Source organism: Xiphophorus hellerii, chromosome 14 (assembly GCF_003331165.1).
Source record: "Xiphophorus hellerii strain 12219 chromosome 14, Xiphophorus_hellerii-4.1, whole genome shotgun sequence".
Taxonomy (NCBI): domain Eukaryota; kingdom Metazoa; phylum Chordata; class Actinopteri; order Cyprinodontiformes; family Poeciliidae; genus Xiphophorus; species Xiphophorus hellerii.
In genome coordinates, this window is record NC_045685.1 from 16338416 (window position 1) to 16441416 (window position 103001).

Genomic DNA, 103001 nt, shown 5'->3' on the forward strand with positions numbered 1-103001 from the left:
TTGCATTACACTGTCCATTCACCTCATAATGATGCACCATTCTGAGTTGAATATGAACTGCAGTGAACTCGCTAGACTCATTTGTAGCAAAGCTCAGCTTCCTGGTTTGGACCTTGAAATGTTTCTTAAACAATTTCACATTATTTTTGCTGTGCAAAGGGCACTAGACCAATCCTGAAGTTAAAATCCCACAGAGGACATGGTTCCAAAAAATTAAGATCTTCCCCCGTGTGTGCATTTGCAAACTTTAATCTAGCTTTCTATGTTGCTTTCATAGTGATGGCTATCTTCTCTGAATGGCCTTTCTGCCCATGTTACATGACACATTTTACTGTGAATTAAGACACATTACTACTGGCCTCATCCAACATCTCCATCAAGTCTTTTGCTTTTGTTCTGGGTTGGTCAACATATTACAACTAAAACATTTATTTCTGGGAGATAGAAATAAACTTCTGCTGTTTATACTTGAATACAACTGTATGAAGAGATGAATATGGCTCCATTCAGAAATGGAATCCGACGATAAAGCAGACTTGGAGATCCACGACTTTCATCCTGATATTTTGACAAAAATTTTTTATGTCATGTCACAAGAGGAAGCAGTGTCTTTGGGGGAGGTCAACAAAAAGTGCGTTAAAGTTCATAGGTAGGTTGTAGGCTGGCCCAATTATTTAAAGTCTATAAGCTTCTAAATTGAAAGAAAAATTAAAAAGATAAATTAGGACATGTTTGTTCTGATTTAATGATAAATGAGAGAAAAGAATGTCTTCTTATTCACCATCTTCCTTTAACTCATGATGCTTTGTGTGAATTTGGTTTGTCTCTATGAGAGCAAAACTCTTTTAAGGAAACAAAACAGTTTCTCTTTGAGGAAATGGAAACTATTGAGGAAACTATTGACATGAGGACATGTAAATAGTTATTTAAATGTGATATTACCAGCTACTTCCACTGATTGGAAGAATGACCAAAAGAAACTGATTATGTTAACCTGCATTGCTGCCAAAAAAAGAATTTAAATATTTATCTGGTTTCAAATGTTTTTAGAAGGTATTCATTGTAGCAATAAAATGGTACAAGTAAATGTGAGGAAAACCGTCTCTACATCGTCACTGAAACAATTTATTTGCGCTGGCTGCAACTTATTGCGCTGCCAGAACATATTACTGAGAATCCTGAGCAATAAATCACACTTTAAAGTCAAAAGATTTTAATAAGAATGATCTTTTTAATAAGCATGTGGACTAAATTACCTGTCAACCTCCAGATAACAAACCCTAGGTGAGGTTTAGACATTTTCTTCAAAGGTGGTTGCAAATTGGATTTTATTTGAGTCTTATCTTTTGCACCAAAATGGCAAGACCTTTGTGTTTGGGGATTTTGATTGATGAAAATGGGGAACATAAAGGTCTCTGTGTCTTCAGTTGTGGTCAGCGTTGGGGACAGTATCCAGACCAAAATAATATTAGATATCTGGTAAAACTTGAAAACTGATGTCCACAAAAAATGCTCTCTACCAATCTGACCGAGGCATTTTCAAGGAAAAATGTTCAAATATTTCAATCTGTATATATTAAAGGCTGCTAGAAGCATACCCAAAACACCTGCAGCTGGAGCTCTTCAGTTTTCAGATCTATATTTATCATAAAAATGTGAAAACCATGCATAATTTTTTGCTCACTTCAAAATTATGAACGCATGGATAAATTCACAAGGCACAGTTTGTCTTTCTTGCGGCGGTGTTTTTCTACCTGCGTACCTTCAGAGACATTTAGGATTCCTTGTCAGGTCTGAATGTACACATATTTCATGTTTGCCATTTCGACGGCTTTCGTAAACACACAGCACATTTATTGTATTTGAAGCCACGTTATTGTCCTCCCAGCTGCACGGATCGACGCTTGCTGACAAAACGGCAAACAATAGCTGTGCTTTATGTCTTTTTGATACTGATTTTGTACACCGTCTCATCACCCTAACTCTCCTGCAAGTCCCCGCCATATCACTTCCCCCAATACCATGCAAACACGCACTTTAATCATTTAGATTTCCATTATCACCGCTTCCTCTTCTCATTATTCAAACTACTTCTCCCTCACTAGTGAGCCGTGAACCAAAATTAATTCACTGCCTTGTCTTCACCAGAGGATTTCTATCTTACCTGGCTCCCACGCATTTTTCCCTCAAACATAAATATTTGACATTTTACTCTATTTTCAATAAGAATCCAGGAAGATTATTTTGTATAACGTGCTTGAAGAGATGCTAGACATGACACAGAATAAATGCTCGGAGGAATTTTGGAAAGAAACATGAAAACAGGCTGAGATTGCCGGTTTCATTTAGGCTATTTCATTAAGTCAGAAAAGTGTGACTGGAAAGTTCCCAGTGGTGACTGGTTATCAGTCACAGAAACCTGTGCCTACTGGCTTTGAACACTGTGTGCGACCATGCTTAGCTTGTTCTTTACTCTTTTTGTCACTCCACTCTCCCATGGCCAAATTCCCTCCTGCTTCACCGCATTTCACATCTAAGGGGGAAAAACAAACAAGGAATGTCATTCCCGTATTATTTGCCGAGAAGCCCACTGCTCAAGTCTCGACACCTGCTTAATGAGAAGTAGATGTACATGCAGGCCCGCTCAGATGAGAGCTCTATTAAATAATCTGCAGCAGCACTTGAAGGAGCTTGGAGAAAAGGAAAGATACACAGAGAACTTGAAAGCAAACATACTGGGCCTTATTAGCATACTTTAATGCTGATTCCCACTTTTAGAGGCACAAAATATTGCTTTTTCTTTTAGGGAAGAAGGTCAAGCTCAGATTTCCAGATGGATTTCGATCTGGACTTTGAGTGAGCTATTCTAGCACATGCATGTTTGATCTAATCCGTTTCGTTGTAGCTCTGGTCAAATGTCCTGCAGGAAGGTGTAAATCTGCCCCAGCCTCAAGTGCACTGTATTTAGCTATATTCATTTTCCATCCACGCTCACCAGATTCCTGGCCCCCGCTCATAAAAGCACCTTAAGAGCATAATGCTGCCACCGCCGTGTTTCATAATGGGGATCTTGAGTTCATTGTGACGTGTAGTGTTGGTTTTTCACAACAAATACCATTTTGAATGAGGGCCAAAATGTTTCATTTTGTTCTGATCTGGCCAGAGCGGCTTGTTCTACAAGTTCTAAAGTACTTGGATCAGAATTACGGACAAAAGAGAAACTTTGACCGAACATTCCATGCCGACGGCTGTCTAGGGTACAACCCTTCCCTGTAGACGGCTGTTAGAAGCTATTCTTTTGTTTTCGGCACAGCAGAAGAGCCTTGAACAGGTTTAAATGTGCACAAAAAAAGGTGTGAATAAAAGACTTGAGTAGACACAGTCTTGAATAAAACAAACCAGGAAGTAATTTTTCAAACAAGTGCTTTTACTTGAGTTAAAGCTGAGAAACATTAGATTTGCAATGTTTGGCTGCAACAGAACAAGTCTGAATGCGACTTAAAGAAGAGAATCAGAGGCACAGAGTGTGGCATGACCTCAACACTTTTGGATTGTGGCCAAACTAATAGGTTTGAATATATTGAGTTGGACTACTTGTAGTGGTTATGTAGCCTGCAAGGGGTGCCAAAAACAAGAGATTGACACGTTTTAAAATAGAAAATAAAATAATTATAAAACAGCTCTGAAAGGAGAAGACAAATCTTAATAGAAATGTAAATATGTTAAACAAGAATGTACAAGCATCATACCTGGTAAACATGTTTTGATGAAACAGAAGTATTCTACTTCTGCATCTCCAAACATTCCACATAATCATCTGCTGAACCTTGATTGTTTTGGTTTACTCAATTTGCGTCTCTCTATAAGGTCAAAACAGTTAGTATCTTAAATATACAAAAAGTAGTCTATATACTCCACTTGAACAAAACTATAAGAGTAACAAAAAAAAACTGCATCACATTTTCCTTTGGGGGATGTATCCAACTGCTACAGCAAGTTCTCTCAGTATAGATGCTGGAATGAGAAATCTCAGGCTGCTAAGCATAGATGCTCTCCGGCTAACCCACAAAAAAAAAAAAAAAAAAAGAGGGAAATTAATTGGGAAACTCTGGTCTAGGGTGGTTTTGACTTTGATCAATGACTGGGGAAACTCATTACCAGCGTGGGCCAGTGCGTGAGGCGTACCCTAATTGTGTGCCAGTCTGTAATTCTGTGCTGTAATTGACAGCTGGATGAAGCAGGTGTGCCCGGTGACACCGCGGCACAACGAGGGAGACAGAGGAGAAAGGGACAGTGAGAGATCACAAGGCGGGCAAGGAAACTGGAGTGATAATGGATTAAAAACGACAAAGAGATTTTCAATATTCTTTGTGAATGATGTTCAAGGCTCAAGAGTATTTAATTGGATACATCAAAAGATTGCAAATCCGACCAAACTCGGTTACAAACATTAAAGCAGCCTCCACTGTTTTTTTAAATCACCTGTATGGCGGAGTGACACATGACATATGCAATATGAGATTAGTTATTATTACAAATGCTAAGGTTAGCATCTGCCTTTAGGCTTCCTATTGTTGCCAAATTAAAAGACTATTTTGCATTTACACAACCAGTTTATAATAAGTCTAAACTGCATTTCATCAGATTTGGTCGTATTGCCGCCCGCACCACCAGTTTTACCTCATTTTGAGAGCAACATTCTCAGTCAAAATAAAAGACACAGTGACAGACAGAAAACTGTCACTGTGTCTTTGTGAAAACAAAGGATTTGTAAGTATTGTGACAGTGTTACAACTAGCTAACCATTATCTACATAGATGTGCCTTAAAGTGACTCTTAACAGCTATTGTTTAGAGTATGTCTCTCTCTACCTAGTGCATCTACTGACATCATCTCTATACTAAAACACTCAAAGAACTACTAGCTGCTAATAAACTAAAGTTAGTTTAACTGCTTCGAAGTTGCTTTGATGCTAACTTCGAAGCAGGTTCAAATTACTATTTTATAAGAATACAAGCACCAAGTAAGTCAAAATAAATGGTGACAGAAACAGAAGAAAATGTTTTGTCAGATCTGTTACTGGTCAACTGTTAGCTGCTAGCCACACTAAAGTTAGCACTTGTCTTGAAACATGTTTAGGTCTTCAATAGAAACCAAAACAGTGAGATTCGAACAGAAAGAGAGGCCTCAGCAAACCTTTGCCAGCAATGTAAATAATTAATAACCAATCAAAGCAGGAAGACTACAAAAAATGTGTTCGATATTTTCCTAAGAACAACAAATTGACTAAAATCAGAAATTGGAGATAAATTAGATTTTTTTTTTTTTTTAATTCTCATACTCTTTTACCCTTTTCCAAGATTTCTGAAACATACCAATGGCATACGCATACAACACACTCCTGATCTATTTCTGTCCTAATGAAGGAATAAGTTTGAACGTGCACAACCTCGACTGACTGAAGAGCTCCTACTTATGGAGAAGGCGCAGCCGGCTCAGTGGATCATGTTGTCGAGCTCAAAGCTATGAAGTGCTCCATGTCTGCTGAAGAGCTCCCTGCAAACAAAGCTGCTCTCCTCGCTCCAAGTTATACACATGTAGAACGAGGCTTCTGTGGGCTTTTTATTTTATTCCCCTTTTTTCCACCATCGTCTGGTAAGCTTCTACAGACCAGGGGCAAAGAATGTTAAATTCAATCAAGCACACCATAATTCCTTGCAGTGTATGAGTACGGCTGACTCACAGGATTCTAATGGCTGCTCATAATCAAGCACCATGATTAAGCACTTGGGGAAGTGGGCACATACAGAAAATCCGTTGGAGATGTCCTTTCCCTTAAAGCTAAGTACACTCATTACCTCGCAACAGCGGGTACGTGGGTGCTTCATTAGCTTTTATGCCGATTTGCCTCTATTTGCTTGTGTTTTTTTTTCTTCTTTCCATAGAGTAAAAAGGTGCCTGAAGAGCCCTTGATGGTAAAAGTTTGAAGTCTGTATGTGTACCAGGGAAAGTCGCAAATTGTAGGATTATCAAGTTTCATTGTCAAAGTCCAAGCTTGTTTTTTCTTTTTTTTTAATAAAGACCGGAACATTTCATTTCAGCCCTAACTATTTTACATAATGCACTTTAGGATTATTGAGGATGAAATTAAACTTTTACACAAATGGGCACCCTGCAGCTCTAACTGAAACTTGAGTGCACTTGTAAAATCTCCCTTCTGTAACCATTCCTCTGAACATTAAATGCAATATTTCATGAGTTGTGCAACAACCACAATCATTTCTGATGCGTTGGTGCATTTGTTTCTCCCTTTGAGTAAAGTGCTACCTTAATTTCTTGAAAGAAATGGCCGTTTTGAGAAGTCTTGGTCAGCAAAAAGAAAGCAGAACCTCAGGTTGTTTTGATTGTGGCCTAATTATGACGTCAGCACTGCCTGTAGAGACTCAAGGAAAGCTACAAGCCAGACGGCAAATGACATTCCCCACATGGTGTGCTGCATTAGACATCCAGACAGATGCTTCAGCCACACAGACTCATTAGTAAGAGTCATCAAGGCTCTGAACCAACTAGAACTTTGACCACAGCCATCTGCATTGTAGAAAAATACAATGCAGTAATTTAAAGGGCATAATTAAGTTAACAGGATTGTAAATTCTGTTTTTATTATTATTTTTTCCTTCATTTTCATCACTTATCCATATTGCTCTGTCTTTTTGTTCAGTATTCATATCAATGCAATGTTCCAACAGTTTGTCACAAATTTCAAAGAATTTTATTTCTGACTTTATGGGATAAGTGGAGTAGAATAGAAATAACCTTTTTTGGTCCGTCGGTGGGGAAAATTAGGAGTACCTGCAGCAAAGTAACAGGCAAGTCAAAGCATGTGGATTTACACAAAAAGTACAAATAATAATAAGAAGATAAGCAGTAAATAAGTGTGGAGAGAAAGGACAGTAACATTATTTTTACAAATAAAAAAAACTGAAAAGTACCCCCTGAATCAACACAACTATTTCTCCCGTACCTACCGGCTTTGCACATTTAGAGCGTGATTATTTTTTTTTTCCTTTGCAAAAAGCGCAGGCCCTTCAAAGTTTCCCCTGAGATTGCCCTGGATATAGCTCCCAGCTTGCATGTCTCAAAAAAATAAAAAAAAAACATACCCACACCACGATGCTGCCACCACAATACTCTCCTTTAGGCAAACATTGATCAAAGTCAAATGTGGTCTTGTGCAGCTCCACTAGAGGTCTCATGGCCTCTTCTTGATAAAAGTTCTTCATGTCCCGTCTGTCAGTTTGGGTAGAAGGCTGTGTCTTAGTTGGTTTGTTGTTATTCCATACCCTTTCTATTTTCAGATGACGCACTGGTCCTCTGTGAGATGTTCCCCGCTTTAAATTTCTCCACAACCTCGTCCCTGATCTGCCTGTTGTGTTCCTCGATCTTCACGATGCTGTAATGCTCCAGCGATCCTAACGGAACAGCTGGATTTATGCTGAGACTAAATTACACACGCGCTGACTCTTCACTAATTAAGCAACTTGTTGAGGTAATTGATTGCACAGGATCTTATTTAGGGATATCAGGATACAAGGCCCTTTGTACTTTCTTTTAGATTTCTGCTTGTAAAACATTTTTAAAACGATGCATCATTATCTTGCAACTTAAACCTGTGTTTGTCACAAGAAGTACCAATAAAATTTATTGAAGTTTGTGGTTTCAGTAACAAACTGTGAAACTGTTCAAGGGATGTGAATACTTTAGCAAGGCACCACATAAACCTGCTCGCATTGCAAAATTCAGGCATCACAAAGGGCGTTTATTTGGATATACACACGCACACAAACACATGCTATCAAAAAACAGCCTTGGGGTACGGTCAGAGATGGATTGCCACCTACTATTTCCTGCATCGGATCACAGTTCATATATTACAGCCATTATAGGTAATAATTCTAGCAAAGACATTAGTCTAATTAGCTTTTAGCACATGTTTTGTAAGACACAAGCTCACGATGCATTGCCTCGAAGATTTTGAAAATCGAGCAAAGCCCCGCTTTAACCACGTCTTTTCCATCTTGCAATCTGTTTATCGTTGTCACAGCAATGGTGCTTGAAATGTTGTCCGAATGATTTACTGATAAGGATTTACATAATATCTGTTTGTGAAAGCTAGACCTTCAAAAAAAAATGACGGGGAAAAATACACAACCGTTAAGCCGCTGCGACTCTTCGACAAGAAAGACATCTTCCATCAAATTTTGATCCCCTTTCCTCCTCAGAAATATAGATTTGATGATACTCATCTCTCACTGCTAAAATAAGCACAGACAGATATCTGATAGATATCAGGACATTTGTCAAACTACTACTTCCTTGTCTTGTTCCCCCCCCCCCCCCCCTTCCTGTCCAGGCAGCTGCTGACAATAAATCACTGCATCTGATTCCGGCTGTCAAAATGTCTGCACAATGTCACAGGTTTTCAGACGGGTCGGCGTGAGCAGCGTAGGCAAACATTAGGTGATGCGGCCGCAGAGGTGGTGCGTGCAGTGAAAAACCCACGCATGGACACAAGGAGCATATGCACTTTGTATGACGTCTCTGCATGCAAGCATGTCTACACATGTGTGCAGGGGCCTTATCCAAAGAGGAATAAATCCAATCCATTACCTGCCGCGGCTCAGGGCAGCTCAATCGATGGCACTCTCAGTGGCTGCTGATGAACTTCCCTCTCTGACAAGTTGTATCATTCAGACCCGTCGCAGAGCAACGCTCTGGCATTTCAGAGCCCCAAGGAGACTTGTAGGGAAAATTTTGACTTGTGTGTTTGTTTGTTTGTTTCTACTGTGCTGAGTCGAGGTCAGAACTCGAGTGGGTTCACAGTGGGATTCTCAGTTAACCAAAATGTCATCAAAAAAAACTTTTCAGTAATTATTCTCACAGCGAAAGTAGTTTTAGTGTGTATTTCCTCCAGTTTTAATGAATGTGGAAGATGGCTAATGAGAACAAAAGATTTAGTTTGTACTAAAAATCAATTCAAAAAGGATTTTTTATACAGAAATGTTATTCTATGGCCGACAAGACAATGGGGATGACTGCTCACTATAAAGCTGTCCAGCAGAAAGTCGCTGACGATCTCCACAGAGACGGTAAGCAAGTTGCATCCGAGTGTTGTATCCAAGCACATTCGTGGAAGACTCAGTGGGAGGAAAAAGTGTGCATTCAAAAAACTATGCCAGTGAACTGCTGAGTATCATAGTGTCATAACCCTTTATGGACATTAAGCTGCCATGAATGCCAGTTGAGACAAGTTGAGGCATATTTCAAACTTTACTGCAATTCAGCAGTCAGATCTAGAGAAAGCCAAGGCTACTTTTATGTATCCGTTTATAAAATACATAGATTTCTTTCTATTATTTGTGCTACCTACAAATTAACCATCTTTATTCATCATCTGTGTCAACGACAACTGAAATAGTTGTTTTTAAACAGTTGTAAATAAATTCAGGTAATAAGGAGTTAAGAAAGTCCAGGCTGCTTTAATAGTAGCCGTCACCTCATCTTCATTGAGTCTGGTGTCTCATGTTCCTCTTGACAATTATCCATAGATTATGTTTGGGGATTATGTCTGCTGGCTAATCAAGCACATGGTCATTAAAGCAGATATTGGTTTTTTGGGCAGTTTTAGCAGGTACCAAGCCCTGCTAGAGATTTCAATCAACTTCTACATAAAGCTTGTCAACAGTGAGAAGCATGGAGTGCTCTGACATGCAGTTGACAGCACTGACTGTTTTTATTATGTAAAGCAAAAACAAAAAAAACTGTATCAACTCCTTAAGCAACTTAAGATTATTTGCCTCTCTACTGTTCTCCAGACTCTGGGACCTTGATTTCTAAATTAAATCTAAAATTTGCTTTCATTTAAAAAGAGAACTTTGGACTAGTGCAGTCCTTTCTCTTTGTTTTCCAGGAAAGACGCTTCTTCTGTTGTCTCTGATTCAGGAGTGGCAGAGCACAAATGACATGTGTAGCTCATGTCCTGGATAAGCTTCTTGAAGCCTTATGACCCAAAGTCTTCACTTGCGCACCATTTTCTACTACACTTTTTCCTTTTCCTTCCACTTAACTTGGAAACGGCAGCATACAAACAGACAGCTTCATATACTGTTGTGTAAGGCGGTGTTGACTGTGTTCTAGACAATTTTCTCCTCAGTAGTCTTCCTCATGATTGTCATAAGATTGCTTCTGGGTAGTGAAACTTCTTTGCATTATTGACTTTGTGTAATATTAACATTTTCTGGAAGGCAGAATTTTTATTAGCTGTAAGTCAGAAACATCAAATTGAACTGAAATAAACACTTGAACAGAATTACTTTGTGTACGAGTTTCACTTTTTAAATTGTTTTACTGAATTATATCAACTTTTTGATGATATTCTAATTTACTTAGACTCGCACGTAAATATAATTTCTCCTCTTTTTGTGACTAGTTTGGCAGCGAGTGGAGCTACTATACATGGCCATGATGTTTGAGCAGTGCTCGGCGCTACTGAAAGCATGTATTATCAATTCATGCTTGGGTTGAACATAAACTGTAATTATATTCAGTCACACTGAATAGGAAAACACTGAATAATATCCCGTTGGCATGTCGAATCCGCACTCCTCTACAAGCGTGATTTCTTATCATCGAGCTGCCACTTCCCTTCAACCTGAAAAAACACGAGGGGGACGGAGACGACGCGGAGGAGCAGTCAGTGTGAAGGAGGAGATCAAATGGCGGGGCAGTTATGAGCTGTGGCTCTGAAGCCTTTTCAGGCTGCTCTGTTTTGGCTGCCACACCAGTCAATCACAATTACAATGGCAAAGAGAGATGGGAGCAGTGGTGCAGAAAGAGCAGGAGTGATAATTACAATGCAAGGGACAAGATAATGGGAACACGCTGCACTCTCCCAATCATTTCATGTATCAGCCTCTGACTGACCCACCCCCGCATCTCATACCCCCGCTGACAACCAGCAATCACAGGTCATATTTGTGAAATCCAAAATGAATTAATTCGATGACAGCGGTGGGGGTTGTGATCCGTCTTCGCGTTGCGCACGCGTTTGCCTGCGCGCATGGTTTTGTCAAATGCCAAAAAATATTTACCTCTCGCTTCCCGTCTCCCCTGCGAAATAGGCTCCGCGTGGCGTTATCGCTGCGGGATGAAGAGGAGGGGGTGCAAACACAGCTCCCTAAGCTGCTTGTTGAGAATAGGGTGTCACCATGCTAGTCAGTCCTCCATCTGAGAGGGAATAAAGTTAGTCCTCTGCATTGTAGGCATACGGCACTGAATGAATATTGTTATTCGATGCAGGCCTTTTACATGTTTCACAGTTTAACAGACTAAAAATCTAAATTGCACTAATTAGCCATGATCTGACTAATCTGGAATAACAACATTATACCAAGGCTTTAAAATATATAGTTTCAGATTCGCCAACAAAAACAACTTTGATCACGCTACTCTTACAGTTAAAAGCTGAGGCTACCTGTTGCACCAGGCTGCTGGCCCACTGGCTAAAAGAAGAATGCCACACTTCTACCTAGCTTACAAGAAATAACTTTGTTCAATAACATATGGAAAATATTTCCTGTTGAGAAAAATCACAAAATCTCATGGTTCAGAAATTAAATGCTAAAAAATACATCCACTCAAAGTTATGGTGACCAAACATCCTTTTTAAATCTTTTCTATTCTCATAAACCTATCTACAGCTTAAAGTTACAATAGGGTTGTTGTGAGAACACAGAGTTCCTCCCCTTTGCTTTCTGCTCCGCTCCCAAGCTCTTCCCCTACACAGTAGCCTGCTGAGAACTCCACATATGGAGAGTTTTTGTGCAATGTTAGGTTGTATGTCTGCCATTGGAACAGCTTCAGCACATCTGCAATCTTGAGTTTGAATGACTGCATCCGCTGTGCGAAGGAAGTGTGTGAGCAGCACGTACACACGCACTAAGACCTTCTTCCTGGCTCTGATTGGTCGTTTCTGACCGGGAGCTGTGTATTTCCGCAAACTGCATCAAGCCCACAGGGCGCAGACTGAGGAGCTTTTCTTTTTTGATATTCTGCTTCTATTGTCCTGTTAGGACACAGTGAGTTTTAACAAATATGTAAAGAATTTTTATAAAAGTTACCTTCTGCAGCTTTAAATACAGTTGTCAGTTTTGTGTGTTCCCTTCAAAGGCGCTCTATGCATCACTTTTTAGTAACAATGTTTAAAAATTACAATTAGCATTATTAGTAATATGGTGTGTTCAAGTGCAAAACACTGGAAGTTGAAAGAATACATTTTCATCTTAAACCAGACATGCTCCTCAAGATTCGCCAACAAGGATTTCATTTGTACAATCGTCTCCCTACAATAAATTGAGAATTTCAGTAATACTTAGAAACCTCTGTATTTTGCTGATGTTCTGGAGAAAACAAAAATGTTACTATATGGAAGTCCCATTTTTACTTTAACCACAAATTAGCAGAAAAATATAAAAACCGGCCAAAAACCTTAGTCAGCATATAATAGCTTGACGAACAAAGAAGGCTGCTGAAAATAATGCATCGGCCCATAAAATCAGATGTATATGTTGGATAGACGTACCAAACCTCCCTTGCTGGCTCTCAATCTGGATATTATTTTACTATGCAGAGAAGTTAATGTGTCCATTTGCTCCTCTCAAGTAAAGTCAGCTGGGAATTTTAATCATAGGATCATGTAAAATAAAAATACCCCAAAGCATAAAGTAGCTTAATGACAATTAAGTTTTCCTATGGTCATTAGGGTTTGTGTCATAAGTCATGACACAAACCGAGGAAGATGAACATATAGTTTTTCTTTTAATTTTTTTGGTCTAAATGTTTTGTTTTCCTCCTCAAAAACTTTATGTTTCTACATTTGGGCCAAAGATATTGACACATCGGAAAATTCCTTAGCGCATTCCAAAAAATATGTTTTAATGGCACATTTACTCCAGTTGCGGAGTAAAGCGGTAGGAGGGATCCAACCAGGCCACATCAAGACAGTTGTCCACATCATAGCACAATTTAAAAGTAAAAAGTTAACCTAACATGCATGTTTCGATTTGTGGAGAAAAAAGGTTCCTGTATCCAGAAAAGTAGAGTGCCTTGATAATGTATGTTTTTTGATTACTTTTCCCACATTACAGTGACAAATTTTAATTTATTTCATTTGGATTTTATAGAACAGACCAACACATCTTCCACCCAGTCAAGTAAGGTGGAGGCAGCATCCTGGTGTGAGAATGCTTTTCTCTGTGATGGACACAGAAGCTGGTCAGAGTTTATGAAGAGATGTATGGAGACTAATATTGTAGGAAAACTTGTAAAAAAAATTTTTTTTAAAGCAGGAAAATGATCCCACATGTGCAACCAGAGTGACAATGGAATGGCTCAGATCAAAACATGTTGTGTTAGAATGGCCCGGCCAAAGTCCAGATCCAAATTCAAGTGAGAATTTGTGCCACCAGTTGAACATTGATGACCATACATATAACAAAATTTTACTCTAAAGCGGTGGTTTTTGATAACATTCAATGTGTTCGTCAGCAAAATATCAATCGAGTGAATCTCGCATCCACAGCTCTGTGAGTCAATACACCAAGGAGGAGTGGAAACATTGTGCCTGCATTATCTGGTGAAATACTTGACTGTGGCAAGTATTCAAAAAAAGGAACAAAGTGTGTAAAGCCCTTTAAATAACTACAGGATAAACTACCATCTGTTTGAGCTGAAGTAGTCGTCAGCTCAGATTCCCCCCTCCACACACACACTCAAATAGAAACATCAGCGCTTGCGTTTTTGTACACATCCGTGCATCTTTGTATTTGGCACAAACACAGGGAGGGAAAGTTGAAGAGGCAGAGACCACACTGCTGTCAAGCCGCCTGAGGGAGAAGGCAGAGCTAATCCACAGTTATCAACACTTTTAAGCCTGCAGACTTCAGAGCCATTTGCAACCTCCTCCCCTCGCCCCCCCGCTGTGTCGGCTCTGCATTGGCTTTTCACACGAAGGATGCTCCTGTTTCTACCTGAATCCATGACAGGCTGTCTGCCAGTGGTGGCTCACTTTTGGGTTTCCAGGGAGACGGTAAAAGCTTTGCGCCTGAACTACTGGGGGATGCAATGCGTCACGCCCCATTTCGGCTCCCAGGCACAGGCTGCAGAGTTCTCAATCCTGCAAAAGCTTCTCCTTCAACCGGTGTTTACCACATAATCTCAGCCAGTGACAAAGGACAAAACTGCTTTTGGTTTGTGCATCATTCTAAGAACAAGACTTGGATATACACAATTCCTCTCTCTATATATGAGCCTTTTATTGTACCACAGCTTGTGTTGCATCTCTGTTGTCCCTGAATGATAAAAAGACCAGTAACCACTAAAACCTTCAAACCTACCTATAAGGATTTAAGTTGTGATGCGATTCAAAATGAAATCCTAGTGTAAAAAGCATTCAGTGCAACATTATTGAAAATAATCATTATACACACTAAAATGTTGTTATGAATATACATCCCATCATATAATGCTACCTACATATGTGATTTTATAAATTGCTTTTTATCTTTAATGTATTATTTTTTTTAATTAAATTTTTGTGCATTTGCTCGTAATGGTATGAATTTTATTTTGATAATCAAATTCTATAAATAAAGAAAAATAGACAGAGCTTTAATATTTTAACTGATGTATTTACATCTTTTAAAATTAAAACCACTGGCAAGAAAAAGCATTTGTTTTGTTGTAAAATTCACATATCCGGTAAACAATTTTACAACAAATGAAAAAACAAACAAACAAAAAAAACTATAGGTTGAGAAAAGGATGCTTAAGGAAACTATAAAGACGTTTTTTCCTTTTTATGCAGATTGCATAAAAATGTTATATTTGAATAAATTTGTACAGTTCGCGCCAACAACTTGACAGGGCTTATAAAGATCAAAGCAAACAAAAGGATGTGAACATTTTCCCTAAATGAGCATTAAGAAACCATCTGCCGGGGTCAAAGCAATAACATGCCATCAGTGTGGTCTCTGTGAAAGACTGCAAGATTACGGAGAGAGAAAAAAAATCTCAAATAATGAAAGGATTAGAAATTCAAATTGCAATTAAAAACACCCAAAAGTCACAGAGAGGGAAAGTTAACAGAGCAAGTACTTCTTAGAGGCGACAAGTCGAGTCTTTGCTCTGTACATTTTCTATCATTCTAATCCTCGTAAAAGCGTTTGGCATAATAAAGAGTCTGAGCTTAACTCGTGACTGATATTGATTTGTTCGAGGTAAGGATGACTGATGACACTTGATGTAGTTTTAGAGAGACGAGGGCATCTGAAAAAAGCCAACACCCTCCAATCTGAGCAGCAACACGTGACAGATTCCAATATAGTCCAAAGACAGTGGTCTTATGCGTCTAATTTCAGTCCATACATGGAAGGTACCTCCTTCAGTCTAAATCCAAAATGCCTTGTTTATATCCCAAAACAAAACTCTCTCCTCTAACACTCTCTCTGCATTCACAGTTGTGGTTTTATTTCATGCAAAAATACTGAAACAAGGATAATGAGGGAAAATGTTTTGAAACTTGCAAATGGATTGACGCTGGATGTGATAGAAAAACATTATGTTTTACCTCCCCCTAGTGGTAGGTGGTGAGAATGCCAATGCGTGCACACAACCTACTAAAACATCCTGTTTTTTTCACAAAAAGAGAATTGTGGTTTGTTTCCCACTGGCAAAGAATTTAGGAATACAATGTTGACAAGGATCTAAGTATTATTTTGACAGCCACAAGAAATTACAAACACATTACAGCGCATTAGCAAAGCAGGGCCTCTGAATCATTGCTTTCTGACATCTCAAGTTTGAAAACTGTCAAAACGAACCCCAATGCCATGGCTTCCTCAGCCTCTTAAATTTTCCTCCAACCTCACAAGGTCCTGTTTTTCTTGCCGAGCAATCAGATTTCACACTTTCTTCTGCCCCGAGTGAGAGCAAGCCTCTTTCTGATAATCCTGTTCCTACTCCTTGTCAGATTGACAACAAGAACAGAGGCCCCTGTGGGCTGTGTGCACACGTTCACATACACATCTTCCATACTGGGCACAAGAAATACAGACAGGACAAAAAGAGCTGGGAGGGAAAAGAGCAAAAAGAAAATAAAGATTATAGGAAGAAGAAATGAATAGTGAAGAGTTTTATATCAGGACTGAAAATTTGACTGAAGCACATTTTTGAATAAATGGCAGTCAAATCCAACCAAAGATTTATATTGCTGTGTACTTTGCCTTATAAAATCCTTAGTAAACCTTAAAGTATATCCCATTTTGTTACATGACAATCACAGATTTAAATTTATGTGATAGACCAACACAAAGTGGGGCAGACTTGGAAAGCAGAAGGAAAACCATCCATATTCCCTATGACCTAGGGTAACTCTGGAGGAGTTGCATACAGTCACCGCTCTACTGAATGAATGTACTCAATAGTTGTGCCACAAGATGAAGACGCCCTGTTCAGACGAGACCATAATTGAGGTTTTTGGGCAACATCTAAAATGCCAGCAGTGTCAACAAAACAAGAAAGATTCTTAATTTTCTACTTCATTTTCAAGAGCTTGTTCGCATTCGCACTTACAGGAGTTGTACAGGTTACCCATCCCGTTTTATAATCAACATAAAATAGTATTTTTATGTATTTTATTTTTTATGAAAATAAAGTATTTTCACACATAAATTGTGTGAAAATAAAGGGCCCCCTGATGTTTATCTACAAAGTTTAACACTGTCCCCAATGTTAAGCTCAATGGTTATCGTTATGTCTGATGTCTAACATTCCAGTGTTATTATGGCTGTTTAATGCCATCCGGGATGTTTAACTTTATCTCCGATGTTTAGCATTTAATATCCAGGATATTTAATGTTGTCCCCAATTTTTTATTTAATCAAAGATAATGCTCAACATTATCCTTGATGTTTAACATTACTCCCAATGTTTATCAAATGTCGAATTTAATCTCCAGAAAAGTTTCCTTGTGCTTTAAACATTGGAGATAAAGTAACTTTACTTTAATCTGTCTTTACTGTCACTGGTAGAAAACAATACCCATTTAAAATAACAACACATAACCTGGTGGAGGGAAAAATAAAACCTGGTGGCCCGCCAGGCTGATAAAACACTGCGAGAAACTCTGACTTCTGTCTATAGCTCTGGTTGTAAGCGGGAACCCTGTCTACATCACCATCTCTAAATAGGAACATTCTGTGTTTATATTTCTAAGCAATCTTTGGGCTGCTCTTGGTCCCATCCCTCACCTAGGAGCCGTTTGCCCCGGCAGACCCGACCCAGACAGAGGCACGTAGCCTCCGACGGCTCCAAGGATCATTGAGACACTCAAACCCCTCCACCACGATAAGGTGGCAGCCCACGGAGGGGGAAAAAAACAAAGCCAGAAACAGTTCCCTGCTCTGAACTGAACTGATCTGGAGAGAGGCCAGAAGGTGGCACTCTGGTGTTTCTAACTAAACAAGAAGTTTAGTCAGAAACTAAACCTTTTCTAATTAAAAACCCTTTGGTACCCAGTCGTGTTTGTTTTCACACACCTGACCGAACTGTGTGTGAAAAACAAACACCATTGTGAAAGCAAAGCCCGAACACACAACCTTTTATTACCCTTGGTAACAAAAGATTACCAAGGGTAACCCATTTTGGTTTGGGTAACCAAAAGGATCTTGGTTACCCTTTTGTAACCACGATCAGAACTCCTACATTTCAAATAGCCTACCGTGTTCTTCTTGCGTGTAGCATCGTGCATGGAATGGATCGACCCCTTCGTTGTACTCGTTTGTTACTAAACTCCTTGAACTCATCCAATGACTTCATAGCCTTGAGGAGTTGCTACCGGAAGTACCAAACCACATTTCCTGACGTTGTATTCACACTCCTACCTTTTATAGTCCGAGGCCATCTGGTGTCTTCAGAGTTGTCGTTCCATCTTGTCAAGAAAATCCGAGCTCATCCCACTTCCCCATGCTGGAGATTTAAGTTTAACAGTAATAATAAATAAAGTTATCTTTAAAATGAATCACTCAAGTGACATCTAGGCCCAACCGTAGACTTAAGTGTCAATAAAATAAATCTGGTTGTGTGTGTTGTTTTGTCTCATGCAAACTTTGCTTTAATTCTACTTTTTTCTATCTAATCATAAGAAATCATAGTCAGTCAGAGAGAGTCATTAAACAGGAAAAGCAGGTTTCCTGGAAAAAGAGGAAGTTTCCAGCCTGCAGATTTATAAAAATAGCTGAGACTATTCCTTATCTCAAAGGTTAAAGTTTTAAAGAATGAAATCTAAACATTATTAGTAATTGGATAAGATTCAAAGTAAAATACTTATATTAATATTGGTTTACTTGTAATAATACTTACACGTACATTTGTGAGAACACTTACAAGAAAAACAAGTAACTGTAACTTTGGTATCAAATAATTAGAATCATGAATTATTCTTGGTTTCTTTTCAGAAAAACATCTGTAATAACTCACATTAAGATCATAATAAGAGTAATTAATAAGTTATGGTTATAAAATTATAAATGAATGATAAATCAGAGAAGCTAAAGAAAATAAATGTGATATAAATGTGATTTTGACATTGAACTTGAAATGGTGTAAAAGGTGTAAATGCAATTAAACATCACTGATATGTTGGAGGTAGAGAGTAGGTGAAAGGTTGTGCAGGCAATGGACATAGGAGGTTGAGCAACCCTGACATTAGCACAGACATCAGGAAATGTCTGTAAGACAGTGATGGATATGAGATCATCTGTCTGAGCAGTCAGAAACCCTATAAAAGGTGGGTGCAAAAGAGGAACCTTTTGTTGGATCCTCCGGGCAGCTTCGAGCCAAGATCGAGATGGACAAAGAACTCTGCAGCTGAAGAAGAGCCGGGGCCACGGAGCCGGAGACTGTCCTGGTCATGGGGACCAACCCGTCTGGCCCACAACATGTGGCTTCGAATCGCACTTCTCTCATCGGCTGGGTTCAGACCCCAAAGACAAAGATGAAGACAAAGACAAAGAAGAAGAACTGGTGCCTTTTTTCCTGCCAGCACCAAGTCCTGTGTGACCTCACCATCCATGCGGAGAAGAAGCTCATCAGACCTACAGAGATCCCTGCCTTCGCCGATCAACATCTTCCTCCTGCTGCAACATCTTCTTCATCATCAGGCCAGGTCTGGGGTTCGAAACGTCAAACTCCGTCCGTCTCTCTCAAAGGTTCCCTTTTTTAGTTCTCAGTATCAGCAGTAGGGAAAGATAGACTAGATGATTGATTTTACTTATTTGATTATTTCTGCTACTGAATTAAGCTGTACTGACCCTTGCAAAACTGCCTTACTAATAAAATATTTAGCATAAAGAAAATCTAAAAGATGTTGTGGACATTCAGTTAATGAGTCACCTTAAAGTTCTTTGATGGTTGTAAAATAGCTGTGATGTTTGATTCTGGAGAGGAAAAAGTTTAAAATGTTTTTAGGTTGCTGGTAGCCCAAATTTAAAACGTCATCCTTGGGACTCGCCCGAGTCACTAAAACCTACCTGGTTCAATAACAAATGCAAGTTGTAAAATAGAGAACGAGCGACCGTTAACAGGTGTGCTCTGTGAAACTAGTTGGCTGTAGGCTGCTCAGTCTGGCTAATTCACAGGGGGAAGAAGGGTGGGACACCTGGATGTAGGCCGTCAGAAAACCAGGCGAATCGTTTCTCGAAACCAGCTTAAACAGAGTTTACTTCAGTTCTGGACAGGGTAAATCCCGGCAGATTTAGGAAACTCAATTAACCCGTTAGAAGGAGAGCTGGTAGCACATCTCCCCTCTCAGAAGAGGAAGCAGAGAGTGAGAGAGTAGAGACAGAAAGGAGGGGGGGGGTGTTGCGCAACAACAATCTCAACAAAAACTGTTGCTCTGCTTCCGTATCTTCCCAGTCCATATATTATAGCTTCCTGATCCATATACCATGTCCATATACCGTAGTTTCCCGGTCCAGATACCATGTCCACGATATACCATAGCTTCCCGGTCCATAAATCATGTGGTGTTGAGAAGGCCTTAAATTCTCAACCATGAGCTCAAAACTATCATTCACCACCATACAAATTGAAGTTGCATGTGGTGGCAGGGGACAAAAAGAAACTCCCCTTTAACAGGAAGATTTACCAAAAAAAACTGCAGTTATCAAACATTGATTCAAAGTTATGTAAGCTGAAGCATAGACTCATACTGAAGATGTATGCTGTGACAGTGGATAGGAAAAACTTCCCTTTAACAGGAAGACTATCCCAAAAAAGCCAAACAAAAAAAACCAAAAAACAATGCACCAATTAAGTAAGCTTAAGCAATCCCTCCTACTGAGGATCCACGTGATAAGACTTTCCAAAATAAGGGTAATATTGCACCAATTATTTAAATTGGTTAAAAGTTAAGCTAAAGCAATGAGTCGTACTGAGGATCCCATCTGGTGACAGTGGAGAGGAAAAACTTCCCTTTAACAGGAAGACTGTCCAAAAGAAGTCAACATTGCACCAATATAAATTTATACAAGTAAGCTTAGGAAATGCCTCATAATGAACATGCATGTTGTGACAGTAGAACGGAAAAGCTTCCCTTTAACAGGAAGACATTCCAAAAAAAAAAAACTGTTATCAAACATTGACTAAAAGTTATGAAAGCTTAAGCAATGCCTCATGTTGAGAATACATGTGGTGATAGTGGAGAGGAAAAACTTCACTTTAACAGGAAGACTTCCAGAAAAACGCTGCGCCAATTACATAAATTCATTATAAATAAGCTTAAGCAATGCCTCCTACTGGGGATCCAGGTGGTAACAAGAATGGAAAAACTGCCCTTTAACAGGAAGACTTTCCAAAAAAAAAAAATAATAATAATAATTAAACACTGCACCAATTATTTAAATTCATTAAAAGTAAAGTAAGCTTAAGCAAGGCCTCCTACTAAGGATGCAAGTTGTGACTGGAGAGGAAAAGCTTCCCTTTAACAGGAAGACTTTCCAAAAAGAAGAACTTCCCTTTAACAGGAAGACTTTCCAAAATGAGGCCAACACTGCACCAATTATTTTAATTAGTTAACAGTTAAGTAAGCTGAATCAATGCCTCATATTTAAGATGCATGTAGTGACAGTGGAGAGGATAAACTTCCCTTTAACAGGAAGAACTCTCCTGCAGAACCAGAAGTTGGCTCTGTATGAAAGGCCGTCTGTCACTACCCCGGGGGATTTGAAAGGACAGAATAAAGAGAAAGACAGAAGAAGAAAAATAGCTGCTCCAGGAGTGTTTCTATAGGACAAAAGAGCATTAACTGTAGGAGAAGCTCCTTTGGTGGCTTCATCTATGAGAAAAAAAAAGTTATTTGCAACAGAAGGTCCACCAGCTGCTTAGTCTAGGAGAAAAAAAAATGGGTAAAAACAAACTTAAAACACTGAAGGACAGGTCCCAGTCAATCCTCTCCAGAAGGAAAACATGGAGTTTAGCTGAAAACTTGCAAATAAGAGATGGTGGATTACAGTGTGAACATTACCTCTGTGATCTCCGGCCTGCAGGGAGATCTCTTTGTTGTCCTTCATCGTCCAGAAGAAATGAAGTGACGAAATCGCACGAGGCCACGCATTGTTTCGGCGCAAAGATTAATCGGTTTTCACGTTTAAATTGAACGTAAATTAAATTTGTTTGAGTTGTTGAATTAATAAAGTATGGACCCTAAATTTCAAACTAAATATTAAATAGGTACAACAGATATTAAAAAAATTACGTATGTTGAAATATAAAGACCTCATCTTCACCCAAAAACACATTTGATATTCATTGGAAAGATAAATATTATCCTAATGCAGCTTCTAGTTGCACCTAAACCTCCACAGGTCACAAGACCACAGCAACTGCTTCAAACACTGAGAATCCAAAGACAGAAGGATTTACAACAGCAGAATCCTTCTCAGCTCATCGACTCTCAGCAGAGAATCAAACCAAACCAGCACACCAAGAGGCCTAGCCTTGGCCTTCAACAAACATTAGCATCAGCAGCATAGCACAGCAAAACCCGCAACAGCTCCTACCCTGAGATGTCTTCTGGACCTGCCATTGGAACAGTTGCTTGACCTAACCAACCTTTGATGGGTCGGGCGGATCCGCCAGGCACCTTGTAGGGAATCCTCAGCTTGACGGAAGCGATCCTCATCTTCAGTGTAGTATATCCATAATCGATCAACTGCTAGCGGTCCTCAGCTTGATTGTAGTAAATCCATAATCGATCAACTGCTAGCCATCCTCAGCTTGATTGTAGCATATCCATAATCGATCAATTGCTAGCTCCAGAGGCCAGTATATCTCCAAAGATGTTTCAGGGACGCCAGCAACCAAACAAACCGCCGCCGAGAGGCCTTGGTCGGGTCTCTCCTTGTGTGCTGCTCTGTTTAGACACAAAAAATGGCTTCACTAACGTCATCGGTGGAAAAAGACAAACAACTTAGAAAAAGGTTTCCGAAAAATAACTTACCGAATAACCAACACAGCGATTTCAAACATGGTCCTCCCGCGGCCTACTTGCCATCACTGCGGCCTACTTGTAGGTCAAGTACTAGACGCCAAACTAGGCCTCGATGAACGCTGACACGATTTCAATCGGATGATCCACAAAAGTTTCAGTCATAAGGCTGGGCGTCCACTCGGATTCCGCGTCGTGGGAGATCAGAAAATATCATTTTTAATCCAGGTCCCAAAGTTCAGGAAAGCAGACCGACAGTTTTGTGTCTCTGTGAGACCAGGTGCTAGCCGCATCTGTTTTTAAACGCTCACGTAGAAGCTGCATATTTTACCCAGCATGGCGCATGCGCGTCACTTTCATTAATAACAAAAATGGCGCCATTCGCCACTGTTGCCAGATTTGAAATTCTCCAGTCCAAACTCCGGGTAAAATTAAACCTGTGAAACCTACCCAACTACAAAGAAGCAGCACGAATCTAAACCTCTAATAAAACTCATGTTTATAGCACTATGTGTTTTATTCGTAATCTATCCCCAATATATTTTTAGAATAACTTAGAGAAACAGCAAAAAATGATATTTATTTTTTAGAATGTAGGACTGAAGATTTTTTTTAAGTATTCCAAATTAAAATTTTTCTAAGAACTAATACAGTTTTAGCAAAATTTAAAAAAGTTAAAAAAAAAGAAGAAGAAAGAAACATATATATATATACTTAGCTTTTAACCCTCTAACTGTATGAGGGATACATTTGTTTTTATATTTTCAGAGCCAGACTGCTTATGGAGAGTCAGAGACTCTTATGGAGATTGAAGATTGTCAAATGACAATAAATAACTTATGTAATAATTGTTTAAATGTGCCATTAATTTATTAAAACTCTTCTCTATCCATAGATCTGTCTTATGATCTGTCTTTAAATAATATAAGTGTATTCATAAATTGCTTATTTAAAAATGTACCATAACGTTTTGTAAAATAAATTTTTCTTTATCTTTGATTTTTTTTTTTTTGCAAGGATAAGTCAACAAATCTTCATTAAATGTTCAGGTTGGATTTAATTTAAATGTAGCTTCTTCTTGTCAACTTCTTGTCGTTTGGATGTTTCTGAACTAAACAAACTTTATTTACTGGTCAGAGTCCAGAGCTGTGCAGATCATTGCCAACTTCAACTGTGATCTCTACAGAAACAGAGACGCTCGGCCTTCAGCAAAACCACCTGTCAGATCCACATTTCTGTCAAAAAATCATCTAGTTTCAACCATATTTATTATCTTTTAAAGTCCCTTACTTAACTATGAACCATTTACTTTAAAAAAGTTGTAAGATTACAAAATAAAAACAGAATTTTCCTCCACTTTTCAATTTTCTCTAATGTGTTTTGAAAAATAAAAAATACTGCTTAAAATAGCAGTAAAGCTGAACTGATAATGTGCAGTGGTTGCATAAAACAACATAGTGATCAAATTACATATTAACATGCAAGACAACAGCTCATTGTGGCTACACCCCCAAAGAACTTTGTCAGTTGTCAGCTGTTATCCTGAATTATGTCACAGGATCATGGCAGCAAAAGTGCTTCCCATACATGGAGGGGAAAATGTTATGAAGAATATATAAAATATCACCAAACCTAGGTTTCCAAACCTGTCTTCCATCCACACAATTCTACATTTTTCAGTTTTTGGAAAAAAAATTTATTTACCACAAATTTAAGTCATTTCATATGCACATTACAACATTAAATCACTTCCTTTTCCAGATCAGTTAGGATTAACAAAAATATCTCTTATTTAAAAATGAGAATTTATTTTTATGTCATTTACACTCATAAAAATCAGACAATTACATACTCTTAAGATTAAATAATTGGAGAAAGCCCACAGACGTGATCTCCATAAGTATGGTTTATTCTTGGTTGAATTACATACCCCTCAAGGTTAATCTTCTCAAATAGCGGACATCTTCCTTTGTTGTTTTTTCCCCTGATTATAAAAAGTTCTCAAAGAAAATCCAGAACTTTTCCAAACATGTTGAGGTTGCTGAGCTTAGATAACAGGAAAGCAATGAATAAATTCAGTTTTAATATTTTATCCAAAACTTAGTCTGAAATGATAAAAAAACAAACAACTTAATTTAAGAAATTGACATGAAATTGATCAGAAATATCCTTTTTTTTTTTAAATAAATGGCATCCGGTTGCTCAACTTTTAAAGCAGAGGCAGTAAACACTAAATACAGATACCTTTTTGTTGGTAAGCAAAAGAACATACCTGCTCCCTTCTGCACATACGTGTACTAGAGGGACTTGCAAGTTGGTGGTCTGCCAGGGGAAGATGACGGTGTAACCAGCAGGTGGCGGCAAATCATCACTTTTTACAGCATCATGTTAGACAAATCAGTATTTCTGCTCCAACGTGAAATATGACCACAGGTGATGCATACAGATATGGTTAAATAAAACCGTTTATTTATACATCAGTTAATAAAAAATAAAATTGTATGTTACAAAAATTCTTTAAAATCAAAGAGCTGTACAAATCAAATCTTTATCATTTAACCTCAACATAGAAAAATACTAAAGGCACTGTGCATTAGTCTGAAATATATATATATATATATATCCAAACAGAAAGGAAAGATTGTTGCAACACTTTATCCTTAACCTCCCGTAAAAAGAATTAAGCCTTGACTGTTAAACTGCCCATGCACATAAACAGTGTTAAAGAACAATACAAAACAAATACAAAAACAGAATAAAAGTTAATACACAATTAAAAATAAGCAAGATAGCAGGATGTGCTGTACACGTGTCAATCAAATATTCTATTTATCATAATCACAAGTCGCCTCCTAATTTGTTTTCACCTTCACTGGCATTAGTGAAAGATCTTTTCAAACAAAAAGCCTCTCCTCCAAGATGGTTGAGTTACTTAAGGACACAGTAAAATAGTGGCTTTTTTAATGTTCCCCTAAAACAACCATGCAAATATCTCTCAAACAGAAACGAGAACCTCTCTGAACATCAGAAAAAGGGAGATCTGAGGCAACCGCCTCATGAACGCTACAATGGGAGTAGTTAAATAAAAGCTTCCATAAAATCTAGACAAAACACGGAGAAACATGATACATCTTTGACTGATTTTTTTTTTCTAATCTCTTGTTTGTTAAAGTGACTTAATCTGACACATTCTTCACCGGTCTCAGGACGTTTTGTACCCTTCTAGCACTCTATTGTGCAAATTCACAAAATAAAGACAATCGTCTTCCTTTCTGCAATCTCTTTGGCCTTCTGTTTTGCTATATCAAGCGCACTGAGAGGAACCACACGTTCCACAGAAAGAGTTGGTGTAACAGTCAGTCCATTCAGCGTCCGGCTGCAGGAACATTCAAGTTCATTGTTCGATCATAGGAAACCGTGCTCATCCAGGAATTTGGGAGTAACTGGGTTCCACTTTGCAGTAGTCTTAGTTGTAGAGAAGCCTGCAAAAAAAAAAATGAAAAGAAATTGTTCAAATAGATTAATGTGTCATGTCTCTACTAGGACTACCCTCAAGTAGTGCATTTTATTCATGTAACCAATTTCACAGATAAAAATCTAAAAATTAAACATTAGAACAGTTTCCGTATTCCCTGTAAAGAATTAAAGCCACAGAAACAATTCAAAAAACATTTCAATGGAGGTCATAGGAATTCTCCGGCCATCTTTATGATTTCTAAATGGATTGTGGGAGGAAGAGTGTTTGAATTTAACTTCTAAGCAACCAAACAATGTAATGACCAGTCTGCAAAGGTCAGCCTATGTCAGGCTAAGCCAACTTCGACTAGTCGGCCAAAGCCTACAGGGACTGCGAAGGTGCAAACAAAGCACATCTATTGTGGTTCAAAATGGCGGCTTCATTTATGAACTCGTTTGGTGATTTTTAAACAGCAAAATAAAGTTTTAAAGAGTAATTTCATTTTTCAAGTGCAACTCTGCTGCAAATTCAGGTTGAATCTTTGCTGCAACACACCTGAATCAAAAGGCTGAATTACTTCCTTGGCATTTAAAGCCTGGTCATTAACCATTTATTCTGTTCAGTTGTGTAGAAGCAGGGATGCATCCAGAAGTTGTACTCGAGGACTGGAGTTGCAGTCTCCTATGCTCTGTACCTGATTCTATTGTGTTGTGACCCCTTCCTTCTGCGTCGCTCTCCCCCGATGAGGTGTGGTCCTCTGCTCTTCTGTACAAGCCCGGTTTCCTGTGGTATTTGGCCCGGTAAGTATCTGTCATGCAGCTGTCCACAGAAAAGAAAGTGGTTGGGAGGACCATCTCTGGGAGGGAGGAGGATAGGGAGTCTGCACCGTCATCCAGTCTGGGTTTTGGACTGGGTAATCTGTCCTCGCTCTCACTGGCTGACAGGTCGTTCCTCTCCTGGTCTGAAGACCCCGACTTAGAACTGGCGTCGGAGGAAAGTCTGTGCTCGACGGGCGTCTCGATCCATCGCCGGAGAACAGACAGACTGTTTTTGGGCTGGTTGCGGGGGCAGATGCCATCAGATAGAATGGGTTTGGGAGCTAGAGGTGGATAATAGCTGTGCAGAAAGTTTGTGTGGCCAGATTCGTCTTGCTCAGAGAGGGGTCCGGTGAGGTCATCCGAGCTGTTCCACTCAGAACTGCTGGTCTTCAGAGAGTAAGGAGGTACGGGGCTCGCAGGGCTGCCGTCCGGATTTTCCTCTTGCTTTCTATCCAGGACATTGTTCTTTTCTAGGATTCCAGGCGTATATCGGAAGGCTCTTTTTCTGTTAAAGTACAAAAAATAAAAACCCTGGTATTAGTCTTGAATTTGTCAAAAAAATGTTTTCAACACCATAGAACTTCAAGAAATGTTTGCTACCTTTCGATAAGTCGACCAGTGAGGACGTTGACATTTTGTAGATCAGGGGATTTTCTTCCTTGTTCTGAATAGAAAAAAAAACAAGTAATGTGTGACTGTTTTCTGTACATGAATTTCTTTCGGTCTGTCAGCTAAGACATGTTATCCAACAGGGGTCATGGTGAGGCCCACTCTGCCTGGTGCCGGGAGAGGAAGTATCAAACCAGCTAGTCTGGCAGAGCGCCCTCGGGCCCCCTGTGTACCACTCTGACTGTCTGACGCAGCCAAAGTACATGGCCCTTCAAAGGAGGGAATGTGAGTTAATGTTCAGGCCCAGTCAGCCCAGGCCAACAGATCCTAAAAGCAGAACTGACCCAGAATGAACTCAAACAGAAACTAAGAGACACAAAGAAAGGAGAAAAAGTATATTTTCAGGGTCAAGCATGTGCTATAATGAGTTGTATGGTGCTTTGCAAGTATTTTTACCTGTGGAATCTTTACCGTTTTGTTGAATTACAAAAACTTTAAAATTGTATTAGTATTCAGCCCCAATGAGAAAACACATTGTAGCAACCACCCGTAACTACAATTACAGCTTTAAGTCTTTTTGAGCTATGTGTCTTCGTTCATGTAGAAACTGACATTTTTGCCAAATTTTTCCCCCCCAAATAGCTTAAAAGTTTTTTGGACAAAAAAAAAAATTCTGATTTATTCAAGTCCCGAATGGGCAATTAACAGTACAGCAAATGTATATCTATAAATATACCAAAAAACATAAAGTTAAAAAAAAAAAAAAACAAGATATACCCCCCCCAAAAAAATCTGTTAACATCAGTTTTAAAGTCTTGCCAGTGATTCTAAACTGGATTTCGGTCTGGACTTTGAGTTGGCCACTCTACCTCATAAATATGCTTGGATCATTATTGCTCTCTCGGGATATTTGGAATTGTTTCCCTAAATAAGTATGTAACTCCATTCATCTTCCCCATTAACCCTCAGCAGCCTCCCTGTCCCTGCTGTTAGACAGTATCCCCCCGCCCCACTGCCTGCCCAGAAACAAAGCCACCACCATGATGTTACATCAGATGCTTCAACTGACAACACATGGTTTCCTGTTATGCATGTAGGCCCCCTTTACATGGGTGTTGATAGAATGAAGAAGATTTTGTGAAACATCAAGTTCTGTCAGGTTTTTGAGTGTCGGTCAATTTTTTATGCAAATTTATGGCAAAGTATATAAAAAAAAAGTTTCTTTCACTTTAAGACCATTTGCTACTTTGAATGCGTCTATCACATAAAATACATTAAATTGCATGGTTGCTACAGGTTAAAGTGGAGAGGCTGAAAGGGTGAACTTCCTTCAACTTTCCGGAAAAAAAAAAAACAAATTTAGAAACAAGTCTATGGATTGGTGGGGAGGGGGTGCTGGTGGTGCTCGAGTTGAGCCAGGTTAGCATGGTGGGTGTGATTTTAGGTACTGGAGACAGACAACAGCTGACTAACAGGACAAGCAGGATTGAGTGAGGACCATCTGTGATGTGTCAGCATAACCCCCTCTTTCCCTCCTGTCCCTCCTCCTCCACTCTCGCTCTCTCTCCAAAGCATTAGTGGCTAAATCCTTTGTGCTGGCATGCAATTACGCCGGGGTCAGACTCCCAGACTTTAGATCCCCTCCACAACACTATTGCATTTTTAAGCCACTAAGTCCATGTGGGCAGTTTACAATTTGATGCCCCTGATCTGGAGAGTTGGCAATCCACCGTTACAATACGATTCTCAAAAATAACAAAGAGGGATGAGAGTGTAAGTGTGTTCCCTTTGGGAAATCCCTGTGTCTTCATGATCACATCCACCTTTTCTAGTGAAATGCTTTCAGGAGAAAACAACTCTGGAAAAACTGCATAGGGCTGTTAAAACCAAACAAACATCTTTAACTCTAACATTAGCCAGTTTTATTAGTTTTTTTTTGTTTTTTGTTTTTGTTGAAAAAAAAAACCAAAAACTTTTTCCACTTTGGTATTACAACTAGAGCAGCAGATGCCAGCGAAACAGATGTACTCTGAATGTCCTGCTGGGAAACCCTCTATGCGCGCCGATTGCATGGATTAAGCTGTGCTTCTGGAGCAATTAGGATCTAAAACTGCAGTAAGTGGTGTGCCATAAATTCCTCCCTTCCCAACATTCCTATTATAGCTGGAAAGGATCATGCCAAGTTGCTAAATAAGATTTGAAAAGGAACAAAGTAATGCTACTTCTGTTTGATAAAGATGGACCTTTTGAAGATAAAGAGGGAGAAATCCAATCACGAAGTCCTAAAGTACAGTTTTTAAGTTTATTTAAATGTTACTTTTCATATCAAAAAATCCCCAAAAAGTAAAAAAAAAAAAATTGTAAGTCTACAAAGTATCTATGCAGGCCTATAGTTATATCCATCACAAGAATTGATATGTGTGGTAAAAATGTAAACTGACAGCTGCCTCCCATATGAATGTGCTACCAGAGGGGATTTCAGATTTTAATGGACTTCTAGAATGTCCTGGTGCGACTCTGAAAAATGCTGCCCCCGTTGCTGAACTCCAGCCAAATTGACTCTGGACGCATTTACTGCAGCTTGTCATTTCAATTTGCAGGCAGTAGGGTGTAAATATCCCAGCTGGATCTTAAAATAGCTTAGAGGACCCTCATCAATTGGATTTTAGGTCAGGTTTAGCCTGAGCGGTTAATATTTTAGGACTTTGTGAAAAATCTAAACGAATCTTCTTAAATGCAGTAAGCCTTTCTTTGAAAAACAAATAAAAAGAATGATGATACTGCAGTAATTCTCTAGAGACTGTAGGGGGCCTGTGTGAGTATATTTGAGTTAGACGAGCTTCAGAAGCATCTTATCTTTAGTTTTACCAAACATAGGTCTGAACAACGCTGGGCACCACCAACTAAAAAGTAAGTTGTGCTAACCATAAAGCACTAATCATAAACATTGGTTTATGAAGAACTACACCAACACATTATTTAGAGGACGCTAATGCTAAATCACAACTTCAATTCTAATCCCTTCAAATATTGTTTTCTGTCCTAGTTTTATTTCATTCTTGTATGTTTCTTCTTTGAAATAAAGTCATTCAGAAATAAACGAGAGAGGCCTCTTGGAATTGCTGCATAAACAGTTCTCACCCACTCCAAAATATGAGCATGCGTATAAACGTCTAACTACTTGATTGTCGGTTTCCAAAACTTCGACAGGATGTCAAACTTTATTAAACTGAGAGTTAAACAGCCAAGTAAATTAGTGATTTAGAATTTATTCTGAAAAATGACATTAGGGGAAGTAAATATGCCAAATATTTTCAAAAAAATTAGCACCACTAGTTTTTGCAGCTATCATTTTTTGTATAAATTTATGAGTCATCATGGAACGCTCTTCTTTCTAATGCTGCTTTAATTAAACATGGTTTTTAGACATTGATGTCTGCACAGCTCTCTCAAAGTCCCATCAAAACATCTCAATTTGAAGTCTGAACTTTCAATGTTCACAACTTTTTGATGCTTCTCTTTTTCAGCCATTCTGTTGCAGATTTGCTGCTGTATTTGGGATTTTTGCCCAATTGATAACCAAACTTTGTCTTATAACTCCTCACAAACAATTCACTTTTATCTATTAATCAAGTGCCTTAATTAACCTCACCTGACTGGTATCTGCCACTTTGCTCCCCACAAATCCTACTGTATCTGTTTTTCTAGGACTATACAACTTACTATAGAAATTGTAAAACCATATTTAACTAATATAAATTACATATATATGAAATAAAACAAGTGTGGATTCAACAGCATCATGAAGTAACTGCTGTATTATTGAAAATGTACTTTGTTGAAGTCATGTTCTAACTCTTGGCAGGTAAACTCCTGATATTTTCTGCTTGGTAGGGCACAGCTGGGAAGCCTTTTATAAGTTCACTGATTGCCAGGTTTAAGTCAAAGCAGTCCTGTTGTGAAATTTAATGAGTGAGGTTTTTTTTTTTTTAAGGATTTAGCTAATCTGATATTTCTTTCTTTCTTTTGTGCATATGCTGTATACAGCTGTATGTAGAAAATACGTCCCAGAGATAAACCAGTCTAATCCTTCTGCACCCAAACTGAAAGATAAAATAAAACATCCCCACAGCATGATTCATACTAAGCTCACAGTTTATTAGGTTTCTTTATTTACCAGCTATGATTGTTTTCAAACTCATTTTCACAGCAGCTTTACCTAATAAATCTACATAATGATGGTGCTACCTGCCAGAGGAAGACATTTTTCACTGCAAGCAGCAAATTAAAATAAAACTACAAGTACACATTAAGCTGCACGTTGCACATGGTAAAGCCGACTCTGGTTGTAAAGGGGTTAAATCCAGCCCATGAGGAGCCAAATCTCAGGCTGTGACCTTAACATTACTGATGGAACAATAAATCAAGAAAACTGCTCTCTGCTATCTTAACGCTGCAGATTCCTACAACATAGACGAGAGCTTTTCTTCAATGTCAAGCCAAAGCCAGGCTGAAAGGGAGATACTTCAGCCTTCAACATCATCATTCCTTCATTTACATCATGATGTAAATCAACAGCCATTCCTTCTGGCTGTTTATATAACAGCCAGAGTAATGTTTGTCTTCTGTAAAAAATTGTACAGGGCTCGACCTTTTTTGCATTTTGTTGTCGAGAAAAACCAACAATCACTGTCACTTCACTGTAGGTGAAGGGATCATCTTTTTGCCAGTCCAGAAGAAAACACGTCTTTGCAAACTGTCTCCAACATCTTATGGTCTATCTATATCAAGTAACTTTCAACTTGTTTTTTTAAGTTGTTTTTTTTTGCTTTTCTTTCAAAGACTGATCGATTCTTATAATTTACAAAGATTGTAATAGTATGGTTTCATTTTAATATTCAAAGTTCAGAATGATGCGTCTCAGGGCTGTCTGAAAAACAAACTTAGATAATGTTCATTATGTGCACTGTCAAAGTACTACTACACAGAAATTAACATAAAAAATAAGATGTTTAATTATATTAAAGGGAACCAATATAACAATACACCAGTTATAGTTTTGAGCCGTTATTTACAAAAGGAAAGTCACTTACCGGTGATAAAATCAGAGTACAACACATCAGGCTTCAAATCATCGTCTCCTCTTGGAGGAAAGTGATCCCTAAAATACAGAGGACATACATTATTCATGTATGTCTGGAAGCTGCAAAATGTTCTAAAACACTGGATTTTTACCAATCATTAAAATGAGATGCAAGGAGAGGACAAAAAAGCAAATTAACTCCAAAATAACCATGAGGCTTCTTCACAGAATGATCTGCTGAAAAAGCAACATCTGTCAAGCTAGCAGGGTGAACAACTCTGACATGTTTACGTTAAATCTCTATGGTCCAAAGTTATATACTTAAAGGTGTGTTGGAGCAGGAATGGACCAGGACCTGTCAGTTAACAGGGATCATTATCTTTAAACAGGACCAGTGTCATAATCAATCGGACGACAGCCCACCATAACAAGGTGTGTGAATGGGCCCTCACTATTCTTAGAGATGTTCTTTGTGTTGTGCCAGGGATGAAGTATGTCATACATGAAGTCAGTTTTGGGAAAGAAAAACTAAACTTGACGGTTGACCTTACCTCATTAGATGCAGCTCTGGTATGGGCCGGAGGTCCTTGGAGGAAAGACCATCAACAACGGGGGAGTCCAAGTTTGCTGAACCGTTGCTCAGCCTGTCACTGCTCTCATATCCAGATTCAGTTCTCTGGATCTTCCAGTTGTCGTTGCGCAATTTAAGGTTAGCCGAGCTCTTTGACCTGTCCGTGTCATTGTGTCCATCCCGGCTGTCTGAGTCCAGTGAGCTCCGGCTGCCCCCGGTTTCGTTCTTCTGTTCGTCTTCGTAGATGGTCATCAGGCTCTTCGGTTTGCGTTCTTCCAATGCCCCCCACGTGAGGTCTCTGTCCCGCTCATGGTCACGCGACGGCGAGTGACTGACTGTTCCTCTCCGTGGGCTGGGGAGCCGACGCTCCTCTATTCCTGCATTCCCTGCGTTCCCATCATCAACGCTGCTCAAAACGCTGTCCACGTTTAGTGCCTCCCGCATGGGCCTCCACGCTCTGCTGGAAGGGTTGTTGCTCCTCCCGTTTCGGTCCCGGGAATCTTGGCTGCTGTCCGTGTCGTATCCGTTGATGAGGTGCACCGGTCTCCGGCTCTGATGCCCGCTCCTCAAAGCGGCAGTGCTGGGCGGCACTTGAAGCCTGGTGTGGGTGCGCGGCGAGTCGTGAGAGGAGCGCGGTGACCGTGGCGGGTCATGAGAAGGCTGAGGTGAGCGTGGTGGGTCAGAAGAGCGCGGAGGGTCGTGAGAGGAGCGAGGTGGATCATGTGAGGAGCGGCCGCCAAGGTGCGGCATTCGCTCTGTCCTGATGGGTCCCTTCCCTTGGCTTTTGTACAGCCGAGTCTCCAGGTACTGCTTGAAGCCGTTCTCTGGAGGGGAGGCGGAGCGGGAGTAGGTCCTGTCATGAGCCGGATCTGAGGCAAATAAGATTTCAAGAGAGCACTTTAATTATTACATGGTATGATAATATAAAACATTAATAAACCTGAGCGATGCAACCAGGTCTCTGGATGTCAAAATGCGAGTAGAGACCCTAAAAACTTGCAGCTGTTATTGCAGAGAAACTAGTTCTCCAAAGGAAACAGCAAGACTAAATTCACATATCTGACACACTTCTTTTGTTCGCAAAAATAAAACTTCAATCACAAAAGATTCCAATAAAATCCATGAAAGTTTGTGCATGTTACACGGCAAAATGTTAAAATCAAGAAACTGTAAATAACCTCGTCCCAGTTGAAAGTGGACCTACACAGAGTTTTAAACACCAAGATGAAAAATCTGCAACAAGGACATCTCCTGTACACATTTCCTGTGTGCTCTGACCACAGGAGGCAGAGCACAAAGATAAAGGCAGAGGAGGAGGACAAAACAATTGGTGTTAGTTATGTTTGCAGATGACAAGAAAGTGTGAATTTGAGTCAACATGAAGTCAATTTTCTTCTGCAGAGTGTGCACAGAGGGGGGCAGTCAGTTCATTTAGAAATGTCAATGCAGTGATACTTTACTGCATAAATGTATGCTTGTTTTAGTGTGTTGTGGTGCCTGAAATACAATAACAGCTACTTTTAAACACAAGTTTTAACGGTAGCTCTATGCATTTTGTGACTATGCAAGTTCAAATGACAAGTCCCACATATTTTTAAGCATTTTTCTTTCTAATGCTGACACCAGTGTCGTATTGGCATAACCGTCTAAGTGGCTGAGAAAAATCAATCTACTCCAACTTTGTGTTTTAGTGCTCAAAAATTGAATTTAGTACTTAATATAACTGGCAGTCCTTGGAAATAAGCCTGCAGGAGACTGAATCACTTCATTTTGCTGACAGTGTGCCAGAGCTAAATCACTTCAAACTTGGCCCTGTATACATATAAAATGTTGAAGAGTTTCTGCCGCCGGCTCAAAGTTATTAGCAGTATGCAGAGATAAGGATGGTTTTAAACACGTGGACTCAAAATCTGATTTTGTCCAGATCAGTGAATGCACTACAGCTACGAATTAACAAGTCACTCTGGAAACGTAGCTCTTTGATTTGGAAGTTGTTGAATCAGAAAAGAAAACTCAGTTATTTATTTAGTTATTTATGAGAAAAGTGGAGTCAGTAATAATAAATGAAATTCAGACTCCCTCTTAAACAGCCAGAGACACTTCTGCAGATAACAGGAAGGCTGTTCTGTTTTACCATGTTGAAGGGACCAACATTTAGGAAATGAAGGTAATCTTTTTGGAGTCCAAACCATATCTTTACCCTCACAACATTAAGCTTTATGTATTTTAAATGGATCTTGCTGAAAAACAATAAATGTGATATGGAGAACTTCTGCCTTTGCGGGTGTTAAAACAAAAGAAAAGAAAAAGTCTCTTATAGCAGTAAATGTCACATGGTACGACTGACTGTTTTTAACCGCACAAACAGCTCGGTTGCAAAAAATGGAACATTTTACAGTTTTAGTAAATAATCCAATAATCCAAGGGCTGTTTTTCTGAAGTTCATTTTAAAATAAACATTTTGTAATCAAGAAAGTTGGGGAAAAAAATAAATTAAAGTTTTGTTACTTATTTACACTCAAAAAGACAAAGCAATCATCTAAAATCTATATCAGCAGGCCAAAACCTTGGCCAAATGGTGATCAGAAATAGGCTTTTTTAAATCTGCGTATCTTTACTTGCAGAAACTACAGTGTCACTCTCAGCAGAAGCATTTATCACATGAGTGACACTAACGTGTCGCTAACTGACGACATAGCAAATGATATGTAGCATTAGATGTATGCTGCGAACTGTGCATAATCCCCCCCTTCCACACACACATAAAAACACATCATTAAGAGATTAATCAAATCAGTCAGTCACTGATAAAAACACACAAACCCAAGTTCTGAATAGCAACAGAAAACTTAGGGCTAAAATATAAGTTAATAATAGATCAAATCTAAGGGTATTTTTCCGTCTGTAGATTTCAGCCGTTTTCTGTTTTTAGTAAAAGTTGTCAGTATTGGTGTAAACATGAGAAGAAAAAAAAAAGGGAGTATGAGAGCAAGGAGGATCAACTCTGGCTCAAACAGACGTCAGCAGCTTTAATCCCCTTTCTGACACATTGCTCCAAAACGGAAAGTTACGTAAGGGCTCGACGAGGGAAAAGGGACAGCTTTCTGTTCCACTATGCCTCATGTTTCTCATGCCGAGTCTCCTATAAACCCACATACGGGTGAAAACCCACCTCTGTGGCGATGCTCCTGCCTACGCTGACCACCTCTGTCAGCATCTCTCCTGACTGGATGCATTCCTCTAGGATCTATCGCTTTCTGGGCAGCTTCTCTGGACAAATCCCTGAGGCGTCCTTTAGGATCACTGGTCTCACGTTTCACTAAAAAAAAAGTAAAAAAAATAAATGAAAATCAGAAACAAAAGAAACAGCACAAAAATTCAGTATCCAACATATTTTACTTTCTTGACCATGATTTATTGTTTGCACTCTGGAAATGATGATAGGAAAAACACCAGGAAATCCCTGAGCAGGATTTGGTGGAAAATTCCAACAGTGCTGAAATCCTTCAGTATCACATTACTTGGTAGGATCTGCGATCACTTCTTCCTCCTGCTTGTCACTTTTATGCTTTCAAGTCTCCAGCAGCCTGAAGGCATAAAGTGGCCCAGAGACCACTGTGCACAGGACACAACTGCTGGTGTATTTTTTTTCCGTCTGTACCTTAATTTTATTGTTTATTTATATTTATATTAATTTATTAAATGTTTTTATTTCCATATTATTTAATAAATATTATGTATTTATTACTTAATAACTAAGCTTTGCAGTCTTATTTGTTTTGTTCTTGACATTATTTTAGGTTTCATCACAAATACTACATTTTGCATTTATTTTTTTATTTCTATTGTAACCATTTATGGCTGTTTTACACTTTCAGTGTCTTTCTACATACTACGTTTTATTTCCTTAATTCTTCATTACATGGTTGTTTTTTTCTCAAGTACTCATCCTGAGAAATAGTGTGATGCATGTTCAATAATTTAAAAAAAAATTAAAACTCAATTTCATAATTTCTGTTGTAATGTCTGTCTTGTCTGGTTTTAACATCTTTACACATTTACATAATAATAATAATGAAAAATTAGTAAAAAATATGAGTACAGTAATCAGCAATCAAGAACTATAACAAAATAACATTTAATTTTACAGCGATAAATGATATGATTTACAAAGATATTTAATCCTCCCTTCCAGTGACTGAAATGCCAAATTTCTACTTGTTGCCAGAAACCGAAGAGAAAAAGTGGTAAGAGAAATGTTAAAAGGTTAAAAAGGGACAGAAATCGAACAATATAATTCGTACTTCCAGTTTTTTCTTTGTTAGTCAGTAAATTCCAACAATTAGCTTTTTCTTGACCTCAACAATTTGCTCGTTCTTGCTCCTCTGCCTGCATTTTCTTTTCTTCTTTTACACTTTGTGATAATAATATTACGCTACACGTGTGCAGAAATGACGGGTCTTCGTGACCTTTCTCCCCTACGCGAGTCCCCAATCTCCTCTGCGTTCCAAACATGGTCAGATTTAGTTTTACAGCAAAGACGTTTAATTATCACTACCCCTGGTTGCCATGCCAGGTCTCTGCTTGCTGCCAGATTCTGAGGACAAAAATATTTATCAGCGAGGCAGGCTTTTAATGAGCTGAAAAAGGACGGAAACTAAACAGTGTGACTCATCTAGTTCACACTTCTAGTTTTTCCCTTAAAAGATCTCAAAATGTTAGTGAATTTATTTTCTTGTCCTCTGCTATTTAATTATTTGTTCTCATTATTCAACCTGCACTTGGAGTATTGTAAATTACTTCATTCCTTTACCTTGTCCCCGTCCACCGCTGGTCTGTCCGCTGCCCCTGCTGAGAGTCGAAGTGGTTTTCTTTTTGTGAGGCTCGTGGTCCAGCACAGCTTTCAGATTCTCTTTGGTCAATTCAATCTTCTTGGGTGCTGGAATTGGAGACTCAACACCTGCAGGAAAGAAAACACATTGTCAAGCTCAACTTTCTCACAGCGCTACTTTGTTCAGGAGTAAAAATAGAGACTTCAACCTTGAGCATTGAATGGGAATTGAAATGACAGTATCTTCAGTCATCATCATGTAGTTTTTCCGGCTGTTCTGACAGCTCTGATGGACACTGAGCAGCTGCCACAGATTGGAGCTGGGGCACAGCCAGCACAGAGAGTTGGAGGAGGATCTTTAAAGGGGATAAAAAAAAAAAAAACCTCCCTAACTGCACAAATCCAGGGACAAATAATCCCAGCAGATAATATGTTTCCATCACTACCGCCTGGCTACAAATGGAACCAATATGGTTTTAAAAAGTGAAACACTTTCAGGTCTGATTTCAAGACTTTTCAAGATTCCACTTCCCAGAGATCTAAGTGGGTCTGTAAAGATTTAACACCAAAGTTTACTATGCATTTACTATGTTTGTACAGGTGTTGGTTTTACACATGGAACCAGAACAACTAGACTGTAGCAGAAAGAATGGATAGATGGATAAACAGACGGCTGGACAGATGGACAATGACCAGAGGGACAAACGGATTGAAGAAGGAAAAATTGATAGAGGACAGATGACCAATGGATGGAAAAATGGACTGACCAACAATGAAAAGGATGGACAAATTAACAGATTAATGGACAGCTGAAGAAAGTGATGAACAAAAGGACAGGTAGATGGCGGATGGATTGACAATGGGCCAAAACTGGGATGAATAGACAGAATGACCGCAGGACATTAGACGAATAGATGGGTGAATAGAAAGACAGTGAAAATCAATGGACAGAGAATGGACATATGGACAGACAGAAAATAGATGGATCAATAGGTAATGGAAAAATGTATGCCTAAACCATGGACAAAAATGGGATGGCTGGACAATGAAGAATGGAACAGATGGACAAATTGACTGAGTGACTACTGACAAGTGGATATGCAGACAATCAGAAACTAGATGGATGGACAGAGAATGAATGGGTGGACAACAGAAAATGAATAGAAGTAGAAAGATAATGGACAGATGGATGGAAAGACTGATGGACAATGAACAAAAGGCCAGACAGAGCTACAGACAATTAATTATGGAAAGATTGATGGAGAATGTACAAATGGATACATGGATGGAAAATAGGCATAAAAATGGGTTTGATGGAAAGACAGATTGAAGAGTAGACTGAGAATGGAAAGTTGAATGGCCAGAGAGAAAAGTAATGGAAAAAGTGATAGACAATAGATAAAATGGTTGGATAGATGTAACTATTTAGGGAAGAAAAGTCTTGAAGTTTTCATATTTTCCCTGCTCTATTTATTTGTTCAACTAAATCTAAAGAAAATAAAATCAAACTCTGGTTAAAAAAAACAGCCAAATGGATTTACAAGATGTAATCAGTACCGAGAAACTGGTAAAGCGATCCTAGAACAGAAACCAAATCCAGACAATGGTAATTACTACAAAAAGTACAAACATTATATCAACATAATGGTTCCTGCTGACATCTTTACAAGGGATCCTCCCACTCCCCCCCCCAATAAAGGCTGGTGTTTTTATGGAAGAATATATAGATAAAGTCGTGACAGAGAAGAAAAAAAAACAACACTGGGGAGCAAGTTATACCTGCCGCATCTCCGTTGACGTTGGTCTTGTGGGTGAGCGAGTGGCTGCTGTTGAGTCTCGAGGCATCTTCTGTGTGGATGGCACTCCCATCAGGGTTGGAGTAAAAGAGAAGTAGAGGCTGGAAGTGACCTTTAATACATTTGGTGACCACATCTTTCCACCGAGAACCAATCTGCAATAGAAAAAAAGAAAACAAAAAATATTGCCAAAGGATTTAATATCTAAATAAATATGATCCACTGAGACAAAACTAGGCAAATACACCAAACTGAGTATGGCAAAAGGGTACAAAGGTAAGGTTGCTTGATTATAGAATAAAATATTATAATTATTTAGGTTAAATTATTATTTAAAGGATTTTTCACAGAGTTTGCAAAGAAATATGCATTTACTCCACTTGGAGAACACGAAATTGGCTTGAAATTGAAACTCTCCCGATATCTTCCTGTTGAATCTTCACACTTAAAAAGGCATTTCATCAAATGAAGGAAAAATAGATTTAGTGCCATTTTACAATCTTTGAGAAGAAAATTCTAAAAATGTAAAACTAAATTATTAGTGTTTCATAAGAGAGAAAAAAATACATTAGATAAAAGAATGTGTAGCAACTAATCAGAGTACAATTATTCTTTATTTGTTCCTTAATTTGGAAATGCAAATGTGTGTCAAGTGAAATAATAAAAAAAACACAAGTTACTTTGATCAAACCAATTTGCTCACATTTTAGGTCCCAATCAAGTTCATATCGAGATCCAGTCAACTTCCCTGTTAGTTGTCAAATTTTAAGTTTCAGATGAAAAATTTGAGGTTCTGGGGGTAAATCCTGATAAATCATTTCGGTGAATTTTTAAATTCCAGCAGTTTTTTGTAAACTAGTTTAGTAATTAGCTGTCAAAGTGAAACTTAAAATCACCACAATTTCTACAGCTGAATGATTTCTGAATAACCCTTTGCAAATATTCCACCAGTTATACTGGCCAATATAAGGAAACAATAAACCCCCCCCCCCTGCTAATTGAAGCTCCAAAATGCTTACTGTGGTTCCTAATTTTCAGAAAAGGCTATTTTATGAAGCTGGAAAAAAAAACAAAAAAAACATGGCGAGGCGACAGTGTCGCAGTCGTTCTGTGACAACTGTTTGAGGACTCCTAGGAATGCTGGCGAGCTGCGATTCAGGTACTTGGCAGGAGCTGAAGCGCAGTAGCTCCTCCATCTCGCTCAGGAGGGTTTGCACACGCAGCACAAGCTACTGATGGATTGACGCAGAGCCAGGCGGCCGCTGCGCCACCGTCCCCGAGAAAATAGTGAGCAGGATGTGAGACAATGGGCTTGCTCACACATTCGTATCATAAAATGGTTTAAAAGAGAAAAAAATCTGGGGAAAAAACAGAATTTCCGTACAATATACTGTATATAAATAATTCAGTATTCTGTGCGACTTCTTCTCTAACACAATTGGAGGCATCCATTAAAAGCCTCAACACAGACTTTAATACTCTAAATACAGTCATAAAAGAATTGAGGAGCTTCTCTGTCTGCTTTTAAACTAGGCCAACGCTCACCAACTCATTAGGCACTAATGATTTAAATCGTGACTAATGGTGCCATCTTAACCTTGCAATAATCACAAAAAATATCATATCTTTTTATAATTCTCCCTTTTTAATGCCAAGGATCCTTGTCCTTACTAAGAACCAGCAATACATTCATGTACAAACAGTGGAAATTTAAGCAAGCCGCAATATGTAATTTAATAGTGCTTAAATTGCATATTGTGGCTTGCTTGAATGTTTTTGTTATGGTTTCTTAAGAGCTTTAAGATAAATCTTCTGATAATTTGTTAGATTGCCCCGTAGGGATGACACAAGGCTTCTTTCTTGGAATGATCTTGCTGAATCTTTATATTAATGATTTATCAGTTACCTGCATAGATGTTCATGTTAAATGTAAGCAAGCAACACAGTTATTTTATACAAGCAGAAAATGTCCATGAAGCATATTCGAATCTAGAATCATCTTTGAATCAAGTTCAGAAATGGCTTTATAAATCTGCAAGTTTCCTTTCATCTCAGTGTCTTTATAAGGGCTGAAAATCTTGATATTATGAGTAATTTTGAGTATCTGTGTGATATTCTTGACTCCGTTTTACCTTTTAAAAATCACAGTAAGTCACCAAAACTGCTCAGTTTAATTTCAAAACCTTAAACGTATAAGACCATAATTGAAGCTGGGTAACTGTAATCAATCGCACCATTTTGAAGAACTCAATTTAATGAGATTGGAGGATTGTATTAATTTTAAATATGCTTGTTTTGTACATAAAGTTTTGCATAGACTTATGCCACTCTTTTAAGTGAGTTTTCTTTAAATGAATGACTCTAGGGGACATAGGCACTAGACTCACATGTAGCGATGATTTAAGAAACCACATACAGGAACATTTGGACAAGAACTTATTAATAAGATGTTGTAAATATTGGAAAAGTTTACTATCATACAACGGGCAACCCCTCTACCTTGTTCTGTCTTTATATTGTCTTCATTGAATGGGCTTTACTGAAATATATCTATATATCTAGGGTCCAACAATCCTAGATATATAATCTTCCGTAAGTAACCTCTGTGTCTAATAGACCAGCGAATGTCCTCCTCACCTCTTTCACTGTTGCATCATCAAAGAAAACCCATTTGGAGGATTTGGTGTGGAAGGCGAAGGCACAGTAGTGGTGGCTGGAGTAGCAGATCATCCCCACAAGCAGCAGCTCTCCCTTTTTGGCATGCTCGTCAGTCACCCTGTAGAAGAGCTGTGGTCGCAAACACACAAATAAAATATTTATACCCAGGTGATTGATGCAGAAGTAAGCAGGAAATAAAGCTAAAACTGTTGTTCCTTCCTAGCTTTAATAGGCCAATAGCAGGCCTTCACATCTATGCTCCAATCTTCCTTACATTTCTTGCTAAAACAAGGGCTATTGTCTGCATTTGTTGCACAAACATTATAAGGACAGTGTTGGTGAATAGTTTCTCTCGAACATGTTTCCTGAACAGTACGCTTTCTGTTTCCCGTCTTAAACTTAAAAAAAGGAGAGCTTTCAAAGCAAATCAAGAAGGCGTAGGACTCGCTTTAACACCCAATAAAGTCACATGGACTGTTCCAAATGAATAAAAACTTTTGTGGTGGATTAATGTGAGGGCGGGTCTAACAAATTCTTCTGATGGTTTGGCTTTGAAACAACTCAAGAGGGAGCTGTTAAGAAATCAGTCTGAAAAATGATTTGTAATGTGGGGACTGTGTCCTGATCTGAACTGTGCTGATTGATTTTTGCTTGTAAAGTTCAACCACACAGACAGTTGATGTTAATAGAGCCACTGAGGACTAGTTTGTAAATTATGTCATATTGTAGCTTGTAGTTCAATATTAATGTCCGACAGGAGACATCAGGAAAAACATGGCCACATTTGGGCCTATTCCTGATTGAATGTTTATCTATAAACAAGCTTCAGAGCATTTCCTTTCTTTCAGTAAAACATGTCGAACCTTCATGTTCACTTCACAGGCATTCTCTCACACAAAGATGAGAGGAGGGCCTTTCTGACAAACTGTTTGATCCGGGCATTGGGAGTCAACTGCTTATGCAGCTGCACAGAATTCCACAGAAGTAATTCCCCACTTTATTTCCAACAAATGTCCGACTGCGCTACAATAAACTGACCCTAGAGCAGTCAGAAGGCATAGTAGTTGCGTAAATAGAAATCAGTACACTCTCCATACTTTTAATCAAGTCTGATGTTTTGGTGGACCCCATAGAGCTATTTTAATTTCGCTGGAAACTAAATTACATGTAAACGACGGCTTAAAGGCGACTCACCGCAGAGAGGCTGAGATGAGGCCCCAGCGAACGGATGACTTCCTCTGTGAGATCCGATTGTTCAGAGTCCCACACAAAGCCGATGGTAACTATTTCTGGGCAGTTCATCAGGACCTGTCTGATCCGGATCTTCTGACCACAGTTGCTCTGAAAGAAAGAAAAAAGCAAAACAACAATTTCAGTCTCATTAAAACCACAGGTATAAAATATTTCAGAAACTGTTAGCAGTATCAAGTAGTTAAATACGTAGGTGCACCTCAATTTAGAATACAATAAAAATATATATATCACAGTTATACATATCACGTTTTAACTGATTACAAAAAGCCTCCAACAAAATGACGAAGCTGTAAAAACAAATGAATAAAAAAAATACTTACTGGACAATTTCTAAGGTCCCCAATTGTACTTGCTGCTTGTAACAGTTCCCCAAAAGACTCATCACGACGCTGATGCGTCTGTTGACTAAGAAAGCAGAAAACGTCAGCACAAGATTTTTTTCTATCAAATCATATCAAATCATGATAGAAAAAAAATAGACGTAATATGACCTATAGTGAATAGGATGTAGCAGCGGTACATCCTATTCACTGTAGGTTTCTTATTACCTCCTTTTAATAGGAAAAAGGAGCTTTAAATATTCTGTCCCTTACCAGAGTGCTGTGGTGGAAATATAATGTACCAGCTCTGTAAACGGCAGAGGGTCAGACGACGCCCCACAGCTACGGCACACGGACTGAAGAGGAGAAGGTCAGTGAGCAAAAAGGCAATAAAAGAAAGCTTATATAACTTCTGCCAAGGACCATTTTATTATAGGCAGGAAATAAAAAAAACAAACCATTAAAGATGTATACAGATGACCAAATGTGTGATTATGTTTCAGTATTATTTGCTGCTTTGGGGTCAAAAAGTTAAGGGAGTCAGATCAAACGTGTTATCAGCTAGATGTAGAGAGAGTATTTGTTTAGGACAGAAACAGACTCAGTGATGGGCATCAGTGCCACAGAACAGGCTGGTGTGCATGGTGTGCGTAGCTGGGATTTATGTATACAGCATCTGTGACACATCCGGTACTGCTGTTGCAGAAGCAGTAGCATTGTGCAGCCTGACAATAAAACACCCTCTGTAATCCACAAGGGGCGACCCAGTGTGAAAACATGATGGATTGGATTCCCATTGTCTCAAGCACTGACTCATGTAGCACTGTGCAAGTGTATGTGTGCAGGACTCTAAATCATGACGCTGTCTTAAAGAAGGTTCAGACCGTCCACAGATCAACCCTGAAGGCCAAACAGATACAATCATATATGGTAGAATTGATTGACAATGACCTAAATAATACAATATTGAATATTTGTGAGTGTTTACAGTTGACAATACAATGTTGGACTCCATAGTTTTCTCTGGTACCCTCCATGATTTGATGAGCTGTTAAGCAGGATGTTTTCACTCAGCATTTCTGGGAAAACCTCATCTAATCCAGAGAGACACCAACCACTTAATCTCAGAAGGAGCAATTCTCCTTCCTCTAAATATGGTCTAACTTATTAGTCCAGTGACAATCCACGGTTCAGGCCACAATGGCAGATTTGTAGTTTAAACACACGTTGCGACACCATCTGCATCGTTATCCACCTCAGTGAGACACTCTGCAAAAGTCAAACCATGCAAATCATAGAAATCTCTACCTAAAAAAAATGCAATTAAATGTTGTAAATTGAACATAAAATCTATATTTCTCAAGTATTTTTTTCTTTAAAGACTTGATATGTAATAATCAGATTGGTTTATTTTGTCTTTGGCTGAAGCAGGAGGATTACATTGGTATAAATGAGTCAACTCTGTCCACTATTGAAATTTTCACACTACTCCAAACACTAATCCAAAGTGTAAAGCACAAAGCTGTCCTCTGTTTATGGTTTTAGAGTCCATTTGCTCTTTAAAACATTTCATCAACTCTAAGACATATCTAATTTAATGCTAAATAATGGTGTCATCATAGTGGAGAATTAAACATTTATGTATGCAATGGCCGTTAAAGTTATCTTGGACTCCATTGGCTTTACCAAAGGTCTTCACAGTCCTACTCACTACTGACATCATTCTTGTGCTGACCATGACAAACCGGTGCCTCTCCCTTTTATGTCTGTGTCCGTTTTCCTTCCTCTCAACCTTTTGAGGTTGAGGTCTGGTTCTGCTGAAAGTGTCATCTCTTTAAAAGATTCAGTTTCTTCTTGCTTAGAATCAGGGATTGCTATGAAGTCAACAACCTAATGAAACATTTTGCTATTTGACATTGTAAAATAAAATAGTATTACACTGTAAAGTTCTGTATATAATTCAATCTGAATCTGTAAGATTGCATTGTATGGATTTGAAAATATATTACTGTATATAAATTTGATCTTTTTGCTGTGCATTAGGATGGCATTTGTTGTAAATTGATACTAGGTAAGAAAATGTAGTTAAACTCAAAACACTGCTAAATGCCTTAAAGAAACCTACTGACCTGCTCATAAAGTGACATAGCAAACTTCTGATGCGTGATACAAGAGTTGGAGGTGCAGGCATCTGTCTCCTCAGGCACAATATGCAGGTGGATCCTCTCCAGTATGTTTTCCTAAGAAAGACAAGGAAATGCCTCAGATATAAAACAACTAATTCAATTGGAGTTATTTCAATAACATCTGTAACGTCATGGTGTAAACAAGCAGCTGCACTTGAGATTCTTTGTATTTTTACCAAGCCCTATAAAGTGCAAGAAATATTAAAGGCTTGCAAAATATTACGCTACACAGTATAGGCTCAACTTCAGTTTTTAAACACGACACTGGTTCACAATGTGCCTCTTGATGTGATAACACAGCAATAGAAAAACAAACATATAAGAAACAAGTTAAACCAAAACAACATGTGCACACGTCCTACTATCCTTGGAAACAACTTTAAAATGCCTGAAAGTAACCTGTTCATCTGGAGTACAATGGAATGCAAGTAAAAAAACAAGGAAACAATGCAGCAGTCACACCGCCCAGGGCTAATATGGTGAGAAAATTGCAATTCAATCCAGGAACAAAAGCTAGGGAGCTTTTGAGAATACAGAAGGAGACAGGTACAAATGAACCCCGCTCACAAGTAGAACCAGTCGGGTACTGAGATATTCTCAAAGGCCCAGAAAAGGTCTGTAGTAGAAAAGATAGATTTTCTTGCAGCTTGCAAATATGTATCAGGAGAGTAACATTACATCCTGACACATTTTGGTTTGGAACATTTTTTACCCCTACGGTGGCTGCCACTTAAACAGTGGCGTCTACGTTTTACCATTTTGTGCTGCACATTGGGGGACAAGATGTCCAGAAAACACGGATATGACATCCTTATGTCTGCTTAGGGCTCTCAGAATAAAAACAAGAATAAAAACAAGCCAAAAGCAGAAAACTGAAAGGGAAGTAAGTAGATATCTGCATCACTAAAACCTAAGTACATAAATAAGTAAGTAAGTAAATAATAAAGTGAATTAATTAACTAGATAGAAGGTAAATATATAGACCTTTATATAAGTACATGTGCAAACATGATGGAAGTTAATAAGTCAATAAGTAATAAACAAGTAAATAAATATTTCAGTTACTAAACCTAAAAATAAGTTAGCACGGGAAAAAAAATCAAAAAGCAAAAAGGAATGGAACAATATCCATTAAATTGATTGTCATGTAATGAGTACTTTTACTTTTTGGTCAATTACGGTGTCAAATACTGCAATTTTCTATTGTTTCCGATTTCTTAAAATTCCTACATATTGTCACATTTAATGACTATTTTGCATATTCAAACTAATGTGTGGTTCAGTGCCCCATCCAGGCACTTATAGTCCACAAGAAATTCATGTTGTTCTGTTTGAAACTCTCCTTTTAAATCCATTGTGATGAGGTTTATACAAAACTCTGATGAGTTTCTAGCGATTAACACTGTAAATAACATAAACTAATCCAAACAGACTAAAGAAAACCTTTAGATCAAAAATAATAAGCAGTGGTCCGAACACAGCCAACATGCTTATATAACCTGTCATGATAATATTTAGTCCTATTGTGGAAGAAGTTGAGAGGAGAGGTATTAGGGGGGACAGAAGCTCTTTCAGTGACCTCCCCCAACAGTTTGTTGCAGAGAGTTGCCCTCACTGCATGGCAGCATAACACACAAACACTTACAAAGCACTCTGCGGCATCATCCATAAAGCCCAGCTGGAAGCGCTGCTCGTCCTTAAAGGTCTCTGCCAAGGCGTGACGCAGGTTGTCAGAAGGCAAGGCGCGCTCCCGACTCTGCTGGAACTGGGAGAAAAGGCCCTGACGAAGGAATAGAGGAGAGGTTCACACATGGACAGTGCCACATTGTGTTTGCAGGCATTCATATATCTGAATTCATACCGCTAGATTTTTGTTAATAGTCATTTTAAAGTAAAAAAAAAGAAATTCAATGTGAAAAACACAAAGCAGCAAATAACACTTTTCAGACGTTCCCACGCCATCCCTATGTTGAAACATGGTGCTGGCAGCATCGTGCTGTTGGAAAGCTATTATTCTGTAAACACACACAAACTGGTCAGAATTGATTGAATTAAAAGATGGTTTTATGTAAGAGGGCTAATATTTAACTGAAAATCATGTTTTCTACTTTGTGTCGGTCGACTTCATAAAATCCCAATAAAACATGTTGATGTTTGTATTGCATGTTAATGAAGGGGTATGAATACTTTTGCAAGGTAATGTGCAATAATAATTTCTGTGACCAGGTGTACAATGCATCCATAACGGCAAAAAAAAAAAAAAAAAAGCTTCATGGACATTTTTGCGCTTACGCTTATTTAGGAAGTTGCTAAAAATGCCGTACCTTTAGTGCACAAAAAATGCATGAGTCTCCCAGACAGAAATGCCCCGGCAGCTGTCTCAAGCTGCGTCTGAAGATGTCCAGATGCCACAGGACCTACAAAAAGGAAACAGAGAAGCAAGTTAATCTCCAATCTCATAGTCAGAGGATTTCCTACAATCAAATCATGTAAACACTCTCAGAAATACAAACAAAATTCTAACGACCAGGAGCAGAAGTTTTGTTTTTGTTGAGTGTGAATAATCTTATTATGTAAGAGAGCCAAACACCCTTGGGTATATTTTGTTATATGCATGACATTCAAAATGATGTCTCCAAGGTCTCAGAATCGTCTCTCATGTAGAGAAATACAGCCAAAAGCGATGATCACCTCCAACCAGCTCATGGGTTGTCTTAGCCTCTGAGTCATGGTCTTCTTTGAGACTGACTTAACTCATGATTGCTGCAATGACTCATTGCACCAGCCAGGGCTCCAGTGGTCAAAATCAACTGTGGAGAACATTCATAAACTGCTGGGAAGCTCGGACAGATTTAGACGGTGACTAAGCCCCTGAAATCACTACAATAAAGACAGAGGGTGGAACATGTTGTACTGTGACACCAATAAAATAAATAAGCCAACAAAAATTCAGCTATTTGATATTTAGGACAGAATTTTACATTTTTTCCATAATTTATTTTAACAGTGTATTTTATTTGACTATTTTCCAGTTCTAAATAACTTAACGGCTGAAAGAAAGGTGACCAGCGGGGCCAGTTTTTAGGAAGTCCTCCTTTTGCAAGTTTCATGGCTTGTTTATGCATTCCTAACCAAGCAAGTCTTCAGATTCTGGGTTTTTAACCATTTGTCTTTCTGATGGTTTCCAGTTCTGTCAGATTCTTGGTTCCTTATACAAACACACCACTATTCTGGTGAGAGGGTTTTCTGGGTCAGTTTTGGTTAGAATCAGTGAAACTAAGAGTACTTTATGCCACTTGAGGTCTATTTTTAAGATTTTCCTCTTCCCGTCTTTAGTTCATTCTTAATACAAAGTTTCTGTTCAATTCTGGAATTTGTTGGCTTCTAGTCTACATTACTACAATGTTCTTCCTGTTTCTAGCTTATTCCAACTTGCTCTGGGTCACAAGAATGAGATAAGATTTTAGCATTTTTCAAATACACTCAGAACAACAGTTTTCACAATCCTACTGATTCCTAGATTGGGTTGCGGTTTTCTCTTATTCAGTCCAGATTTCTCTCGGAGTTTTATAGCAAGACTCCGTCAAATGCTTTCCTAATGTTAAAAACCGCACAAAAAAAAATTAAAACAAATTACACTGCATCTACATTTAAAAATGTTTAACATATCGCAACAAGTATTTTATAAAATCTGATTCAGGTTTGATCAGTTTATGTATTTTACATTTTCATCTGTAATTGATAAAATTAAGTCCAGAACCTATAAAATCTACTAATCAGAATATTTGTTCATCTTAAAATCTAAATCTCAAACCACATCAAAACTTCAGTGCTTACAGACAACCCATAGACAAAGCAAAAATTATGATATCTAGCATATTTAAAGGTACTTTAATTCAACCAGGAAGTCTGTTACTAAAGGCTAAGGTTGTTAGTGTTACTATTTTCAAATTATTAGTTTCATAAGATCAGCAGAATATGTCCTTACTTTTTAAAAAGATTAATAAATGCAGTTATTTTGCGTTTTTTTGTGATAAGTAACTAAAGTAGTCGGGGACATGCAGCTTCAGCCAAAAAACCTATTCCCCGAAACAGACGGAAATATATTTTAAATACTTTTTATTATCAGTTATACTGTTACATAATAAATACCACAAGATACAATTTGAAGTCTATATTGCCCAGTTTTTCTTCCAGTCAGAAGTAAATCTACCAGGGGTAGGAATAATTTTGGGCTTAACTGTAAATGATTGGTATCAGAGGTTCCCCATTGTTGGTGTGTTCTGTTTGTGCATGACTTTGCACATCTGCATGTCAAAAGTAGTTTTTTGTTTGTTTTTTTTTTTTTTTTAATCACAGTCAATTTATGTCTGACCGACATGGCAAAACTGTATTACAGTGTGCCTCATTTGCTTGATCTCAGGAATCTGAGTTTTATGCGACTGTTTTTTCTCCCCTTTAAAATGACATTTGCAAAAAAAAGATGCTGTTGTCACTCAATGTTTGTCTTTTTTTTTTTTTTACACACATGAAGGCCTTCATCAAAATATAAATAGAAAAGTAGTAAGCTCAAAATGTAATAAAATCTGATATTCAGATGTTTTATTTTTATGCAAAGGAAAAATATATCTTGAATATCTAGGTAAAATTATATGTCAAATTTTCATCTATAGTCAGTTTATATTTGTTGATAATGCAGACCTGGAGATTATTAAAATTGAGTCCTTAAATTTTATTTTTATTTATTAATTTATTTCTAACTTTTTTGTGTCCTCTCTGGATGTTTAAGGTCCTGCAAACCTCTACCATTTATTTTTCCTTCCTGTACAATGAAACTTAAACTCACTAGTCTTGGTTTTAGCAATTATTTATTTATTTATTTTAGTTTAAACTAACCATGTAAACAAGAGTATATGGCAATCTAGATTTTGGAAGTTTGAAATTATTATAAAGCTCTTAATCATTCCTGATGACTGAATAAGCCCCAACAGTCAAACTCAAGACCTAAGTACAGCTAAAGCCAAAATCTCCGACTTCTCCGACAAGCCACATTTTTGCCTGATACTCCTTTGTACCAACAAATGTTTCACCTACCTGCACAGCACTGTTGAGGAAGCAGCTGTTCTGGCCCGGCTCGTTTAGCAGTCCCTTGGTTGGGGCCAGAGACATCATGCTCCCTGGCTGGTAGGATTTCCCCAGATTGCCCCCCGGCTTCCTGAAGAACTTGGCCCATGCCATTGGTTAGTGGAGTCTGCTCTCAGATCGGTGGGATAGTTAATTAGATAGAGGATAAGGCAGGTTGTAGCTGGGATCAGATCCCGATTGGGCCCAACAGTCCAAGGTTAGGTTATTCCACAAGCTGCTGCAGCTCCCCAGCTACACATAGGATTCTAGTCAATGTCAGCAGCTCACAAGTTCTGTTTACCCTCTCTGCAGCTTTAATAATCTTAGTAAAATCCAAAGTAAACTTGCAAAGGGGGGAAAAAAATTACAATCCACGTCTTTGTATAGGCAAGGCTTTAGTGGCGAGTTGTGTTTTTTCTTCTGAAAAAATGCACTTTCTGAACTCAGAAAAACAGTTCAATCATCCATTAAAATAGCAGGACAAAACTTCAAACTGCCTTCAAAAGGGGACGGTAAAGCTTTCAGCAAGTTCGCCATCATGGTGCACACTTCCAGCTTAAGTTACTCGTCTGCTGCAGAAGTTTTATCCAGGTAAAGCTGAAAACATGTCCACTCTGTGAGGGGGGAAAAAAGAGAGAGTTAGATCCAGAGAGCTTTATGAGGTCAATGTGCAGCTGATTACCAGTGACAGCATTGAGTTCTGTATTATCATTTTACATTTACTGTCGATTTGCCCATTTGGTTTTAAAAAAGGAAAACATGCAACTGATCCAACCAATCACACAAGAATGTGCAGCCTCATTTCTGTTTTCATTGATGTCGAGCTGATCTTTGCAGGCATGTAAACAAAGCTTACACATTAACTTTTACAGACACCCTTTGCACCAGAGGAGTGTAACTGAACTCGGCACAAATTCAGACAGCATTTTGAATTCAGACACGTTTATTTTTAATCGCCCAATGTGATTCCTTATTTAGTCTTTACTTAACTTCTGCTAAAAGATAATAACTAGTGTGTAGGATTGACAAGCCAAAATCTGATTTTGACAGATTATGATTGCTTTGAAGCACTTTAAGACATAAAACAAAAAAAACTATTTATGGTGGAAAATGGTGGTCTGTCCCATTTGGGTTGGCAGTCTGTCGGTCTTAAGTAAAGGGATTGAAAATATCTCTATCTTTTTCATGAATGATGGTATGATGATAGATGAACAAACAGATGTGGGCTTCATCTGCAGTAATGCAGGTACTGCTCCAGTTTATAAAGTTCTGATTTTTAATAAACTTAGAAAAGTGTATCTAAGTACATGTTGTTGGTTATAGATGAAAAATAGTTGGAGTTGCTGAGTTTTGGTACAATCAATTAATGGAAAAAAATACAGATTATTTGTATTTGATCTGAAAAAAAAAAAAGATTATATGGTCGATGGATTGGTGCAACTCTACCAATTTCCCAAAGAGTTCAATGTCAAATGTTCACAAAAGCCAGGCATTTTTTTTTCCTAATCCAACATTAACACTAGAATTTTATCAAGTCAAAACAATGTCATGATAGTCACCAAATCAACCATTTTTGAACCCATTTGCAATCAGAATGCAAGTTTCTTTTGTTAATTTGTTCTTGGCATCCCTTCATAAGCTAAACTAAGACACACAGATCCAACCCATTTTCTATTTTTGTTCTTTTTATTAACAATTAAACACTTGGAGGACAATAAAAATGAAATTACCCATCAGATTTTTGGAACATGTAATTCAGAATTTTAAAAGCAAGACCTGGAACTCAAGAGGCATCAAAATCTGCAGCAATTGTGTGCATGCTATGCACTCTGGACTGAGAGGCTCACCAGCAGACTGTGTTGAAAGGTCTGATGGATGAATATGTTTGTGCTGAGCAAGGCAGTGGATGCTGTCTGGGTTATTACATTAGGGAATGCCCCAAGAGACTCATGGAGTCACAACTTGTGATTTTCCACAAGTTTGTTGGTGATTTTGAAGGCTGTTTTATTCTATATGGAAGCCTCATCTTGAGGTTCTCTTGAAATCTGCTCTATGAAAGATGTGGTTACAACACCAAACATGTACAAAGCAGCGAGAGTGATAAATCCTCTGAATCAGTTAGTTTTGTTGTAAATTAGTTTCTTCATTTTAATCCCAGTCTACTTCCTTTTCATACCAGAAAAACAATTTTGTACCTTACCGCTTTGTGCGAGTTTATTTATCTCAATAATTATACATTTTAATGAATTATGGACCAAGTTATAGAAATGAAAATGCTACTTTCTCACAAACAACTTTATATGATTTTCTGAAGATCAGAAAATAATATACTTCAATGTCACTTGACAGATTGTGACGGCTGATCAAACCAAAATAACTGCCATCATTTACTGGCATCAAATATTCACATTTATCTCTCCACTAAACTATAAAAAAAAACATAAAAGACTCAAAGTGCATGTATAAAGCCCCCACCCAATGTGGGGTGTCAAGAAAACTGGCATAAGGGTATGAGATCCTTCCAGGCACACGCAGAAAAAGATGCATAATGGCTTGGAAGAAATAAAGTAATCCTGAAGTTTGATTAAAAGTTAATTAAGTTGAATAAGTCTGAATAACATGAATATAAGTAATCACTCAATAACTTTCTACAAAGCATCTCTGATTAATGATCTGTAATGATTTAAATATGTAATGATTATGTTAATGATTAACAACAAGGAAAAGATGTGATTTATTGTCAATGAATATGAAGTTATAATCATCTGAAATCAATTTAACAACAAGTTGAATGTGTTTACTGAGTTTTAATAGATAAAGTGAGTTATAGAATATAGAGAAGACGAATGTGCAGTACAGCCCTGAAAACAGGAAATGTCGCAAGCAGTTCTGAACAGATGGCCAAGGAGCACAGGAAGAAAGGAGAAGGACGGGAAATTCCACTGTGGTCAGCAAGCGGGTTGAGAAATGGGGGGGGACTTTTTCATGAGACACAGCGGCCGTGAAGGAAGTCACGTAGGCCAAACCTTCCCATACACACACATGGTGAGGAGAGGCATAAAAAGGGGCTGAAAAGAGGAACCAGCCGTTCCCAGTCCGGCGGCGCAGAAGGAGAGACAACACCTGCAATAGCATGCAGGGGCAGATTGAAATACGGACCGCACTTCAGAACTACAGGAGAACTCAGACTTCACACCGCTAAGACAGGACTGGGTTCCATCGCCCCATCTCTGGTTCTTTATTCGACCGCTGGTCTCGTCTCAACCCAGCCTTTTCAAACTCTGCAACAAGACTTGGAGGAAGGACAAAGGTCCCTCAGGGATAAAGAACTGGGTTTTGCAAAAGGATTCAGACCCTTTCTGCTTTGCTTCCTTTCTGAGGAGGGTTTTTCCACACCAGGCAAAGACCTCAACCAAGGATGCAAGAAATTCCTGTTGCCAAAAGATCCACCATCGTCTGGGTATGAGTTGAATCTGCTCATTGAAATTCTATTTCAGAACTTGCGACTTAACTCTTAGGGAAAGGAGACAGAGTAGTATGATTGTACATGTAAATTTTATTACACTGTTTTTGATCCATATACGATTGATAATTGATTTGTATGTCGCATATCCCTGCTTAAGCTTGCTTAATAAATTTATACTACAAAACTCTAATGAGGTTGGTGGACATTGGAATTAATAGAGTCATTTAATCTTTGTCCAGTTCTTTTAATCAAGGTAAAACTAATGTACATGATTCCAGTAAATAGGAGGCTTCATAATTTCCTTTGGTGAGAGTAAATAATGACCCTGGGACTTACATCTAAGTCACTAAACATAATCTAGCCGATTCCAAGTGCAAGTTATGATTTAGAAAGTGGGCTACCGTTAACAGAAGTGGTTATTGGAATTATGCAGCTGCGAGGGCTACTCAGCTGATTGTTTCTTAACTGTAAAGGGTCATAACTTCTGGATTGGAGGTAGTTAGAGCTAGACGAATCACTTTCGCCACCAGTTTAAATAGATTATCTCTTATAGAGTACTCTTAGGGTAATACCCAGGACTCAGAGATTTTCCGGACCTGTTAGACGGAGAACTGGTCAGTAGGCAGCCCTGGGGAGTAGTGAGGAGTGGGCGGGGCTGACTATTGCAGGATAACCTACATGGCGCCCAACGTGGGGCGGCGCACAACTGAGTAGGCGGGCCCCAAAGACACCAAGTCAGTAAAAACAGATGTGAGACTCTGAATAGCTCACTTGGGTTGCTGACTCTTAGGGAAGAGAGTTAGTGGTGACTGATAAGGCCATCAGTCACAACCCTCGCAGTAACTGTATAGCATGCAGGTGAGGGAAAGCTTCTACTGAGGATAGAATGACCAGATCCAGACAGGGAAGCCAGTAGCCAACACAGCCTGGACCCATCCCTACTCGAAAGCGCAAAGAGAGGCTTTGGGGGATAGGCGACTCGAAGACAAAGACAACTATGAGTGAGGACAAAGAAGGAGGGGAACTGAATCCCCTGCAAGGGCCGGCAATGGGACAAGGGGCGAGCAACATCAGCCGAGACGAGGGGAGTCATCGACCTAGTCTTTCCCAATCCACGATATCACAAATTCCTACGAAGCTGATATTGCTCGGTGATGGATTGGACTCCTGGACTGAAATAAACAAGAAAGCTTTCTATGGATCCCACTACACCCTCGACAAGGAGGTGGCCCAGAGAATGATGAAGCACTTAGTGCAAACTCGGATATACTTTTGCACCCAGCTTCAACACGGTCACCGTCTGGGGGTCGTCAAATGCCCGGTGAAGGTTGCTAGGAAGACGGAGGTTAAAGAATGGCTGGAATGGTTCGCCAAGCTCCTTGAAGAGTGGGAGGCTGGTGAGCTGCGGACTGTCTACAGTCCCTCCGAGAAGTATGACAGCGTAGTAAAAACCGCTACATTGGCAGCGGGCATTGACGGGATTCTAGTAGACCATCTTGCCAAGGGGGTGCGCAAGTTTCAAGAATATAACGAAGCCCTGCAGAGACTTAAGTTATACAAGGAGATTAAGAAAAAGGAGCAGGCCCTCGAAGAGGCAGGGTCGGAGGTGGCTGAGGCTCCGTCCCGACTGCCCAGCAGAGCCACGACACCGACTCACCAGCGGGAGCAACCTTCGAGGGTTCTGATAGACCTGACGGGCGGCAGCGACGACAACGACGGCGGTGACAGCAGCGACAGCGGCAGCGACGACAACGATGAGGGTCCCTCAGCTCCACCGGGTCCATCGCGGAACGAGGACATCCCACCTGCACCGGCCAATGAGGACGACCCCGAGGGACAGCTCGTCGACAGTCTCACTGAGGAGCAGTGGGCAGCGATGGAGGAGGCGGCCAAGGAATGGTCCCCTCAACGGGACCCGGAGCTCGGGTTTCATCCCCGAGTCCACAGCACGGAGAGGAGGCCTCCACAGCCACCTGCGAAAACTTCAGCGGCCAGCAGTTCCGACGAGGACGAGGAGGAATCGGACGAGGAGCAGTGGGGCCCCGGCCGCCCCAAGAAAAAGATTCAGAAATCGGACACCTGGAAGATGGCCCGAGAGTTAGCCCCCATACCATCGGGGGCCAGCAACATTAGACTGCAGACCGGCCTCCAGATTTATCAGGTTATTGGAAGAATATGGGATCTTGAGGGTGATGGACTGGTTGTGTTCACCGATGACAGATACAAGATCCACAACAAAAACTTCCGTCGCAACCTTAAGGACCAGGCAGGAAAATGTTACAAAGCAGATTTAAGATTACTGGAAGCCTCTTGTAGTCCAGCAACTCGAGGAGACGTAATAATAATGAAAGGCTACGATCTCCCTTATGGCGCTGTAATCCTAGTCCCGATTGGCGTATACCAAAAAGGAGAGAGTCTAGAAGAATATCGGAAGAAGATGTGGCACGGACTCGAGCGGGGCCTAGTGATGGCCAGCAACGAAAGCATGAGAAGAGTAATGGTGAGCGTGCAGGGACTGAGATCACCAGATTTACCAAGGGACACCGCCAGGTCGATTGCAGAGAGCGGAGTGGTGAATATAACCAGGACCAACAGTCATTTCTTTGTGTTCAAAGAGGTGGTGGTGGTGGTGGACCCCCGTCTGCATCGACTCCGCACTGAGCAAGGGGTGCAATTGGCGGCTGAGATGGAGGAGCAATGCCGCATTAGCCATCCATCACAAGAGATCAGGAAATATCCCTTAAAAATTCCCCAGAGTGAGGTTTCAAACACCACCCAGAAAGGTAAAGCCAAGACCGTGCAGCCACCCAGGATAGAAATAAAGGAGGCACCTGTTGAACCAGGGTCCTCCGCAGCAAGGTACATTAAGGAGTTCTCGTTTGAAGAGAGCCGCAGTGAACTGAAAAAACCCAATGTGGGAAGAGTCAAGAATGAGCAGCCGACGGTCCCGAAAGAAGAAGGACCGATGAAACCAGCTAAGATTCGACCGCTGAACTCCCCTGGGAGAGGACCTCTTCGACAACAACAGTATGAGGACATCAGCGACTCGGAGGACGAAGAGGAGCAACCGGAAATCGAACATCCTGGAGAAGAAGAAGAGGAAAGTGATCACGGCAGTGTCTTCTCCGACCCGAAGCAACCACCGACAGAGCACAAGACACTCCGAACAGGACAGCACCGGGGTAAGAAGAAAGAAATGGAGACCTTTGACATCGAGAAATCTTCTGAAAGACTGGCAAGAGACGTGACCTGGGGTCCAGTACAGGCTAAGGACGGACGGCGTACGTATGTACCCGAGGTCGGCCAAACTGAGTACCAGATCCCGGCAGGATGGGCCAGCAGATTGGGAGACCGGGTGCAGCTCGAGGTGGAAGCGACAATCGGAGAATGGGCCAACATCCTGATGACACCATCCTGCTCCACCCTGACAGCACACTATTCCCTGACTACCAACTTCAGGAACGCATACATTGGAATTATGTATGATGTGATGCTGCGACGACTGAAGAAAGCCGCCTACAAGTACTCCAGGGAAACTCAACAGCAGCTGGACGAAGTGTCGGCTGATGAAGAGGAACCTCAGGCGACGTCTTCGGAGCCAGGACCGCAGATCCCGGCGAGACAACCAGAGGTGTCAGCTCAGCTACCTGCCACTAATACGGGACAGGACGCTTACGCCGAGCTGAAGAATCTAAGGCTGGTGATTAGGAGTAAAAACGCAGACGAAAACAATGAGGAATATCTGAAAGATGTTTGGCCAACTGTGCTGTCCACCACCAACCACGAGGGAGCCAAAAAGTTGTGACTGACCAGCGTGACCTCGGACCCGATGGTTGGAACAGACTCAGCGCAGAGCAACTATGAAAGGCTGGTGTTGGAGGACATGGATGATGAAGAGTCCCAGGTGAAGAGAGCCAGAGGACGGCTGGACAAGGGAAGCCGGTTGGAACCGCTGTGGCACACACTTAAGCAGACCGTTTCCCCTGCGAGATATGTGAAGGTATTGCGTGAGGTGACCAAAGGACGCAGAGGAGAGATCGTGTTCGTCAAGTTGCCAGTGAGAAGCACAACAATCGCTCAGATGGATGTAGCAGTGCAAGGATTCGACCTGGAACAGCAGTACTACGAGGACAAAAGGAAGAAGGAGGCTAGCCAATCGGCAAAGCCACCTGGAAGGGTCAACCTCAGACAACCATCTAACTTCCAGGGTAGACCGTTCCAGCAAGGAGCACCGCCATCCAACTTCCAGAGCAGACCGTTTCAACAAGGAGCACCGCCATCCAACTTCCGGAACCGGCCGTTCCAGCAGAAACCACCAGGACCACAAGGGAAACCGACCAACCCTCCGGCTTCATCAAACCAGCCAGGAAAAGGTCAGTTTCTGACAGATGAGGAGTATAGGAAATTGAGCCCAGAAGAGAGGACGGCCCTCCGTGAGTCCCGTAAAGCCGGGGCCGGAGGGTCACCAAAGTAATGGCGTCCAGGTCGCGGGTCATTCTAGAAAATGCCTACTGGGAGGGGGACGAAATCTACGCTAAAGTGGAGGGAGTACCCTACCTGGTGGACACAGGAGCGGAGGTGTCTATGACCCGCAAAGACCTAAAAACAGCAGGACACCTGAAGGTTCAGTTTGCTAATGGAAAAGTAGAAGAAATGCCGTATGGGACCTGGAAAGGAGTAGTGTGGGTGAAAGGTCCCTACAATCTCCTCACAGTAAAAGACTTAGACGAACTCAGTAAAAAGAAAGGCACACATCGCCGACTGGAGCGAAGGCTGACAAGCTTGAAAGCAAGATTGGTGAAAGTCGGCCCGACCCAAGCAGGATCAGAAAAGCAAGACTGGTACAAACCGGTCGACATACCAACGGTGATAGAACAGAAACTTGAAGAGAGTGACTTCTCCCCGGCTGGGAAAGAGAAGCTGCGTGAGATCATCGTTACGGCGCAGGTGGCACGGTTCAAGAACGATTGTGGAGATTTGGGCCCAAAGTTTGTTCATCACATCGAAGGTGGGGTTCATCCACCTGTTCGGCAGTACCCGTTGAACCCAGGAGCAGTCGAGGAGATGGACAAGATCGTGAAGGAACTGAGTGCCCTAGAGATCATCAGAGAGGAACTCAACCCGATCACCAACAGCCCCATCCAGGCGGTGAAGAAACCTGAATCGGCTGGAGGGGGTTGGAGGCCAGTTATCAACTTCAAGGCCCTGAATCGGAGAACAATAGCAAACCGAGCCAGTCTAATCAATCCACAAGGAGCGCTGAAAACTCTTCGAGTCAAGAAGTTCAAGTCTTGCATCGACCTAGCTAATGGATTTTTCTCCCTACGCCTCGCCAGACAATCGCAAGGTAAAACTGCATTTACCCACAAAGGCAAAAGCTATGTGTGGCAAAGGTTACCCCAGGGCTACAAGAACTCCCCAAATGTGTTCCAGTCAGCAGTGATGGAAGTACTGGGGGACGTAGGAGCAACTGTGTACATTGATGATGTTTTCATTGCTGATGACACAGAAGAAGAACACTTAGAAAGGCTACAAAAAGTAGTTGAAAACCTCACCAAGGCAGGGTTGAAGCTAAACCTCAAGAAATGTCAATTTGGACAGTTCCAAGTGAACTATCTGGGTTTCCAAGTCACGTCGGACTTGGGACTCTCTGATGGGTACAGAGAAAAGCTGACGAACATTCAACCGCCTCAGTCAGAAAATGACTTACAGAAAATATTGGGACTGTGCAACTATGTCAGAGACCATGTGCCCAACTATCAGAAATATGCCAAACCCTTGTACCACTGCCTGAGGAAAAGTGAGGACGATGAGAAAGACGGAAAAAGACCCTGGGTTTGGACAGCAGCCAATCAACAGAACCTAGAGGAACTGAGAAGGGCCATTCAAGCAGCTGTGAGACTGGAGCCAAGGAGTTTGTCAGAAAGACTAGTGGCAGAAATCAGCTGCGAGAATGACGATGCCATGATCAAAGTGAGTAACGAAAATGGAGGCTTGGTTACCCTATGGAGTTACACCCTAACTTCTGTTGAAAAGAAATACCCGCAGGAGGAGAAGGAGCTAGCGGTGTTAGCTCGATATTGGGGCGTGCTGAAGGATTTAGCACAAGGACAACCAGTTAAAGTCATCACACAAAGTCAAGTTCACAAGTACCTAAGAAAAGGGACTGTGGAAAGTACTAAAGCAACCAATACTCGGTGGGGAAGATGGGAAGACATCTTGCTGGACCCGGAGCTTGAAATTGGGCCAGCACAACCCACCAGTAAGAAAAAACCACAAGAAACACCTGAGAAGCCAGGACAACCGGAATGGACAATTTACACCGATGGATCCAGAAAGGGGTCCGACCAGTCGGCATACTGGGGATTTATTCTGAAGCAGGATGGCAAAGAGAAATGCCGTCAGAAAGGAAAGGCCCCCGGTAGTGCTCAAGCCGGAGAAGTGACGGCAGTACTGGAAGGATTGCTGGAGCTGGTGAAAAGGAAAATCAAAAGTGCCAGGTTAGTAACCGACAGTTACTACTGTGCTCAGGCCCTTAGAGAGGACTTGGCCATTTGGGAAGAAAATGGTTTCGAGACAGCAAAGGGCAAGCCAGTGGCACACAAAGACTTGTGGAAAAAGATTGCTGAGCTAAAAATGCAGTTGGAAATAGATGTTGAGCATCAAAGAGCACACACGCATGAGGGAGCTCATTGGCGTGGGAATGATGAAGTGGACTGTTATGTCCAACAAAGGAAGATCGTCTTTGTCGGTACCGAGAAGTGGGACAGTACTCCCAGAGGACGGGAGGTCCCAGAAGAGTACGTGGTCGAGGTCGTGCGGAGCGTGCATGAGGCCCTTGGACATGCAGGCGTACGACCTACCCGTAAGGAACTGGAGGAGCAAGACCTTTGGATCCCAGTGAAACAAGTCCAACGCGTGCTAAGGGACTGTGAGGTGTGTGGTCAATACAACGCAGGTCGCCGAGGGCAGCGGATGGATGGGTTGTCCATCAAAAGCACGGTCCCCTGGGGCTCAGTCTGCATGGATGTTGCAGGTCCCATGGGGATAACAGGAAGGAGAGGTGAGAAGTACCTCTTAGTGCTGGTGGATTCTATGTCGGGGTTTGTAACTACAAAAGCAGCCAGGAAAGCAAACGGCAATAGCGTTGTCGGCATGCTGGAACAAGTATGCAGTGCCCTGGGAATCCCGAAAGAGCTGCGCACGGACAATGGGACTCATTTCCGTAACTCACAGGTTGACCAGTGGTGTCAGAAGTATGGAGTAATGCGAGTTTACTCGCCACCCTACACCCCACAAGCTAACGGAGTGGTGGAACGAGCCATTGGGTTAGTGAAAAGCTGGATAGCTAAGAATGCTAACACCAACAGCTGGAGCACCCAAGCAGTGGAAATAGGGCAGGCCCTGAACGACCGAAGCAGAGCCGAAAGACCCGCCCCTGCGATGGAACTCAACCAACGGCCGTTCACCACGAAGGAAGTGGGGCGGGGCTCCAGCGACAAAAAGGAGAAGCTGACGCCCAGAGTGCCATTCCGAGAGGGACAGCGCGTGTGGGTCAAAGCAAGAGAGCAACCTGTACATGCAGCAGTGAAACCCAAGTTTGACACAACTGACATCGTCAAGCAAGTACTGGACAGGAACACAGTATTGCTGGAAAGAAAAGGGATCCAAGGAGTTGAGCAGCTCAAGCCAGTTCCTGACTAAAGTGAAACAGAAGCCGGTGAAATGGCCAGTGAATCATGTACCATTCCACCCTATCTCGGACTGGCCACCGTGAAAGGGGTGGTTGTAGTTAGAAGAACACCTTCAGGGATTTGGGCAGGACGAGCCCTGAAGAAATTGGATTGGGCTAAAAATGGAGTCCTGTCGGAGGAGAGAGAGATGCTGGTTTGGGGGAAAGCTAAAAGCGGCTGCCCGGTTTGTTTAACGGACCACCATCTCCCCATTATCTGGGAAGGACCGGGCCGTGAGAAGCCAAGGCACCAGGGGGCTACCGCAGAGATGCTACAACATCTTCGCGTCTCCCCGGTCACGGTGTTGAACAATACAATCTGTGGGAACTGCCGAGTGGGTTACCTGCCCCGGCTTAAGTTGGAAACCCAATGGGGGTTGCTCAAGGAAGAACCAAGAACTTGTTATTGCACGTGGGATGGAAATGAGCTACACCACTGTCCTGTGTGCGAGGAACAGCTAAGGAGCGGAGAGGTAACACTGACAGGCGAAGCGGAAGGGTGGCAAGTGACAAGGTTCTACAGCTCGCTGCGGTATTACAGAACCTACGGGCGAGTGCAATCGAACTATGGGAGCCCCATACCGATAATATTACCAGGACCCTCCGCTCCTCCGAACACTCCAGAAGAACTGGACCCATGGGTGTGGAGGAGGGAAGAAGGACCGCATGATGTCCTGTGGGATTCTGTTCAAGCCGCCTGGCCGTATGACGCTGCTAGAGCTTCCCTGTCATTTCCACCATTGAATGCCAACCACTCTCCTGTGGTCTTCCGGGTACATCGGCCTCATGCATACCAACCATCAGCCGAGGAGCTCAGTGCACTCCCAGATGACGCCCGAGAGCAAGCCGTTAACGGTGGGTGGACAGGCCCCTGGGAACTGACCACCTGGGCACATCTGATTTTGGAGGTCATCAATGACTGCACAATACCAATAGTAGATCTACCGGATGCACCAAGGGAAGATGGGGTGCGCAGCTCAGACATGTATTACTACACCACTGAGGTGGACGGATGGGGCAGCAATGCGGTGAGACCAAAAGAGAAGTCTTGCCTGTACTGGGTGACAGCGGAATCCCAGTTTCGGGATGGAGTTTTGCAACACCCGGGAGGCGTGGCTCACAGGGCGGGCACGCCCTCTGATCCTAGTACCTCCTGTCACGTCCAGCTGTCAGTGCGCATGATCACCGTCCCCTATAAAGGGATCTACTCGGTCGGAGCAGCCATCAAAATGGTACCAGACGAACAGACTTACGCCACCGTGTCCAGTACGGAGCCGGAGCCCCCCAAGAAGAAACCCAAAACTCACGCCTGGCAGAAGCTCGCCTTAGCATTTCCATGGAGAAAGACAAACCAAAACTGATGGACGCACCGGAAGGAGAAAAACGAGTCGTCAAGTCTAAAGGTCAGCAAAAAACCAAAAAGCGAAAGGGGAGACAGTGTTTTGTGACTAGATTGTTCAAAGTGGGGGTTGGAGTCTCATCGGGACTATCAGACAGAGGCCCGTTTCTAAGACTCCCTACCACCTCCATTCTACTCGATATGCCAAGAGAAGATTACACTGTTTCCAATCCGCTCACCGAGGCCTATTTTCTCAAATATCTCATATATCTCCGACCCACCAATTTCCAAAACACAAAACAGGTGGAGGAAAGTGAAGAATACACGACGCCCCCTCCCACGAAGCCACATATATTTATCCCTACCGCACCGCCTGCTTGGCAAGGAAGAGGATCTGAAAACACGGTTAATTTTGCATCAATCTCCCCTATGTGTCCAAGATCTCTACCATGGACTTTTAATACAGTGTATTTCAGGGTACGGGGGATCGAGCTGCGGGTTCGGTGGGGTCCCCATTATCTTGAACCACTGCAAGGACTGTATTGTGAAGTTACAGTTAATGACATGATCATTTGGACCACATCACCAAGCATGGCGAAAACCATAATAAAGAGGGAAATGAATCCAGAATGTTATATATTTAATAACACCAAGCTTCCATTGAAATTGGAAATTGACAGGGTCTACCCCAATCCACCACACCAGAGGATTTATACTCCGTCATCCTGGGGGTACCGCACCAGACTAACTCTGCATGGACAATCATTGTACACCTACATCTCAGTACCGGCCCCAATAGGGTATAAACACGAGTCCTGGTATGACCAGGCGCTGAAAACTGGCACCGCCCAAGGCGCGTTTCCTCGGCCGGACTACTGGAGGGTGTTCCACTGGAAGTGGGTGTGGAGGGGGTTGGAGCCTGATTTACCCTACCCCTCTCCCATATTTACAGCCCTGCAGCAGAGAAGGGCCACCAGACGGGTTGGAAAGAACCCTGCCAACCAGGGCCACCTCAAGGCTTTGAGGAAGATCTGTGCAAAGCCTGATACATCGGATCCCAGAGAAGCACTAATCTGGCCAGGATGGATGCTATCGGCATGAAGCGCCGGCCTACAGACCCGGAGTTGCTGGATGTTACATCGGAATCAGACAACTCTACTGACACTGACGACGACTCGGAAACCTCTAACGAACCTTTGCTACGGAAAACGACTACGATAACCGGAAAATCCCTATGCCTGAAAGGGCTGCTAACGCTTCTTGCCCTGCTGTTTGCTGCTGCTGTTCTTGCTACTATCTTCTACTTCATCGGAGTTGGACCGTGGTATCTTACGCATACAAGAGTCACCTACGGACATTCCAAGTACGCCAACTTCAATTGTTGGAACACAAACACCACGGCTATTTTTGTACTATGGGACAACGAAACTTCTGTCCAGAATCGAACCGACCTATTCAGCAAGGACAACGGGAAAAAGTACGTGGAACGCCGAGCCTTCGGATTAAACGACTCCACCTTAGACGACCTTCTGAATCGCACCTGGGAGATCTACAACTATGACTTCCTCGACACCGGAGTGCTCTGCTGGATACGGGTTCTGCAAAATAAAGAGCGACGGACCGTCAGATGCAACTGGATTCATCCGGACCGAGGTATGCCAGAATGGCATTGCAACATGGCCTGTAGGTCGCTGCTACTGTTGCCACATCAAGGGTACTGGGATACAGAAGTAGTATACCCAGCCCCACACAGGTCCTCAGGCTGTCGAGCCTGGCTTCCCCGAGAGGAGTTTTGGGGAGATTATCACCTGAATTGCAGGGTGGATGACACCATCCCAACTGCACCGCCGGGGAACTGGACCTTCCGAAATGCCTCTCGAGGAAATCTTCCAGTCAATGCAACGATTTCGCCTACACCAGCCAATTTGACTAACATCACGGCTTTCCTGATCAGACAAGGACCTAGGCAGTTTATGTATCAGGCCGAGCAACAGCACTGTTACAAACACCACTTTCTTTGGTTAAATCCTTGCCTCTGGAACAAGTTTGTGAAATGTGTAGGACAGAACTATATAGTATCAGCCATAGAAGAATACTGGGCTGATTTTTGGCACTCTACACGTCCACACCGTACAGAAATTGAACCCTGGCTGAACAACACGTTCCCGTGGACATACATAGCCAAAGACCAAACGTTCTTTATGGGAGACTTCCCAGAGGGGACAGTTCGTTCTCACACTGGATTAACGGATCTATACATTGCCAACTTGCGTACGCAGCGCCTTCCGACTCCCGATGACCTTCTCACCGTTCCTAAAACGGACTTTGCAAAAATTGACAAGTGTGTTGCACACAGAATTTTTGAGAGCCTAAATGACACCTGCTGGAAGAAAACCCTCTCATCGCCACGGTGCGACCTCTGGCAGGTCGGCAACGCTTTGCACTCTACCTGGAGGTATAACTGCCCTGATCCTGATAAAGCTCCTACGGCTAAGTGGGCCCTACGAGCCTGGTACGAGGATTACTATCGAAAATGGGACTATGAATGGTGGGGACTCCAACAACATGAGTTTGAAGCCTGGGTAACACCATGCCTTACAGAATCAACAAACTACTGGGTAAAGTACCAGTACATTGCTACGGTCTACTCTAAGGAACGCATGATTTGGCCTACGATTTTTTGGAGACCGGACAGTTACGTCAGCCCAAGACCTTGGCGCATGACTTGTAAAAACAACACCAGAAATATCCTTGAATGTGTAATAGGTTTGGCCAGACGACCCTGCGGAGAGCTCCGAGGTTGGGAAAGTTACTGCAAGGACCACTATGCAGACGAGTATGACACTCACTCTTCCGAGGCTACTTGGCGAAAGTTCAATGGAACATGGCGAAGGGCGATAGTGAGCGGAGGAACCTGCACCGATGCAATTCTAGGATATCATCTCCAGAAGCGCAAGAGTATACTTGGTCTTCCTGTTCCGTTCATCCCTGACTCCCTTATAGCCATCGCAGAAGGACATGCTTTCCGTAAAAGTCTGTGTAATGGCCACATAGATTCAGGATTTGACTGGGTAGGACCTAACCTTTTGTATTCCAATCTCACCTGCTCCACCACTACGGAGAATTGGCAGCAATGTGGCGAAGGCCCTGATCAACATGATTGTTACTGGTACGAGACTATGGGGGCAACATTGGTGGCCGCCATTTCTGAGGTTGCGGAAGAAGTTGCTCATGTGGTGGAAGAGGGCCTCAACATTGTTGAACAATGGTTAATGAGTGCTTTGAGTCTGCTGTGGCCATACCTCTTGGGCCTCCTGGGCGTCGCTGTGGCGTTGATCATCGGTAAAATCGTCCTGGAGGCGTGGCTAAAAGCACTGTGTCGTTGTAAAAAGAGGAACTACCAGCCCCTCCCCCCGAAGGAGGAGCCTACTTCTGCATAAGAGAGAGCTGCCGTGTGCCTGCGAGCCATTCAACCTTCACCGCAGCTGCCGAGAAGACCTGATCCAGAGCAACCATCATCGGACATCATGGACACCGACACCAACTCTTCGACTAACTCTTCAACCAACCCGTCGAATCCTAACTCACTTTTTGCACCAATTCAAGTGAGTACCCTTGAGCATTTAGGGATTACCCTGGCCTGGGTAGTCTTCTGCCACACCGGTCCTTGGCCTAAGGAACACCCTATGAGGATCTTCGTCGCGCTACAAGGATATGCCAAGCTGATCCTCCGTCCCGTCGTTCTCCACAAATGGGGGTTGGCTTCATCCCTTTTTGCTTGTTACTTGATGGGCCGTACCCGCATTAATTGGCGCAGGGGCGTTGTGGTTTGCCTATGGCTCATCACCGACACCATAGCCCTGATACTGGAATTGGTCATTGGGGGCACACAAGCTACCCGAGCCGCCCCATTTAAGATCCTCACAGCTATTCTAGAAGGGCTATTCGCAGTATCTATCCTCATCTATTTAGCGCGCCAGGCCTTGTCTATCAAGGGTCGGGGAAGGCGAATTTGGATGCAGAAATGGATAATTCTGGCTCTTTGGGCAACGGTTTGGGGGATCCTGGTGGTCCTCTACTGGCTCCGTGAGACCTCGGACCTAGCCATTGTTGTATGGCTGATGACCTACGCGGCAATATTCCATGATTCAGCTCATGTCTATGATCGAGGTGAACCCGCTCCGGATCATGACATTCCGGCTCCTGTGATTAATTCACCTTGGCTCGCAAAATACGCCGGCACACGGGCTTAAATCAGCCTACTCTCTCAGCTTTCGCTTTTGCATTTTCGTCGTTGTAAGTACATGTAGTTAATCAATAACCACTGATCATGAAGTTACCTGGGTTACTGTTTCTCCTCAGGCATCAACCTGCTGTGTGGGGTGTGGAATAACTGCAGAATCTTATGGATTCATTTGGGTTGCATCGTCTTCCCGCTGGTGTCACAAATGCGTGAACGCCAATTTTACCAATGTAACGGCAATCCTCTGCGCCACAGGGCTGGAGGATTTGCCCTACATAGCGGATTCCACATCTAGATCCCTGGAACGGGTGCACAAAATCGTGTGGACCTCTGCGTTTGGCCTAGACGACGACGACTTCACAACATCTCCGTTGTATACGGGACTACGGCTGCCCGTGATTCATAAGTTATGGGAACACCAAATTACTCGGCAATGCCTCCCAACTTTACATCTGTTGGACGGCCGAATTGTGGCGGTGGGCGACTACCTTCCGCCTACACGTCCCGTGTCTCCAGATTTGTTTATCGACGTCGGATGCCAAGCCAGCAGTGCGACTAACGAGAGAGGTACCCAAACTGAGAACCTCAGTTCATCTCCCCAAGCATGCCAGACTGAGGACATCCTTTCCCCTTCATCTCCATCACCAAGTGATATGGATTTCCAGGATCTGCTGGCAGAATTGGAAGGCTACTGCAACAACCCGTCCGCGCTGCCAGACTTCGGCATGGACTTGCCTTCGCCTCTGCAGCCTCCGCTGGAGCGTTCCACCCTTTCCGTCTCAGGTGAATTTACACTTGACAACGATTTGGGTGCAGAACACTGGCTTTCTCCGCCATCCAATCTGTCGGAGTATGTGGTTGTGGATTCCTGGACACCTTCATCGTCTCCGGTTACCTGCTATGAGCGGGACATCCTCACTGCCACTTGTGGTGATGGACTTGATCTCTTTTGACTCTGGACTCTGTGTTTTCTGCGCAGCACCGTCCGATCTCATGGAGGGGGTGTCAAGAAAACTGGCATAAGGGTATGAGATCCTTCCAGGCACACGCAGAAAAAGATGCATAATGGCTTGGAAGAAATAAAGTAATCCTGAAGTTTGATTAAAAGTTAATTAAGTTGAATAAGTCTGAATAACATGAATATAAGTAATCACTCAATAACTTTCTACAAAGCATCTCTGATTAATGATCTGTAATGATTTAAATATGTAATGATTATGTTAATGATTAACAACAAGGAAAAGATGTGATTTATTGTCAATGAATATGAAGTTATAATCATCTGAAATCAATTTAACAACAAGTTGAATGTGTTTACTGAGTTTTAATAGATAAAGTGAGTTATAGAATATAGAGAAGACGAATGTGCAGTACAGCCCTGAAAACAGGAAATGTCGCAAGCAGTTCTGAACAGATGGCCAAGGAGCACAGGAAGAAAGGAGAAGGACGGGAAATTCCACTGTGGTCAGCAAGCGGGTTGAGAAATGGGGGGGGACTTTTTCATGAGACACAGCGGCCGTGAAGGAAGTCACGTAGGCCAAACCTTCCCATACACACACATGGTGAGGAGAGGCATAAAAAGGGGCTGAAAAGAGGAACCAGCCGTTCCCAGTCCGGCGGCGCAGAAGGAGAGACAACACCTGCAATAGCATGCAGGGGCAGATTGAAATACGGACCGCACTTCAGAACTACAGGAGAACTCAGACTTCACACCGCTAAGACAGGACTGGGTTCCATCGCCCCATCTCTGGTTCTTTATTCGACCGCTGGTCTCGTCTCAACCCAGCCTTTTCAAACTCTGCAACAAGACTTGGAGGAAGGACAAAGGTCCCTCAGGGATAAAGAACTGGGTTTTGCAAAAGGATTCAGACCCTTTCTGCTTTGCTTCCTTTCTGAGGAGGGTTTTTCCACACCAGGCAAAGACCTCAACCAAGGATGCAAGAAATTCCTGTTGCCAAAAGATCCACCATCGTCTGGGTATGAGTTGAATCTGCTCATTGAAATTCTATTTCAGAACTTGCGACTTAACTCTTAGGGAAAGGAGACAGAGTAGTATGATTGTACATGTAAATTTTATTACACTGTTTTTGATCCATATACGATTGATAATTGATTTGTATGTCGCATATCCCTGCTTAAGCTTGCTTAATAAATTTATACTACAAAACTCTAATGAGGTTGGTGGACATTGGAATTAATAGAGTCATTTAATCTTTGTCCAGTTCTTTTAATCAAGGTAAAACTAATGTACATGATTCCAGTAAATAGGAGGCTTCATAATTTCCTTTGGTGAGAGTAAATAATGACCCTGGGACTTACATCTAAGTCACTAAACATAATCTAGCCGATTCCAAGTGCAAGTTATGATTTAGAAAGTGGGCTACCGTTAACAGAAGTGGTTATTGGAATTATGCAGCTGCGAGGGCTACTCAGCTGATTGTTTCTTAACTGTAAAGGGTCATAACTTCTGGATTGGAGGTAGTTAGAGCTAGACGAATCACTTTCGCCACCAGTTTAAATAGATTATCTCTTATAGAGTACTCTTAGGGTAATACCCAGGACTCAGAGATTTTCCGGACCTGTTAGACGGAGAACTGGTCAGTAGGCAGCCCTGGGGAGTAGTGAGGAGTGGGCGGGGCTGACTATTGCAGGATAACCTACAGGGGACAAACTGATGCAGGGTACACACCAAACTTCAAAAAGGTGAGTGTTAGTTGATGCAAGTATAAAATGCCCTCATGGTTAATACGAAATCACAGAGGGTAGATGCTCAAGAAAGTCAAGCTAGCCATGACTAAAATAGTACAAGTATAAAATGACTGGAGGGTGAACTGACCACCGCCCACAATAATTTTTCCTGTTTTAAGCACAAACAAATCAAAGATTTTGTTTTGTGTCACTAAGCAGCACAACAAAACTTTCTTGTTGAAAGAGTCCCTCAAACCACCAGTTTCTGTCTAAACCTGCTAAACAACCCTGCCTTGGTGGAATTTCAGGAATCTTAAATGGATCGTTGGGTCGTCACAACATAGTGTATATACATATCCAACAGTTAATTTCACAACCTGAAGTTTAGTATTAATACAGCAGGATTACCATTCAAACAGGCGTTTCAACCAAGCTAAAGGGCTACAGTCTCGCAGTCTGAACCGGAAGCTGGCGCTCCGAATCAACAGAATTCCAAAACAATCCCTACAGCCGTTTTAAAAATAGTTTCAGCAGAAGGAAGAAATGTGTACAAACCACCTGTACTGTACAGCACTGATGTCACATGTTCTTAACTGCTGGTATCAGTGTGACGCAAGCCTTCAAGCTGAGCCATACACCATGTTGGAATATGATGCAAACAAATAGCAACTACACGAGAAGAGCTTGGAAACTTTCATGTTGCAATCCCTCTTTGTTAAACTGTGACATTGCACAAGCATCCAATATGCTCTATGGGAGTTAAACTGGACTCATTTACCAGAGCAGGAAGCTACATCAGACATCGTTGAGTCAACATAACTCAACGTCAAGCTGATGGCATGGAGAGTGATGCCAGCACATGTTTTGTGTTGTGATACTGCTGACAACAGCCAGAGTGTATATATGGCTGTGTCTTTTATGAGTCTGGAAATTTTATTGCATTACAGTGGTTCATTTGAAAAGCTGCCAGCCTCAGTTACATTATTTATATCAGCGTTTTTGTCTCAGCAGAACTGACACTTGCTGACCTCAAGGCAGTAATGCTGTCACTCATCTGAAGAATCATACGCTACTTTTTGGAAGATATGGAAATTAAGCTATGCCATTGCATTTTTCTGCAACAATTGCATTAATCTGAAAGCAGGATGTCAATGCAATTTTGCTAGCCTGAACTGACTGAGTTGCAGTCCAGGTTTGACAACTTGCTACATGTGTTTGGAGGAGAGAAGGAAATATTAATGTGCCTGTTAAATTTAATCACAAGCTAAGTATTTCAAGGTAAACCAGAAAAAAAGGCTCCATTATATTCAGCTACAAAGAAAAATAAAATGTCTGGCTCAATGTTCAGAAACCTTGGTGGAGAAAATGACTGCTGGCTGGTGTGCCAGGTTTACATCATTTTGGTGGAAGCCAAAACGGCTGTTAACACCCTTCCGTTTCAAGTCCAAGGTGTGAAAATGAAATGCTTTTCCTGGGACTGATTTGTCTTCCAACGAACTCACCCTCATAAGTACATACACAATGCGCTTTCCCACTAAAACCCTCCGACTTCATTTCCAGATGTAACTATAATGAGCCGTACCTCACATAACACCGATTTGTTTGTTTTCATGCATTTGACTTGCATAGCAACTTATTTAAGCTCAGAATGTCTTGATTGTATTTTTGCTGATTCTACATGCCAAAGCAGTTTTTTCTCCCCTTTGAATTTCGATTTGTCATGTTCTGAGTAATCGCATGCAAAAATCCAGCTCAGCTGGATGCAGCAGTGAGACAATGGAAGCAGAAGTATCTCTGATATGTGATGAGAAAAAATATAAAAACACATTTCTAAAATGAGACACACTGCTCAAACAGGAAAAGCCAACCCAGAAATAGGAAAACATACAGTGCACCTTGCTCATGTTCATAGCTTTTTAACATTTTGATACATTCAAATCAAAAATATGAATTTATTTCATTGGTATTATATGTGATCGAAGAGCACAAAGTACTTAATCACAGAGGAGTGTTAGAATAAATGGCTTTTAAACTTTTTTTGTAATACAAATCTTAAAAGTGTGGTTTGCCTTCGTATTTAGTCCTTTTTACTTGGATAGCCCTGAATAAAATCCACTAAAATCAAATATCTTCAGAAGTCACCTAGTAATAAAATAAGCACCACATGTAAGGCTGGGCGATGTACCGCGTATCAAGTATACTCGATGTATCGTGATATTTTCTTAAAACTTATTTCTCACCTTGTTATCTAGTGTAGACAGTTCATAGCAAAACACTGCATCCCTTTTTATATGAGCTTACATTTAAGTCTAGCAGAGAAATGGGGGCGGAAACTTGCGTGGGTGAAATCATGCTGCAAGGAGTCTAGTTTAAAATAACAATGGAGCTCATTTAAGAATATCGTGATATATATTGTGTATCGTGATATATAGCAAAAACTATATCAGGATATTAGATTTTCCTCATACCTCCCAGTCCTAACCACACGTGTACTTTGATCTCTCAGTATAAATCCAGCTCAGAAGTTGGAAAAAAAACCAGCATCAAAATCACCAGGAAACACAGCAGACAACTCATGGAGAAAGTTGAGAAGTTTGAAGCAGACTTGGATTATAAAACAAACCATCTCATATAACTCCGTTCAATAAATCAACTTAAAATGGCACATCTGCAAACCTACAAAAATATGTCACCTATAGTGACAGTTTGAGAAAGAACAACATTAATCAGAAAAGCATCAGAAGGCCTCATGGTACCCCTGGAGTAGATGCACACCATAAGCCTGGCTTTTTAATGGAAGAGCAGCAAAAAGAAAGCCATTGCTGAAAGAAAGCTTTCATATTGAACACCACAAACATGCAAGAAAATACTCTCTTCAGGTGAGACTAAAAAAATTTAACTTCTTGGCCTAGTTGCGCAAAAGTATGTACTTTAGTAAACTAGAACATTATATCAAACTAAGCATTTTATTAGCAGCATCAGGATGTGGGTGTGCTTTGATTAAACAGTGACAAGAAAGCAGGTGACAAGTGACAAGAAAGCAGGCAGAGAAGAAAAAAACTACTGGACTAAACAAAGCAAAAAGTATCTATAGAAAAACATGATGTACTTATTTCTGTAAATGTCCAAAGATAAAATGTATCTTAAGATATCAATTACAGTAAAAAAAAAAACAAGAAAGCAGGGATGCAATGATAAATCAGCCCTGATTTCCTTAATTTTGAGAGATAAGTGATTTGCAACACGAGAACCCAATCTTATCACCTCTGCAAAGATTTGCAAGACTACTGTTACCAAATTAGTGACTGCATTTTGCAACTTTTCCAGGAAAAGAAAAAATCTGTATCCTCCAAAACCAGAATAGGCAGGTCAGGCTTTTTAAAGATTGTGACTAGCCAGAAAACTGCAATAAGTGCACCCCAACTAAAGCCTAATAAAAGGGTAAAAACTACAAAAGCCAATACAAAGAAAAAAAATTACTTAAAAGAATACTGATTTATTAGCAAGTACTTTTACTGCAACATCTTTTATCCATCAAAACAGTGTCGCTGCATAAAATACTGCAGCTTGATAATTTAATAAGCCTAAAGACAAACCACTTTCTCGCTTCTTCCTGTTCCTTCTTCCTCTTCAACTCGATCAAAAATGTAGAGCATCTCTTTGAGAAAGCCCCAAAAAGATTTTTTTTTTCTCTTCTTGTGAGCAGTGCTGCAGGAATCCCAGGTTTCCTTCAGTAAACAAAAGCTTTCTCGCACGTCAAACCCAGGGACGACTCATTCCCCCCCTCCACTTGTCAAAAAGAAAACATCTCAGGCTGACACTTTAAAGAGTCAAACCAGAGTGAGGGGAGTATCAGCAGTATCGTAATGCCCGAGGAGTCTGTAAAATATGAAGAAATACGGCAGAAACACGCGGGCGGTCCTGTTCTAAGATTAATCTATCAGAGATCTGTTGATGGATTGCCTCATTAAGGAAGATTCAATTGATCTCCTATATATGGTCAATGCCAGGAGCTGCTGATGAATCAATCTGCGGTTAACTGAGTCACACTTATTTGATGTCATTATGAAGTGGGAACACAAACACGTCAAAGAGAGAAGAAGCACATAGTGTACTTAGAAGGCCTTCACTGTGACTGTTCAGCTATGACAATCCCCATAACATAAGTTAATAATTCAACCAAAGCATTTGTTTTAAAAGCAAATGCACAGCTTTTTACTATTTTAATCAAAAGCAGCTATATAATGTCTTTATGGCATTTTTTTTGCCCTAACAGCTTCTATTAAACCAGAATCTTCAAAAAAATATATAATTAAAGCTCCTTCACAGGTAGATTAATTCAAAACATGACAAAGTTTGGGGAACGGATCATTAAATTCGAACTGAAACAATCTGGAGAAACTATTTATTTACCAGGTAGTAACTTGGAGCCTCTGTTTCAAGAAAGAGAAAAAAAAAAACATCTTTTGTTTGTTTTTCTAATAAAATGCTGCTCCCCAAATCCAAAACATTCCTACTTTGACATTCAGTTCATGCAAAGTTTCCCACCACTGAATTCACATTCCTTCTACTGGGAAATGTGACAAATTACAACACTTTGTGTATTTATTAAGCCGCCACAACCTGTCAACACATGCTTCTCATTTCAGAAGCAGGCAAAGTTCTCAGAAGTCCAAAGCATTTCTTCAAATCAAAGAATGAAGTCACGTTTTTTTTCCCCATTTCTACTGCTCTCTCTCTCCCTCTTTATACTGGCTTTAAGTTCAAGCCTTCCAGGAATTTCAGAGTTATTTCATTGTTGGAGTTCAGGCATATGCTGAGAAGCTTTTAAAGAAGCAACAATAAAATCTGACCCTGCATCTAAAGAGAAAAAAAACAAAAAAGGAACCAGTGAAACATCTCTAATTCCCTTCGGACAGGATTCAAGCATTTGGGCAACAAAGAAGTTATCCTTTCCTGTGTCGCCTTCCTGCTCTTCAGCATACGGTCACCATGATCGGCCTTGTAAAACTAAACTGGCCAGTCACACTATGCAGGGTCAGCCATTATTTCCCACGGCCCACAGAGGAAAAGACTCTGTGGAGAACAAAAGCAGTTCCAGGAACCAGCTCTTGAGTAAAAGTTTTGACTGAAATACAACATCCTCCTGTCTGCTCTTGGAACTACTTCCATAAGGTCTGCCGGTTTAAAAACACCTCGCTATGAAACCCAATGTAGGATTACCTCCAATCCTTCAACTGTACTAAGCTGAATGTTAGTCTTTAAGAAAAGACTTAAAATGGTTATTATTCAAAAGTATAAGGATGAACAGGGGTGATGAATTTGGCTGAGAATTACAGCACTGTGGATGACTTGGGCAATTGGGTACAGGCGTGTGTAGGCATGTGTAAATATATGTGGGTGTGTAAATAGGTAAATATTATTTATGTATATATGCAGGTAGATGCGTATGTATATATATATGGGTATGTGTATTACTTTCATTTGGTTCAGGAAAACTTATTATAGTTATTATTATAATTGTTTTATTGTTTTGGAAAGGATACTAGAAATAGGAAGACTACTTATGCTATGAATTAATGAATGGAAAAGGGGGTATGATTATATAAGTTAAACTTCATCATACTCCTTTTCAGACTTACACTCACCGAATAAGTGGTGTATTTACATGTATTTGAGTATGTAAATTTGATAGTAAGGTATTGTATTTACACTTAGAAACATGAAAGTCTTTATTATTATTACATTTGTTAGCGATATGTCTGTCTGAAACAAATGATCATCATAATCAAATTATGGCAACAGAGTAAGCACTTACATGGATTTTACTTTTACACTTGCTACTAAGCATAATCCAGTTTCAAGGAATTCATTGTGGAGAGATTCCCCCAACAAGTGTTGCTGAGTCCCGTCAGTAACCTGTGTGTGACCCCGAATTAAAAAGAAGGAGGAATAACTAAAAACTGCTTTTAAAAGTTGTAAAATTATAAATAGTTTATCATTCTAAGCACAGCTTTAAACTAGACGAGAACATGAACAGGTCTGCATACATCCTATCAAAAGGAACGTCCTATATGAACTGAAGGAGCCTCCCTTACATTCTAGGAACTTAAAGGGTCATTCCTAATTTCTGTTACCTTCAGCTATAAAAATGACATATCCAATATTATCTAATAAATGAACTGGCAGTCGAACAAAAATTATTTTTTTCCCACCTTTTTTTTTTACCATCCTGTTTACTATGCATACAGGCAAAATAAGTATCATAGGTCACTGTTGGAAAACTGCAGATATGTCCGGCCTCTTGGGGATCACTAAAATAGTCATTTGATGCTACTAACAGGCCCACTGGTAGTTTGAGAATAATGCCCTCCCCTCTCAAATGTAAAAATGATAAGTTAAAGTCCTTATGTGAAATGAAAGAATGAATGTGGGAAAGCATCTCATTCCCACTGTTCAGCATGGCAGAGGATTCGTTATTATGTGGGTCTGTTCCTCTTCCAAAGCACAGGGGAACTTTCTTAGAGTGGATGGTATCATAAACACTATTAAATAACAGGGCATTTTCATAAAAATCTGGTGTTTTGGTTATTATCGAGTCTTCTAGCATAATAAGGATCCAAAACATAATACAAAAATCAAAACAGTAATGACTTTTCAGCCAAAACCAAAGCCATATCCTGTAGATATGTAAAAATGAGTGAAGAGAGCTAACAAGACGAGAGCATGAGGACAGACCCAGGTTAATCTACAGAGTTCCTGCAAAGAGAAACAGTTAAAGATTCTTCCCTCTGGATCCCGCAACCTAATGAAATGTCACAGGAGAAGATTAAGTTCTGTATTATTTGTAAAAGAGAGTTGAATTATAGACCACAGGGTGCTAATAATTGACAATTGCTTAATTGCAAATCCTTGACATGGAACTGTTTCATTATGTAAATGCCATCAAATGAAAGGTTGTCATTTAATGATCTACCAGTACGAGATAATGGAGGAATTTATTTTTACCTATTTTATAAAGTTTTACATATGGGTTACTAGAAACCCATTATTGGTCAGACTCCAAACATGACAAAACTTGAGAGAGCAACAATTATTATTCTACACAACAGGCACTTTTTATTTCAGAACTACATTTTTACTTAATTTTAATGTTTCATGGTGCAGGTATCGCAATAAAATAAAGTAACAGGCAAATACTTATTTACATTTCTAAATAGAAATGTATTGATCATCTTAGGATTTGCTACATTTATGCATTTCAACCACACAAGTCTATGATAAATATTTCACCATCAGAATCTTACACCTGTTATACATTTTACACACCTGACAAATCCAACAGAACATGATGGCGTCTGTGGCAATATATGTCGGACTCGTGCAACATTGCAAACACCTGAACAGCATCTTCAGGTGTTTGCCAAACACTAGGCAAACACCTGAACTGGATGTTTACTTCACGATTAGACACCTGTACCTGATAAGTGTGCTTCTTTCAGGTACAATTGCTCAACACGCTTACAAACGAAGACGTGACGGAGTGCTTGGAGAGACAAAACTGGTTTGTCAGCACGCCACTGTGTGTTTTTCCACGATGTTAAGTCTTTGTGGAAATGTTCCAAAAAAGACATGAGGACAAAAGCATGAGAGTCCGGGATGTATTCATGGCTAAAGATTCTATGATTTCATCATGATTGTGCTTTGTTTGAAGAAACTAATCTGAACTCCTTAAAATGGGAGTAAACTGACCCAGTTTACGTGGTGGATGAGACAAGTGTCGGCTTTGAGTTCTGAATGAGATCGTGAAAAAGATAAAATGTGTCATCAAAACATAATAAAAGTTGTGCAATATAAGTCTGCTCTCGGTTCCCATCCCTATCTGTTTAACCTGGTTTTACAGACCATAAAGAGGCACTAAACAGGAGATGTTTTGAACTGAAATGCATAATACTGTGTTGATAAATACATTAGAACTACTTAGTAAGATATTTTTGTGAAGAATAGGTGCTTAAATTGAGCCAAGTCATCTTTTTATTTAAATTAATATCAAGGTACATTTAACACAAATGTTTAATACATAACAGAAAAAAATCTAATTTGTGGGGAATGTGAATGAATTATAACCCAGCTCCTTTATTTCACGGTGTTTGCGTACATAACTCGTACAGGTATCAAAATATATCAAAGGGCTGACATTTTGTTAACACTATTAAAAGCTCACATAACGTGTAAACATGCCAACAACTGTAAATATACTTAAACATTGGGTATTGTCAGTAGCTTGTTTGTGTCAAAACATATGTTAAGAAAACAAACTATAATTGTTTAGTAAGTTAAGTTTGTGGTAAGAAATTTGTATTCGTCTTAATATTCTCAGGTATGTTGAGAAAAATGCTGAGATGGGCACGTAATTGCGTCGGGATATCAACACTAAAATGTAAACCATACTTAAACATTTAAAATAGCCGTTTTACGCTTAATATTTTGTTGATAGCCGCGTTATAGCTGTTTAGTAAAATCGCTTTTGTGATGGATATGGGTTAAATAAGAGAGATGTTGATAAAGTTGCGAATTTTAGTCTTAAACGTAAACGCATCTTCGTATTTACTGTGAAACATCGGGCAATGCTGACCTCTAGGCGTTAGGTTCAACCTAAACTTATTTATTTTGCTGCTTAAGTAGCTACGTGACTTGCATCGACACGCATACATGGACCTAATACCTAAACATAAGCGTAAAATATATCTCAAGATTAGCATTACCCCATGTTTCACACTAAAAACGAAGATGCGTTAATACCCAGTAACGTAACTATCAATATTTAGCATAAAACACGCCTACCGTAACGTCAACTGGCGACTTTTAAAACTAACCACAATATGAACTCGTACGAGACAGACTGTCAAAATTACAACTATTTGGGATTTTTTTTCTGTAAACATCTTCACTAGATATTTTTGAAACTTGAGAAGTTTTACGCTAAACATGGCTAACCAGGCTAGGCCTACCTGGTTTCACCTGAGCTCCAGGTACTACCTGCATTTCATTTCCGCCCCACGTAGCTACTACTGCTGCTGCTAAACATCAGCTAAGAAAGTTTCAGCAACTACAGGAGTCATTAAAAACAAAAGGCGCTCACCTTTGCGAGAGTGTTTAGTCCAAATAAGCGACAGCAATATCCGTTAAAGTGCTAAAAAGCCGATAAACCGACGAACTCTGAATAAATGTGTGTCAAGGCGCAGAGAGGCGCTGGAAAAGTACTCCACCAGTCCGGGAGTAAAAATAAATAAATAAATAAATAAGAAGTGTTGTTTTACAGCGCTGAAACTCTCGTATGACTTCCACTTCGGACACGTCTCGCTCAGTTCAGCTGCGATATTGTTCCCGGTGAGAAGCAGAAGCCACAGCTGCGGGCGGTGGTGGGGTTGAGGACTGACTGGTCGCTCCGTCGACTTCGGCACCTGAAATACTGGATTAGAGATGTTTTCAGAGCTGAGATGTCAAACCCCGCCTCTTCAACAACACTCGCTCTGCAGTCTGCCATGCTGCTGCTGCTGCTGCACACCGCTGCCACGGCTACTGCAGGCTGAGACTCACCCAGTTATACGGTACCTTACAGGCGGTTTGCACCCCTCTGTTCTACAGGCTACTCTTCATATTGTTGACGAACCTCAGTCCGCTGCTAATATAGTCGTGTCGCTTGAACTTTCTCTCATTTTTATTGGAATGTAATTGGATTAACCAACCTAATGTAGACCAGTTGTTTTCTAAAACAAAATCTGAAAAGTGTGGCACGCACATTAATTTAATTCAATTTAATATATATATTTTATTAATCTTAAAGTGAAAATAAATATATTTGTAACTCATATTTTAAAAAAGAGTTTTAGATCCTGATGGCTGTGGGATCTCCTGTAGCAGTCTGTATTGCAGCGACTCTCAAGAGGCTTCTGATCTGACAGAAGTCACTTAACAGTCTCAGGAAGAGGATGTATATGTTTTTAATTTGTTTTTTGCTCAATAATCTCCATGGGTTCCAGAGTGGTCCACAGAACAGACACAGCCTTCTTTATCACCTTGTTGATACCCTTATCAAGTCTCCAGCTCTGAAGTTGCTACTCCAATAGATAATCACAGAAAACAGTGCACTCTCCACAACAGATTTATAGAAGATCTTTAAGCCCCCTTTAACAGCATTCTCTGCAAATCTGTGACTTTCAGAAGCTGTAGCGATCCACTGCTCAGGGGGCATACTCAGAATTGTATCAAAAGATGTTTTCAGCTCAAGTGGGCATTTTTTATTTGTAAAAACAAAAAAAAACAATATTAATTTCTTTTCACTTCAAAATGAACTATGCTGCATAGGTCTATTTACATCAAATCTCAATTAAACAAATAGAAGTTTGTTTTACCACGAAAGGCATGGAATTCCTCGTTTATTAGAGAGGTTTATGCTTATTTAGTCAGTAAGCAATCATGCATTCGTAATGCTTTGGCATTTGAAGAAAAGCTTATGTGTCGCAGTGTAGTGGCCTGGATTAAAACATGCTTTTTGGGGTGTTAAATGTTTACCTGCATGGTTACACACCAACAATGTGTTGACAGCTCAGACACAGATAATAATTATGGAGGGGTGGAAAAGAGTCATGTAAGGCTCCGGTACCCAGACACCATCTGCCTGATCCTGTTACATAAAGAAAGAAACTGGAAGGAGAGTGCAATTAAAGCATTTCTAGCCCCTCCTTTTAAGCACAAAAATAAATCCATGTCATGTACCACGCCTTAAGCTGGTCACATCCCTTTTTTATTATTTAAAACACATATTAATTATATTAAGTAGTTTGGAATGCTGCCAGAGCAAAGAGAGGCCGTTCATCATGTGGGGTTATTGAAACATCGAAGGTAATGAATTTAAATTCCTAGTGTTCGTGTGGGTTATCCTGATTATGAGTGTTAGCTGAGTACTGCATAATAATCTTAACAGCAAAAAGTCTGTATGACTAATAGAGCACACACTGGAGAGTAAGCTGCCATGGTCAGGTAGACAAATTGGAGAAATAAAATACTTTTTAATGAAAAACATTAAACTCTCCCAATTAGAGGTAAAATGTAAACTGCCCTTAATCTCTCCGTCTGTTTTCATTCTTACGCTTATGTGTGTTCCAGAGACGTGAAACATGAACGAAAGAACAAAATCCTGGAAACAAGCGGCCGAATTGAGCTTCCTCTGTTTGGATATCAAGTTAAGAGCTCGTCTGTTGAAAGCAGCTCTGACAAAACCCACAACTGATTGAAACGGAGCTGCTGCTTCTTTAAATCAGAGGAGTCAGTTCACGAGGCTCTTGGAGGCCCCTGTATACTTGTGCCTCATCTCCACTGAGCAGTACAGCACAGGTTGGTGTCGTTCGGTACGGTTTCTCATGGTCCACCTTAAATCTCAATTTTGGATAAGTGGAAGACAGTTAGTGGATAGCTGTTTTTTGGTTTTGAAAGGAGATGGGAACCTGTTCAGACAACTCCAAAGCCTCTCCCTTTTGAGGTTTTCCTAGTCACATTCCCCCTAAAAGCAAATTCTATAGTACTGAGCCAAAGCACAAAACTATTGATGTACTTGTGTACGCATCCCGTGACTCGTCTGAGAAGCTGCAAGATAAAAATCACCATCAAATATGTAATATACTGGATACAAGTAGCTGGAATGAGCCTTCCTTGTTATCTGATGGTAGCTCAGATTAGAGTTGCTGTTCCTGACAAAGGAGTGAGATTAAAAAAAAGTTTTTGATCAAGATGCCTCCTGGACGCCTCCCTATGGAGGGTTTTGTTATAGTCCCACTGGGAAAGATGCCCCTGGCAGACTTGGAGCTCACTGGAGGAATATCTGTTTGGATTTGGGAAGGCCATCTGGTCCTCCAGAGTGAACCAAGTGCCCATCACTGCAGAATACAGTCTGGGATGGAATCAAATGTGAGCTGAATCCAACATTTATGTCCACTAACAGCACAGATCCTAATGTGCGTCCTGCTGGTAGTAGATGAAGAACATTTTCGCAAATCTTTTTTTGCTGCATTTGGTTATTTCAAGCCTAAAAGTTATAAAATGATCATTAAAAAATATTTTTAAAAATAAGAAGAAGGGGTTGAAAAGTTTTATTAACTGCTTCTCAGTTGCAATATCACATAGTTTTTGTAATTTGGTGCTAAGCAAACTGTTGCTTAGCACTTTTGTGTAAGATCTAAACCTAATCTAAGTCACAATTGTTTGTTTGGTCATTTAAACTACAGAAACAATATGTCACAAGCTTAAAATGCGGCAGGAATATGTGTTATTAGAACATAAAACTGAAGATTAGAGGTATAATCAAATAATAATATACAGCAATTGTTTTAATAATCTACATGTTAAAAAAGAAAAGAAGTCTCTGCTTTCCTATTATCTTTCATTCATTAGGATTGAGGAAATGGGCTGCCGTGATGGAGTGTGCACCGAGGGGTCACAATGTATCAGCATGATCCAGACTTTCCCCAGGAAGTACTTGAAAGAGCCCATTGAGGAGACGTTTCCCTCTGCACTTGTTTCCTCTGAGGACATAATGCTTCTGCTTCCTTTTAAAATAAAAAGGCAGCTCAAAAGAATGGTACTACAATGCTTGAGTGATGTAAAGCTTTTATGATTTTGTATTAACCTGTATGCACTTTATCACCTAATTAGATATTTCATTGCCTACAGTTTGGGAAAACATTGAGAGAGATGAAAAAACAAGGGAAGCATCCTGGACTGCTGGTGTTACATTTCATTTTATTTACATATGTTTTGTTGGATGTATTACCAACGATATTGCTCAGAGCACAGATTTACATCGCATGTTCCCCTCCCTTTCTTACTCTGTATGAAATACAGATGAGACAACCCTCAGATATTTTACTAAGATATAAAAACCTCTCTTATCTGACCTTGGTAGAGAGAGATTGAGATTAAGTTGCTGAATTTGTGCACTGTCAGCTTTGCGGCTTTGATTCGAGCCATAAGGCTACAAACGACTACATCATTGTGCTGATAAATCATCGTAGCTCTGGCTCGTTTGCTCTGGAATGGTGGCATTTTGACCTATGCCACCAGCTGTAGACCTGTGTAGATATCTGTGTCATCATTTTGACTAATTTCCAAAAAAATCAACTATTCATTGGGTTGCTTCAGTTGCTCAGTGTTGTGGAAGTATTTGTCCTGTTGTTACCAGTGACCTTGATAACATGAGTAAATACAAATTTCAGTTTTCAAATTCAAGGAAAATAATATCCAAATCAGCCTGGTCCCAAGAAAAAAAGCTACTTTCTCCTTAAGTTCAAACTTTGACTAAGCCAATGCAAAAGATTTATTTTGTTTGTTTTTGAGCCACTCAGAGATGGAACTGCTGTGCTTTCGATCATTTCCTGCTGCATAACCCAAGTGTGCATGAGCTTAAATCACACACTGAAGGTCACATATTCTCATTCAGAATTTTCTTGCAAAGAGCAGAATTCATGTTTGGATTAACTCACAGACCACCAAACTACCAGCCCTATGCTTGACTGTAGGTATAATCTTTTTCTGAAGAATTTTCAGGATTGTTTTTAATTTTGGTACGCTAACCAATCCTGGGAAGGTTCACCAAGAAAATAACCTTTTATGTTTATTTCTCGTCATCTTAGCTTAAACAGACAGGTGTAGCAAAAAGCATAAAACATTTAAAGTCTGTAATAAGTGAGAAATTCCTCTTTATACTACTTTGAATGGATTTTTAAATTAAGATTTATTTATCAACAACTTTGCCAGGTCTGCAACCTGACAGTATGCAAAATGAATGTTTCACAGGATGCCAGTGACAAAGCGTTGACTTCTGACCTTGTGTTTTCCCCAATGACCAGGAAAATACTTGCTGAACACAGTAGGTAAACACAGCTCAAATGACAAACCTCTGTCCTCTTTTTGCCCGGGGTGCTATCTCTGCAGTGGCCAGTGTATTGAATCATTGATGATTTTGATTGTTTCTCTGGGTCACTAAATTCCACTTCATCCCAAATGTGCCGAAGCTTTTGAGCGGTGGTATTTTTAGCACTGATGTCTGCCTTTTCAGTCAATACATACAGTACTTTGCATATACAGTTGTGTTCTACAAATGTGGAAAAGTCCGGCTTTTAGATATCTGTGCTCACAATAAATAACTGAAATGGACTTAACTTGACCAATGAAAAAAAAATGCTATTGCTGTTAGAACAAGAAGGATTGATAATATATACAGAATACTTTTCTGTTCTAGTACTAGAAACACCAAAATTTAAGTGTCTAACTGAAATGTGAACTTAATCTGCTCCCACTTCAGCTTCAGTAATAAATGTCCTAGTTTGTGTGCATGTTTGAGTGTGCACACAAATTTTGGATGCGTTTTAGTTTCATGGGAAATGCAAATAGATCAAGAGGAGCAGCTTGCACTGGTGAAAAAGTCATGTTAGGGCAATTTATTTTGACCAAATACATAAACAAATAAATATGGGATATCTTTTTAAGTAAGCACTGGAAGGAGTTGGATTAATCTGAATCAACCAAGGTTAGACCTTTTATGTAATAGTTAGGGGGGGTAAACAAGATTAGGAAGACTAAACAAAGCAAAGCTTCTAATGTCTTCTGTGAATACCATTCATTGTGTTCCTACCAAAGTACTTTTAATGAGGGAAAGCACAAAGGTAAAAATCCTTGCTATTACATAAGAGATTAAACATGCTCCGATGATACAATGAAGGAGGTTTCACCTCTAAAGCAGCTCATGATATCTCAAATAGGATTATCATCTAAAAATATTGAGTACGCTTAGCTGTTTGGAAAAAAAATTGACTTAAAAGTTTGTCAATAATTGGCAACTTTACTTTTATTTTAGAGAAATGAGAGTCTGCTAGCGTAGCCTCAAGGTAACTAGCTTTTTCTGTTAGCCTGTTTTTGATAGCATGCTATGTTATGAAAATACATAACCTCACAATTTCAAAAAACATCATGATTTTTTTTTTTTGATGTTTTGCTTTGAGTCTTACATGTAGCATCAATGGTAAAATCAGGTCTTTTGCTCAGTGAGCACCAGCTGCTATAAGAAAAGTCCATCGATGTGTCTCCATAGTGCACTCTGACATTTTAGGGGCAACCTTACATTTCCACTAAACAGCAATTTATAGGTAGAAAACAGGATAATATGAGGAGAAAATACAAAGTGCTGTTTTCGAATTGTAGCCTGTCTGTAGTTTTGTTTGTCATAAAAGAGGCTACAATCCGTTATCATGACAATTCTTGACAGGCCACTCAGTGAACAGAAGAAATTGTGGACGATGACGTCGATTTTCTGCGCTGGTTTTGAATTGTAGCCTGCCCGTAGATTTAGCAATGGCAGCAGAGGAAGTGAACAAAGCCACTGAGTCTGTGTTGGTCACGCTTCTAAATATTTCATTAACATTAACAGCCACCTCATTCGGATTGGCACTTCACTCTTTGCAGTGGAGGTTTACACTACAGGCAATTTCCGGTAAGTTTCTTAGAGTCAGACCAGCGTATTATACACGCAATGAGCAAACGCTAGCAAGTAGGTAGAACACTTCAACATGGTCCTACCTCCAGGAAGTTATCGTTTCTCAACAGCCAAGAGCCCAGACCCTCTGCTATTTGCTCTGTATGAAGCAAATAGCTTAGGACAAGGGCCTTGATTTTAACCAAGCTACTGTTGAAAGGTTCGTTTAACATTTTAACTTCAACTATTGTTGACTATGACAACTGTATATCCTAACTTCTCCCTCTCTGTCTGGGCACAGAGGGATTTATTTGCGTTAATATCAGTACCATGTTGTAAAGACTAAATTTCTCACAACTGGTGAGTCTTTCTTAATCTGCACTTGGCCTTTGAAGCCACTGGTGATTGTAATCATAAAATCATGATAAGCACCATTTTACATGGTTTCAAATGAACCTTAAATACAATGAAAATATTAAAGTATGACTCCAAGAGGAAGCAATGTAAGAAAAAAACAAAAAGTTCTCAGGAGTTATCAAAGGGTGGAATGTACTTTGTGTGGTTCTGTTCTGTTCTGCACTAGGAGCAAACAAACAAGAAAGTTCTTGGATAAGCTTAGATGTCTAAGCCTAAGTCAAACTGTGAGAAAAAAATGTTCTTGAAGACTTTGAGTACTTTTAAACCTTTATCTAAGTTCTAACCAGATAAATAAAAAATATTTGTAATCCAACAAGGCAAAGAAGCAGGAAATAGCTCCAAAAGTCACTCCCATTCTGTTCTGTTGTGAGTTACAGATACACTTTGAAAATAAAACTTTTTCCAGGGAGTCGTCAGCTTCATTCACACATGGATTCACATTTTGGTGTTTGTTGGTGGTGGATTTTTTTTTCTTCTATCACAGAGAAGGCACCATTCAGAGTGACTCAATCAATAGAATTAAGCTAGATTTAACAAAGATGGACTTCAATCAAGTCTCCTATTAAGTTTAAAAGTAAATTATGTTGGTAAATGTAAGACGATGAAAATGCCACGAGGTAATTTGTAAAAGAAAATATGCTCGAACCCGTTTGTCAATAAGAGTGCGACGTAACAAACTGGAAAAATCTAAGAAGTGTGAATACTATTTGGTGGCACAGTAATTTTGGTTCTTTTAATCATCATTTTGCTTATGACTGACTTTGATATTAGTAATAAATATCACCTTGACAAAAGTTCCTCCTAATGGCTTTCATATGAAAGAGCATTTTCACTGTCATTTGAATGGCATTTTTGTCATCATGATGACTTAGCAGTATAATAATACAGGCACAATGACACCACAGCATTAGTAACATACCGAACAATAGAGAAAGTGAAGACCTTTCTTTATCTGTACCCATTTCTGTGCTCATTTGCATTTTCTTTTTACCCCCGAGTTGTTGTTTTGCTCCACACTGTTTTAGTTGCAGAAAAGTGGATGACATGAGCACATTCCTTCCCTTTCTTTCCTGCAACTGACCATGTTTCATTAATGCTGGAGTGCAGCCAAAGGGGTGACTGTGATATATTTCACTGCTGTGTCTGCTGTATCCACGGTAGCTACAGCACACAGGAAAGGCATGCTTCGGTGCGGAGTATAAGGAAACTGAAATGCGTCTTATTTCCCCCACAAAATAAAGTAACCAGAATGTGGTAGTTGAAATAAACTAATTTAATGGAACCCATTGTTTGTTTTAGATTAAAAAGTTTCCCGTCACATTTGTGTTTCAGCTTATTTAGCTATATGTCCCCATCGCGGTCGTCAGGCACTAATTCTCGACTGACCATTAACCAAACCAAGAAGGTTAACACATATTGACCATTTAAGAATATAGATGAGGCCCCTGAGGCAAAAATACAGAAGCTGGATTACTGTGAGAAAGCACAGCTATAATTGGTCTCAAGGGCTTGGTGAGTAAACAGGAACACTGTTTTGAAAGTTAATTTGACTGTAGAGGATACACACTTCCCAATGTGTGCATGAGGGTCCTTCATACAAGCTTGGTTCAAGAGTGGATGGTGTTTGTATTACGATAATTTCTGCACTTGGCTGAACTATAACTTTGTACCTTTAAAGATATTCAGTTAGAACCTAGTTTAAAAATAATAATTCATGAACTTCCAAAAGCAAGCACAGCCACAAGAACTGTTTGTTCATGTTAGGTGTGCAGAAATCCTCCTAACTAAAAGCTGACAGACAGGAACACATTCCCAAATTCTCTCTTCAGTCATTCAACCTCCTTGCCCTTACACCCCCACACCTAACCTCACCTCACCTCCACACTGTATCACAGCATATTAGCCATCTGCTTGCATAGCAAATCTATCGTGGCATCAGTAGAGAGAGTAAAACTTAATTAGAGTTTGTTAGTTACAGTACCACACTGTTTTAGTTGCAGAAAAGTGGATGACATGAGCACATTCCTTCCCTTTCTTTCCTGCAACTGACCATGTTTCATTAATGCTGGAGTGCAGCCAAAGGGTTGACCACACAAAACATAGTTCATAATTGTGAAGGAGCAGGAAAATGAGGCATGTTTTTTTTTAATTTAAAATAATCAAAAACAAAAGAAAAATGTGGCATGTATTTGTGTTTATGATTGAATACTTTGCACAACCACCTTTTACAGCTTTTACAGTTGCATTTGTTTCCTCATCTAGAGACTGATTTTTCTCTTCCTGCAACCCTGCAAAACAGCCTAAGCTCAGTCAAAATGAATGGAGAGCCTCTGTGAACATCATTTTTCAAGTCTTGTCACAGCCTCTTAATTGGATTTATGTCTAAGCTTTGACTTGGTCATTCCAAAACATAAATACGCTTTGACCTAAACCAGAGGTGTCAAAATCAATTTCATTTATGGTCACATCAAGATCATGAATGTCCTAAAAAGAGCAGATTGTGGCAGAATCTAGTGAGGAAATGACCTATTAAACTGTAAAAATGTAGATGAGAACCTTTTATAATTAAACAATAGAGAACAACCTTTCACATTGAAGGTAATTTGACAATAAAAATAAAAACTGATTTGATTAGGCTGATGGCATAACTCAAGTTAACACAACTTAACTTTATGTGACAACAGGGCCTCATAAAGAGCTGTGTCAGGCCAGATTTGACACACTGCACTTTGTAGATACAACGGAAGAACCTTAATGCTTTTTTACAAGGCAGTGTACACCGAAAAAGATTAAACTTGCATCTTGAAACTGCCAAGTGTAATATCTGTTTATGAACAGTGCAGTGAGTTGCACAAAAGTTTTTGTTTTTTGCCTAGTTGAAAGAGCAATAACTTCCTGCCCTTGTGGATGTTTCACAGCACATTTGTTTTCTTGTCGGCCCATGCGTACTTAAAGGACCCCTTCTGGGATAGCGGCTGGCCCAGTCAAGTGGCTCGGGCCTTTTAGCGGTTGTTTGTGTCAGCAGCATACAGCAGACTCAGCGCTCAGTGCTGAGTGTGCAAATGGAAACCCGAGGGAGTTCGAGCTTTAAAACATGACACTGACTGCAAAGGCAGCAAGGCTCATTGTTATGTGCCGATGAAGATACAGAAGTCTGGTGGACTTGGTTTTCCTGGTCACACAGGTCACTCCTCTGTTTCCTTTATGAAACAGAGGAGAAATTCAACACCTCTCAACTTTTGCACCTGTTGAACGCAGAAAAACAGACTGTTCTCATTTTGTCAGGTTTCATGTTACATAACATGTGGTCATTTTACACTTGGATGCCTGTCAGGTGTGTGCGATTATATTCCTTTGGTGCAGAGTCGCACACTAAGGTTCCTTCACACTGTCTGCTTTGCTTCAGAGAACAATTCAAGCACAATCCTGTGTAGGGGCTCTGCACGAGTAAAAATCGGATAATATTTGCATATGCAAACTGTATTCTATATTCAAACAACTTGTCTGTAATTCCTTCCATAATTTCTTCCTTTCTCATGTCCTCCCTTCTTTCCTTGACTTTCACTTCCTGTCTTTCCTCCTTAATTCCCCAACCAAACTCTTGTGGTTTTTGAGGTTCAGTATTCAAAACCCAACTTAGACAGAATTAACTATAGTGAATTCATAGTGAACTTTTCTATTTATAATTTAATGTGGGATTTGATGCGGATTTGAGTGTGGAAAAGTACACTCAAGACTGGTACTCATATTCCCACAATTCATGCAAATAATTAAACACTAAACAAGCTCTATGCGGACAAATCCAACTCCAATTCCATATTTGTGCCGCTTCATGCCGGGGGGAAACAAGCTGGAAGGGAAACTGGCTGCAGATTAATTATCAAATCATCTGGGTTCCTCAGCTCTCAGCCTCTGCTACACTCTCTGCTAATAACATTCCCGCTGCTGCATTTTTATACCCCCGATATGCAAAAGTTCAAAGAGAGTTCACGTCTCCTCTTTGATAAACATTGCTGGATGTTTCCTGTGGTCCTTGGCAGAGCCGGTGGCACCGGCTGCACTGCGCCGCCAGCGGCTTTGTGGAGTGTGCTGGCCGGAGGAATTCAGCAGGACCAGGAGAAGGGCGTGGCACCAGGAGCTGCGCATTCCAAAGGCCCTCTGACAGAGGCGAGGAATGCTGACACTGGACTTAGTCACAAGCCTCTAAGAAACATGAGACACATTTCCTAACTCAGTTTTGGAAACACACGGGACATCACTCGCCGTTGAGAAACTCTTCACACAAAACTGCAGCATTCTTCTAAAGATTCAGTTCAAAATATCTGGTGTCAAAAAAAACAAAAGGCACCACAGTCATTTCAATGGAATTTTAATTTGCACATTCACTGTTTTCTTGTGCTTCTAATGACGTTTTTCTAAAGATAACAGAAACGTCCTCCCTTCACAGCAACCTCGCCCCAACAAAGATTTAAACATTGTTTTGACTATTTAATTTTTTACGTAATCCAAAGAGATGGAAAGATGAGTCATGCGTTATGTAGTTATCTCTCATTAGGCAATATTTTGTAAGAGTTACTAGTGTTTGCATAGCAGCTAGCAAGAAAAGTCTGTACAGTCACTTGTCTGTACAGTCATTTTTCTTTAAAAAGCTGTCACTTGGGAAAAAAAGTTATAAAAATGTATTTAATAAAATGTTATTGTAAGTTGGAATACTTGATCAAAACGATCAAATCCCCCAAACAGGATTTCCAAACAAAAATAATCTGTGCAAGACAAATGACTGCTAATCTATTTTAATCAGGTGTTTACAAAAAGGTTGTTATGTGTGACCTGGGGTTTAGAGTGGCCTTTCAAGGAGCTGTGTTTGTGATTATTGTCCTGTTGGTACACACCTATGTTTGCAGATTTTCAATCATATGATCCAAACGTCACCAAACTACCAACACTCAAACCAATAATAAACACTGTGCTGTATTTAAATACAATCGGAGATCCAATCTGTCACAACTATACTCTTCGTGTTCCTGTTTAACTCACTGTCCTTTATTTTATGCATCAGCTTGAATCTTATCTCCTCATCTCACTTTGATTTCATTTTGCCTTATTCAGCTGTGCACCACAAGGGGTCACAAAGACCAAGGGACCTCATCTACAATTAGAGCAGCTCAACAGACCAGAAAGCAAAGGTTAATGTGATAAAAGGAGAAATAAGTCAGAATAACCTTGACATTGCTGCAATTGAGACATCCATAGATAAGAGTAGAGAAAAAGAAAACCTCAATAGATATCCAGATTATTACTGCACTAAGAAATGGGTTTTTATGCAAAACTTTACTGATCAAGCATAAAATTCTGAATGTATTAGAAAACAAATTCTGACAATTTTCAATATAAAATAATACATCTGGTGTATAGTTTGATGAAATAAATTATTTTTATATTTATTTTATAATAGTGTGTTTAAATAAATTAAGGTAAATGCTGGATTTATTTGAAACCCTTGAACCTACAGCAAAATTTGGCTTTAGTTGCTCAATAACCAAAGTGTTGACTTGGCCTCCAGATTTCGACAATCTGAATCAAAACATGAATGTTTGAGAACTGATGCTCCGATCAACAGAAACAAAATGTCCAACACGATTTAAAGGTTGTGCTGCCAATTTCTTGGTGACAGACTCCACAGGGGTCTTGGTCTTGAGATATCAGAGTGGTTTGGCACTGCTATTGAGTTGGTGGTCATAATGTTTACCCAATTGTTGCATAATAGTTACAGAATTCAAACTAATATCTGGAATTTTCCCCACATTTACTAAATGAAAGGGAACAAATAAATGGTAGAAAACCGTGAAAACAAGATAATAAAGCAATTTTCTCTTTAATTAGGATGCAAGCATCAAAGTAACTGCAGTGAACATGAACTATGACATTTTTAGTCTAATGAGAAAGTAAATCATGGTTATATTTCATTTAAGTAGGACAGTTTGTTAAATTGCTGACAAACTTCAACCACAGCCTCATCCAACCTGGAAGCACCTTAAAGCCAGCCTGTTATGCATGAGAAAGTAATAAAACGGGGCGGGGGGATAAGCGTCTGGGCACAGCTCATCGAGCGGCTCAGCCATGAATCCCAGCCCAACAACCGGGTGCTGCCGCAAGGTGAAAGACACATCCGTCAGGTCGCTCGTGTCACTGGAGCAGATATGATTTGTCAAGATGCGAGACCTTGAGGCATGCAACACTGGCTCACATGCATCTTCTGCCTCCCACACGACACAATGTGAGACGGTAGCGCGCAGAAACTCAACTGAGAGGTCAGTGTCGCTCACTCTGCCATACTGGGAACATGCTGTGAAACTGGCTACAAAGCTGCAGTTCAAAACTAAAACATAAAGATAAATCTTATCATCAATATCATTAAACTACAAAGAAAACAAATCTAAAGATTGCTTCTGTTGTATTTTGCCTCACTTTATTTTGAGAAAAGCATTGTTGTGAATGTTGATATACAATCTCACTTTATTCCAATACAGCTTCTTCTTAAGTTACATGGTTACACTTTACCTTTCCCACCATCTGTGTGATAGTTACCAACAGGAGGTTTTCTCTCAAGCTCCGGCTCTGAAACAAATGTCACCACGTCCACAATAACCTTGGGTGAAGCTGCTACTTCCAAAGCCTCCCCTGTGATGTTTCTGCTTGGGTTCAAAGGTCTTCTGACTCAGGGATGAGTGTGGGCTCGAGGGAGACATTCGGGAGTGTGACTGAGCCACCTGTTGACACCCACCCTAGAGCCGCTCTATTGAAGGATGGCCGGTTCGGAGCACAATCCCCCTGGAGAGCGGGGACCTCTGGGAACGTCTCCACCTGCAGCGCTGCGATGGGGTCGGCTCTCGGCGCCTTGCTGAAACCTCCGAAAGGGGTTGCCACCCTGGAGGTGACAGAGGGACGGTGTTAATGTTGGCTGCCATGTGCTAATGAGAGTCACTGCTGTGACATTTGAAGTTGTGTTACTAATTAAAGCCAGGATGTGACCAGGGGGTGTTCTGTAAGTTTGCATTGGATACAGAGAGGTACACAGCATGTTAGGTGTAGGCAGTGTTCTATATGATTAAATAGAAAAAGGTAAATTGTTACAAGATGCAAAAGTTACACATTTTTAACTTATAAAATGCTAGACTTTGGAATAGTAATGTTTTGGATAATGATAGCACAATGCAAGATGGCCACAAGGAGTGAATTTGGAGAAATATGTCTGCTATTATTAGGTAAAAGAAAACATGACCGAAAATATTAAATCGATAAATTGTGTATACACAATTTATACAATTTAGTATATCACGTAATTGGATGTTATTAGATGTTTTTGGTTTTATTGGGAAGCTTCTTTTTCCTTGAAAACAAATTACAAAAGGGCAAATTCTGCTGACACCTAGTGGGGAAGCTGCAGAATGCAAACAGGTGAAGCTTCATCCCATATTTATATTTCAAGAAATTATTTATTATCGCTATGTAGTGTAAATATTTTTTAAAAGGGGATGTATAGAATATACTGACATCTGGTGGTGACGTTTTAAAATGCATCTATCTAAGCATATTCATCTAATTTGTTATTGATAAATAAGCTATGTAATTAAATGGGCCATGTGGGACTCCTAGTGGTGAAGTTGCAGATTGCATCCCTCTAAATGTGTCCTACATCCCCAAATAATTTTCTGGAAAATAAATAAATGAATAAATAAATAAGTTCTTGATATATTAAGTAGAAATTTGTAATAAATAAGTTATAGAATTAAAGGGACAGACTTATCACACTACTAGTCAAGTAGAAGGTGAATATACCGTAATTCACACTTAATTACCTACAAATAATAGATTTTGGAAATATATTGCAAAGATTTAGACTAAAGAAATTACCTTATGAAAAGAACAGTATATGAAATCTGACACCTAGTGAACTAAATATGCTACACATAGAGGATTAGTGCACACAGTCAAGCAGTGGTAGACGTATTTATGGATTAGATTATGTAAATCATCCTTATTTCAGCTGGAGTACCCTCCTGATGAGTGCTACCTGTTGAAGCTTTTGTATCCTGGCAGGTTTGTCTGGGGCTCCAGTTCCGGCATGTGAGAGACGAGCGTATCAGCCAAAGCAGGGTCACTGACGATGGCCTGCTCCCAAGGCGAGTGGTATGACTTTGGCACAGCTGTACAGTTGAACTTCTCTGGCGGGATGTCCTTCAAAGGACCTCCATATCCTGAGCAGGTCATATAACACAGATAAGAATTTTCTTCATTTTCTGATTTTTTTGTGTATTTTTAATCTCTCATTTTCTTTTTAAATGCTTTTGAAAATGCAAATAAGAAAGGAGGACAGATGTTATTGTACAGTGTCTGGCAAAAGAAGCTGTACTCCTTAAACTTTTGTCCCAACCACAAACCTCATGTCACAATCCTAAAATGTTTGGGATTTCGTTTTCTTTTGTGTTTGAATTTTGATCATTTCTTTGTGGATTATTTACGTTCTGTTAAACTGGTAAAAACAACTCCCATGTCCTACATTTTGTTTCGTACAGAGGGTCTGGGCTGTCGGCTATTGAGAAACAATTGCTTCTTGGACGTGTGGACTCTTTCGAAGTTTTAAATGTCACGCAATCGCTAACGTTTGTACTTGACGTATGTATTGAGCTAGTTCTATGCTATGAAGTTTACCGGAAATTTCATATGCTGTAAACAATCATCCCCCACTGTGAAGAGAAAAGTGCTGAACTGAATGAGGCATGTTCACTTCCACCACTGTCATTGCTAAAACTATAGGCAGACTACAATACTAAAACAAGGTAGAAAAACTATTTCTCATTCACAACTTCTCCTTCTGTTCGCTGACTGGCCTGGTAGAAATTCCACCGGAGGAATCTAAGTAAATGGGAGAAAGCACAAACTGTGCTGCAAGCGAGAGTTGAATTGAGGAAACAGTGCAGAAAGGCAATGGCCAGCGTAATGTTCTATAGGTATTGTCATATTATGTATTATTTCTCAACAGGTCTTGCTATGCTATATTCTGTTCATCAGTATGGCTTTAAAGATTTTACTGTATCTTCTGTACTTGGTTTGTTCATTATTCCTTTGTTCTGCCTATAATAAACCTTCTCTGTTTACTTAGGAGAATGCTGAGGTATGAACAGGCTCTAAAATTATATGTCATGCTTTTAACTTCAGACCGGGGACAGTTCAATCCATCACACACACAAAAAAACAAAAAACAATGCACACCACACTTCAGTTTTGTTAGAGGAAAAAAAGAGAAAAATATTCATCATTTTCCTTCCCCATAACAGATTATACAATATGTTGTGTTGGATGATTACATAAAATACCAATAAAATAAATTGTTTGTGGTTGAAATGGGGAAAGATGTGAAGAAAGTTCAAGCTGTGGCAATATTATTGCAAAAAAAAAAATGTGTAAGAGGTTTTGTTTGAACAATAATATCAACTGAAGATTTCTTGCAGACGATAGAATGTGTAAAATGTTCACGTGGGCGTGTGATATCGCTGTTTTTGTTAAAGTTCACAGCAAAACAAATAAAGAGGCTGGGTTAATAACAAGACAAGCAAGCATGTCTCCTCGCTTTGTACATGGATGTTGACGGGGAGAGGCCTTTCCAAAGCACTATCCTTCAAGCTCAGCGCTTCACTGAGGGGGGGCTCAACCGTTATGTAATGTGCTGGGGGGTGGCGGGTTGTCTGTTCACCTCCTAACCTCATACAATGAACAATTCCCCCTCCTTTCCTGAGTTTATGTTTCACCCTGCAGGAAGCAGGAGGGAGCAAACAGAACTGAAGCGGAAGTTTACACATTTTAGGGGAGAATCTATAACAAAGCACTGTGTTATTATTTTATTTTATTTTTTTGAAGAATACTGTAGCAAGGGTCAAACATTTGGGTGATATTTTTTCTTGCACAACCAGCTTATTGAAGCGAGAGAGGAACACGGATTTCTGAAGAAGAGTTTAATATTTATGACCACAGTCTTATTAAGAGCCTCCGAAGCTTCAAATTAAAACGAAACATGCGCCTCTGTGGGAGTCGGAGGTGCTATTTTAAGACTTTTTAACCATCCGACACCGTTTGCACTTTGGCCCGGTTTCTGCAACAGCTGGAGTGACTTCATTCAGATACAGTAGGGATGGTGTCTGGTCCAGAAATAACTGGCCCTACCCCATCCCAGGATCCTTAACGCAGCGTTGGTTTTCTGTCAGCTGGACTAAACTTTAGGACATGAAGGGAGGATGTGGGCACAAAGCAGATGGTATCTGTGGCCGGAGAGGCAAACAGGAAACATGTCCTGTGGGGCAAAACTCAACAAATTTTTAAAAAGATGTTCAAGGCTGATAGGGAGGGGAACGAGGTTAAGAACTATAAAACCGATGGACAAAGAAGGGAATGTGAAGGCGGAAAACAAAGCAGTGGAATGATAAAAAAAAAAAAGAAAGTGTAATCTTATTTTTGCCTGAGGGCAGCAGATTCCAGGCAAGAAGAAACTGTTTTGCTTTGTGATCAAAGCCTGCGTCAGGACAAACAATGAAAACGGTCGAATCCTTATCAAAACAGGGAACATCCAGTACTCTGTGCACACCACGTCCTCTTGTCGTCTCCACCCAAAGCAAAAGCTGCATTGCACAGTTAAGGCATATATAATCAGAAATAAAATAAAGTAAACGAAGTTTGTTCAAAGTTTGTTTTGACTGAATTATGGAAATAATGTAAATATTCTCACCGGGACACTGGTTGCAAGAGAGAGCAGAGCGATAGAACAGAGCTCTGCCAGACACTTTTAGCCACAGCGTATCAACAGCACATGATTCCACAGGGTCCTTGAAACATGTTGCAGTGTATTGTATCAGCAATGTTACTGACCCGGGGCGATGCTGTCCGGATTTGGCACCATTGTGGTATCTGATGCATTGGATGTCACTTGACAAGGCTGCTCGACACCCAAGTCATTCCCACCGCCGGTGGCGGGGTTGTACTCGGTCTGGAAAACTTCTTGGCTCTGTAAGAGAGATCAAAGAAATGGAAAAAAGTTGATTTTTGTTTTCCATTAACCCTTGTTTTTAATCAGTATTTTTACTCAAAGTCCTGACGGCCTATTTTCAAATTCTGGTGGAGTCCAACATATTTTTACTGTTTGTAAAAAAATTCTTGGCATTTCAAAAACTCTATGTACTCAGCTTACAAGATTAAAGGGCTTTTAATTGGATCTGGCCCACAGCATCACCGATCCTCCTTTGTGCAGTGGGCATCACACCACTCTTTGCTGATGTTCTCTAACAGTTGGCTTATATATATATATATATATTTATTTCCTCTCCTCCATCCTCCAGGCTAGTGGCCAGTTTGTATAATCAAGAAAAACAGACTCTTACTTACCAAAAAGTTAAAAACAAATTGTTACATTGGCTTTAAATGGATTATTATGGGTGTAATGGTCTTAAAAATACTCATATCTCCATGATAAAATGTTTTTTTTTCACTAACTGTTAGAGTCCAGCATGGGGTAATGAAGGAAATCAAAGTGTGTTAAAGGGTTTTTCTGCACTATACATACTGGACATGTTGTCTTGTGGATATATTTTCCCACTTTTGATTGCTACTATTTTTTCCTGGTGAGTAGATAAAATGCATTTTCACAATTTTCTTGCTAAACAGTCAATTCTCTGCCAACTTTTTGACACATTGTTTTCTTGGCTCGGGATGAATTATACTGCAGCGTAGGCTCTCGGCTTTCATCCATCGGAAAGATATTTATGATGATTTACTCTGGGACTTCCTCAGGAAATGTTGACAACTTGAAACAAAATGCCCCCCATCGCCCAGAGCAATAAATAAAGCGAGATGTGCGAGTCTTTCTTTTCAGTTCAACGCTAGGGAGTTAAAATCTTAGATATAGCTAAAGCAGAATAATTACCTTATTTACAAAATTCAAGGGGGCAAAGTAATGTATACAAAGCTAACAGAGAGGGAAAAGGAAACAAGAGCTCTATCATTCAATTAAATGTAACAAAGAGAAACCTGGTGTGCCTTGATTGCATTTTACAAGAGACGGGTCAGGCAGAGAGGAGGAAGAGTGGACTTGGCACACACATGAAGCACATTAATAAGGCTACTCATGTCCTGGTGAATTATATATAAATTAAGTTATAACTAGTTTTAGGTGACTCTGTTTCAGTGACTGCATTACATCACCACACGCAGGCCTGGCATAGTTCATTTTAATGATTGAGGTCTTGTATTGATGAAGGCATTTGTAAAAACGATTCAGAATTTCTAAATCTTTTGGCAAATATACAGTTGTAGAAAAACTCACAAGTGGGAGTTCTAGACACCTATTTGCTGTCATTTTCTGTCTTTTGCTGTTATTTTGTTAGTGTTTTCTGCCTTTGGGACAGGCTGTCAAGAAACAGATCCTCTAAAGATCAAAATTTAAAACCGCTTCAATACAAAGTTATTTCTTAACCCGTTCATCTAGATGGAGAAATTAGTCATGCTATAATTCAGCAAAATATAGCTAGTACTTTCATTGTATGTTGCTTTTATTAAAATTTTAATGGATGTCTTCTTTTATAATTATATTTCTACTTCCTCTGTTTACTCAGGCAAAAAGTTACATTTTATGTGCACAACTGTGGCCTAAAAAATGCTTTACCTTTGATGGAGAAAGAACGGGAGCTGGAAAACAAAATTTAAAAGGACACAAAAGAATAAAAAACAACAACAACTAATAAACTAATTACAACATTCACCAAAACATTATACACACACAAAATGTGATTTTCAGAGGTTTTCATCAATGCGTTCTTTTTAATCTGTGGTTTATCTGCAAAGTGATAGTGACTTTTCTACATTTTTGCTGCAAAATATGTTTTTCAATAAACTGAGTTTAGGAGGACTTAGGAGATCCTGAAGACATGCTAATCAGGATGACTTACAAAATTGACACAAGTCTGGTTTCTTGAAAACCAGTCAACAAACCCCATATTTGTTGATGAGTCAACAAATATGGGGAATTTGCACTGTACTGCTCCCATAGTATACATTTTCCCACAGTAGCATCTATCTGCTACTCTTGCTAAACTCAATAATTAAGAGCTTGTGCCTCAACCGTAAAAACAGTTTTTGCACATAAGCATTTGTTTAAATTAAACAATCTGATGGTCACAGTTGGGATATTTTGTGGATCTGCATTCAGAGAAGCTGTGCTGTGACTTCATCCACACTTTAAAGTCAAAGCTCTGTACTAACACTGTGTAATGTGTATACTAGGGTGATTACAGTTCTATTACAGTTACACTTCTATTTGTGTTTTTTCCTTACATTTAGCTGATTGTTGGTTTCATTTTTAATGCTCTCAAAAGTGTATTTTTCAGAGCGTCTCTGGCGCATTTTGAAGAGTCGGGAGCCCCGGTTGGAGGCGAGCGACAGCTCCTCCAGCATGATGTCTTTAGGCACACTCACTTTCTTCCCAAGGTCCATGTGTGCATCTGTGAGGGAGTGAGAGGAGAGTTTATTAGATATTTTGTCCATTTGTGCAAAAATGGTGATCAGACCACTTTTGCCTGATTTTATGCGGGCAACAGTAGCAAAGATGTCTATTCCTCTTGTACTTTTTCTCATTTTTTAAATCAATGTATTTTATTAGAATTTTATTTTTCTGATATCCAAACCCCTCTAAAGTCGATAACTCTCGTGCACTTTCATTTATCCAAGCACAATGACATTTTTGGTTGATCAATTGGTTTCAATATGGTTGTTCTGTTTGTAAGTCGACGAATGTATTTTTATCAACTAATTTCTCCTCTTTGATTCATGATTACGACCCAGTTTTGCTTCTTTTACTGGTTTCTTCTTATCAGCCATTCATCTTCCCACCAATGACCAGCTTCTATATTCCTGCTGAAATAAAAGCATTCCCACCTTCTGTCACCATAATTATCGTGGAGCTACAACTCACACAATACTTTGCACGTAGGCCAAACAGCTGAATTTTGGTCTCACACCTGCAGTCCTTATAAGAATGGGTTGTGGCAAACCTCTAACTAGACATTGTGTATTTCTATGATGTTTGCCCAGTTAAAAGAAGAAAAAAAAACAGATAAAACAGCAAAAGATATATAATGTTTTTGCATCACTTTTTTTTGTCGTTTCTGCAAGAAGAACAGGATATGGCTCAGTCTTACTTTATTTTGCCAAGTTTAATACTGGGTGCTCTAAAGTCTTCTCCTCAGTAAAAGTCACTTGATGTTTCCCATCCTATTAACTATTAACTTAAATTAAAACCAAAAATATGATTAATAAAAAGAGAATAATATTTATTGCACCTTATATTTCCCATTTTGCCTGGATCCTTTGAGCCATGTTGCTCCAGAATGTCAAATCCATTTAGTGTTTCTTTTATACCTAAGAGCTTTACCTGCAGGTAAAACTTAAAAAAATAAGCACGACCTAAAAGTATTTCCCCGATAATCAGGTGGTGCCTCGGCTTGGTAACTTTGATCTAAATTACTAATTTTGTTAGTAATTTGCTTTGGCATTTATTAGTAGTTCTTCATTGCCAAACGAAAACTAATTTTGCACAACATGCAACTACAGTACATTCAGAATGATGAATGATGAGATTTCTTCTCTGCACATCAACTCATGTCCACCGCTTGTTTTGCGGTTAGCTCCTCATGCTACTGCATGCTGAGCATGTAGATGTCACAGGCCAGCATCTGAATACGAGATCTATAATTTGCCAGAATAACTTTCAGCTGTCAGCAGCCTTCAGACTTCCCCCACCTCCCCAACCCTGCAGAGCACAGTTGTCCTCCCCCTGGAATAACATGTTCGAGTGACAAAGACAAAGGGATTATTTCTTAGGCCTATAAACGCATTGACTTGTTTGTTTGTTTATAGTCAAAGTTGAACATGAGAGAGAAAGTAAATGGATAAAATGGTTGGAATGTGAGTTAAAGCCAAAAGAACGGACCAGTCAAGGTGAGGATGTATCAGATAGGTACCTTCCTGGCCTTGCACCTCTCTGCAGATTGCTGCCGCCTGGATTTTCCTCTCCCTGGTTGTCATGGTGGAAAACTGCGACATGATGGCTGCCCCTGGGAATTTGTTGCCGTGAGTCACAGGAAAGTCACAGGAGACACCTCACATCAGTACAAGCTGTTCAGATAAAAAACGGGAGACCAAACACAAGGCATTCTAGGCATTGATTGGCCAACATATAGCATCCACTGCACGCACAAAAACCCACCGAAGCAGACAGAATTTATTAGGGTGGTGAAAAGGGCAAAGTTAGCACATCCCTTTAAATAACCTTGGGTTGTTAAACGCCAAGCACATGCTCTTCAGACGTGGCAGCCAGCCGTGTCAGGGGTATCTGGGAATCAATATGTTTGAAATTGCCCGGGCGGCCTGATGGTGGGGACGTGGCTGGAGAACAAGGTGCTGTCACAGCTAACATGCGAGGCAGTGGATAAAAATCAGCAGAAAATTTTACCCCAAGTTGTACAGCAACACAAGCAGCTACATACAGTCAAAACAAAGGAATTACTCATTGTTATTCATATTTCCAATTAAAAGGTGTAACCTATGAGTTTCACAAAATTATTTTTAACAATCCTGAAAATTTGTGGGCGAGTAAAGCAAACATGCATATTTGTTAAAACTACGTGACAAACAGTGAGGAGTACCAGGAAAATCCAGTGGAAACAATTCCAAGTGGTAAGCAAGGTCGTGTTTGACCCAAAGCACAAGTGTCACATCAGAGGTGGAAAGCACACCTGCGGAGAGGCCCCTGTGATGCTTACCTGTCCTGAAGGCCCCTCAGGGGGTCGCCTCAAGTTGTGCCTGTCTCCTCAGGGTGGGAAGCCGGAAAGGTGAGAGGCTGCCGTAGAGTAGAGCAGAGTGGGTGCTCGCAGTCCCCAATACAGGAGTTCGTGGCGGGGAGGGGGGTTGAATCCTGTCCTGACTGACTGTGTGACTGAGTAAGTGGGCAAGTGGGTGGGTGGGTGTCAGTTTGTCTGTTGTCATTGGTATTTAGTTCACAAGTTCTAAATTTAGACCCCTGCGCCAACTGCCTACTTTGCCTTCCACTGCGCCTCTCTTAGCCAGCAGCAGCTCAGGATTGTGGGCGCTGATTTATGAATGAATAGCAGTTTAAATAGTATTTTTGTTTCCATTGAGACCTAAGTGGTATGTTTGTATTGAACAGAATTAATGAATTA

General features: G+C 40.2%; 2 protein-coding genes across 3 annotated transcripts; both read right to left on the bottom strand.

The window, feature by feature from the left end:
• Positions 1–24491: 24491 nt before the first annotated feature.
• usp53a (ubiquitin specific peptidase 53a) lies at positions 24492–80211 on the bottom strand. Its single transcript, XM_032583366.1, has 17 exons — positions 79921–80211; positions 51281–51924; positions 48511–48603; positions 47832–47966; positions 46130–46240; positions 44274–44356; positions 44001–44085; positions 43621–43767; positions 42406–42555; positions 39752–39923; positions 37955–38101; positions 36314–36460; positions 33122–34010; positions 32581–32648; positions 27479–27542; positions 26755–27383; positions 24492–26085 (listed from the first exon to the last, which is right to left on the bottom strand). The coding sequence occupies exons 2-17, from the start codon at positions 51422–51424 to the stop codon at positions 26009–26011; spliced, it is 3141 nt and encodes a 1046-aa protein (XP_032439257.1). The 5' UTR covers positions 51425–51924; positions 79921–80211; the 3' UTR covers positions 24492–26008.
• A 12957-nt stretch (positions 80212–93168) lies between these two features.
• Positions 93169–102764, bottom strand: myoz2a (myozenin 2a). 2 transcript variants are annotated; one of them, XM_032583349.1, is made up of 6 exons: positions 102585–102764; positions 101784–101876; positions 100099–100265; positions 97642–97777; positions 94796–94979; positions 93169–93649 (listed from the first exon to the last, which is right to left on the bottom strand). In XM_032583349.1, exons 2-6 carry the CDS (start codon positions 101863–101865, stop codon positions 93424–93426), a joined length of 795 nt encoding a protein of 264 aa, XP_032439240.1. In that variant the 5' UTR covers positions 101866–101876; positions 102585–102764; the 3' UTR covers positions 93169–93423. The 2 variants fall into 2 exon arrangements, with proteins under 2 accessions (XP_032439240.1, XP_032439241.1); XM_032583350.1 differs by having other exon boundaries at positions 101784–101937.
• Between the last annotated feature and the right edge of the window lie 237 nt (positions 102765–103001).

Coding starts and splice junctions, on each gene's coding strand:
- usp53a (XM_032583366.1), bottom strand. CDS start 51,424: ATGGCATGGGCCAAGTTCTTCAGGAAGCCGGGGGGCAATCTGGGGAAA. Junction 48,604..51,280: donor TCCTCAACAGTGCTGTGCAG/GTAGGTGAAACA, acceptor TCCTTTTTGTAG/GTCCTGTGGCATCTGGACAT. Junction 26,086..26,754: donor TCACAACACAATAGAATCAG/GTACAGAGCATA, acceptor TTTTTTTTGCAG/GCTTCTCTACAACTAAGACT.
- myoz2a (XM_032583349.1), bottom strand. CDS start 101,865: ATGTCGCAGTTTTCCACCATGACAACCAGGGAGAGGAAAATCCAGGCG. Junction 100,266..101,783: donor AGAGGTGCAAGGCCAGGAAG/GTACCTATCTGA, acceptor ACTCCCTCACAG/ATGCACACATGGACCTTGGG. Junction 93,650..94,795: donor GGATACAAAAGCTTCAACAG/GTAGCACTCATC, acceptor TGTCACCTCCAG/GGTGGCAACCCCTTTCGGAG.